The sequence below is a fragment of the Protopterus annectens genome, chromosome 5.part0 (genome assembly GCF_019279795.1).
Source record: "Protopterus annectens isolate FY-2018-M chromosome 5.part0, PAN1.0, whole genome shotgun sequence".
Taxonomy (NCBI): Eukaryota; Metazoa; Chordata; order Ceratodontiformes; family Protopteridae; genus Protopterus; species Protopterus annectens.
This window is the reverse complement of record NC_056735.1, coordinates 741,570,211-741,714,389: the sequence shown is the minus strand read 5'-3', so window position 1 is coordinate 741,714,389 and position 144,179 is coordinate 741,570,211. Positions and strand designations below refer to the sequence as shown.

The following is a 144,179-nucleotide window of genomic DNA, read 5'->3' as shown; positions in this document are numbered from 1 at the left end:
TTTCAATGTTAACAGATTTTGCGGTGTATTTATTAAAGAAGGTTCTAGATTTTGTTTAAAATTAGTGAATATACTTTGGGAAGTTATAAATCTAATTTTAACTCTGCCACAGAGACTAATTCATTTTGAGAAGAGAAAAATAATATAGGTCTAAAATGTTTATCCGGAAATTCAGATTACAATTAATAGGCTGAACTAGAGAAAAAAACTTCTTTTATTATCTATTAGATTTATTAGTTTCTGAAACTATCCTGACAAATACAGACTTTAGCAAAGATGCAAATGCAGGTGATGCAACAAAAGCTTTAAGAGGTTTAAAAGTAGAACATCAATGATAAAAGATCAAGCAGAGGTTGGGGCATTTGGCAGGTTATTTAGTAGCATTAAGATAAAACACTTTATAGCAGATAACATCATCAGTTTCTGGTGAGAAGAAAATGGTAGTAAGGGTGTCTCACATGCTGTTCTAAAATGGTCTCCAGAATGAGAGCTAAGTGAACACAAATACATAGACAAGTTGATCACAGTGAGATTAGAGCCCTACCTAGCTATCTATGCTAACTACAGAAAACAGTGCCTAACACAACCACCACAACATAAGTCTGACTTTTATAATGTCACAAAACACTTTTTAGTAGATGACACCATCAGTGTATGTTGGGAAGAAGATGTTCAGAGGGCTGTATGAGCGTGCTGTATAGTTATATACAAATGTAAAACATTATTCTCAATGAGACCTGAGTGATGTCAGTAGGACACAGAGTCATGCTCTTCTGACTATGCACATATGCATATTGACCACAGTGAGATTAGAACTCCTACATAACTAGTCACACAAGCTAGAAAGCACAGTACATAATGCAAATTCCACAGCACAAGTCTGACTTTTATACTGTCACAGAACACTTTATAGCAGGTGAAATCATCAGTTTATGTTGGGAAGAAGATGCTGAAAGGGCTTTATGAACTTGCTAAGTAGTCACATATGTCTGTAAAACTGTGTTCTCCATGAGACTTGTGTGATGACAGTAATACACAGAGTGATGCTCTTCTGACTATGCACATGGACAGTTACACATACGGGCACACACACAATTTGTTTGTTATGCAATTTGAACCCCTAACTATTTATTCAAGCTGAAGAAAACAGTAGTTAACATTCACATCATCACTTGAAGTCTATTTTTTTTTCCTTGTCATAGCGGTCTTTATAGAGATTGACATAATCATTTTATGTTATGGGTAACATACACTGTTATAAGACTGGTATGCAAAGTGTGAACTTTGGATTTGCTTTTATGCTTGCAATGTGCACAAATACTTAAAAAGACAGCTTCTTAACCTATATGCAATAAGCTGTCATGAATTCATGTTGCAGAACCCAACACACATGTACCTGTTTCTCAATGCATACATAATAGACTCAGTTTGCACACACACACACACACACACACACACACACACACACACACACACACACACACACACACACACACACACACACACACACTTTGTAAACTGCATAAATGCAAGTGTTGATGTATGAGTGTTCATATTGTGATGAATTGAAGTCCACAATAAGACGTGTTAGACAATCGCAATGCCTAGTGTCTGTATAAACCCTTAACAACTTAACAAATGTAATAATGCAGTTGTGCTCTTTATTTATATATTGTACTTGACATTGGAGCTATTACTGACATATCCATTTTCAGGTGCATGGTTGCAGGGCATGCATGAGTCTGAGTAAATATGTATTCAGTGACTAACAAGTACATTCCATTTTGTTGTGTTTTTAAATGTCTTTGGATGGGATGAAGATTAACTGGGCAATAAATATTGTAATACATGCCAAACAGCTCTTTACATAGTGCATCACTGAGAAACTGGTTTGCATGAATAATGGCAAAGCATTTGCGCATGTGAGATTCACATTTGATCTATACAACTTAAACTTGAGAAGTAGTTATGCATATATGCTATGGGAGAAATAGCTAACCAATACTATGGTGTTCATACTGTAGTTTATATTGTAAATGTTGTTTCATAACCTTTATTGACATTACAAACGATTACTATTGATTTGCCCCATTTCCATGGAGTTAAGCGATGGCAAACACAGTTCTCTGCTTAAATGGGAAAATAGCAATATTTCTATTTGTTAGTCTTCCTTCGCATAAACATGCTCTATGGTGAGACACGGCCATCAGCACTTTGGACAGTATTGAGTGTAAAAACATACACCTGCTGCCTAGCTTTCCCTGTGGCAACAGGTGTAAGAAGAGTGAACTCCTGTTCAGACTACAAATTACACAGGGTTCGAATCCAGCTCAGTTTATTTTTTTGCACATGATATCAGGATGGCATTACATAAGCAAATGTGATAATTCCTGCAAATGTGAGCAGCAATGGCTACAGTGAAGTACTTTATAAAAATAAACACCAGTCAAGTGATTTATGCCACCACTTCACATAGGTGTTTGCATATTTCTACATTCAGCAGTCTAGATAACTGTTAGAGTAAATGTTTTATAGTACTACCTTTACAATGCTTTAACTCTGTGTTCCTTTAGTGCAGTGAGCTTAAGCACATTGCACTGAGGTAAATGGACTAGTGCAGCTGATGGCAAAAACTCACCAGGTTTTGCCATAGGACATGAAGAGTCATTCACTGTTGTTTGACATTGGTGTGCAATGCCAAACTCCATCCAAATGCAGAGGACAAAAAGTGAAGGGCTTTATTAGGGGATATTTCTGTCATGTGTGTGGTCTGTAATTCTATATTTTGACCAAATTAAAGGTGTGAAAATGGGGTATATAGCAAAGTGGTAAAATGAAGGACAAGAAGGGGCAGGGACGGCTCATGCTATTGGACTGCAGGACTGCAGCCGCCCCCCCAGCTGTAAAATGAAAACAACAGAAAACAGAAAAGTAGCTGCAAGTCCTGCTTTTCCCTATGTGTTTTCCAGACTGCCATCTAACCATTCCAGATTACAAAAACAAGGAATTTATTGTAGATGCCCCAGAAGTCTATGCGATTTATAACCGCATAGACTGCAAGGAGAACGGACTGCAATGTCTGCATTCTGACTCCCCAGCACTCCCAACTTTACAGAACAACTGATTGGCTCTGCACTCTGTGGACATTCTCAGAAGCTAGTAATAGCAGTGGACTGAGTGCTTCTTCATGCAGACAACGTTGAGTCGGACTGAGCAGCAGATGTGTAAGCAGACATTCTGGTTCAGAAGCTAATGGCAGAGTGTGTGGCTCAGAAGCTAACGGCTGAGTGTGTGTGTGTGTGAGTGTGTGTGTGTGTGTGTGTGTGTGTGTGTGTGTGTGTGTGTGTGTGTGTGTGTGTGTGTGTGTGTGTGTGTGTGTGTAATGCCCAACTCTAATATTCCTGGTGGCTAGAGTTATGCAGGCTGAGGCTCAAATCATGTACCTTGGATACAGATAGCAGCAACAGCCTGAATTCACTACCCACCACCATTGCAGATTTTTGCCTCATATGTTTCTTAATATGATGACACAGGCATTTGAATTTCAGACTTCATATTCTACAGAAAATACATTGGTAACACTACACAAAACAAAACAAAACCCTTTATTCTACAAATTTTCTAAGTTTATAACATCAATATTTGAAATTGTCCCTATTTTTGGGGCTGTATCCTCCCATTATTGGCTTTGTCCTTTTTTGTGCTAAGAGGTTGAGAGGTATGGTGAGAACTGAATTCATTAAATAATAGCCATTTAAGTTTCAGTCTTCATTTCTTTTAAGAAACAGCTTATATGGCATAGTGGTATGTTGCTCTAACTGTAGTGCACAGGGTCCTCTGTTCAAGAATTGGCAGTGAAAAACATGGTTGTAATATAACATTTTATTCTAGCAACTGTGCTAAGAAGTTGAGAGCTATGGTAAGAACTGAGAACTGAATTCACTGAATATGTTTGGGGGCTGTATTCCCCCATTTTTGGCTTTGTCCAAGTATTTTGTGCTAAGAGGTTGAGAGGTATGGTGAGAACTGAATTCATTAAATATCAGCCATTTAAGTTTCATTCTTAACTGAATTCATTAAATAATAGCCCCATTTAAGTTTCAGTCTTTATTTATTTTAAGAAACAGCTTATGGCATAGTGGTATGTTGCTCTGACCCTAGTGCATAGGGTCCTGCGTTCAAGACCTAGCAGTGAAATGCATGGTATTAACATAACATTTTATTCTAGCACCTTTCCAAGATTATACAAGCAGTGTTTAAAATGTATCTCTGGTTTTTGGGCTGTTATCTCCTTCTCCCTCCTAATAAATTTTGTCTTTTTCCAGATTTCTTGTGCTGCAAAGTTGAGAAATACAGTTGAGTGTTGAGTGGATTTTACAAGGAGCTGAGAGCTTGAAGAGATGTTTAGTGCTGCTTATGCTGAGTTTACTTGCATTGTTAATAGCACAACAGATAGTGTACTTGCTTTCGATGCTGAGAGCTTGAAGACACGTTTAGTGCTGTTTATGCTGAGTTTACTTGCATTGTTAATAGCATAACAGGAAGTGTACATACTTTCGATGTAGAAGGCTGTGGGTTCTACTCCCACAGTATGTAGATGCGTTGCTGATACTGTACTGTGTTGTACTTTTAAAGGGGATGGATGCTGCAGTCCTGAGAATGTCATCTTTGGTCGTAGGTACCTAGTAACTATGAACCTGTTATCAGTTTGCCATCCATTCACTGTTGCAATATTACTAGCTTATCATTTCTTTAATGTAATATAGGCAATTTATTCCTGAAGGGCAACAGGCACTTTATTTGTAGATGAAACAATGAAATATAAAGTTGTTTGCTAGCAGCAACCTCTTCATTAGTTACAGATCTTTTTAATGTGGAATTATTTAGATAACTTTTACTTCTGCAGTGATTGTGCATATTTACTGATACTGGTGGACTGTAGAAGTCTGAGTAGACTTTTATATTGGAAATGTCCTCAATTGGGCAGTATTGTCATTATTGGTACATGCATTTTGTTTCATTGTGTACTGGAAAAATGTTCAAAACAATAAATTTAAAACACCCTCTAAAAACTGTACTGTATTATACAAGAAATATAATTTAATGCAATCAGGAAGGTGCATCACAGAACACATGCATGTTTTGTGTGCAAGAGGCCTATCATTTGAAAATAGCCCAAAGTTAATCTTTATCTGCCACTAGCCAAATGTATTTTCTTTCAATGTGGGTTTTAGTGCTGTTTCAATGAATGTGAATTTCAAGGGCAGAGAAGTTTTAATGCTAAGTCTGTTTTCATTGTGAAACTGCATTGCTTTGTTTAGCAGATGTCTTAGTGTTTGTGCTGTAAAATGCAAAATAAAACTTTCAAATGAAGTCCAAATCAGCGTAGAGGTAAGGCAGTATGCACATTAGTGTTTATGGTAAATGGGGTGAAATAACCAAGTAATGGTTCATTGGAATGGCTGCAGGGGGGAGGCTCCATTCGACCATGATTTTGTGAAGGGGAGGGGCAGCAAACTCAGACAGCCCCAGCTGAAATATACCTGTCAACTGTCCAAATTTTTGCTTCTTATTTTTGGTTTGTTCTTCATAAAATTTGAGGTTTTCTGGCAAATCATTTAGGAATTAAGTCACTAAATGACAGACACTGAGTTTCAGACTTCATAACCTTCAGAAAAATACATGCTAAAGCAAGACCTGTTATTCTATCAACTCAGTTTATACAAGAGCAATATTTAGTACTGTTTATATGTTCCCCCTCAATATATTTGGCCTTTTCCAGATTTCCTGCATTAACAGGTTGAGAGGTACATGCAAATAAATTGTTTTATAGAATTAGGCTTATCCAAACCTCTCAACTGTACCCGATTTTGGCTCAAAATGTTGCTCTTCCCCTAATAATCCCTCTGCAAAATGGCAATTTTGGAAGTAAACGTGGAGGGTTTACAATTAATAAATAACTGTAATAATCAGATATAGATTACTTTTATTTCAGAAATGCATGTAGATTCTTTTATTTTATCAGCTACTCAAGTTAACAGTACTAATATTAAAAATGTGTCCCTTCTTTGACAGGTTCCCATCTGTATTGTGTGGCTATTTTATATTTTTGCATCACATTTTTGGTCCATTTTTCATAACATTGTGTTTTTTTTTTGGCAAATTAGTGGCAAATCATTAAAGACTGAAGTTAGAAAATAATGACAGACATTTGAGTTTCAGATTTCATACCCTTCAAAAAATTCATACTAATGCAAGACCTACTATTCTATTATCTTTCTAAGTTTATAAGAGCAATATTTAAAAATTGTCCTTATTTTTTGGTCCTTTGTCCCACTTCTATGTATGGCTTTGTCAAGATTTCTTGCTCTGAGGTTGAGAGGTATGACAAATGTGTCAGGGCCATCACAGTCAGCCAGAGGCATTTCAAATTGTGACATACATGTTGCACCCCACTCCCCCATGTAGTGACTCTGGATGTATCCAAGCAAGGCAAGGAGCAGTTATACAGTGTAAATGTGCAGAGTATCCCCCCATCCAAGCTAGACACAAGTACTATAGTGGCTTTTCCGTCCTTCATTTTGCAGAATGTTCTGGTTTCTGTCATATTTTTATACTGTTGATTTATCCTTATTATTATTCAGAAAGTGCCTGTTGCTCTGTGTTTAAGTAGCAATGCTTTAATGACCATCAGGTAAGCTTGTCCGAGATTGTAAGATGCAAGTAAGCTTTAATAAGCATACTGTTAAAGAATTGCCAACATTGAAAGCCTTTCTGTTGTTGCCATGCAGTGAATACTTGCATAACTAGATAACATATAAGCCTTTGGTATTGAATGCATATGACAGTATTTGTAATAGAGGACAGAATTACATTATTTTAAGAAGCTCATTACATTTGTTGGAGACTTGCAGTCATCTTTGCAGGCTTTACGTGTAAACTAAACAGAATGCCAATCTATCGTATGTGGTCCATAACCTGTGCAGTAATCCTTTAAGCAATGTATCTTGAGCTTGTTTCTTGTTTGCTTTTCATTTTTACTTTGATCATGTTTTCCCCATGAAACAAGTGGATAATTGTTGTCAGGCAGCAGGTCTTTTTTGGATAAGAAACATTTTTGCAAGTGGGGGTATCACAGAGATTGCTACTTTCAGCATGTTACTTGGTACTTTAATAAAGCTGAATATAAATTATAATTAGAACTGCAGTGCAAGAAGAAGTGGTTTGAGTTGAGTGCTGCTTGTTTTTTTATACTTGATTTTGATTGGCATTCCAGTAATGTATTTAAAAAGTAATTTATTTTTTTCATGCCTCACAACCTTTTTGTTTCCATCTAGATATTAAGTAAGCTGTCATGCAGCCAATGCATTGAAATATTTTTTCTTCTATACTTCATTTTGTTTTGATTGGATTCTCATAATAATAGTTTGGCACCCAGGGCAGTGTTATTTAATTAATTAAAGTTACAGTTTTTGTGGTTTTGAGCATAGCCCCTCCCCTTTCTAGTTGGTCACACCCCTTTTCCATTGACCCCCACCCATTCAGCTGTGTCCTGCAGCCCCCCCTTTGATTTGAAGTCATCAGCCACCACCGAGAAGGGGAAAGAACAAAGGTGAAGCAATATAGGAATCTGCAGCAGGAAATTAGGAAAGAGCCATAGCTATCCACTACTTTAACAGCGTAATTTGAACATGGATAGAAAATTGGAAGAAGTTGGACTGTCACCACAACACAGATGGGTGACATCAATGCAATCATGTTGTATAGCCAATTGAACCCAATCAAGTGTGTCAAGAAGACACATATGTAGAGTGGAGAGCTATGTATGGGACATTTTTTTTGTGGGACAAGAGTACTTGAGGAAGCAAGTACAGACAGGCAAGGCAAACAAGACAGACAGGAATGGTGATAGACCAAATGTTTGGGAGACACCATGATTGGGGATAGGGAAGAGACATTGGAGGCACATGCCCATCAAGTATGGGGACAGTGAGAATATAGTCCTCACCCTAATTACTATCACCGCTGTCCCCTTCTTTAGCTTGCAGCCCCAAACTCCATCTTAGCAACTTGGCATTTTGTTGACTGGCTCTGTTTAACCATGTTAGAGGGTTGTGATCTGTCATCACAGTGAATTGTCTTCCATACAGATAAGGCTGAAGTTTTTGTAGTGCCCACACTATGGCTAGACATTCCTTTCTACCGCTGCATAGCATTCCTCCCTGGGTTGGAGCCTATGACTGAGATAAACCACTAGGTGCTCTTCTCCCTCTGAAGAAATCTGGCTAAGTACAGCCCCCACCTCATAGTTTGAAGCATCCACCTGCACAACAAAGTCTTTGCTGTAGTCTGGACTGGCTAACACAGGGGATCCTCCCAAAGCTTCCTTAAGCTTCTGAAATGCCTGCTCACATGCTGGGGTCTACACTACTTTATCTGGCCTGTTCTTCCTTGTCAGGTCTGTGAGGGAAGCAGCTATGGTACTATAAATGGAAACAAACTTTCTGTAGTATCCTGCTGTCCCTAAGAATGCCCTCACCTGCTTTTTGGTAAAGGTGCAGGCCATACCTGAATGGCTTCCACTTTGGCAGGTTCTGGCCTTATCTTACCACTCCCCACTCTATGTCCTAGGTAGAAGAACTTTGCCATACCCACCTGACATTTGCTCAGCTTAATGGTCAACCCTGCCCTCTGTAGTCTGCCCAGCACCTCCCTGACATGCTGAAGGTGCTCTTGCCAGGAATGGTTCTAGATAGCAATATCATCCATGTAAGTAAGGGCAAACCCTCCTATTCCTGCTAAGATATGATCTACCAGCCTCTGGAAAGTTGCTGGGACATTCTTCATCTCAAAGGGCATCTTTGTGAACTCATACAAGCCAAAAGGAGTCACAAAGGCTGACTTCTCTCTAGCACTGGGAGTCAAGGGCACCTGCCAGTAACCCTTGGTAAGATCAATGGTTGTAAGATACTTAGCCCCACCCAGCTGCTCTAGGGCCTCATCTGTCCTAGGCATGGGGTAAGCATCTGCCTCTGTGTGACTATTTAATTTCCGTAATCCACACAAGAACCTGGTGCTGCCATCCTTCTTTGGCACCAGTACCACTGATGAGGCCCAGGGACTGTTGGACTCTTGAATCACCCCTAGTTCCAACATCTCCTGTACCTCTTACCTCAGAGTCTGTTTGACTCTCTCAGGCACCCTATAAGGAGCCTGCCTGATAGGCCTTTGGGGTCCTGTATCCATCTGGTGCTGCACCAGATGGGTGCTCCCTGGTTTCCCGGTGAACATGCCCCCAAACTCCTGCAACACTGCTCGGATTTCTTGAACCTGGGTAAGAGATAGCTGCTGGGACATTGCTACCCCTTCCACCAAGGAGTCAGCCCGAGCCTCGCTGAGGAGATCAGTCACAAGATCTCTCTCAGACTCCTCCTGCAATCCACTGCAAATGCTCAGCACAAGGGCCTCCCTATCATGGTAAGTTTTCATCATGTTAACATGGTACAATTTGTGCCCCTGCCATCTGCCTAGCCCTTCCACCATGTAGTTAACATCACTTACCTTTCTTACCACCTTGTAGGGTCCCTTCCAAGCTGCCTGCAACTTGTTGTGTCTGACAGAAATGAGAACCATCACCTGCTGCCCTGCAGCATACTCTCTAGCTTGAGCATTCCTGTCATACCACACCTTTTTCTGTTGTTGGGCTTCTGCCAGGTTATCCTGGGCCAGGCCCATGATTCCCTTGAGCCTTGTCCTGAGGTACAGGACATATGCCACAACAGACTCCTTGTCAGACTCACACTCACCTTCCCACTCATCTTGAATTAAATCTAGAGGTCCCCTCATCCTATGTCCATACAGCAACTCAAAGGGTGAAAACCTGTGGATTCCTGGGAATCTCTCTGTAAGCAAACAACAGATGGGGCAAATATTTGTCCCACTCCCTCTTAAACTAATCTGCAAATGCCCATAGCATGGACTTGATTGCAGAGTTTAACCTCTCAACAAGACCATTAGTCTGGGGATGGTAGGGGGTGGTCTTCATGTGCTTCACCCCACAGGACTTCCACAGACAAGCCAGCAGGTCTGACATAAAATTGGCACCTCTGTCAGACAGTATTTCCTTTGGGAAACCTACCCTGCTGAAAATCTCTAGCAAAGCATTTGCCACCTTCTCGGCCTCAATGGAGGACAAAGCCACTGCCTCAGGTTACTGTGTAGCATAATCTACAATCACTAGGATATACTTTTTCCCTGTGGGACTTGGGGTACTCAGAGGACCCACAATATCCATAGCTACCCTCTGAAATGGCTCCTCAATCACAGGCAAAAGCATCAAAGGAGCTCTAACCTTGTCTCCTGCCTTGCCTACCTTTTGGCACTGCTCACAGGTCCTGCTGTACCCTGTTACATCTCTGGAAATTCTTGGCCAATAGAAGTTTTGCATAATACGCCTCTTTGTATGTTTTATCCCCATATGACCTGCAAAGAGAATATCGTGGGCTATGGCTAGAAGCACCAGATGGTAAGCTCTAGGCACTACCAACTGCTGTACTGTCTCATCTTCTAGCCCTCCCTCAGGGGTCCACTCTCTGTACAGTAACCCTTTGTTCCAGTATACAGATTTCCCCTTCCCTTGAGAATCAGATTCCTCCCTAGCTACCTGCCTCAGGCCTTGCAGTGTAGGGTCTGAGAGCTGAGCCTGTCTCAAGTCTCTCCTTGTACCCCTTCCCAGCTCCCCTTCCACTGGAAGTCTGGCATCCTCTGACAGTGGTGCCTCACTGTCAGCCTGGGTGCTACTACTCACATCTACCTTTGCAGTCACCCTGTCCAAGGGAACATCAGTACCCACAAGCAGCTGTGGCTCACATTCAGTCTCACTGCTACAGCGTAGCTCACTCCCTGAAGTAACCACCTCAGCAGTCCTGGCTGCAAGTATGCAGTCTGTCTGGGTCTCCCCCAGGCTACCAGACCCACATGCTTGTCTCCTAGCCTCACTGCATGTAACTGCATAAGTACATAGTACTGCCTCATCCAAATCCTTCCCTCTCAGGACATCTGCAGGATGGTAGTTCCATACCCCTGTTATCTCAAGATAACCCACTGTTGGCATTTTGTCTTTCCCACTTACTGGCTCCCTCACCTTTAGTTCCCCACCTTGCCTCTGTGGACATCTGTATGCCACATGGCCCCATTTGCTGCATTCAAAACATTTAACCTTAGCTTCTGAATGTGTACCTGGACTAGTGGCTTCCCCTACTACTGGCATATTCTGTTGGGGCAGTCTGTGCTGCCCACCATGGGTTCCTTTAGTCCCATGAGCAGTACTGAGGGTCCCTTTCCTGTGCATGGCTGCCCTGCTTGCTAGGTATAGGTCTCCCTCCTTCCCCAACTCCTCTATAGTAGCATACTGTCTATCAGCTAACCAGATCCTCATGTGCTCAGGCAAAGTGCTAAGGGCTTGTTCCCTTACCAAAAGGTCTGCCAGCCCTTCAAAAGTGGTGACCTGACATCCACTCACCCAGCTATGAAAATAAGTGCTCAGTTCAGCAACATATTCACATACATTTTTATCTACCTTGCGTCTATCCTCACAAAACTTTTTCTTATATATTTTGTGTGTTAGCTTAAAACATTCTAATAAATGTCTTTTTACAGCAGTATAATCAAGACAGTCAGTGTCATGCATTTTTGCTAAAGAAGTTACAGCTTTACCATGGAGTAAGGGGGTAAGGAACCGTACCCAGAGCTCTTGGTCAACTTCATACTGTTTACATACCCGCTCAAACATATGAATGAAGCTATCAAAATTATCCCCCTCTTTAAACTGTGGAAGAAATTTACTGACCTTTTGTGCTTCTGGGGTCCGGTTACTCCCTTCCTCATTACCTCCATGACTCTGGCAAAGAGTCAGCCTTTCCCTCTCATGCCTCCTCTGCCATTAATTTCCCTCAGCTTGTAGACTCCTCGTTTTCTTGGCTGCGTCTAGTTCCATACACCTGGCCTCCAACTCAAGTCTCTTTAGCTCCAGCTGAATTTTTAAGTCCACTGCAGAAAGGTTGAGCTGTCCATTCTCTGAGGATATTGTATCTCCACTGTCAATCTGATTGTCCTCCAGGCTGCTGTTTTCTGATGCAGCTGTAACCAAGGCTGCAATCAGGTCTGCTTTAGTCAGGTTTCCATGCACCAGTCCCCTAGCCTGGCACGTCTCCGCCAGCTGACTCCTTGTCAGCTTTCCATACTCTTCTGCTGACATGCTGCCTGCTCACCTTGACTAACACTAAGCTAACAAAAGAAATAAAACAATTGCGATCTTAACTCTGAGTATTACACTGCGTGGCTGTTTTAGAGTACAAAACACTTTTAGAGATCACTGTACAGAGGAATGGTGATAGACACAAACGTTTTGGGGGGCACCATGATTGGAGATAGGTAAGAGACATTGGAGGCACATGCCCATCAAGCATGGGGACAGTGTCCTCACCCTCATAACTGTCATCACTGTCCCCTTCTTCAGCTTCCTGTTGGATTGCCTGATACTTTTTTTTTTTCTGCATTCTCACAAGCAACTTCTCTAGACGACTAAGGCATGTAGCAATACTACTTTCTAAGACCTCACACACCATCCCTGGCAACTCCTGGTGGGTGATGTAAACCCCAACTCCAACTACTCCCAGCAGGTACCTAAGCTGCAGGGCAATGCTACCTGATGCTGATGGCTAATGTAGTGCAGGGTCTGCAGAGGCAGTACTGCCAGGTTGAGTCCCAGATGTGCTGGGCGTTGGTGTGGAAGACAGTGGAAGGGTGTCAGGCTGAGCCCCAGTGGTTGGCCTACCTTCCTGTGCTGAAAAACATTTTATTTGTTAGCAGAAAAGTATAGTATCAGAACAGTGTGGTCACACATATAAAAAAAGAGATAAGGGGTGGGGCGAGAAGAAAAGGATTAGAACCATTATTATGTGACATACATTGTTTATTATAGTTAAATATACTTTTGCTGTTATATTAGATGGATCTTTCAAAATCAGAAACAGGACTGTAAATTTTAACAAATACTCCTTGCAATATGCATATATTGCATATATGTTTTAAAGATAATACAGAGTAATTTAACAAGGCATTTATGCCAATTTTGATTAAGTTAATATGAAATAATGATATTTTTCTAATTAGAATGTGTTTGTTACTAGTGGGAATTGAACTCACCAAATCATAATACACTATTACATTTACCTCCTATAATTATCTTGAGCTACAGAATAAAGCTTGCATGATTTTTACAGTTAAGTTATGCATGCTTAAGTTGCTAGTAATGTATGGAAGAGCAATAATTTTTCATAAAATAATGTTAATTTGTGCCAAATACATACCTCTTGCTTCTCTAATTTTTTTCTAATCATTCAGCATGTGCCTCCATGTTCACTGAAATCTCCTGAGCAGCTGAAAAATAAAGGAGAGAAAAAGAGACATGAAAGTATCATGCATACCAAGCTTGGCTATCTCCAGCTTTCTACGTCAGTTAATGATGCTTTATCTGTATACTTACACAACTGTGGCATGTCAGCAGTCCTAAACTCATCCAGCCACTGAATGAGTTGTGCCTACATGTGCCATTTCAGGTCACTATAATGATCCCTGCATTACTCCCCATTGCGTGGAGTGCTAGTCACACTGGAGACTGCCTTGACTAGACTGTTCCAAGCCTTCGACTTATACTGAGACCCGGTATAGTCCTCCTGCACCAAGCTGCGGTTCTAGCCCTTTATGAGGAGTGCAATGAATATTCTTGACTTCTCCACAACTCATGTTTGAGCTCTGAATTGGGCACCATCTTTTCCAGCTCCTGCCATGTCTGCACAGGTCATCCAACAACAGTTAAATTGCTTTCCCACCAATTAGTGATATCATGTTTTATGGCCAGTGCACAAACTCATACAACCGTGCCAACCACATTTGCATGATGGTGTTTCGAGAGCAACATTGCCAAACAGGGAGAAAGGCAGTTTATGAAATAGAAAGGGTAATGTGGCAGCTGGTATTAAGTTATGGCTTATCTGCTGCTATACCTGACAAGTTTGTCCAGTGGTCAAGACTGATATGTTAAATGACTTGACTTTTAAAATCTGAATTGGGAGGGATCAATTTTATGACTTGACACATATTTTGTGGTCCCTTACATACTGTTAAAAGTAATTTGTCCAATACAGGATTCAAACCTATGTAAAACAGAGAATACATATACACAGTTTTCCTCATTGCCACAGAAGTGCTTACTAAACATGATCATTAATTATATAGATACATTAGAGTGAGTGGTGCTACACTTCAGTTAACCATGTATGTGTGTGACCTGACAGTGTCCTGGTTTATACATTCTCATATGTGATGCAGGAGTAATGTGTGACAATATACTGGAAATGCATATACTTGTGTTTCTTTCAGAGAACATTTCTGAGTTCTGGGTCAGACCACACAATTCATTCTATTTTATAGCTATACTTGCGTTTATTTGAGTTGTGCAGATGACTGTCAGTAAAGTATGAAGTCCATCTCAAGGCAGAAAAAATGTAGTTACAAAAATATAATTGTCATGATACCTCTAGTTACACATATAATTCATATGATATCATGTATATGCTCAATCAACCTGCTATACATAGTTATTGTTATGTGTAATTATCTTTATATTCTTATTGTTGATGTAAATTACAAGGGAATACCACTAAAAATGGAGTGTGCTGGATTAGAACCCTGGCTCACTTGTGTTATGGTCATGAACTTACACCTGGTACCACAAGGAAAGATAAGCAGCATGTGTATTTTTTGCACTCAGTACCATGCAGAGTGCTTACCGCCATGCAACAATGCTTAACTTGTTTGCGAGAACAATGTTTCTTTTTTGTCTGCAGCAGTGAACCTTGTTTTAGCACAAGTGAGCAAAGAGCAAATATTACAGGCAGAAGCTAATGTATATAATTATTGTAAAGAATGTTTATGATCGTTTATCATTTAAAAAATGTTGGACTGGAGCCACTGTCTACCTGTGTTATGTACTGTGTGCCTCAACATCTTTACATGGTGTGCTACACACACAGTTGTTTCATATGTGTAATTTATGCTGTCATTATTATCCTAGGTGCTGACTGCTGCTCAATGCTGCTAAGCGTGATTTCACTTACTAAGGCAGCTGACATTATTTTTTAAATATTTATGTGTTTTGCTGTGTTTGTTCTAAGCCCTGTGCTGTGCAAATGTTAATAAGAGAGAAAAAAGTTAAACACATGTTAAAGAATTACACAGCTCTGGATTTGAACTATCATCCCTTTTCCACAGACACAACTTTGCAGTAGCAATCAAATCATGTGCATACAATCAAGTCACATTTCATCTACAGTATTAACAGGACATACACTTGTACCATTCTCATTACGTTGTACGTATGTGGCTAACATATTTAGTATGAGTGATCATACAGCCATTTATGAATATTTTTGCACAGATGCAGCTCTGTCTTCTCTTTGTATTGTATTCATTATTCCCCTACCTTCGCTGTAATCTCAGACATGCAGTCTATAGTGCATTGTATATCATTCTCCTTTAACTGTATGATAAAAATACATAACAGTGAAAACATTTTTCAGTACAGGCAGAAATGTTTGCCTACTATTGAACAAAAATGATAAATGTGTGCAGTTTTGCTTCATTTAAAAACTTGCTGAAGTTGGTTCCAGACTGTGTAAGTATATCCTCACTGACACATCCACTGCAGGAAAGGCTGTCTGGATTGCTGTTGTGTTTGCCTTCTCTCTCACACTAATCATTCACAGTTGCAAGTTATTAGCAAGTAGTAGTGGTGTAGAACCTACACTATGTTTACATCTGCTTCACAAAGTCAAAAGTTTGGTATTCAGCAATTAAAATGAGTTCACACCTCATTTGCATCTTCACTGTGCTCAGAGGGATGTCTCACTGAGGTTGGGACTCACCCATCCCCTATATTTCCTTTAGACACAGTTGGTATGTCTTTGCAAACCCATTCCACTGATCCCCTCAGATACTGGACAAGTTGACAGTGGCACACATGATTAGGGTACTGTGATTACTGCAGATTCAGTGCCAGTTGACTCTAGCCATAGCCAAATGTGGGCAAGATGCCACACAGGAGGGTTGGTAGGGGTGCTCAGAGTAAGCCTGATGTCTACCCTCCACCTGTAACTGTTGTGTCATTATGTGTCACTCAGTATATGTTTATGTCCATCATGTAGACACAGGAATGTTCCACTAGGGCCTGCAAGAACATGCTGAGGGTTCTTGATGTGGCACAGACTGACTTGTGTGACTGCCTTCACTGTGTAGCCTATTCAATGGATCAGATGAATAATATGATGGAATGAGCAGTGTCTGTAATGGAATATCTGCTGGGAGGGGAGCAGCATCCATGTGGCTATAGGTCAGCAGCAGCATCTGCTGTTAGCCAAGGTGGCCATGCCTGATCCTGTTCCCATAATGGCACTACTTCCACTGCTCCATCAGTGATTGAGATGTCCACATCCAGACATGGTAGGCCACAGGGTCTTGGACCTGGGCATAATTGTGAGGAGAGCTTGTCCAGGAGAAATCACTCAAGTTCGGGTAGCACCAGAACATTTGACCATAAGCATGGATGTGCCAATGTAACTCCTGGCAGAGCCAGTTCTCATTGGTGGGGGCAACAGTGATGAAATGATACATTTACAATGCACAGTTCACACCTGTCTGACATGCCAGAGTGTAGAGCTAGCACAGAGCTTGCCTGTGTTCATGCAGACACTCACACACACACACACATTTCACATCAAATGCCAGTACAGACACACACACACATAACAGGCACATGAGGCATTCATGAGGCTTGCAGGTCAGTCTGACTCATTGGCCATTTCATAATTAGCTACATTTATACCTGCCTGTCTTTCTTGCCCATACTTACTACTTTTGTGTTAGTCTTGGCCTCCTGCCTCCTCCCCCTCCCGCAACAACACCCTGTGTAAATGATAATAACTGTGCCATCACCTTGTTTCTATCTTTTGGATTCAGGGATACATATGTATTTTTTCTGATGTGCAGGATGCAGAGCTGACTTCAGTGCTTAGTATATATGTGTTGGTGATGCTATCTGGAAAACTGTCCTGTGTTTTACAGCCTTTTTTTACTATTGTGAATAATACCTTGAAATCATTGATACATCAGTGCAACCTATTGTTCCTGTTGAGAGTATGTAGGGATAATTAGAGACTTGGGAATGTTTTTTGTATTGTGCATATTTCTGATGCATGAAGCCTATTAGCTGATAAATAACAGACATCTATTGACATATGTCAGTGCTGTCAAATATTGATGTCATTGCTGGATAACTCACACACCTTCTACTCAGGTACATTTGCAAATAACAGCATGCAAGTATCTGCCATTCATTTGTGTTTTTACCCATCTATTTTTACTGTTCCAGGTTCAACAATTACCTTGATAGTCCTGCAGTTACAACTGTTTTAATTTGGGATGACTCTGTGTGATGCTAGCAGTACACATCCAATAAATGGGTAAGTAAAGATTGTGAACATTGCCTGGCATCAACTTTAATGTATGCATGTGCAAAGGATGAAAGTTGCACCCCTTAGATGGTCAGCATATGTGCTCTCCATTGCCTCCTGGCCATATCGAGGGCATATTGTGCATGTCTACCTACACCCACAACCACAGGTGGCTCCACTCTGAGTCCTCACCTGTATATGGCTGTGGTGACTTTGCCAGTGGTGGTGGAATGTGTGGTCCTTCCCTTTGGTGTTCCTGTTGCAGCTGTTTTCTCAGGATAATATTGTTTAGGACAGTACAGACAGTGAAAATTTCAGCAAAAGTACAGGAGCCCCCCCCCCCATGCATCTAGGCACCAGAACCATGACTTCAGCATCCCAAACACATGCTGTATGATAGTGTTTGAGTGCGTGCCTTATTATAGCATTTCTCTGTGGGTGTATGTGCATTTCTGATGGGCATCATCAGCCATGCTTCAAGTACATACTGCATCACCCAGTAAATAGCCTTGTGGGATATCCCTCCTGGAAAACCTCTGGTAGACCTGAGAGTTGTGCCAGATATGGGAGACATGGTAACTGCCAGGGTTGCCACTACACACATTCAGGATTATTCCCTTAGCATTACACATGATCTGGTAGTTAATGGAGTGGAAACCCTTTCTGTTTAAGTAAAGTCTTCCCTTTTCCCCAGATGGTGTTTTGATCCAATGTGTGTACAGTCTATGACACCTTAGACTTCAGGGAAGTGTGCTATGGGACAGAAATCCTTTATAGCTGTAACTCTATCCTTGGGATTAGAGGGAAGATATATGTAGTCACTGACATGCTGTAGCATAGCATTCAGGAATTGATGTAGGATCCTGGCTGCTAATGCCTGTGAAACCCCTGTTGGTCTCTGGATGGTTCTTGCAGCTAAAATTCTAAGCACTGCACATACCTTGGTCTCCACAAGTATTAGTTCCCTCAGTTTGCCCTTTCCTCTCAGTTGAGGATGATAGAGATTGCAGAGTTCCTTCCAGTACTGTCTCTATCCACCCTGTAGCACTCATGCAGACCATGAATAGTTAAATGGGGTCTAAACACTCTTCTGCTTCTTTGCCAAGATCTATTAGCAGCAACAGCAGCATAGAGTTGAGCCTGTTGCACATACACATGCAGAAGAGCAGCAGAAGCCCTTAACATTGTTTCCATGTAGTGTAGTTTCCGTGGCTGTATTCCCACAGGTTTTGGAATTTGAGGCCAAAACCTACACTGAGTATACACAATTACTTTAAAGCTTGTTGAATAGCTCCTCCATCATGGATTTGATTAGCATACAATTTACATATTTACTGAATTGACTTTACACGGTGTGTAGAGCTGGGCAAGCCCAGTAAATGTTGTGGCATGCTAATTACAGCATAAGTAGCTGTAGTCTCTCTCAGAGACTTATCAGATTAATATCTCAAATATTACTGCTGGGATAGCTTGCAGAATTACATCATTTCCTGTCATCTGACTCTAGTTCCCAGATGAAATCTCCACTGCTGGGACCTGGCAGTATTTAGCATCTACCTGTGAAAATACATAGACCTCAGATCTTTGCAGACGCTGGAAGTCATAAAGCAATTACATTCCTCCATATTTCAAGACTAGTAATTATTTCACCCTAAATACAATACAGAAGGCTTCTCAGCACAGACTATATGTCTCTAGCTCATTGAAAACTTAAAGATACCATCTTTTATTGCATAGCTATAAAGTAATTTAATTTCAGCTATTTGTTTCTGAAGTTAGCCTCCTGTATTCCAGTTTCCACTGTTAAAATATAAACACTTAAGCAGTTACACTACTGCATGTACATTTCTCTTCTTTTCCAGTAGGGCACACTGTGGTTACATTTTAAGCACGTGCACTTTATAAAATACCTTTTTAACACACATGTCTGTAGAAACCAGTTTGATATACATATGGCATACAGTTCTAATACAGTTATAACACAAGCATCTTATATAAATTATGTTGATATTCACAAATGACATATAATTATTTACAAAATTCCAGCTAGCTGTGCTGGCACTATCCCCCTTTGTCACAGTCTCCTTGAAATTGATTGTATTATTAGATCTGCAATCTTAGGGCTGCATATATATCAATTGACCTCACCAGATCCAAACATAGCAAAAGTTTTAAAACATGAAGAAAACAAATCTAAGTTGACTTCCCTCTTCAGTTAAGTAGAAGCATATCAGTGTCAAGCGAAAATGGAAACCAAACCAGAAGTAGACAAAAATCAGGCAGCAGCTGAATGTGCCAAAGAAAAAAAAAGAAAGAATATAAAGAGAAGGATCAGATGAGAAGGCAAGAAATGTGGAAAAGGCATAATTATACCTGCAAGTACAGAAAACTCCTGGAACAACCTCATGTTGATCAGGATCTGACAAAGGAATTATTAAGGAGAGGTGAATTTACATAAAAAAATGAAAGGTTAATATTAGTGGCCCAGGATAGTGAACTATATACACACTGGTTTACAAAGTCCAAACAGATAAATGCATATTCTCTGAAACAGAACTGGAAACAGTTGCACATCTTGTTGCTACGTGTGATACACTAATGGCAGAGGGCCCATATACTGAAAGGCATAATAATGCAGCAATACTGTTGCATGGCGGATTGTGCAAACATTATAACATTAAAGTAGCTGAGAAACATTTGAAACATGAAACAGGAACCACAAAGCATTATAGAGAATGATGAAGTTTATATCACATAAAATTAAAAAACAAAAATTCAGCAAATCATGAAAGAAGAGCCGGACTCGAAAAACTTAGCACTTTCGTTCGTTTTAATGACAAAATACGAACATCATCAGAATAAATGTTTCAATATAACACCACCCTTTTATATTAAAACACATGACAAAGTCAACCAATAAGGACACATAAACAATTAAACAATCCAACATTATAAAATGGATATATACTACAACTAAATTAACAAAAGTGCTAAGTTTTTGGAGTCTGGCTCTTCTTTCATGACTTGCTGAATTTTTGTTTTTCATTCGTTACTTGGGAGAAGTGGATACAGTTTAACACATAGAATTACCCATTTCCAGTATACAAAAAATAGATGCAAGAAAACCAGATATAGTTGTCCATGAAAAGAAGAAAAAAGTAGCATCGCTCATTGAAATTGCTACACTCAGTGACTACAGTGTCTTATGTACAGAGAGACTGAAAGTCATAAAATATCATGATTACAGCACTGGGCCTCATAAAAAAGAATTTGTAGTCTTATTTAGATATGCTACCGATACATGTAACTCCATACGAATTGCAAAAGGAATCAGTTCTGGGCACATTGCAGGTGCTGCAAAGAGCACTTTTGGCTAACATCAAAGACTGAAACAATACTAATTTCACAAACTTCGATCATACTTTGACTTAGGGATCCATTCCCATCATGGTATTAGAAACCCAAAAGACTTGGAGAAATTAAACCTACATAGCATCTTATTATGCTGTTTACAATATCATCTTTATGAGTTTAAGTCAGTTGCAGTTTAGATTATTTTTCATTTGCTGGTACAGCAGGAAGAGAAAAAATATCATACAGAGTATAACCATTCATTTTTGTTACAAAAAAGAGACGATAATCTTTTTAAGAGGCACTATATTGGTAGTTAGAATTTAGAGCCACAGTCTTTACAGAAATAGAGAGAGAAAACATGGTATACTGTATTATAGTTTTGCTTGATGTGTCTAAGAGAGATATGATGAAAATTTGTGGAGTAACACAGGAATCAATAATGGGATTTCTTTTTTCTCTATCTTCAGGAGGCTTCTACTATGCTCCCAAAGTAAATATGCACTGAAATTTCAACTAAATGGGACAAAAATGATCAAACCAATTAAAAACTGTAAAAAAAACATTTTTTACAATGTCAAGTTTCCTGCAGACCCAATACATGGGGAACTTTTTTTTCAACAGACCCCTTACTCACAGCTGTGGAGAAAACTGAAAAAAAAAAAAACAGAGACTTATTAATGGCACACAAACTGAAACTACATCTACAATGATTCTCTAAAAAGTAACCATTATCTTGCTGAAAATCTGCAAGATTGAATTGAAGAGTTGAATCATCATTCATTTAGAACTCTAACTGGTAGGTTAACTTTTTATAAGTGACATTGGGTCATTTGTAGAAAAAAAAGCTTGCCACTTTGTGTTGACTGAAAATTATGCAATAGTTTTAGTATATACAAAGGTCAAGAAAGAATGAGAGGAGAGTTAGATAGACTGGAGGAATGATCTAAAATATCACAGGTTATAGTTGGTGCCACATAAAGTGAAATAATGCATTGAAGAAGCAAAACCCAATGGATCACTGCACAGGTAAAGAGGGAGGAGTAGCAGCAACAAATAAGGTGAGTGTCCTTGGGGTCATCATAACAGATAACAATGTTGATAGAACAGCATGAAAGAGAACCAAGAATGTCTAGAAGAATAATGGCACACAGAGGAACACGCCTTACATAGAAAAACAGAAGTTTAATGTCCATCTTTATATCTTTGTGGTTATATAACATCCTGAATATTGTGTGCAGTTCTGAAGACGTCATGCTTGCAAGGATATGGATAGAACATGGGCTCAATTAAAGTGATGCCAAGCCCACACCAGAATCATTTCAGAGGAAAGTAAAAGAGAGTAGCATGCATTCTTGAAGGTAAAAGACAGGAAATATCTCATTAATGTTTAAGTACTTTAAGGCAATCCAGATTCCAAGAAAAAAATAAAGGTGTGTAGTAACAAAGGGATAGAAGATAATGTCATAAGGTGGATGACGTACGGGATACACAAGGAAGTATTGTTTCATTTAAAAAGCTACAGTCTTTTTGATGTGATAATAAGGATAAGAATAGTTGCAAAATTCAGCCCAGTTATGTGGTGCTGAAGGATAAATCCCTAACCAGAGGAAGTTGGTAAAACAAGCGAGAGGGTGGGAATCAGACTCTGACACAGGTTGAGCCATCTTGGGGGAAGATAGGCAGTTGATCTACTACATTACTGATTTCATAAGGAGTGTTGAGGTCTAGAAGCTAGTATTACAGACTACAGGAACTTCCACAGTGTACGTAGCCCATAAGGCTTAAAAAATAAAAAGCGAATTGATTGAGATCTGAGCTGATAACCTAATTTACAATACTGAATACTCAGCTATACTCACTCCAGATCTGCCCCTAACTCACTTATGACCCCTAACAATCTTAACTGTCAGATCAGCTCAATCGCGACACACACCTAATATAATATAGACCTGTCCATAAGACTAGTTAAGTACGATTGGTCAATTAAAGGATGCTATCATGCATCCTCTAATTAGCAGCAACTGACAAAGTCACAGACTGCCATAGTTAGGAGTTAGGGCAGGACAAAGGATGCTTTGGGAGAATGACTTCCACTCCTAGCATACAGTGTTCACCTCTGAAAAGGACAAGAAAGCCTATGGAGTCACATCCTGTTCAGGATGTTAACCTCAGTTCGTGGACCAAACCAGTTAGCACTCATCCTGAAGAGGAACAAATGGGTCATTAGTGAGCTAAGTTGGTAAACACAGTGATCAGCAGAGAAAAGTACTAGTAATATTCAACAAAGCATGAAACAGATGCAGTACAATTCTTATGTGTGGGTGGAACTATGAAACAAAAAAAATGTTTGTCACACTCTGTTCTTCTATTTCTAAAATATGCACTTGCCTAATGAGCATTAAAACAACAAACAGCTACAAATGTATAAGAAATAAAACCAACCATACAGAAATGCAATACACTATATATTACAAGTGGTGGTACAGTACTGACATAACTGTCTAAAATATTAGCACAAAATGAAGGCACACTAATAGAAATACAGATATTATGTATTTAATGTATGCAACTGTAGAACATGAATAAAATGTGAGAAATAAAAGCACTAAAGTCTGGTTTAACTTTATTTTACATTTTTTAGAATAAATGCTATTAATCCATGATTATGATGATTGTGATAGGTCGGACATGATATTGTTATACAAATAATTTAAACACAAATAAGCAAACACAGCACAGTAAGTTCAAATGAATAAGTGCATTTTAATTATTTTTCTGTAAAAATAAACAGTACAGGAATAGTGCTTTCTTTAGAGTAGTGAAATATTACTTAAATGTCCTGTTATACCTCCCCAGTCTCACTCCGTGGGAAAAATATCTATTAGTAAACACATTAAGTTAACTTGAACTAATACGTCATGGCTAAAATTCCTTCTGGTATCTCCCTTGATTCAGGTCAATTTTGTCACTATACTTAACTGAACATACAAAACAGATATCTATCTGTCATTAATAGCTGTTATTTTAGTTGTGTTTAATGTTTTTATTTGCTAAATACCATTTATGCATCAAAAATGCAGATTTATAAAATAAATTATCATATACTTATTATAAATATAAATATAAATAAAAATAATTAGAAGATGTGAAAAACAAAATGAAGACTGTGGTTGCTTCTTTCATAAATGTAACACAAATTCAGTTAATAAAATACAAATATGTACGTTCATATATGCAGAGAAATACAGTATCAGCACATCTGTATTATTTATCCTAGAAAGTCAGATGCCTAGTTCTGATTTTAGTGCTGTATAATTCTTCATAGATTTTATTAGGCAGAGTACAATTCAGTGCAATTCTTAAACTGTTAAAACGTGATGTAACTGGCTGGTGGCAAAACAGATCTCTCATTTTGAGTTTATTTACATAGGCAACTGGAACATGTTCGCATATCTTTTCAGATGTGTATGGTATTGTAATATAACCACTAATTTTTAAACACCTGTATTCCATTGCTGATTTCAAAATCACACTACGTAGTGTATTTCAGATATATAAACAGAATGGATCACGTGAAATGTTTGTCTCACACTGGATTAAGGAGTGGATGTCAGTTTGAAGACAGAAAAACCAAGGCTGAGATCCTAAATGAGTGTTCTACTTTAATATTTAAGAGATTGTACTTTATGTTATTTCAGGGCAGAGTATTGCATGAATGAGTACAACTGGACAGCTAGGAAAGTGACTAAGGAATGGATAGATTGGTACATTGATAGACAGACAAGGGGTCCGTTGCTAAGCCATAGGGATCAAATATGTTGTCCAAAGTCAGGTGCTACCAAACGTGACAGATGTGCTGCTTGAACCATTAAACAGAGTTAAACAACTGTATGAAGGAAACAGTGACCATTGCATAAAACAGGCTCTGGAAAGAAACTAGATAATAACTGCCTGGACAAAATTAGATTTATCCTGAGAAAAGCTACAATATAATATTCCATGAGGTATGCTGCTGGAGTTACTGAATGCAAATTGTCTAGCAAATGGTCAGTAATACTGACTGTTACACTAGAGCCCTTATCACTTTAATGTTACACAATATCATAACAGGTGATACCAAGTCCCCCAAATTGGTGGATGCAGTGTTTCTGCATTGAGCACAGCCTATGATACCATGCTTATCAGAAAGCTGCTGTGAAAACTGAAGGGTATGCTATCAGACTTCAAACTGGTGAGGAGTACGTGAAATTAGATAGGTGATAAGATGTAGAGGACAGCTGTTAGAGATGAACTATGGAACAAGAAGTCAGTGACCAGGAATATTAAACATAGCTTGGTGCTTGCACTAAAGCTACTTTAATTATTTGTGTCAGATGTCACTCATGGGGCCAGACAATAAGGTTAATTGATTCTCTGATAACATTATAAATATCTTACTTGTTAAGGAGTGGAAGATGGCTTCTTAACATTCTTATGCAGTTGACAATGTGGGCAAAAAGTGAGATTCAGAATGAAAAAGTATATGGCTGTCCACTTGGAGGAATGAAATTGAAGGCTGTCATGTTACAACGATATATCCAACAAGTCCAGTGGTCTGACTACTACTATTACTTTCAAAATGGAATGTTGTTATGAAATCTGAAGTAGAAACATCAAGAGTTAGCACAGTGATGGGGTATGCAGCCAGGGATCTGGACTCTGCTGAGGCAGATTTCATCCTCCAGTTATGCAAGGTGCTAGTGAAGTCTCATCTGTAATCCTAGCTTCAGGCCTCAAGGCCTCATCAGGTGAGGTATATTATATTGGTTGAGAGTGTGAAGTAGGTTACAAATGGGGTCGCTGGGTAGATGGAAGGACTCGGAACACTGGGAATGTTCATATTAAAGGAGACTAAAAGTTGGAGAAATGATATGGATTTAATGATTTCTTCAGGGGCTAGGTGATGGTGATGATATATAAATGAAGAGAAGGAGTGAAGCAGAATGATCTAGATCTACAAAAAAGACACAAAGTTTGGTGGGATATATGTAAGAGATAGGGAGGGGCAGCTTATCTAGGATATCTGCAACAGAGAGGTAGATGTGATATACCAAAACTTTTGTTCTCCTGGTATATGGATGTGTTTGCTTTTTAAAGTTTAAGCACAATTTTTGAAAAAACAATTTACTAACTGCTGCTGTCAGTAAGCATTGTCCTTGTAATGCTGCAACTTGCGAATAAAATTATCAACACTTTTAGATATGCATTGTTTTAGCACTGAAATCAGATTTATTAGTGGATGAAAGGGCATAAGATTTGTTACGGAAAGTTGCCAAAAATGTGTTTGCTTATATACAAGGCATTACAGACTATAACTAATATATGACTCATTTAGTAGTTAAGGAAAACTTACATACTTCTGCATTCATGTTTGCTCTTCATGGTATACATGGTCTTGGTGTTATATTTTACATGTTAAAAACATTTTTTTTAAAAGCCATATCTGTGAATCCCTGTGGTCCAACTCAATAAGGACTGAGCTTAACCCAAAGAAAAATTTAAAAGTAAGCATTTTTGCAGGGGGGAAGGTCTTCCTGATGCCTTTGGGGGCAAACCCATCAGACTCCCCAAAGTTACATACATACATGCATACATACATACGAACTCAATGGCCACACAAACTTAAGGAAAGGAGAAATTCACAAAAATAAAGGAATCATAGACAGTCTAGACTTACTTAGTAACTGTACAAGAAGTTATTTCTTATGGAAAAAAAGACATTTGGGAGTTCAAACCTGCTGCACTGAACTTGAACAGAGGGAACCATGTCCAGTGGAACTCAATAAGGCGCAGGGAAGCCCTTTTAAAATCACAGGAATCTCCACCCACTTCCCTGTAATGAATATCCTACTAACATGTGTGGAACTGAAGTAACATCATTTCTGTATGTTTTTTGTCACATGTTATTGCTATAAGCATTATTATGCCCTAATTCAGTGTACAGATTTCAGACATAATTTATATCAGTGCCAGACTGATGGCTGTGCAAGACAGCAAATTACGTGTTCTAGTGCCAGACCAGAGTTTTACAAATAAACAGCAATTATTTTTGTTATGTATCAATTAAATTAAATATAAAGGCACAAACATCCAAAGGTGCACCTCACAAGCACATGTATCACATGCAAACACACAAACACACTCTTGCACAGCAACAACTCATATTCTAATATATAAATATAAGCAAGTTATATAAAGTCTATCCTTTTTGTTGTTAGTTCTGTCTTCATCTGTCTCCCCTCTTTCATTCTTTCTGTTTTTTTTTTTAGTTTGATTCTATTTGTTTTAGGCATGACATTCATATTCAGATATATAAATATACCCAAGCAAACTATGAAGAAGCTTTTTTGTGCCAAATAAAAATGAGAGTCCTGTTTCAAGACAGTAAATGTTCTAGCATTCCCCCACTTTCGAAACTGAGAAGACTTTATGTAAGTTTAACTTCAACTTTGTACAATGTATTTATAACCCAGTAAAACAGTTAAATTCAGCTGATGTCACAATGCTTAATAAATACTAAATGTATATTTTGTGGTACTGAATTGCTGACAATGTCCGCCTTCACAATAGGTCAGCTGACAGTCTATATTTCTTTATCCTTGAATGTTCTAATTATATTCCATGTTGCATGCGTCATTGGGTTGATGAAGAATCTTGTAGCCATGTTACACCTTGATCACATCATTTTTGCTTGGCTATTTCCAAGTTTGCATCTGTTTATATACCTTTTTGCTTTACTATGGCCTCTTGTTTTGATTTTGTTCCATGGAAATCAACCCATTTAAGATCATAGCAATTTGCAATTAACATCCCAAGATGGAGTTTGCTCTTGAGACACTAAGAATACGTTTGCTGACATCACTATATTGAAACATTAGTGTTCCACGGAAGAAATATATATAACCTAATGAGAATAGAAAAAAAGAACATCAGTACTGAATACAAAACTTTAAAACTGTTTACTGACATCTTGATTTGGTGATAATATCACGTAACGGTCAACATACTATTAAAAAGCACAAAAGCAATATAATTTTGAAACACTGAAATATCTGTTTACCCTATAAAGCACCAAATGCAGAAAATGTCTTCGCTGAAAAATAAAAAAAATATCCTTATTGATTTATTTCATTCTGTAAGCTAGCTGCTATTTCGTAAAATGCAACCTTTTATTTGTACAGGAACAAGAATGTACAATGGAACTTTTTTTGACATCTGGAGGTACTCATTGACCAAGTGAACTTCTGCAGAGCCCACCACCACTGACTTCATCCCTTTCCCATTACATAGTTCTCCTCTCCCCAAGCCCACCACATACTGAAGCAAGTTTCAGACATGTCTCCTTACCAGGAGGGCCTTATCACTCCAGAAAAGGGGCAAACTCTCATCCGTCAAGCCATAGAATGCCCTGTGACTAGAGATCACAGTGATTGGAGTGAGTCATCATACTATGGGCAATTGTTGAGATGAAAGTGAAAAGAAAAAGAAGTCTCACATTCCTGCATTGGTAGTTATTCATATCCTATCAGACCTCCCCATTATCAGCTTATTGCCCCATGTCGCCAATCCAAGGATTATGACTCTAAGCATGTTCCAGTAAGTACTCATATCATGTAAGTAGGCTTTCTCACGTCATTACTTTCCCAGAGTCCAAGCTGCTAAATCAAACCTGGGTCATATGGGTCATAACTGAAACTTTATCCCTCCATATCAATGGATCTAGTAACATTTTTTATTTTTAAATAAATATGGGGAGTTGCAGAAAATTTGATGGTCATCAACATCAGGAATGATTGACTCTACCTTTTATTATTTATTTTTGCATTATGAATGAAGTGTTAATAAAAGAACACAAATAATATATGTAATGACTAGACAAAAAAATACTTAGGATGTTATTACAGTGATGGAATGATCCAACAGTGGATCCCCATAAAGTGATTTGCTTTACAGCTCAATTTTTTATGTAGTTTTTCACTATAAGCCTGCCAATCACCAGCACCCCCAATACACACATATACATACAGGTCATAAGCCCATATATGCCACTTACAATGCCCTCACAGAAATTGTTGGTGGAGTCTGGTGAGAGTTGACTGGTGGGGGCCATTATCCAGGCAACAGTGAAGATAATTTACTCCCTTTACCTGCATCCTTCCTTCCCCATGACTACAAGTCACACTATGTTCTTGACTCACTGGGCTGATAGACTAGCATCACTTCCCCTTCCTGCCCCAGACAGGGGCCTTCCACAACTAATGGAGGACCAGAATTGTCCTATAGCTTGCCTTAATCCACATCATCAATGGTGCAAATCAAGGGCATTTAATATATAAGCTAATCCCACCCCTAGTGGCTGACATGTGTGCTTCTGTCACTATAGGGGCCTGCATTGCCTTCCCCTGACATGTTCTCACTCTCACATAGGTCCCCAAGAAGGTTATTGAGAATTTTTTGCCAGTGCTAAGAACACATTTTGTGGTCTACAGCATTGCTTGTCATGTACCTACTCCTTTGACAGATGACAGCAATGCAGTAGATCAGACCACCTCATCCCACCCCCCAGGATCAGCAAGCAAACATCAGCCATTCACTCCCATCCTCCCATGTCAGCCCCTAGGCCATAACTTCATTGTGGGTCATTTGGGTTGCTGTCAGAATGTTCACCATCAAAGCCATGGAGCCAAATGCACATTACAACTCATTTTCACATTAATTTATCTTCACCAGATTAGATTTTCATTTGTCCCTTGAGCTTCCATATATTGCAATGCTCCAACAGAAGTAATTCAGATTTCTATTGACTCTGCCTAGTGCATTAGAATAGCTATCTCAAAAAATTGTAAAATATTAGCATTATTTCTTATGTCAAGTGAAATACTTTAATGCATAATATTTAGGCATTATACTCTGCATTCCATTGCACGTTCTGTGTTTCACTCCTTCTTTTCTTCATTACAAGATATTATGGCATGTTAAAGCAAATTCTTTTCTTTAACAGTGTCATGTCAGTTTATTTCTTCAAATGATGTCATAAGAATAAGCACCTAAGAAAGGGAAGACATTTGTCCTTGTGAAACACAAGTGTTTGAATCAGTGGAACTTGAACACAATATTTAAAAATGCAGCTGGCTTGCTCCAAAATAGTGATAAAACAAAAGAACCCAGCAATCATGACATAATGAGCATTGTTACACAAATGTAATTCCGTGAAGAAGTCTACCCAAATTATTTTTAAATATGTTAAGTTTATTCTCACTGTGTAGAATATTGGATTGAGAAATAAAGTATAAATGGGGGCTGGCACTTCCAGCAGACCTGGAATTTCATCCCTGTAGTTTCTATATGACTACTATAATGGGTGCTCAGGAAAGTGTGTACTTCTTGTGCAAAACTTTAAGTAACTTCAGCCTCTTTTTTATCCAGTTTCATGGATTGAGACTAGATATGCATGTTAAATAACACACTTTGTACTTAAGTGCATTTGAGTTACATAACTATTGACTAAAACTGGGTCTATATCAGTTAATCGAAAGCTTAATTGAGTGAATCACTATTTGTCAAACTGACAAGCGAAAGCTCAATTAAGCAAACAATCGTTTAAGCAATTTTCTTTCCCAGGGAAAGGACATGGTTGGCCACCACAGGGAATTTAACCTTTTCCCCACTGTAGTGCAATCTCAGAGTTGGTATATTTAGTTGGGGGGGGGGGACGAAGCTCCCCAATATGCAGAGTTTTAAACTTTGTTTTGTTTGTTACAGTCGGTGGGTGGAAAACTAGTTTTTTTTTTCCCTAAGAAAGTTTTCGCTTAAATGATAGTTTGCTTAATTGAGCTTTCGCTTAATTGGGTTCAGCAAATAGTGATTCGCTCAATTGAGCTTTCGATTAAATGATATAGACCCACTAAAGCCATATTCCAAGAAACTAAGAAAATGTAAGAAGGCACAAACATGCATTAATAGACAGAATGCCCATTACTTTATTTCTTATGCATGCCACTCAAAGCCTCCTTGCCTCCAGTTTACCGACAAAGATAAGAATGTATGCATTAAAGTGCTATAGTGATTAGTGCTGCTGTATTTTGGGGTTTGATTCCAGCATGCAGTTATGGTCACTCTATAATCACCCTGTTCTCCCTATGTCTGTAGGGTTTTCCTTTGATTATTCTGGTTTCTTCTCACTTTCCAAAGGCACTCATGTTCCTTTAACTGTTTGTGCAAACAGTCCATGCAAAGAACCTTTGTCATTGCCCTTTGACCTTCTGTGCTTGGACATGGTTAAAAAGAGTTCACGAGGATTATCCTACTTATTAACTAAACACATAAATAAATTGCATATTAATAAAATAAACATGAGATGGCAACTAAGAAAAAACAGGATCCTATCAGAATCACTCCTAAGTGATGCAAGGTTCTTTTAGACACTAACTGTAATATATCCAAATCTCTTTGGATGCTATGTCCAGGATTGTAGTACATCTTAATGTAACAGCTGTGTGCTGTGAAAATTAGATTTAGGTAAAAACCAGGAGTCATTATATCATTTCAAAAAGCATTTTTCAATCGCAAAGCAAAAGTAAAGAACAAGGTAAATGTGAAAATTGAATAGTTACCATTTTCTTTGTAGGCTGCATCCAGGTTACCCCCAACTGATGGAAAACGTTCGTCTATATATTTCGGGTGTCCTTTATCCATAACTCCATTCAATTCATCATAGCTAAAAGAACACAAGAAATAAATTATAGATCAACATTCGCCCATCAGCAATTACATTCTTTACTCAAGATAATGTGAAGCAAACAGAAATGCAGGATCACTCTCATGATGTTAGAAATGATTCCTACATGGAGCAAAGCAGTTTTGTGTAAAACCTCCATCTATTCTCAGCATGTGCTCCCACAAGTCTTCAGACACATTTCATTTCGATACTCTTTTACTACCTTCACTTGTTCTCATCCTTACTATAGGTTCTTCATTCACAATCTAAACACTATACCACCATGATGATTTGCATGGTCGCAACCATGTTTCTTGACTATCACGTGGACATAACTATCTCTACACCAGTACCTTAGCATTATTTTATACTTTGAGCTGGTGGCATTGTGCACCATGAATGTATATTATTACTTCTTTGGTCATTCCTGGTAATTTTCTGAGAGTAACTTTTCTAAGCTCCGCATGTATTTCTTGGTGATGCATCTGAAAACAATGTACAAGTATTTAATTTTTTTGAGTGGTCTGTGCTTTGACATTAGCTAAACCCTTTATTAGGTTCAAGGAAGGCATTTCAGAAGGTGGTTGTAGGAAAAGATTATGAAACAAAAATACAAGGCATATAGGGTCTAGCTACAACAGGAACTTCAATACTCTTGAGAATAAAAAAACACACTGTCTCATATGGAAGGGGGTTGTACATTCCCTGTAATCACAGATAATGCTGTGCAATAAACTATCCCAGCTGCGTTAGCTGGTTGTGTTGGTGAATGCAGTAACAAACTAACATATCCTTTCCAAGAGTTTGAATTCCTAGAAGAAAACAGGAAAATATATCAAATGTAATTGCAAACAGTTTTATAGCAGTTGAAGAAGAAGGCTTCAAAACACTCAGTAAAATGAAAATATTTCAAGCAATATGTGGCATATTGCTTTTAGGATGAACAAATTAAAATTTGCTAGTGGTAACTCAGCAAACACTTTCTGTGAACATGGTATGGGAGCAGAAGTTTGAAATAAAAAGAGTGAAACTTGGTGGGAGTGGGAAAATGGATGGGCTTGAAAGTTTAGGAGTGCTGTTTGCTTGGATAGGGAAGTTAGAAACAATATATAAACATGGAAATGCAGACCGACTACTGAACCTAGAAAATTAAACGTACTTTATTCTAATATGAGATTTGCTACAAATGGAAATGAGCATATGGTCTATGTGACCAGTTGCATATGTAAAACATGTTGTAATGGCAAGACTAACAGAAGCTTTCATGATCATAAAAAGAACATTTTACTGCTTTCCAAAAAGAATGATGGTAAAAATTAACTGGCAAACATGTCTGTAAAATGGGATTAAGCATCCTTTCACTGTTAAAGTGTTGTAAATGTTATATAAACCTGATGAGGTGATAATAAAGTAATTTATTATTGTGTATCACAAGCAGACAGCAAGCAGAGTTAGAGGTCCACCCCACCTTAATTTAAATGGCTTGTATATTATAAAGCCATTGCTAAAATCCAGGGGAATAAGATGAATATTTATGTATTTAAAGGTAATTAATTAATCAACTGTCATGTGACTGACTTAGTATCTCACCAGTGCTTGAACTGAGAAATCTGCTGCATCTTAGAAAAGTTCTTTTATTCTGATGAAGTCTTGATAGGTGAAGGCTTACTAACAATGGTAGTACTGTTCTGGGTTCATTGCTCTGCCAACATGTGCTTCATTTGGTGTTAGCTGACTTTCTTTGATTTGTTTTGTTGGCTTTGTTCTTCTTTTTACTTTTGGAACATATAAATATGGGAGGCACGAGGCAGTGAAAAAGCATGACGAACTATGCAGATGAATATAGGCGAGAAGGTTAATATTTAGTATATCAACAGGAAGATAAAATGTGGCATAAGCAGTTACTCAATGTGACAAATAAGGAAAATAAATGAGCTATTGAAAGGAAGACAGTGGCTTTTTAAAGGGTTAAAGTGGGAAAATAGAGCGAGTACTCCATGAGAAGGCAAGGAAAATGAAGTAAGAGGAATAAATTAGGACAAGGCAGTATCCAAAAACAACTAGAAATTCAATATGGGTTTTAAAAACCTTTTGAGAAAATGGACAGCACAAGGGCACTCAAAAGGAAACTGAATTACTGAAATAGCATAACTCTCAACTTTTCGTAAAATTCAGTTTTCCATATAATTCCATATTGAATGGGCCTGCCACACATCCATTTTAAGAATTATAAATAGTTACCCATGGTAAATAATTTTGAATCATTTTAGTTCATTAAAATAACTCTGGAATGCACTTTAACCATATCCAATGCTTCTTCACTGAAGATGATAGTAAGTGTGCCACATTTTACATATTTATTCCACCTTATGACAAGTAGAGTTCCATATGTTAGACAAAAAAGGTTGAGAGCTATGTAAAGCAGGTGTAAAGAGACAAGAAAAAGCCAGGCAGCAGGCAAATGAATTATATACAGTATGCAGAAGCATATCTAGGGTGGGATGAAGTGGCCAGACACCCCGGGTGCAAGGTGTTTAGCAATTGCCAATGAGGCTTCATTACAGTACCAGCATTCAGAAACAGAACAGCACTGGGCATTAAATGAGACAACTATTACCCTCACAGTATATACCTTTACTTTCAGGAAATAAAATAAGAAGGCAAAGAATGCACTTGGGTAAAGGAGGAACTATGGTATGGAAAAGTTGTATAATTTAAATATTAACAAGGATAAGGTAGAAACTGAACTTGACTTGCTAAGGAGTGCTGAGATGCAGAAGACAGTTTACTTATGGGTTTCTTGGCACAGACAGCTTGACCATCAAGCACCATAAAACCAACCCATGGAACATAGTCTCCACTTTCTAGAAAAAAAATGCTTTAAGAGAAGGTGTTTTAATTTCCAGTTAGAATGAGGGAAGGGAGGTTTGCCCTTTGCCTAAATATACAATTGCTGTGAATATTTTCATGTTTGTCTTTATTGTCTTTGACCTAAGTAAGCCTAAGACATAGTACTGCATATCTCCCCAACTTTCGTGCTCACAATGAGCCCTTCACATCTCCCTGATATAATCTGGAGTACTATGATATACTCCACCAGTATGGTGTCCCCCACCCATTTCTACTGCTTCTGCTGCTCTAAAGTGAGAAGAGCACTAGCTCCTCCAGCCTTTGGTCATAAACCTTTTGCAACATCCCATACAACATCCTGGTAACTTTACTCTGAACCGATCAAGACTGAAACTACATGCAATACTCAGGGTATGGGCTGAAAAAGGCCCTGTAGACTGCAAGTATTAATAATTGTTTCTGTAAACTGTCTCCCTGAGGATACACTCCAACATTCCATTTACAGGAAGACATGTCAGATAAGTATGTAATGAGTTTTTGGGGTAAAATGATAGCTGAGTGTCATTTCTTATGTGTCTAGGCAGTGAGTCCATTCATTTATTCATCTTTTGAAACTCATTTTATCGTATCCACGTTTGTGAGAAAATGAAGCATATTCCAGAAAACAACAGGTGTATGGCACAGAACTAGCTGCAGAGTACAAGCCACCCCATGCCAGGGCAGACACTCACCACATGCACATGTACAGAAAAACACCTTATGTGGCACTGTAGTGCCAGCAATTGATCTACCTGGGTGGGAATAGAACCCACAGTTTTCTGCACCAAAGTCAAGTTTGCTGCCTGTTGCACCACTGACATTGCTTATATGTCAACAGAAAGACATAACTGAAAGCGTTATAGAAATTATGCAGTGGTATGCTGAAGATCTTAACCAAGAAGAAGGTAGCTGAATCATTGCACAGGGCAGATAATGTTTTCTTTTGTACTGGATTCAAAACATTTAAATTAACTTGGATACATTTAAAAATATATTAAATACTGAGGAAGAAATAATTAATTTGAAGGAATATAAACATTTTAGGGGAAACTAAAGAAACCATACTTTTATCTCTTATTAACATCTGTGTATTTTTACCAAAGTGTTATTCAGCAGAATTGTCTTCACTGTTTAAAGATAATCCTTGCCTGGGCCTATGCAAGTTATGTGTTACTTGTGGTTAAATATAATATAAAGCAGCATCCAAATGAGATAATGAAGCATTGCATATCAGTAAACCTACTCCAGTTCTACACAGTAATAATGATTTGTTATTGCAGTTTACCTCCAATACTTTTCTCCAACAAAAAATAGTGTCTTCTTAGTGTCTGAGTCATGTAGAACAGCATCGATTCTCTTTACTGATTTAGGAAATCCAAACCTGAAGATGCTTCGGGGGTGGCCTTCAGTTATATCATAACCATTAAGCTCCCAAAACTTTCTTCCTGTCAAGAAATAAGAAGGGCAGATCATATTAATCTAGTTCTGTAAGAGATGAAGCAAAAATCTAGCTCATATGAATCCCACTCATATCAATAGTTCTGCGTTTCCTAATTCAAAATTTATTTACAAAACTTAAGGGAGAGATGGTAAGGAAGAGACTGGTAGTAACTTTGCAAGTAATAACAATAAAACCCATTTGATAACTAGACCGTCCACTGGGCACAGTCCGTTTTCAGAGCAGCATCTGGTTTTGTGATTTGCTCAAGGTCACACAGTATGCAACCAAGTGCTCAGGGAATCAAACCCTGTAACACATGACAAAGGCTTAATCCTCTGCAACAAATGCCAGTACATAGGTAAGTAGAGGTCACTGAATATGCCTGACAGTATCAGAAGAACGAAGCAGTATCAAAGGACAAACCTTCCTAATTCATGGGAGAAGGGACAGAGGTAAGTCTCATAATGAAAACACATATATAGATATATATAGATATTGAGAACAATAATATTAGACTGAATCTAAAATTATCAAAAACAACAAAAATTAAAAATCAATTTTTGAAAAGGGCCAAGCCCGACTGCACCACCCACACCCCCTGCTAATGATATATATATATATGTTAATGATATATATATGCTGATAATATATATATATATATATATATATATATATATATATATATCTACTGATAACATATATATATATATGTGGGTATATAAATATGCAGTTTATTGAAAAAGGGGTCAACTAATTTTGATGGGTAAAGGTATATATATGTATAAAGTGTGTGTGTGTGTGTGTGTGTGTGTGTGTGTGTGTGTGTGTGTGTGTGTGTGTGTGTGTGTGTGTGTGTATACACACACACACACACACACATTTTATATATATATATATATACACACACACATGCACAGCTCCGAGATTGCACAACAATGGGGTAAGGGCAAGTTCCCTTACCCTGATGAATCACAATCCCATACAAAATGCTGGCAGCAAAAGCTCCATTGAACAAAACATTTGTTCATATGAGCATTTGCTGTTTTTACAGCCTGAAAAAAAATCCCTCATATGAGCATTCAGTGTTTCAGGCTAAAAGCAAGGCTGGAAAGGAGATTGACAGAAAAAATGAAACAGAAGGGCAAGGCTTTTATTGCCAAATGAGTGAAAGAAGGCCAGAGAAACTTATAATTTCCCTGTGATACTGAGAGGTGACACTATTTTACTTCATTCTGCAAAAGGGACCACATGGTAGATGTACATTTGTGGGTAGGTGGGTCAAGCATAGAGGTGCACATTAGATATAATGATCATTGAAGTGGACAGAGTGTAAAAGATAGACAGACTGGGAAAACAAACAAAACCAGCTGTTTGATTGTCTACCTCTGTGAGTACTAAAACAGTTGCTGGAGAAACATAAAAGGTCTGTGATTAGACTGTTAAACTGGAAAAAAATGGAGGATAGCTAGTGTTGTTTTACTGTTCAGAAATAATTTCAGAAATGTCAGGCTGTTCTAAGCAGGCAAAATCTAATACCTGTGTTGGGGTAGTGTTGGTACAAATGGTTTAAAGATGGCTGGTGGGAACTTGGTGATGACAATCAGCATTACTTAAACAAGGTGCATTCTTATTCATCTAGTTGGGTCTGTTATTAGGACAAGACTGCTACAGGATCCTGTATAATGAATAAATTATTTATTCCTACGGTAAAAATTCAAGTAAACATTAATTAGAAAAATATTACCTGCTTAAAAATATCTTCCTCTAAATAATTTTTATTGACAAAGAAAACGTACACATCATGACAATTTAAGACATATAGTTCAAAACATTTTCACTGCAATAGATCAACATAGTCTCAATTTATATCTTGTATAACATATAGAATTATATATTATTGAATCATTTCCTCCTATGAACATTGCATTTTCCTCTTAAACTTTAATTTTTTTTAATATTCACAATATTTTCCTTCCCCATATTTTTTCTCCTCGAACGTCAATGCTGCCAGTGCCCCATGTCCACTTCAGGTCTACCAGCATCCTCCTATCTTGTCAGTTTTGCTGGGGCTGGGCATGAATCTTAAGGATGTCCTGGATATATATATATATATATATATATATATATATATATATATATATATAGGGTCTATATTAGAACATTGAAGTTTCAAAACTTTGAATATTCTAATATCGGACCCTATTACGTGAAAGCTAAAAACATCGAACATACAGAACAGCAAATTTTTTCCTAGGGAAAAAAATTGTTGTTCCAAAACACATACACACAACACAAGCACACCAAACAAACAGCAATCCACACACATACACCTAAAATCTTACACCTATCCCTAGACTAAACTATACACACACCACTAAATATCCACTTACCTTAACCCAAACCCTAACTCTAAGTTCCATCACAATCGCACACTTACCTGACCCGTGCTCTAACCCTAACTCACCTAACCTGCCCTAACCCTCATGTCCACACAATCATACACATACCTAACCCACGCCCTAACCCTAACTCTCCTATCTAAACCTCATGTCCACACAATCGCACACATACCTAACCTGCACCCTAACTCTAACTACCCTAACCTGCACTCAATCGCATACTTACCTGAACCCGACCCGTAACTTTCCACCACAGAGCCAAAAATACCAAAGCAATAGAAACGGACAGCCAAATTCTTTCCCTAGGAAAAAATTTGGTTTTCTGTTGCTTCGATATTTTCAACTTTCGTGTAATAGGGTTCAATATTAGAACATTCTAATTAGAACATATATATATATATATATATATATATATATATATATATATATATATATATTGTATACACTCTACCTACTTGTCCCTTTCCCTGCCCCTCACACTCACTGGTTGTATCCAAGGGCAACTCTCCTCTTTGGACCATGCCCCTCATTAGGAAACTTTATCAGCAAACATCCTCCCTCTAGGATAAGCACGTCCATCCCACCCTGCATCTCCATCAGTTGCTTGAGCTAATAATCAGTCAGCTGTGTCATAGGTAGAGTTTTATCTGTCTATGCCACCAGAGCCGACATCCTTCCCCGTGTTGATCTTTGCCCTCAGCAAATACTAGGTTGCCCTCTTCTGATATTGCAACACTCACCTCTTTTACTTCTATTCCCTGCCATCATCCACTTTCTCCTGTCTGCCTCTTTATGCTTCTTCATCCCATCTGTTTCTTAATTTTTTTTATTCAAGTTCTACCCATAGATCTCAACTTCTTAGCACAAAAAATCTGGACAAGCCAGAAATAATGGGAGGACAAAGCCCCAAACATAGGGACAAATTTTAAATATTGCTCTTACAAACTTAAATGTTTGTTAGAATAAAAGGTCTTCTGTTACCTTGCATTTTCTGAAGGATATGAAGTCTGAAATTAAAATGCCTGTCATTATTTAGTGAAGTCAGTCCTCACTGATTTGCCACAGAAATCCAGAAAATCACAAATTTTATCAGGAACAGACCAAAAATATGAGCAGAAATCTGGACAGTCTGTGAAAATCTGGACAGCTGAGAGGTATGCTTCTACCACCCTCACTTCCTGATATCCATTAGCCTATTTTCTCTGCCAGCACTTTACTAATATTTCCCTCTTTCCAAACTTTAACTATGTCTCTCGTTACCCAACCCACCATTAATAACATTTTGTTTCCTTCTTTCCATCACATTCCCTCTGCCCTTCATTCACTCTGAATAAGCATAACAGCGTGCCCTCCTTGATCAAAGTCAAATAATATTCTGTTTGGCTAATAATATCATAGTCCTATGTAATAAATGAGCAATAACTACACAGGTCTAGCGAGATGGGAAGAAATTGTTTTAATTGTAAACTAATACTGTAGCAAACCTTTGAAAATATAGACACGATCCTTTGATGAAGATTCATAAGCAGCATCAACTTTTTTGGGAAGATCTGGCCAATAGGACTTAATCAATGACAGTTCTATGTCTGTCATCTGTGGATGATGACGCCAGAAGAATCTAAACATAAACAATAGAAAGGCAGCAGTTAAGTAACAAATGTCAAAATATTGTTCTTTTCAACAGAAAATATTCTAAACTCTATTACTCAATAAGTGCTTATACCTGCTGTAATTGATTATACATATCATATTGCATAATGCTTTACTATTGCTTGACTGTGATGCTTTATCACCCAGTACCCCTTGGCATGGTCTTATGTATCATATTCCTAAAAAGTTGTATCTTGTATACTCTGGACCTTAATGCTAACCAATGTCTGCATATGTTACTATATTTTTGTATCTCTCCCCGGTTTTGGCTAAAAAGGGTCTTTGGACCATTGCATTAACCATCAACTGTAAAAAATAAAAATAAAATAAAGAATGTCTATATGACTATTCTTAAAATCATGGTTTGTTAACACAGTATTAGTGAATATCATAACAGCAACAAATACATAATACATGAACCAGTACACACACACTCACACACACACACACACACACACACACACACACACACACACACACACACACACACACACACACACACACACACACACACACACTCTCTCTCTCTGACTCTTAGATGTAAGCTTGCAATCCCACAAAATATAGTCCCAAGCTAACATAAAAGACACTCATTCATTTCGCCTGACCTATACAGCACCTCCATACCCCTCAAACAGTGAGCTTTGCCTCCTGCATCCCCCAGAACAACTGTTACCAACTCTAAAACAAATATAAAGGAATAGCAATCATCTCAGAAACTACTATTTCACTGAACACCATACTTTTAAGACTGATTGACTAAACAATGTTTCATTGAAACTTCCTATTGCATTTCTGTCTCATGGCAACCCCCACCCCTTTAGTAGCATCTAACACTGCGGTGACCTAGTTTCCTGGAAAGATGTCATTCAGGTACAGCAGCTGATACTTAGAAAACCAATGACAGTACTGCATATTTTTGAAAGACAAATAGATTGGAACTGAGAAATCAATTATCCAGTATTTGTTTACTGTTTTTGGTCAAGTTTCATGCAGCAAATGTTTATAAATAATCTTCTATATCTGCAGAGATGTTCCAGTCTAAAGCTCACATGTATACTAGTTATTGTATCTTATAAAATTTGATTATTAGCATCATCTATTTTAGAAATTTTCTTCCTTTATTTGAACAGAATAGCCACCTACAATTCATAAAAATTATAGATGACTTTCACCATTTTGCTTTCCGCCCTCCACAACTGTGCGGTATAATAAGCAGCGAACAGAAAATTTAAAAAATATATATCACAGCATTAAGTTAGAATGTCTGGAAATTTCTGCCTAAAACTGATGCTATGTAAAAGCAAATTCTTCTTTTGGCTTTTGCTGGTTAGGGGTCGCCAAAGTGGATCACCTGTCTGCTCATGATTGTCAGTGGAGTTTTACAGTGTTACATTGCCAGCCCAGTGCCCAACTTTCCACAGGAAGCACACACACACTCACACCTAGGGCCAGTTTAGAGTGTCCAATCCACCTACAGCATGTCTTTGGGATGTGGGAGGAAACTGGAGGAAACCCACACAACCAGAGAGAGGACATTCAGACTCTGCACAGAAGGCACCCTAGCCAAGGATTGAACTGGAGAACCTCTTGCTGTGAGGCAGCAACGCTAACCACTGCACCACTGTGGCTGCCTGCTACATAAAAACAAATTACTGTGGGTAAATTAGCATTTCAAGTGTACTAACCAGTCTACTATGGAATAAAAGCTAAAATTCAAACCTGATAAAGAATATCATGGATAAAACAAGCAATAGCTTTCATGGGGCTTTTCTCTAAAAATGTAGTCATAAATATTATTTATGTAATATTTGGTGCTTTCCCCCGGCCTCCACTGAAAAAGGGCACCTGTGCCCAGTCAGACTTTACCAGTAAACAAATGTCAATAAATAATAAAAATAAAATGTATGAATCCACATAAATATTATTTACATAATGCATGTTATTTATTTATTCATTGATTTGTTGATTAAGTTGGGCCTGCTGGGTGTTTGCATTTTACCCATTTGCTCTGAGTGAAATTCTCCACAAGTTTTACTTATACTGAATAAATAGGCAAAAAAAAAGAAAAACATTTGGAAAGCACAAAAAAATCACTGAAAAAGTAACACAGCCAATAAAAAGGCTTCCATTATGAGTGGGCAAATGGCTATTCCCCAAGTCTCAAGTCAGACATTAAGTAATATACATTAACAATGTCTTCATTTGCTAATTATAAAGGTAATTATTATAGTAGTATTGTTGACTGATAAGAGCTGCAAGGGTGGAGTACTGTCAGATGAAGATAATGGCAGTTTCATTGATGGTTTAACTCGTTAACTTCAATAGTGCGAATCATTAGATGTGAGGGATGACTTGTCACATTCATGTCAGTAGCACTTGAAAGGAAGGCCACACACAGTGCTCTTGTCTTGCTGTAAATTAATTGCAGAAGTGAATCTGCTGGATTCAGCACAGCATTTCTTCTTCTTCTTTCGGCTTTTTCCCGGTAAGGGGTCGTCACAGCGGATCATCTGTCCGCTCATGATTGGCAGTGGAGTTTTACGGTGTCGAGTTGCCAGCCCGGTGCCCAACAACCTTCCACAGAAGGTACACACACACACACACACACACACACACACACACACACACACACACACTCACACCTAGGGCCAATTTAGAGTGTCCAATCCACCTACTGCATGTCTTTGGGATGTGGGAGGAAACCGGAGCACCCGGAGGAAACCCATGCGACCACAGGGAGGACATGCAGACTCCGCACAGAAGGCACCCCAGCCGAGAATCAAACCAGAGAACCTCAGCACAGCATTTAGGTGCATTAAATTTAAGAAAATGGCTACAGCTGAACAAGAAATTAAAAAAGCTGCTTTTCTTCCAATGATAAAAATAGTTTTTCATATGCAGTGTTCGTGCTGACTCACAGCTGTAGGGAACTATGAGCAAGTATAATGTCATGCTTAATTATCTGACTACTGGTAAGTGTTAAAAAGGTAATTAGTAATGGCTGACTGTGTCATCTTTTATTATGCTTCAAAATCTGAAGCAGTTAGAGAAACTATTGTTTTGTAGTATTTTTTGATCATTTTGTTAATCCAGTGTATTTTGCTTTTGGCAAACTTTATGTAGCTGTCTACAGGAGCATTTTAGAAAATCTGTAAAGTCCCAGGGCTGACTCATTACCTTTCATTAACCTCCTGATAGTTTTGGCTAGACAGGTTAATATTCTGTCTTTTATTCTTATGTCTCCGCTTAGAGCACTGGTACTCAACAAGCTTAACAGTACATCTGCGAAGACTTCTGCTGTGAAATCTACAGAGGAAGAGTACTTAGGAAGGACCGATTAGTGGAGTGCAAAATAATGTGTAATAGATTCTTAACTTCTTACCATTCTTGTATGGAGCAAGCAGTGTAAGAATGGTGTGTAGCCCACCATTGCTACCAGGTAGTTTGCACTGATGAGTGACCACTGCAGGTATTACTTAGTGTGTATGTGATTAAGCAGGTAGGAACTCCAGTTAGAATTTCATAAAGCAGATTAGCTGTGCCTGTTGTTTATTTATTATAGTTTCTGAATGGGGTAGTAGGCTGATCCAAACAGATCTGCTTCCGCCACAGCCCAGAAGCATAACAAAGAAAGAGGATAAGAAAATGTGATACAAAAAAAAATGGGATACAGTATAAGGAATATGGAGAACAGTGACAATTTAAATGGCTATTAGAAAAAAAACAGTACAAAGGAGCAAACAATGTATATGTTAATGAAGTAATACAAACTTGTGATTTCAAAAATTCAAAAATAATGTGGGAAAATGACATATACAGTTAAACAGAGGTCGTGTGTTATAAGAGAGAAGCTGCAATAGTAAAAATTTTGGGAATGCAGAACAGTTATCTTATCATGGAGTGGTACAAATAGGGGTGGGAGGCTTGCTTTCAAGAAACTGTAATAGCCTTTGTTTGAATGTGTTGTAGGTTAATAAACTAGCACTAGGCTAACTGCCCCTGTGGGCCATTTTAAGGCCTAGCCAGTTTTCACGTGAAAACCAAACCCTGAACCTTGTACTTGTAAGGTAAACAACTTCACCATTATGCCAACCTCCCATCCTTTGCAGTGTTCTATGTTACAGAAGATAGGTGCTAGTACAGAGAAGGTGGGACTCACTGAAGAAAGTGTATCAGTTGGTCTGGTGAGAACTACAGTGTTGTTTGATTTGGGAACAAAGCTGATAACGAGTATTTTTTACAACAAGTCTCTGGCTAAGTGAGGTAGTAGAATCACTGTATAAGGTTTTGTGCATTAGGCAGAGCAGGAGGAGATTAGTCCACTGCAGAACAGATAGGCACTGCTCTTTGGGAAGTAATGCAACAATTTTTTGTTCTCGGTGAGAAAGTCACTCTGGAAAGTAACCAATTGTTTATGCAATTCCCAATATAACTGATGGTTTTCCAGGGATTACTAAAATCACCCAGGAAAATGACTTCTTCAGCAAAATTTTCCTCAAACCATGAAAGGGTAGGATTGAGTAAATTGTGTTTTGAGGGTTATATGCAAACTACAGAGACACGTGTTGTACTTTGGTCAAAAAAGCTTCTTGTAAAATAATTATTGTCTGTCTTCTAATGCTGATATTACCATGATGTGAGCTTTTAAATCGTATAAGAAAGGTTGGAATTCTATGCGATTTATTTTGTTACACAGCCTTCTGAAATATAGGTGGGTTAAACTAAGCCCCTAAATATAGCACTATATGCACATTTTTCATATTAAATACTGTGGTGGTGGTGCTGTGGTAGCGTTGTTGCCTCATAGTTAGACGTTGCCCATTCGATTCTCAGTTAAAGCATCTTCTGTGTGGTGACATGCGTGAATGGGCATTCCTTCGTTGAAGGTTGTGCGTTAGGCCCGGCAAGCCAGCACATAAAAATCTACTGCCAATCATTAGCGTAGTGTTGTAGGGTTTTACGCTACTGTGGATCTCAAACTAGAATGTTGGTTCCTGGATTATAGTTTTATCATCACCAGATACTAAATTTTCCTGATGACTTTAATTTTAAGAAAAATCATCTGCATAAAAAATGATATAATCCCAGATGTAGTTTGTAGTATGAACTGCCTCTTCAGAGTTGGTATAAGATACAACCACCTACTCCAGTATGTGCCATTTCCAGTGTCAAAGTAACAGGGATGGGAGGCTGTAAGACATCATGACATGATTAGTCCTACTTCATGTTTGCGTTTTTTACCAGGTAGATATAGGATTTACTGACTAACAGAAAAAAATGAGCACTGATATGGCAGGCATGTCTTAGGACCAATGTGCATGACTTGTTGAGGGGAAAATGTAAAATACATATTAGACAAGCATATAGATGTTTTTTTTTTAACCTAGAGGAATACACGAGAATATGGAAGATAATAAGATGGCTAAATAGGAAGACAGCTGTAGGGTAAGTCCTTTAAAGTTATACTACAGAAAAAAGGAAAGTCATGCTGCAGCAGTGTGAGTCAGTAAGATTTAGAGCTACTGAGCCTATGTTTGTATTAGTTAGCATCTCACTGGATGGATTTCTAAAATGACGAGTGGTTAGAATAGGTGAGATGAATTAACCAATACAGTCATCCACATTATGCCCAGACCTGGAGTAATTTCTATGTCCAGATTAGGGTTCTTGGCCCAACTGAGTAGTAAAACTGCTTGTTACTTCCACTTATCTGTTGTGGATTAGCTGACTTTGATAGATGTTATAAAACAACTGGATAATGTAGAATTAAAGATTAAGCGGCTAGCTGGTTTTGGCTACTGCTAGCACAGCTGCTTACAGGAAAATTTTAGAAAACATACATAAAGTGGGGAAGAAAAAGTCTTTACATTGGATGCATTACCCCATTTTCCAATGTTAAATAAAATAATCAGTAAAAACTAAAAGAAAAATCTAGCAAAGCTAGACTTTCCACTGTGTGATACCTTAAAATCTCTTGCATTAGAGGTAATATGAGATATACGCAAATGACCACTTAAGGATATCAGGTGTTTCAGCTAAATGACAATTGTGAATGTCCACAACTTTTTTTTCCTTTTAAGTCTTTTATGGAAAAATTCAGACCAGTACAGCCAAACCACACTATACGTAGACACACATGTTTTAGCCTTCTTATGGCCTCAACAGAAAAGAATTAAGTGGAATGTTTATCTAACATTTGGAAACACAGGGTTGTCGTACCCAGCTGATGCCCATAACCATTGGGGTGTCTTCAAAATATCCCTAATAACAAATTAAAACAATGAGCAAGAAGGTCTCACAGGCAAACCAATTAGTAAAAATTAAAAGAAAAATCTAGCCAAGCTAGACTTTCTACTGTTTGATTCTTTAAAACCTCTTGCATTAGGGGTAACTTGGGATATATGTGGTTAGAAAGACCTTCTACATTGCCCACCTGATCATGAAGGGATTCACATCCAGATCTAGTGAGGTCATTGTTCCCCTGTACTCTTCACTTATCAGACCAATGAATGTATCTCACCCGACATCTGCAGCAATTGGAGAGACCCCAAAAGTTCCTCACCAAAAGGATAAATTGAAGAAACTCCAGCTCTATTCAGTCGCATACCGTCTGCTCAGAGGTGACATGTGCCTGACATACAAGGCCATGTCCAACCCGGAATTAATGGACATGCTCCACCTCAAAAATCCAAATCCACCAAAACCACTAGAGCAAGCGACTTAAACCTTAGCACGGATATAAATAGGACGTGCTGGAGGATAGATTTATCACTCAGAGACTCCCTATGCTGTGGAATAAAATCCCGGTCCATGTGAGGCAGAGCACCTCGCTGGCTCTGTTCAAGAGAAATCTTGACCTGTGGATGGGAGATCGTAGGTTTACCCCGGGAATCATCTCTGTGTCACTGCTGGACAGAGGCACAACAAACTAATGGGCACAGTATTTTTCATAATATAAAGGCGTAGCCCACCAAAAATTTGGGCTAGGCTTATAAATGCCTTAGGGCAGATAGCCTAGTATAAACCTATGAACCTATGAACCTATATATGCAAATGACCTCTTAACAACATCAGGTGTTTCAGCTAAATGGCAATTCTAAATGTCCATGACTTTTTTTTTCTTCTTTAAGCCTGTTATGGACAAATTCAGGCCAATAAAGACAAACCCCACTATCTGTGGACATGCAGACTTAAAAAGGAAAAAAAGTCATGGACATTCAGAATTGCCATTTAGCTGAAACACCTGATGTCCTTAAGCGGTCATTTCCATATATCTCATGTTACCTCTAATGCAAGAGGTTTTAAGGAATCACGCAGTGGAAAGTCTAGCTTGGCTAGATTTTTCTTTAAATTTTTACTGATTGGTTTGCCTGTGTGTTAAATAAAATAAACTTCTGTTGCATGATCCTGGCCTCTTGATTTGGGTGCCATGTGTTCAGGTTCAGGATTCAGGTCCTTTACTTCGATGCTCTAAGTGTGAGAAGAGGGAAAAATCTGCCTGCCAGCTGACCATGTAAAAGGCAATGAAATTTTAATTGCAGAGAGCATTTCTTTTTTTGCTTTTCAGTCTTAGTTCAGATAAACATCAGATATATTAATTCCTAGGTTATTGACAAAAAGGTTACAAACGTAATCAGTCAGACTAACCTGTGTTAATTACAAGCAGTTAGAAGAGATATACTACTGTGTGCACTTAGAAATAATGTCATATTATAAAATGGAAAGGAATGTCTTACTTCCTCATTGCCTGTATAACATTAAAAGTATGTAAATTATAGATTAGAAAGAATTCAAAAGACGGAATTTTGGATTCAGGCAATTAGTATTAAAATATAAGATGCAGTACTTTTCTATACAGTTTCCTTATGTGCCTCTAGTCATTTAATAGCAGTGAACTAGGGCCTAAAAACAAAATATGCCTTCCTGCTTTAAACATTATTGCAAGTTACAGTCTCTGAATAGTTTTCAGTTACATATGTTGATTAAATAACCAGACGGAAATAATTCACTGCCTTCTATAGGTAGCAGCAAAATGTAACAGGGCTTTGACATGATACCCTCAAATGAGAACTGATAAGAACAACATTAGATTAGGAGAAGTCCTCCCAGGCGTAAGCAAGTACAATGTAATGACAGCAGAAAAGAAAAAGCTGTATAACCAAGCCAAACACTTGGTGATCTTTGTGAGAAATTGGATCATATTAAGAGCAGACACACTCCCTTGACAGGTAGACAGATACATCAGCGGAGAACATATACAGGCTATGAAGCATACCTTTTCCCCAAACAGCCCAGCGAGGGGACTACCTTAGTCAAGCTGCTGCTTACCTGAAAGTGGAGCACACCTAGGAAAGCAAATCACTTTAGAAGATGTCTTAAAGAAAAGAAATAGCTAGCATAGGTTGCACCAATAAACAAAGCAAAAAGAAGGCTGGGAGATGCCATCATGCAAGAAAGCAATTAAAAACCATCAAGAGGCTGCAGAATAAGAATGCAAGGCAACTGCAGATCCTGACAATAACTACAGTATGATATGATAAGCACCCAGGAGCAGAGCTGTCATTCTGGTATTGCAGTATCAAAAAAGTGCTTGATAACTTATAATCTTATAAATACAGCTCATAATTTTAAACTGTGAAAAATATATGAGACGGAGCATAATCTAAAGAGATGCATTCCATAGTACTAGATTAAGAACAGAGAAGCATGTAAGCCTTACAAGTGATCGTAAAAACAAACAAAAACAATGCCTGTGCCCCATAATCCCTGAGTGGCTCTAATCAATGAAGTTGATATACAGTTTAGGAGTCTGAGAAATCAAGAACTGAACTATTGTCTATTGGCTTGAGAAACTGTTATACAGCCATAACACAGAAGACTAAATTCCCATAATAATTTAAGTATCTTCCTCTGCCTAGCTACCCAGCAATCTTTTCATGCATGCATAAACCCAAGGATTCAAAAGTAGCTTCTTGATGTGATCAAAACCATAATTTTAGGGTATTCTTGTCAGTAAAAGAGTGAGGGATTCCATTGATATTTATGTTCAGGCATCAGACACAACACAGTCATAGGTACCTACATGTAACTATCTAGACAGACAGTTATAACAGAATCCAACAATATTTTTCTGATGCTATAGAAATGCATGCCATAAAATGAGATAATAGCACAAGCCATCTAGTTTATTAAAGGAAGGTCTCAACATAGCCTGCATAGTTTATTACATTACCTGTCTTTGAAAATTATCTTTTCTCCACGAAACTCTGTAATAGCATCAAATGTCAAACTCTGATCACATGAATCTGGGGTTTTGGGATGTTCTGAATCATCTGAGGTTGAAGGGCCTGTAATGTAAAAGTTAATGTGTCATCATTCATTTAATGTAAAATATAATCAATACAATTTATTCCTATATTGCTTTACTTTAATTTGCATTATCCAGCAGTCTTTGTTTTTATACTGTGCGGTTATCATTCTATGATTATACAGAATAGCAGATAGTAGTATACCTCAAGAGAATTATCTAGAATAGGGTTCAAATTCTAACAAGCAGAAAGCTGCTAACAAAGAAGGAACAGATTCTTACCATAAAGGACTTGAATCCCTTTTACATCATCATCTGAAAGTTGAAATTCCTTGGGATTGACATAAGAATAGACGGGGTACATAAGTGCTCCAACATCCTGAGAATGCTGTAGTCCCAGAGCATGGCCAAATTCATGAGCAGCAACATTGAACAAGTTGTAACCTGAACAATATGGAAAACAACAATGTTTTTATTTTATGGAATGGATCTTATATTGAGATAAAACACCACACCCTGATTCTAGCCTCGCTGAGTCAACATACAATGCAAGCAGTTTGTTAAGGAGTTAGATGGATAGAGTTGCAGACTGATTACTAAATTATTAAGCAGATATAAAAATTAGCAGATGCAAATAGATTTACAATTATGAGGTAAATGACAGCAAATTCTAGCAGAGAAACAGATCAGTGCTGGTCCCACAGTTAAAAAAAACTATAATTCTAACACCAAGGATACAGCTGAAAATGTGCCTGTTTGTTCAATTCTTTCTTTTTCAACAATTAACTGACTGAAGGCTATGTTTCAAACTAAAAGCAAGCAGCAGTTCAATATTATTAATGTAATATAGAAGTCATAAAGGTATGGATATTAATGTAATATATAAGTCATAAAGGTATGGATATTAATGTAATATAGAAGTCATAAAGGTATGGAAAGTGTTAGGTTTGTTGGGTGTGACAAATTATTTTGGGAGGAGAGCGTTCCTTGTTATATATAAGATAATGAAAATTAGAAAGAAAAGTATATCTGTGAAATGTGGGGTCTATATTAGTTTGTTGAAATGTAATTCCGGCGAACACCTATTCATCGACCCCTAATCAGCAAAAATCGCATCAGTGATTCGCTGAATTTACTAAGGGCAATGAAATAGGACCTAATATAGACCCAAAATGGTTTATGTAATCTAAGGAGAAATGGTAGAATAGAAGAACAGATAACAGAAAATGTCTAGACTTGATAAGAACAGACAAGGGTTAAATAAAGGAGCAATGGACAAACAGGGAATTTAACAAATGAAAAGTGAAACAAAAAAATTAGTGAAGACAGTATGGAACAGAACAAGAAAGCTGGAATGGAAAGTCAAAATTGTTATGAAAAAGACATTTCAAGATTCCCTTAAACAGATAAAAGACAGCATATAATTAAAATTAGTTCAAGAAAAAAACTTTTAATTTTTATTTTATGTCCAGCTCAGTTTTCAGTAAGACTTAGGCAATCAAACTTTCTCTTTTGAAAAGATGATCAGCAACAGGTTTTCCAACATGATTCAAGGTTTTGTGATATCAGAGTTTTGTTAGTTTAGGCATGTAAGAGGTGCGGTCCCACTGAACTGGGGGCTAAAGATAAATTACTGTTGCTGATCACCCATCCAACTAACTTGGTTTCTTTGTATGAGTCTAATTGAAAACTTTGGCATAAACGTTATAGAACACATTCTCCTTGTGTAGCTACCTAATTACTAAGCCTACATGTAAAACATTTCTTCATACAACTAAATTCATGAAATACCAGCACTTTATAGCTTAATGCAACCAAGCCAATTAATAGACAATTGTCCAATGACTGATGTTTTAAATTTCTGCTTTTAACAGAAGTTTTAAAGAAGCATTGATTTAATTATTCCAAACATTTAAACACAGTAGCTGGTCCCTTTTATTTATTTATTTAGTTATTTATTTATTTATTTATTTATTTCCAGTTTGATTACCGGGGAAGTCTACTGGGCCCAGAGAGCCCATTTTCAGTGGAGGCCCGGGGAGGAAAGCTCCATGAAACAGATTACAGTAAAGATAGCAGTCCAATAAAAATAAAAGTACAAGTACAAATACATATCAAATAATACAAATCATGAGCAATATTGCCCATAGTGGAAAAATATTGTGCAGATACATTTTAATAAATTCACACAGTTAAAAGTCAAAAGTTATTTACAATATTTACAGAGTGCGAGAGATTGTATGGGAATTAGCTATAAAAGGTTATAGCCAGCTATAAGCTGCTTAAAAACTCAGGACGATACCCTCCCAGGGGCTTTTGTTAAAGAGTTCTAGGTATGGAAAATGCAGTTACATTTCCATTTGGAGGAGAGGTAGGTGTAAAGCTGAGCTTTGAAGTTGTTTGTGTTTGACGTTGTCCTTAGTGTGGAAGGGAGAGAGTTCCATTTCTTATCTAAGGAGAAGGAGAGGAGAAGTTGTCCAGCAGGACTTTTAGGTTTGTGGACAGTAATTAAGTTTTGGTGTTCAGATCTGAGAGTTCTATTTGGGGTGTATGGGGGAAGGATGTTAGTTAGAGCAGGGCATTTGGTTGGATTAAATATTAGTCTATGTGCTGTAGTGAGCTGGAGAAAGTCCGGGTAATTTCTAAATTCTAACCAGTTGAGGGATTGGAGGGTAACACAGTGATGAGTGGAATGTTTGGCTTTGGTGCAAATTTAGAAATTTTGTTATAGCAGCTTGTGACGCCCGTGCCCTGGCCCAGCAATCAAGGAGCCTCAATCCTCATCACTAACACCACTCAGGGGCATCTCATATAGGAGGAAAGGATAACAAATACACACAGTAAAGTGCAATTTCCCTTAAGAGCACACAGAGATCAGTCAGTCTGGGGCTGGTCGTTCCCTTGCTCTCATGGTTCCCAATAAAACTTCCACTGGCACAGCTATAGGGTCCAGATCTCAGCCTAGTGGGCAAGCTAAAACCTCCAGCACCCTCTCTGTCCAACCAGTGCTTTGTGTCCCTGCCAAGGTAGCTGACACACACACACACACACACACCCACACACTTTGAGAAGAGTTTATACAACTACACAGAAACTCCTTGGAAAGGCTGGCACAAGTTCTCCAGCTGTGCCCCTTTTTCCCCAGACTATACGGTAGTACCAGCTGCCACCACCCACTAATATTTATCAGCTACTCAAAGGCCCTTAAAAGGGTGTCCAATTATTACTGTGCAATATTATTATCCAATTAGCAGTATAGCCCAGGGCTAAAGTTATTAGAGTGGCTTTGTACAATTTTACCAAAGGCATGCAAGTACTCTAAAGAGCTTAAATTATCTCTACAAAAACAGCCACAAATGAAAGGGTTTACAAATATTTAATAACAAATAGTCAAGACACAAGACAATATTTTTTACTACACAGTGCTAGTCAAGACTTCAGAGATCACAGAGAAATGCTTAAAATAATTCACTATTACAGCGCTGACGTCACAGAAAAACACTTAGTCTAATATTTCTAGTTTCTAACTACTTCTAAGAGAAAACGCAAATCTAAAATAAACTTACATATAGAGCAAGACAGTGCTAGTGAGATGGATGGTCAAAACAAAAAATGCTTTATGCTCTCTGATTCTTTCCGTTTTTACAATTACACTCCTGGTTCACATTACATTATTCTTCACATTTCCCTGGGTTCCCAGGCTAACAGAAACTACATTTACATTCTTCACCTCTGGGCAGAAACCAGAGCAATAAAGGACATTTATGCATGCAAATTCTGGCCATTAACTCTGGCCTTAAAACAATAGGCAGGATGCCTCACTCTAGACTTACTGGCTCTGAGTTTTAACATCAAAGGGTCACAACATGCTTTACTTGGTCAGTAGAGTGCACTGTTGTTACATTATTTTCCAGTTCCACATGTAACACTATTTTTACCATTTAAGACAACAACTTGTGGTTTACATTAATATTTACAGATGACAGAATTATCTCCAAAATTCTATCTGGCTAGGCTGGGAGCCTTCACCCATCTTCACCCAATCTTCATACAGCTTTCAAGTTTGGAAGTGATGGAAGAGGATAGGTTAGTTAGTAGTGGGGCGCCATACAGAAGGGAGAGAAGGAGGTAAGAGAAGGCCAGAGTATGCCTAGTACAAGTAGAGAGGAAGTGGTTGTTCCTGTATAGCATACCTAGTTTTTGGTGGGTTTTCTTTATATTTTGCGGAATATGGATGTCGAACCTGAGGTGTTCGTCTATAGTTACACTGAGTAGTGTGGCAAAGGGAACAACTCTGATCAGAGAGCTGCTTTGGTTAAGGACTTGGAAGGAATTTTTATCAAAAGAGAAAGATTTTTGAGGGTGTGAATAGTGGTATTTCAGATTGGTTAGCATTGAGAGAAAGGTGATTTTGGCGCATCCAGATCTCAGTAGTTGAGAAGGCAGTCTGAGTTTTAGATAGGAGTTCAGGGAGGTTAGAGGTACAGCAGACAAGTGTAGAGTCATCTGCATATTGGATGACTTTGGCATTAGGAATATCAGAGTGAAAGTTATTGATAAAGAGATTAAACAGCATTGGTCCGAGAATGGACCCCTGTGTTACTCCGGTAGGGGTGGGTAAGAAACATAAGGTGTCTTTTTCCATTTCACAGAACGAGATCTATCTGACAGATAGCTTGAGAACCAGGAAAGTGTGTTTTGAGAGTGATTTAGGTTTGAGAGGTGACTTAGAAAGTGCTTATGGGAAACAGTATTGAATGCTTTAAAGAGATCTAGGAGCACTGTGGATACTAAGTTCCCAGAATCTTGGGCTTGATTTACAGTTTCTAAGAATGAGAGTAAAGCTGTTATGGTGCTATATCCTGGTTGGAAGCCATGTTGGGTAGGGGTAAAAAGTTGTTTTTTAGTCAGAAAAGGCATAAGTTGGAGGTGGATGCATTTTTCTAGGATTTTGGAGATTGGAGAGAGAAGAGCTATAGGGCGGAAGTTTGAAATGTTAGTGTTTTTGCCTCTCTTGTGGAGAGGAAGAATAAAGGGCGGAACACCAGAGTTTAGGGACATAGGATTCCTTTATGGATCTATTAATTAGGATACTAATTGGAGAGTTATACCATTGGCAGCAGACTTGAGAAAGAAAGAGGGGATGTTGTCAGGTGCATTGGAGCAGGGTTTTAAGTTTGGATAGAAGTCTTTTTATGTAGTTAGTGGAGGCAGGTTTAAGCTCAAACACAGGGGGAAAATTATTTGGGGACTTAGATGAGGTGGAATTTAGGAGACATGGGCCGTTGTTGGGAAAAGTTTTTGTTAGTTCAGATATTGACTCTAAAAAGGAAGAGTTGAATAGTGAGGCTAATTCAAGGTCATATTTACTTGGGTCCAGACAGGGGTTATTTTTGGAGCCTATGTTGAGGATTGAGTTTATGGAGTTCCAAAAAAGCCTAGGGTTTTGGGGATGGTTGGACTGGAGCTTAGTGTAGTAGGATTTTTTTGTCTTTTAATATAAAGTTTTATGTATTTCATCTTTACTATTAGTATCTCTATCTCACTTATTTCTCACAATAGCCTCTATTGCTTGAGATTTTAATTTAATAATGCATTAAGGTCCACCTTTCTTCTTGCCATTTTACTTTTCAAAGTCTTAAACTTAAACTCTCCCCTCTGAAAAATAGAACTCATATTTAGGCACAAAAGTGCAACTTGAGAAGCTACCAAAATTACAGCCTTTCTCTTACCCATCCATGCTTCAAGATCGTTACTGGGGAAAGAGCATTCTCTAGACGAGGTCTTGCCATTTGGAACCACCTCAATACAGAAGTAAAAACCCAGCATATAGACAAGGGGTTTTAAACATGCTCTGAAAGGCCTTCTCCTTAAAGCCACACAGTGTGCCAGTTACTGTGACAATTGTTAACACCAGTAACAACTCTAGATGTCTGTACTGGACATATTAACATTTTTGTACCTGAATCCTTACTTGTCACACTAAATATTAGCTGGTTTGTTTTTCTGATGTACATTTGTATATAACTCATGCTCATAACTCTTGTTTTTGCCATAGTATTTGTTCATCTTGATAATTCTTATTTATTACCAACGTACCTAGCACTCAGACTTTGTATGCAATGATTCGCTTTTTCCTAATTATACATTTCTTTCTGTGCTGATTCTGTATGTTATGTCTGTACTACTGCTCAATGAGCCTGGGTTGTGGCTAAAATGGGTCAATGGCCCAGCCCACCTACCTGGTTAACAAACACTAAAAAATAAATTGTTGGCATTGTCTTGTTTTCTGCAAGTCAGTCTCATATTATTGTATTCTTACTTTAAATTTCCTTATGGTTTTACATGCACAAAAACTGCAAAACATAAGTGATAAGGTAATGGTAAAAAAGAATCCATATAAAATGACACAGAACACTTATTTATTATTATTAGTAGTAGCAGTATCATTGTCATAATTGTTACTTTATTTATTTATTTGAAATTGTTTACTGGGATAGAGCACTGATTTCAAAAGACAGATTTTAGTCTCAGCAGGATATACAAAGTATGTAAAACAAAGAAAATAATGTAAATAAGTGAGGACAACATAAGCGAATTGAATAAATATGTGCACAAGTAGTAAGACACATTATTACAGATCCTCTTATGCATGCATTCAGAAATTGTTCAGATCAAAGCATTAATACATATTCTACTATATTTACATGCATACAATATATAAAACAAAATTATATATGAATTTATCACACTACAGCACACAGAAGACCAGCAGACTTTTCTTCAGTTATTATTTAGACATCAGTCATACAGAGTTATAACCAAACCATGCAATAATTTGTTGGTCCCAGGCAATTTATACTATATCACTGCTGATGTTTGAATGTAGATATTTAGGGAGTTCTATCCTTCCACATGACAGGATAAACAGACAAAATATAAGATATAAATAATGTTATTATCTGTTTTAGCATTTGTTAATAGTCCATGCTATTCTGATGTAAAGGAGATGATAAATATCAGTTATTTAATCACACATAGGTCAGCATTATAAATTACAGGATAAAATGTTTGTTTAGTACAAGCAAAAATTAAATCCAACACAGTGGCACCCCCAGACATGACAGTACCTCTCAACTGTCCAGATTTGTGGTCTACTCCTCATAAAAATTTGTGGTTTTCCAGCAAATTGCTGAAGACTGAAGTAATTAAATAACAACAGACATTTGAGTTTCAGATTACATATCCCTCAGATAATGCATGGTAACACAACACCTTTTATTTTATCAACTTTTTAAATTTATACAAGCAATATTTAAAATCTGTCCCTACTTTTGGGTCTTCGTCCCCCATTTTTTGGCTTTAATCAATTTTCTTACACTAAGAGATTGAGAGGTACAGACATGGCCTTATGTTCCTTGAATATTTTATCATCTGTCCACACAGGTCTAACTATAGTGCCTATTTAGACTACTAGTGAACATCAATTTAGATATATCCTGAAATGCCTGCAAATATCTTTAGTCATGACAGCAGTGGTGTAAGGATTTAATAACAAAACTGTGCCCCGAAGTCCTGCCAACTAAACACTACATTATGAACTAGAAACCTAACTAGATATTTTATTTACCTTTGGAGTTTGTTGTCCAAGTCTCATCTTCATCAAAGTGTGTGTCACCTCCCAGATTTTGGCCTGGTGGAAAAGCATGTGCTAACAATCCATCGGGTCCATCAAAAGGATATTTATCACCATGTTCTGAAATATAATTAGTACGTTAATGAATAAACTGGTATTTTAGTGTTTGAGCAATTTAAAAAAAAAAAAGTTCTTGTCAATTAGGCAGGCAATCCTGAAATTTAACATATGCTTCAAAATGATCTTACGTTAAAAAAATTCCGCCAAATAAAAAGTACTCATAAATAATTTGCACAGTGCAGTACTATAATAGTTTGTAATATATGCATGTACCATTCTCATGATTATGAACATTGCCTTTCATAGTTATAGGTCAGCCTTATACAGCTCAACTGATACCATGACTAGCTAACCATTATTACACATCTATCACAAGTACACTTTAGTTATGTGTGTTAATGTTTAAACAATATTGTTATATTTGACTTATGTGTGCCTGTATCTCACAATCACCAACCTCTAAAGCTGCTATTACTGAAAAGTCAACAATTTCCATGGTGTTGAGCAATATATTAAATATAAAGGGTAAATAAAAGAACATCTCAAGCTTTAACAAGGTTTATGACCGAAAAGTCATTCAGACTAGGGTATACAATCTTCCCAGGTGTGCTATTCTAGTTGTCTTCCCTTAAGTTTAACTTGGAAAATACAGGCAAGCAGATTGTTTTGCATTTAATGGATACTGCCTTTCATCTAAATATCAGATGGCTGGTACAGTGTCCTATTTCCATTCCCTACTGTAGTGTAGTTCAGACCTTAGATCCATCAACCAACTATAATGGGTTCACCATTGTTTGGTTTATAGAAAATAAGAGGACATATCTGTGGAATATACATCCTACTTTTGCCTAAATAATTTTCTGATATACAGAGCTCTCTTACCAAAATAACTTTCTGATGCACAGACCTCATTGCTGAACAGATATTGTTATAAAATTAGAAAACAGTGGGGCATACTATATGCCTAAAATCAGTGCTTAACCAGACAGTGATACCAACAAAATATCTCACCTATAGTTAATGCACTTAACAAGAGCTTAAATAGCATCAGAAATTTCTCATTTCATATTTCACACTAGGGTACTTACTGGGAGGGTAGTAGAGGAAGAATACTGTAATAAGATAACAGTCTCTTAAATGAAAAGACAGAGAATTTTCACTACACTTGGCTCCAAGCCCAAAGAGGTGAGGCATTACCACAATAACATTCCACTGTTATTCTTTATCTCCTTATGCAGAATGGCGTGGATATCCTGGCAACCTTATTGGCTGAACTATTTTTTCATGAGTAAATCTTAGTCTTACTCATGAAGAAAAGATCAGTAACTGCATTACAATAAATTTGTTGCCTTTTCGGTAAAAAGTAAACAAGACAATTCTGCCTTAAATTATCACGAAGCAGAAACTGCAAAAATGAAACCAACACAATTTATCATGTACATTTATTAGCAACTTAATAAATACTAATAAACCTGTCACAAGCAACATCATGCTTTCAGTTTGAAAGTATACTATTTTAAAACAAATTTCCTTACTTCATTACATATTTCAGAACTCTATAGCTTTTATAGTCCAGATCAAATGTACTCAGTGATAGCTTTATTTTTTTTTTTTCAAATTAAAATAATGGCAATGCTTAAAACAAAATATTCTGACATCTATGCATTCTGTCACTTTAAATATTAGTGTACGTTTTCAAAAAAATAATCTCAAGCATTATAAAAGGTGTAATGAAGTATTTCTGAGCTACAACAAATATGAACAAAATTATCACAGATAACCAGTTTTTGAATTAATTGTCTAGCCTTCCAACATTCACAGGTCAGCAACTTTGTCATGGAAGTCCTGCCAAGCCCAAGCAATGCCAAATAACTAAAACTATAGGAGAAAACAAAAAAAGTGAAACAATGCAATCAAATCACTATATAAAAGTAGTAGATCACCAAGGGGATGTGGGCTATGATTGTATTTATTCACTGCAGTTAACACCATTTCACCTCTTCTGCTTCATCTCAGGTGTAAAATGTGTTATCATGAGAAAAGCCCAACATAACCACTACCAGTTTGGGGATTGTCGTTGTTTTTTATCAACACTGTGAGGTAATAGTACTTCCTCCACAGCAATACATCAGCTTCTTGTTTTGCAGTTTGATTACATTTTAAACAGACTGCGTACATAAACTTAATTTGTGATTTTTGGTTATAGCTACAACATCTTATATATTTCACCCATGATTTGCAGAATGTATACTACTACTTTACTAGCATAACAGAGATACTGTTTACAAATGCAAAAAATGCAAACGTTCTGAACAGTCTTGCTAGAAAATGCACACTTTTTTAACTTTTAGATCAGGAATCAGAAGGTTTGTTTTATATATTAAGTGCAGTGCTGAGGCTAAATTCTCTATGAAATTGTACAAAAGGCTTCCCTCCATAGGAAACTAATTTTTTTTGGGAGGGGGAGTATATTTAGAAATTGAGCATACTACAAAATATAGAAACAAAAGCACTATATTTTTCCTCAAAAAATGCATTTTAAATCATAAAAGTTGCATAAACTAATTTTCTGCCACATCATAAAATTATAAAATGATAATATAACTTTTTGCAGTGACAAACATTCTTGTAAAAGTAATTGTCAGTTTTCTTCTGAGGTAAAAACTGCTAGTATATAAACCCAACTATAATGGGTTCACAAGCAAACTATAAGGCTATAAGGCCAAACTAAAAGGCCATGAACAAACTTAGCTTCCTTAATAAAATTCATGTACTTTTCCCAGAAATGCAGCTATTATTTATTGCTTGGATAAGTTTTTTGCTTGTTTTAGTTTTTTCAACTGTCTGTCAACCATTCCCACTACCCAATCTTGCATTACACCATTTGGTAATATTATAGGTTAAAGGCTGATAATGGAGCACTTTCATCATCCTGGGAGCCCCTGGGAGTTTTTGCGTTATTGAGCCTAAACATATGGCTTAGTGACTGGTATATGCTCTTGCAAACTCTACTATATCTTTTGTTTGTGAGCTTACATGTTCAGTGAAAGCTGCTTTGCAAACATGATTTGCCAGATCCAAAGCCACACATGATCCATGTTATATACCTCCTGTTCAAAATGTGGCAGCACTGCAGAAGAAGGGACCACCTCAGTTACCCACAATGTGTAAGTTAATGTTGGCCAATTACTAACACCTCTTTTCTTTAACTCCTCCAGTGCCCAGGTTGCTAGTCAGTCTTCAGTCATCTGCATAGCATTCCAGGCATTATGAATCTGTATCATGAAACTAGCATTGATGGGCAAACATTTTTCCTCAATCTGGACAGACAAATCTGTCACTTTTCAAGAGTTTCACAGGCATAGTTCATAGATTACTAAAATTCATAAATGCACATTTATCAATATTTAAACCAAGTTGAGGACAACGCAAGAGGCAAAGTCTGCATCTGTTCCAAAAGCAACCAAGGTTTAGGAGTGTGCCTGAGGCACTGGATGAGTCTGCGGGATAAAGCTATGATATTGTGGCTGTTGCAAGCCCTAGTGTCCTAGTGTGTGAGTCAGTGCTGCCCGGATGGCTTTTGCTGAAACGTAAAGGCCCAACAAGTACAGCTTCAGTTACATAGACTAAGAGTGACAGATTCCTACTGCATGCCTTATGAAAGTTTGTGCCCTATAAGCCTGATATTAGTGGATAGTCCTCCGATAGGATTGTGATTGGTAGCTAGGATGATGTGCCCAGGCCATACTCGGCTCATCTGTCTTGGAAAGCTCACATTCCAGCCTGAAGACTGAGTAACCCTCGAGAGAGAGGGGACATGTCTGAGAGAAATGGTAAGGTGTGACTGAGGTCTGACAGTGACTGGAGGGTGGGTAGAGGACTGAATCGAATGCTAGCAAAAAAAAAAAAAATCACTTGCGTACACAGCATGAAAATAACGGAAATGTCACTGTGATGTTTCTTCTTTTCTGTTAATGTACGGGCACCTATGTCATTACATGAACTGTGATGTAATAAAGATGTTTGAAAAGTGATAGCAGCACTCATGTGGTGATCGGGAGAAGGTAAAACAAAAATCTAGAATACGCTGCCAGGAAGAACATTACTGGAACATTTGCTCTGTTATTATTATTTATGTCTCTTTTTACAGTCATGGGTACGCTTGGACAACCACAAGTCAACTGAATGCAGGAATTAAACAGAAAGGGTCCCATTGCAGAATCCTGAGATACATGGTTTGGAATGTTAATCTAAGAAGAATAACACCTCTGTGTGTCAGCACATTACCGTCTGTTATAAAATCTAGATGAAAAATTAGTTAATATAACACTGCATAGTACAGTATCAGAAATCTTAGAAAAGTCCTAGAATATAAGCAATGGCTGACTAGTTGTTGTAGGTTCATAGGTAAGTACTAGGCTAGCTGCCCATGCGGACCTTTTTAAGCCTAGCCAATTTCTCTTTTTGGCCTTACCCATCCTATGGTCAATAATTATATATTACCCCTAATGAAGATAACTGGGATTATGCTATAGATAATTTGAGGGGAACCATGCATGGGATAAAGTATTTAAGACCTGTCTCTGTCCATTAGCAGTGCAAGGGACAGTTCTGAGGTAAACTTTCTGTTTCCCAGCCATAGATCTAAGTTGTGCTTGAATATGAACAGGGATGAACTTTGTTTTATGTGGATGGGGAGTCTGTTTCAGAGTAGCAGTATCCTCTGCGGGATATGCTTGCCCTTATGAACCATTCTGTTGATGTTGCAGAAGAGGTTTACATCTCTAGACAGAGTGTTTCTAATGCCATTTGACTTGCTGATGTGCAGTAAATCCATCAATAATACGCCGGAGGATGCCTTGAATGCCAGACACAGGTCAAGTCTTAACAGTCTGTAGGATACCAAGTGTAGTGAGAAGGCTTTGAGTCTGTCAATGCAGAACATGTTGTTTAGGTCTTGTATCCTTTTAGTAAGGTATCTGTGCGTGTTATATGAAATCAGTTTGATTAAATAAACACAAGCTATTCCAAAATCTCATATTGTTAAAGGAGCAATTTTGTATTGAAGAATAAAATTTAAGTTTCATGCTGGCCATACAATGATGCATCTACTGAAGTTATGACAGTTTTTGAGAAAAATTTAACAAGCCAAAAAATAAGTTTGCCTTCTATATAATTAATTATGTGTGCATTAATGTAGGAACATTGAACAACTCAACCTGTTTGTCTATTCAAACCTAGAATAAGAATGCATCTTTTTCCTGAAGAGGTATAATCCTAGATGCTCCTGTATAAAATGAGTCTATAACCACTGATGATCTGTGCTTCTACTACAGTTATATTTAGCTGTGGAGTCCTTATTTTGTAGTACTGCTGTCCAGAAATAAAACTCATTATCTGTTTATGAACTATCCATCAGATACAGATTTGGCTCTCAAAAATTCACATAACTGCCCAACCATCCCAAGTTACATGAAAATAGGTGATTCCTTAATTGTGCATTACATGCTTAAAAGAAAAAAGTTCTTGTCTTTGTAAGAATGGAATTTATCCAAGTAATGATAATGTTTGGCAAGGTTTACAAGAAGGTGTCTAATACCACCAACCATAGTGACTTTGATTTATGCAAAACCCATGTTTATTTTGCAGCCTCACTGCAATTCAACCCACTATATTTATTCTGCACATTTATAGAAGAGCTACTCACCTCCACTTCCAAAAGAGATCATGATATCTGCAGTGCCAGAATAAATTCGGGTGAACTTCAATGGTGTTACATCACTCCAAACTTTCAGAGCTTTCTTTATAGCTCGATCCACATCAACAGGTGGTAAGTCTGGGCTATAGTTCTCAATTCTGTAAAACAAATGCAACATGATTTGCTGTGCAACTTTAATTTTAAGTTTAATTAAGGAGCCAATTCTGAATAAGGAAGTAATTATGTAAAATTCAGATCTTCTGCAGAACCTTAAGATTACTTTCAGATGCATGAGAATTCAGTCTTAATAGGTTTTAGAGCAATGCTTGGTTTACTTCAGTAATATTCCTTTATATTGACAACATTTTATGTTTCAGCATTATTTCCAAATGTGCGTGTTCCTAATGCACTGATTTAAGTGAAAGAAACTTGCTATCTTTAGTGAAATCGATGTGTGACTAATATCACTGACATAATGCCCTCTAGTCATTGTTCTCTATAGCAAAATACCACAATAAAATATCTGCTCATGTGTATTAAAATTATTAATATACTTTTTAAGGTTGTGTTAGAGTGATTTGCATTTTGAATGTGTTTTTTAATGTGTATTTGCTTGTTTTTATTTCAACTAATATGCTAGCAAAGTTTCAAGTAATCTCAAGATATAATCTAAACACCCATATGATTTACATCAGCCACATAAGAGTGACTTAAGGTCATGTTTTTCCAGAAGGTGTGCCAGAAGCCCAACATTTCTCTGACCAAACTTCAATTGTCAATTACCTAAAATCCAATCCTAAACACCTAACCACCATATACTCACTTTACCCCTTGGAACTTTGCACATATGATATAATGTACATTTGCATCTGTTTTACTGTAGTCAGTAAATACTGAGCGTGTCATAGTGCCTTTGCTAAGTAGATAGAACTTTATGCTGAATAGACAACAGTATATCATATACTATTTTCTGTTTTGTTTAAGTATTATATTATCTTTCATATTTCTACTGTAACCCCTGGGCTATGGCTGAAATTAATCTATTTTGGCTTGGCTCACTATATTAGTCAACAAACAAACATAAATAAATAAATATACATATATATATATATATATATATATATATATATATATATATATATATATATATATTGCATTTATATACTGCTGGTCATATACAGGAGTTAAGGATGCTGCTTTTAAAATAGCCCTTACAATAATATTAATAATGATGCTTTCTGGGGAAAAAAACATTGCAGCAGACCAAACACAATGACTTATTTTAGTCCTTGAAGTAATTTTTTTATTCACTCTCCATGCCCATGACTGATCTTTTCTCCCAAACTTAATCATCCATATATAAAAATGTATGGGTAAACTAGGCTGGGGGAATTTAGAAACATAAGGGGTCATTGAACACAGAGGTAAATATAACTTAAAGCAGAATAGAACAATGACTTATGTTAGTCCTTGAAGTCATTTTTTATTCACTCTCCATGCCCATGACTGATCTTTACTCCCAAACGTAATCATCCATATATAAAAATCTACGGGTAAACCAGGCTGGGGAAATTTAGAAACATAAGGAGTCATTGAACACAAAGGTAAATATAACTTAAAGCAGAATAGAACAACTTCTCACACAGACTGATTAAAGAATAGAGGACATAGGAAGAAACAAAAAAATGCAGGTGTCCCTTCCAAAAAAGGTACATTGTCAACATAATCAAAATGCTGGGCATGAATGCCTCACTTTTTCACTTTTCCCTATATATTTTTTCCTCCAATCTTAACTGTACAGGCAAAATCACTAGTTCTCCCTTTCCATTCTCCTCCCCTCATGTATAGTCCTATAGAGCTTAAATCCTTCTAATTTAATGTGGTCACTGGGAAAAGCCTTAAACTGACTTGTCGTATTCAGTCCCCGGGTCTCTGATAAAGTTCAAGATTCAGACGAGGTACTTTGCAGTCACATAACTGCACATTATCTGTTTAAATTAGTTTCTGGTTCAGAAGATTTCACATTTATTTGACTTATAGAACGTTGCTGAAAAAGGATATTACAGTTTTGCTAAATACTTTCTCCATTACCAGAATCCGAACTACAAACAGAAAACTATTCCTAACAGAATTACAGCAGGTTTATTCATTCTTTCACTGAGCATCTCAGTTGTTCACAGCACCCTGATGTTTAGAGTTTTGCCCTTTTGCATTTCACAGATCTAAAATATAAACCTTACTGTACAAGTAAATCAAGGTTGTGGGATTTGGGGTTATATATGATTGCAAATGCACTTATAATAAATACTGAATTATGTTCATATAATCGGATATGAGAACCAAAGATGTAAGACTGGCCATGTAAAAAATGCACTGTCAAGTTAACCTCTTCTATTGTCTGTTAACAAAGGAGCTTTTGGACTAACAGCACCACATCTTTCAACAAAGACGATTGTGACCCTGATCAAAAGGAAGGCAGTTTATGACATTCTAGGAGAACATAGTAGACAGACCTTTTGCTTTAACTAGAATGGGGCTGCTATTTGCTAAATTGCTAGTCTTGCTACAGAATTATTTTAAAGTATTAACTTCTATAGCATACTGTGTCTCTATTTAAGCACTACAAGGAGGTACAGACATTTTGAGAGTAAAACTAGAGTTTAGAGTGTGGTAGAGGAGATAAGGTGAAGTGAGAAAGGGGGTGTATAATTGGAAAGAATAGGTTAATATGGCATTTTCAGTGATTTTCATATTTTTTAATAATTGGAAGATAAACTAATGAATCTAAGTGGACCTAATTAATGATTTTCTATAATTGCATTGATAAGTAATGAGTTTTGTACAAGAACCATGATGATTATAAGAAGAGTTATTGACATTGCTTTTGGAAGCATATTTTTCCTGTTGTGTCAGTCTTCCCCATGAGCAAGTCAGCAGCCTTGGGCCCATTGCACTTGGACTTAAAATGTTTGACAACAAAATCACTATGCCCTGAGGCAGAGGCAAGCAATGACTGCAGTGGTCTCATTCAGTGAATGCACTTTTATCACATGCCTCTTATTAGGCAGTTTGGATAAAGGTAGAGAGCAGGTGGCCTACATTAATCTTCATTGGCCTTACCATTTAGTTTCATTGTTCTAAAGCTGTCAGGGATGTAGATTTTACAGTCAGGCTTGTGTACAGATTTGGTAAAGTTCAAGTCATTAGATATTAACACACCAAGCTCTTATTTCTCCTATAATATCTGTAACTTAGAGTTACACAGAGTAACTGCTTTGAACACAGAGTCTATCCCTATAGTACATTTTGCTGGTGATAATATGCTCTGTCTTGCATTTCTTCTGTTGAATGATGTGTTGTTAGGATCAGAAGCTGGGTTAAGTGCCTAGGAAGTTAAGGTAGAGGAACAGGATACATCTGGTGGATTAATGCAGCCTATTGTCCATAAGACACAATAACGGAGGAGGATGAGAATCTGGAGGAGAGGATAAAGGAGTGGGTTAGGAAAAAAAGGAAGAGAATAACACTCGTGGGGAATGAATATGACAAATGCAGACTGGGAAATTCCAAGCGACAGGATAGAGAGGGATCAGAAACTGACTGAGGTCTTGGATAAGTAGGCTTCAACCAACGAGCGCAGGATTGCACCCCAAAGATAGAATTCTGGACATGGTCCTAAACCAGTATAAACAGTATAATGGATTTCCAGGTTAAGGCATGACTAATCAACAGCAATCATGTTAGCATGTGGTTTAGAGTATGGTAGAAGGATAAGAATAAAAAGTAAACGATGATGGAGTGGGATTTTAGAAGAGTGTGTTATGCTGTGCTAGTGGACGTGGTCGTAGATGAACTTTGAGACTGGGAACAAACTAAGGGAATGAATAAGTTATGAAAAGGGTCAGGGACTGAGTACTCAAACCATACCTCTCAAGTGTACCTCATTACCAAGAACACACCTCATTTGTGGTATTAAAAAGTTCGTCTCCCTCAAAGTTCCAGATTGAAAGGCTCTATCACACATTCAGTGTTAGAAATTTAACTGATAGCCATGGTAAATATAAAACATTCTTATTAATTCTTTAAAAGATCTTTTTATAGGCAAAACCAGCATAATTTTACCATCCTATGACCCCCCCTAGTTGAAATTTTTAGTAAGCTGTTAGTATGTGTTCCATCTTTTGCCCATTTGTTCCGCATTATGATGGCTTGTGTTCCTCATTTCAGAGATAGATGGTTCAGAGCTATGCTTAGAGCTATAGAAAGCCATTTGAGGGAAATGATAGAATTCAAAACGAAAAGAAGGTCAATCTGTTTACATAGGAATGCGACTAGCAATTAGGGCAAAAGATAAGGGCAGAAAGGAGTAGGTTGGGGGAGACGAAGGCACAATATAAAAGGACTATCACAAAGGCAACACGTATGATAAGTGTAGCAAAAGCTAAAGCTAAAATGGAGTTAGAACAAAGGATAAAGAGGGGAAGTAAGGGCTTTTATATGTATATAGCAGGAAGACAGAATAACAAGTGGGAGAGAACTGGCAAGGTTGAGGAAAGGTGGTGGGGAGATCACTGATGAATGGAGAAAAGCAGAGGTACTAAATAAATATTCTGCTTAAATCTTCACAAAGAACAGTAAGCAGAGGGTGCCATGCAAATAAATATTATGTTTAAATCTTCACAAAGTAAACAGAAGGTGTCATGAAGAAATAGAAGCAGAGCAGAATGTGAAAAACAGTGGCTAGACTTTAGGGCAGAGACAGTGGAAGTTTGTTGGGAACTCGCTGCTCTTAAGAAGAAAGAAACAAAAGGAGCAGACGAACCACTACATCTCTTAGTCCTCAGAACTCTGGGCATTGCACTGGTAGATTTCCTGAGGGAGATCTGCAGCAGATTACTTCTTAGTACAGAAGTCCCAAAGGATTAGAGAGCAGTAGTTGCGGTACCCTTGTACAAGGAGTGAAACAGAAAAATTCAAGGAGATATAAGACCAGATAGTTGCAGGGAAAGTCAGAGAAAATCCTGAGGACAGATGAGAGAGGTGGTAGCATCTCTGGACGACAGCAGTCTCCAAGACAGCAATCAACATGTGTTCATGATCAGACAGAGCTTTTGGTCAAACCTTATGCAATTTTATTACTGGGCTACTGAGGAAGTTGATAGGGTAGTGCCAGCAGACATAGTCAACCCATGTTTCAGCAAGGCCTTTGACTGTGTGTCACACAAGAGGCTGATAGGAACACCATATGGGTTGGGGTACGATCAACACTGAAGGAGAGTGGCATTGTTGAATGTAGGACATAAACGGATGTGGTGAGAGGGACAATGCCAGGTATTAGGAAAGTGACTAGCAGAACATTGCAGGGCTCTACTCTGGTTTCAGCACTCTTCAGCGTATATGTCTCAGACATATCCGATGGGATGGAGAACAAAACTGACTGCTTTGCTGATAACACAAAGATACGAGGTACAGCAGTGGAGGATGGGAAGTCTAATAAAGGATTTGGAATGACTGAACAAGTGGTCATAAAGGTGAACGTTAAAGTTCAGTGCAGACAAATGCAAAGTACTTCACTTATGCCATAATGATCCTTGTGGGAAGTATCAGTTGTGCAGAGTGGAACTCATGGCAACACAGTAAAAAAGAGTTCTGGGTGACGTTGATCACACCTATACTGGACCACCAGGAGCAAAGTGAGAGAGAGAAAGAGAGAGAGAATGGCAGAAGTGGCACCAGCAAATGCACTGCTATACGGTGTCCTCAAGAGGACAGATTCTAGAAGCAAATCATTAATGTTTCCACTGTCCAGGGCCTTGTTAATGCCATGACTTGAGTACTGCATGAAGTAAATAAGGTCATATATGGGAAATGACATCAGAATGCTGCAAGGAATCCAGAGAATATTACCAGAAAGATGTGTGGGCTGGAGGGAAACAAAAGTGACCAGAGGCTAGAGGAGCTGGAATTCTTCTGGTCTGACAGAGAAGAGATGAGGGAACATGACACTGGTTCACAAGATCATGTCAGGGAGATAAGATACTGTATATGCTGTCACTCCAGCAAATCAAACCTCATTTGTAGAGGTGCTTTATAATTCTAAATCAAATAGTATCAACAAATGATTTAATTAATCAAGAGAAACATGTCAGACAGGAAATAAACATAAGCATCTATAAAGTAGTCAATGAATATCAGGTGGCTAGAGGCAAGATCAGGCTTGCAGGTATCTAAGCAGTTAAATATTTGATGTACCATTTCTAGTACTTTATCTTCTGTGATCTTACCAAGAATGATAGTAAAACCACTTAGTCTAAAGGTTCTGGATTAAGCTCTGCTGCGTCCCTTGTATAATAACAATAAATGATGCATTCGAGTTACCAAAATCTGGTTTAACAGTAATATTTTCTCATGTTTAATTTCAATAAGTTTTATAGTTGATGGGTTACATCCATGGAAATGTAAAGGTACGGGAGGCATATACTCTCCAAAACATTCAGTAGAACTGATATACTCACCAGTCACAGATGACTTTCCATAAACAACACAGTTCTGTTTAATGCAGTAAAAAGAAAAAAAGGACACAAACATGAATTCTGTAACCTATGCCATCATAAATTACCATTTATATTTCCAAACACATGACAGCAAGCATAAAGAACTACAAATGGGAATGCTGTGTGGACATGAAGGCTGCAGGAAAACAAGCGTGTAGTAAAATGGTGCAGTAATTGCTTCTAAGAATGACATTCACAGGTTTAAGACAATGGAATTTTTATTCATTCCTTCAACCTCTGGCATCATGTTTTTATTTGCCACTTTTACTTCTGCTGGGTGTGTGGTAAATCAGTGTGGTGCTACCCAACCTTATGAAAACTCTGACTCTTGTACTTCTGAGAGTCACAGACTCAGCATGTGGCAGAGTTACTGAAACACATTGTAGAATATGAGACACACAGGTAGGGCTACAGAGGCTACATACACCTTTTAATGCTAAGCTGGAATTAATGGAAGTTAACTGATTAGCATAACATCATAGTAAGCAAATGGCAGGATGATTTCAACCTATAGTTCTGTGTTGTGACGTCAATTCTTTAACTAGTATATTAAGTGATGCTGCTTTAAAATCATCAGAAAATGGAACAGCATCATAAATCTGAATGTACTGGTCCCTAATACTTTGCAAAGAAAGTGATACCTGTTTAGAATGATATGATACCTGCATTACTTATGATATGATATATGTAAAAAGTTTCCTAACATAGAATGGATGTGTATTTCCACTGTATGATAGAAAAGTGCTATTTTTGATTGTGGTTTTGATGACAGCTTTTAGGCTGCAACAGAAGAAAGAAAACACAACAGAATAAACTAAAGATACAAGTACTGAGATATGGTACCAACATACAATGCCCAAAGATGATATGGTACAATGCACAAAGATGATATAAAAGAAATGACCGATTTTAAAATGGAGTGGAATATGAACTGTGGCAGTTAAGTGTAATATCATAATAAAGACATATGGTCTAGCCATAATATTAGTAATTCTAGCAACTTCTACTACATTCAGAAAAGTAGGTTTACAATCATGCTCCACTGCATCAAAACTTGATATTGACATTTTCAATACAGGTTCTTAGGGAGGTAAAGAGCATTAGACTGTTTTTGGGCAGTGTTTGAGTAGCTTATGCCATCCTTCTAGCCTTCTAAGCAGACTGGATGTAAAACAGTGCTGTAGTCTTACTAATACCTATTAAAGGCTATGGCATATGTGAGTAATGCCAAAACATTTCTGACTTTTTCACACCCATTACACAGCACAGATGGGAGTGCAAGCCATGAACATGTTATGATTCCATGGCTAACCACATACAAGGAAAGACAAGGAGTGGAGCCAAGATAAAGATACCTGCAATAATGGAAGCTGATCTACTCCATCATAAATAGAGCTCAGCAACTAGATAAACTAGGATTTAGGGATAGAACTGGTAATATATTGGTGCAGTGGGTAACATGGTCACCACAAAGCAAATGGTTTTGTGGGTCATTTTTCAGCAGGGGTAAACTGTGTGTGGAGTCTGCATGTCCTCCCTGGGTTCAAATGGATTTTGTCTAAATCCTCTGTTTTCTCCCACATTCCAAAGACATTTAGTAGGCAGAGTGATGACCTCTAAATTGTCCATAGGAGAGTGTGTGTGTGTGTGTGTGTGTGTGTGTGTGTGCGTGTGTGTGCGTGCATGTGTGTGCGTGTGTGTGCGTGTGTGTGCGTGTATGTGTGTGCAGGTATGATATTGAAGAAAAACATGGCAATCCACTTTAATTTTTCCCATCAGCCTTGTAAACCCTGTGGATGGCTTCAGCTATTGACAGGGTCACTACAGGTGTTAGATGTAACTCATATGAGTGGACAGTGATGGGGGGCTTCTGTTTACACCACCTCAGATGTTCTCCCTGGAAAACTAAGTCTGTTGCAAGCTGGAGGCATTATATAATTTTTGATAGGACAGCACAGGCTGAAGTTGAGCAATAGTTATTGGGTGACTAAAAGCAGTGGACCTGAATGGGCAAAACAGTGAAGTAATTGCAGGCTGGTGAGCAAGTCACCAATGTTCCCCATAAAATAATTAGAAATACAATATGACATAGTTAACTCATGAGGTATGGTCATAACAACATGAGCATATTTGTAAGGAAAGGAAAGTTTAGAAAACACAGCCAAATCAGTTTTACAAAATTAGGTATAATATTTTTATAGAGTAACATGAACAGTGATCTATGTTTATTAAATAGTATTTGAACCTAGGATACACAGATTGTAATTTGCTCTTTGCAGCAGTCAATTAGATTGATCAAACTATTTCCTCAATGTATTAAAGCAGCTTATTAACTTAATGCTTGAGATCCATTTCTAAAATATGGCTACATTTCAGACAGCTGGAAAATGAATTCCTTAATGTTGAAAGACACAGACTGAAGTTTGTTGAGATACAGCATCTTCTTTTCTGCATTTCTTTCTGTTATGATGAAATACTTAACATTAAATCCATAAAACATAGAATCTTGCTTAACAGAAAAAAAAAATGTTATGTTTTTCCCTGCAATAAAGAGATGCTCTAAAGTGGCTATATCCCTTAAATATTAAAAGTGTATTTGGGGAAGGCCATGGCAATGTCTAGAAATGCTATCTTTTTATATTTGTATAGCTTTCAGTTTACTTCCAGGTTTTTGAGAAATTCTGCCTTTCGTGTACTTGCATTTTTATCAAAAAACATGGTGGTTTATTGTTAACGGGCCAAAGTCCAAAAGAGTTGCTTTCACTGTAACTCTTCAAATCTTTAAAAATAGGATATAAGAGGGAAGTCTAATCTAGGGGCTGATTACAAATGTTAATTTTTATTGGCTCAAAATATTTGTTGTACATGCATTGACATTCACTAACAAAGAAAGGGTATAAATATTAGCAGGACAAGTAGTAGCATATTAAAAACTGATCAGATTCGTGTTACCACCAGTTACCACCACCATACTGTTTCCATGCTACTACATAGCACTAGATACATATATAGACAAAGATATAGGTATAGATATAGATATATATTGCTATTGATATATAGATATCGAAGCTCTTACTTATGTTAACAGCATTTAAAGTCGACACTTGTTTTGTCACACACTTTGGTCAACAGAACAGATGGTCAACTGGTGTACAAGATCATATAATCCACGGGGTTGGGGAATATGCCTTTTCCCCCTGTATTGTGTGATCTCTGAGTTAGTATAAATAATTAGCAGGGGGTATGGGGGTGCTGGAGGGCTTGTTCCCTGGAAAAGAACAGTCTTTTAAAGTCAAATGCTCAGGGGTTATGACTCTGAGCATGTACAATCTATTGTTGATCTTAATTTTTGGATTATATTACGTCAACATTCAGGCAACATTTGGTTGTTTCATTTTTTTTAAAAGTGCACCCAAATACACAGACAATGAATAATCAGAACTAGAACTGCTAGTTGACAACTGTGATTAAGGGCTTTCATGGTCTGAAAAGCTTGCCCTAAAAATGGGAACTGTTTAAAAATATGGTTAATGGGAAGCAGATTTAGAGAGTATATTAATGAGCTATTAAACTGCTGAAGCTAATATAATTTACTGAAATGCTTTTAATAATAATTGCATTTTATGTCAGAGGTATCATTTCTTTAATCTTTTAGATATTGGAGTGTTGAAAGTTTCCGGGTTAAAATTGGAGAAATTATGCCTAGTAAAAAAATCATGTGGTTTTCTGAGGTGACTAGCATATCTTAGCACTTTTTTAGGTGAGTGGTCACTCAGGGAATCAGGGAGAGTTTCAAAATTGTGATATTTGAATGGAGCTGAGACAAGTATCCAATCTATGAGGGTATTTGTATTGTGGGTGTTGTTAGAGTGTGTTGGCTTAGTAATTAGCTGGGTAAATCCATATAGATTAATATTATGTGTGGATCTAGGGTTATTAAGGGTTAGCCAATTGCTGTTCATGTCACCAAGGGGGATTGTTTCATTTGGGATATTCAAGGAAAAATAGGAGAGAATGTTTTCCAGTATTGGAATATTATCACCTGGTGGAATGTAGGTGGCTACTATAGTGATTGGCGTTTAGTTGTTTAGTTTAAGGTTAACTGCCAGTATTTCTGCTGGGGAGAAAGACGGCTTTGGATTTGTGATGAGAAAAATAGTGAGATTACTAGAACAGACTATGGCAATTCCCCCACCCTTTTTGTTCATTTGGTCTAGGCGAATCATGTTGTAGTGGGGGGGGGATATCCTTATCTAGGTTGTGTGGTTTAAGCCAGGTTTCTGTTACCGCAATGACATCAGGGGTATGATTTGCTATCCAAGCATGGAACTGACTAAGTTTGTTGAGAATGCTTCTGGTATTAATAAAATAGAAGGAATTTTTTTTAGGAGAGTCGTTAGAGGGGCTGGGGTGGGAGGGATGTTTGGACTAGAGGTAAGGTTTGGGTTTGGACCTAGGTTTGGATGAATATCACCTGCTATAAGTATAGTGGTGGGGAATATTTTGGATTTTGGTGTGAGTGGGTAGTATCTAATAAGCTTTGTCTTGTTTTTTGGAGTTAGGGAGTAAAAAGGGTATTTTTATTTTAGGGAGTAGAACTTTTAAGGGTAAGAAAGAGGGAGAGATGATGAAGTCAATTTTTGAGTTAGGTTGATCATTTGGGAGTGGGTTGGTGGGGTATTTATGGAAGGAGGGTAATGGTGCATGGGGTGCAGTGAGATGATTTAAGAAGATTAGTTGAAGTAGTAGAAGGTTGGTGAGCATTAAGGTATACATAGTGGGAGATCAGATATAGGAAAGAGTATAGAATGGAGTTTGAGTGAGGAAAGGGGGAAAAAAGTAGGTGTGGTGGAAGTGTGAGGGGGTAGAGGTAGGTTTAGGAGGTGGCTGTGTACAAGAGGTTGGCACATATAGAGTTTAGTTAATGAATGAGATGGAAGAGGGTGAGAATTGGGGTTGAGAAAGTATGATAGTAGGATGGTGTGGTGTAGGAGTGGTCTAAAAAAACCTGAGGGAGATCTGATTGGTAGTTGTATGAGGGCGTGTGTGTATTTCTGCAATCAGTATAGGAGCACTGGGGACAGGTGGAATTTGGGGGCAGGGGGCAGGGAGTGGAGTGAGCCCATAGGGCAAACGGAGCGGGATACAGCAAGTGAAGAGACTGCAGCAGAAAAAGTATCAGAAAAAGTATCATCAACTGTAGTACAATACTATGGTAAGTGGGTAATGTAATGAAAAACAGTTGGGAGAAAAGTTTTGTTAACATGCTGGAAATATGTCTGTGTTTTAGCAAGGGGGGAGAGGCCGTATAACAGTTAAGGAGATAGAGAGTATGAATTAGAAAAAGAGTTTAGCCAGCTTTAGGAACTAAACCTCAGGAGAATAGCCTAGTACTAGCTATTTTGCTGGTAGGTGCTGCCACCCAGTGGCATAAGAAAGGATAGCAAGCAGAAGTGAAATGTTTATTCAGGGTTTAGAGACTGGAGGGGGGAGAGTAGCAAGTGGTCTACGGCAGGCTGCTAAAGACACACACTCGGGAGGGCAGACAAGCACAACATGGGTATTAGGAAGTAGTTTAATTAGCTAGTCTATAGGCAGTTTCCTTTGGCTACATACATTCACAATAATTGTATTGGGGAGTCCTCACAGTAGCAGCGTTCAAGGTGACCCCGGCTAGCAGGCGGGTTCAGGGAGTCTTCTGGGTTAAGCAGGAGGTAGTTCTTTTAATTATATTGGCAGGGAGGGAGCGTCTGGAGTGGATTACTGTAAAAATGAGAGAGAGAGAGATAGTGGGTGGTTATTAATAGGATTCTAAAATAAAACCCTGTAGGTTTCCTCAGAAAACAGTAATTACAGAATCACAAAAGCAAAAAGTTATAAAATTAGTGCTTTTTGCATTATGTAAACCCCAATGGAGGATTAGATTCCATAAATCCTGTTGAATTATATAATAAATTTCAAGGTTGCAACATAACTGAGAAAAGGAATATACTTGTGTTTTCACAATACCCATGCATTTTCTTAACTCCCTTGTGTGGTGAACACAGAATAGGGAAGCTGCATTCTCAAAACACAAAGTTTATGACTGCATTACTTAATCACCTGTATTTTGGGAAAACGTTCACAGCTCCATCAGAAAGAAAACTGCATAGCCTGACAAAACAGCTATTCTATGTGGTGTTATTGTCAGTGTAGTTGTGTAGCAATGAGATCAGAGCTAAATGTAGCAGCCAGTAGACAAGCAGCACTTTCATGGGCTAGCTCAGTACAGTTACCAAAAAGTTCTAAACAGAAAAAGTGAAAATAAAGTGTGTAGTGAACTGTTTTCAAAAATGTGAATAGTCTCATACCCATGGCTGGGTGTAAACACTTAACAAGTGAATATAGTTTTGTACTCATGTTCAGTTGATGAGGTGAGACAGTAGCCCTCTCCAACAATTTCTGTTGCAATAATGCAATCAGGTAAATTATACTAGTAAACAACAAAAGTTAATATAGTGTTTCTGCCCCTGCCAAAAGATGATTCTGTTTAAGCAACTTGTAACAATATAAACTTTTTTCCTTTAAAATGAAAACATATATACATATATAAATATGATAAACTTGACATATACATGTGATAAAAACAGTATCCTTCAGTATCTCTACACCTATACTAATATGACAGATGAAAATAATAAGTTAATGCCCTAAGAGAATCTTGATTTAAATAATGTTAGCATGCGTTATCCTGAACTTCCAAACTATTTGTGAACATGGTTGACAGTACAGACACCATTAATTTATCATCTATTCTGAAGCTGAAAGTATAAACACCATTAGTTTATCATCTGTTTTTTTTTTTCTTTTTTTAAACAGAACTCTTGCAAAACAAAGTTAATTGATCCAAGTCCTACTAACTTAGATGGTGGTTGAACAAAAGTATTTCATAAGCTTACCAGATTATGAGATGCCCCTTACCTGTATGTCACATTATTTGTAGGCCATTTGAGATTGTTAGGAAACAGATTATATCCAGCCATATCTGGTATCCCACATCTGGGTAGTTTCATGATTGCCAGTGTTTCAGAATTCAGCTGTCCTGTCACAGTGAGGCCAAAGAAAGACTGCATTTCTCTCAGTTTGGTTTCTACAGTTTCCACATTTCTTTTCTTTCTGTTCTTCTCGGATGGCAGACTGTATAAAACGTTCAGGTAGTTCTAAAATACAAGATCAAAAGCTGGTAATAATTCTTCAGTACAAGTATGAAAATACAGACAGAAAAACAAACTATTAACAATTGAATGGTATACCTCTGCAAAGATTCTATCAGCATTATCTATTTCATTTTCTCCACTAGGTAAAGGCAGGGACATGCAATATGCCACAATCTGTAGAAAAACAACACAAACAGAGTGTTTCAGATACATCTTATTTTTCTTCTGGGCTTTTCTGAAATTACCTTTTCTGCCTGACAAATCCTCTGCTTTTATAGAAATGCAAGTCCCTTACTAGATGATTCATCTCCACAAGAACACAGAGGATGACAAACATTCTGCCCAATGTAAAAAAAAAAAAAAAATCAAAACAACTATCTGCCAAACCCACAGACCTGTATTTTGAAGAAGGAAAGAAGTCGAGTAACTGGTTATGGCTTGTGGTATATTTGACCTTAGACATCTAGTACAGCTTTAAATAATTAGGGGAAACACAGTCTCAGCACATGTATGAATATTATGGGAAATGTTACGTGTTTCACAGTATTGTGACTTTAGTTTGCATTCCTGTGGCACTGCCACAATCCCTCCAGCACTGATGACCTTATCATGACCTTTCCAGTTATCCACTGCTTCCTGTCAACCCAGCATGTAGTGTAGCTTGATGTACCCCATCTCAGCATTACTTATAAGCATTATAAACTAGAATAAGTACACATGCTAAATGTATTTCCTCCCAAGGTGCTACTCTGCCATGGTGGCAATAGGGGTCTATATCAGAACATCAAAGTTTTAAAACTTCGAATGTTCTAATATTGACCCGTTTTAATCGAACACTAAAAATAGTGAAGATGCAGAACACCGAATTCTTTCCTAGGGAAAGAATTCGGTTGGCTGGTTCTGTGGCTTCGCTATTTTCAGCACTGTGGTGGAGATTTATGGGTCGGGTTCAGGTAAGTGTGCGATTGTGTGGTTGTTAGGATTAGGGCACGGGTTAGGTGAGTTAAGGTTAGGGCGCAGGTTAGGTGAATTAGGTTTAGGGGGCGGGTTAAGTGAGTTAGGGTTAGGGCGCGGGTTAGGTGAGTGTGCAATAGTGACGGACCTTAGGGTTAGGGTTTGGGTTAAGGTAAGTGGATAGAGAGTAGTGTATGTATAGTTTAGTGTAGGGTTAGTTGTAGGATTATAAGTGTATGTGTGTGTATTGATGTTTTTTAGATGTGTGCTTGTGTTGTGTGTATGTGTTTCGGAATAACAAATTTTTTCCAAAGGAAAAAATTTGCTGTTCTGAATGTTCGATATTATGTGGTTTAGATATTTTAGGTTCAATGAAATAGCGTTCGCTATTTTCATCTTTTGATAACATGATATAAACACGGCAATAGTCTGTACACTCACACACACACACACACACACACACACACACACACACACACACACACACGCATATATATATATGTATATATAAATGCAACCTGAAATCTATCTGCATTCTCTTCTATGTGTATCTGTTCAATTGCTTTAATACACATTGTAAATACTCTTGCATTACTGAAAAGAAGAGGAAGTAGCTTACTAAAATAAAAGAAAATAAGGAATATCAATCCATTAGGTAGGTAAAACAGCACTGTAGGTTAGGGTACTAATCTGAAGACTTGAGTTTGAATCCCACAACATTGAAGGGCCCAGTTAACATTTTTGTACTCCCAAATTATATGAAGAAAAAAGTTTTTCTTACTGATCAGTTCCTTTCTTCATAATACTTTTTTTAATCCCTGTGTTTTTATGTAAGATGGTTATGTTTCATTTGGAATTTAAGTGCAATATGAATGTATGTTATGCTAGGATATGTTTTGACTTTCCCGTAACACTAAACTGGATTAAGCAGATAATCAGACAACAAATGAATTTGTGCATTAAGAAGTAAACATGCAATGTAATCTACCTTGACAGCAATTTTTTGGCAGGTTATGAATGCCAAACCAAAATATTCCTTGTAATACAGACACGTGAGATGTTTGAAACTCAGTACAAACAGAGGAAAACCACTGATATAGTGCCATGGAAAGAAAGAACTTACTACTGTGAAAACATTGCATTGTGAAAAAGAAAGCTGCTGCCCCTTTCTAGATAGGACCATACATCTCAACCTCTTAGTGCAAGAAATCTGGGCAAAACTTGAAATAATAGAGGGGCAAAGGCCTAAAAATAGGGACAGATTTTAAATATTGCTGTTATAAACTTAGAAAGCTACTAGAATAATAGGATTTGTGTTAACATGCATTTTTTTTGAAGGATACATAGTCTGAAAACCAAATGTATGTCATTCTTTTGTCACTTTGATCCTCAATGATTTGCCAGAAACCACAAATGTTATGAGGGACAGGCTAAAAATACGAGGCAAAATATGGGCATTCAGTGAAAATCTGGGCAGTTGTGAACTACTGTCAGCTCATTTCTGAACCTAAATTTCTTTGTTTTCTTACCCTCCTTCCCAGCCAGCTATGACAATGGGGAAGACAACTCATGTTATACATGAATGCTTTATTTGTTTTACTGAGACATGTTTACAATCATCTTTACTGGCATGTTTATGAGTAGGTAACTATTTGAGCTATGTCACTACTTTTGAATAAAAACAAAACATGGATGAGAGTACATGTCCTTCGCATCCCTAATAGTGTAAAAAGTCTAAAAATAAAATGATCTTATGGGATGTAGCATAAAAACTACACAAAAAAGTTATGTGAGACAGAATAAAGGAAAAAGGAAAAAACATAAGAGTAGGAGGAAAAATAAAAACATGTTTCAGCAAATTTACTTCTAATCCCCAGGACAATTCCTTTTCAATTAAACAGAGAGTGTAGGTGGAGTGAATAAGCTGTTTGTGCAGACAAGTCAAATGTGTGTTATACGATACTTTTTATAGGGCATTTAGAATACATATGGATATGCACTCTACTTATACTGGGTTGTAAATATTAAATAACTTGTATGATTGTTCAGAAACTGATGTGTCGGTTTTACTTATTTTAACACATTTCATAGTATTAATACAAGGCTCGATTATACCATTAAACTGATTCTATTTTGGAGCATGTCTTGCTTAAAGGTTTTGTAAAAAAGAACTGCAAAATACAGTCTAACGTCTATTGTGACAAGCATATGAATTTTGCCAAAGAGTAGGTTAGCAACCCAGTTGCCCTAAGAATAAAATTTCAGAAGCTACCAGGAGCCAGTTCCTGTTCAGTACCCTGCTACATACCTCTCAGCTGTACAGATTTTCACAGAATATCCAGATTTTTGCTCATGTTTTTGGTCAGTTTTTTCTTAAAATTGTGGTTTTTCTAGCAAATTAGTGTCAAATCATTAAAAAACTGAAGTTAGAAAATAATGGCAGACATTAGAGTTTCCGACTTCAAACCCTTCAGAAAAATCATGCTTGTGCAAAAGCTGTTATTCTATCAACTTTCTAAGTCTGTAAAAGCAATATTTAAAAAAGTGTCCTTATTTTTGGGCCTTTGTCCCACTTTTACTTATGGCTTTGTCCAGATTTTTTGCTCTAAGAGGTTGAGCGGTATGACCCTGCAGTATTAAAATATAAAAAACACATTGGCTGTTTGCTGCCTGCCTTGAATTCTTTTAGTTAATTTTGTAGGACTGGATAGAGAAAAAACACAGCAGTCTAATATCATGGTATATGAGCTAAGATTCAGTTTTATATTTTTGTGTTTGTATCTGATTACTGCAGCTTGTCACCTTGTTATTTTATTCAGTGTTTGGTTTGTACAACTTTTCACGTTATACTTCATGACTCATGATTACCCATGGCCATAGGACGCTGGTAATGCCTACAATAAAGCATGCTGCTCATGCTGAGTCAGAATTCAATAGCAAACTCATGTTCAACTGGTTAATGCATAGTTACCAATACAGGTGGTCTGCTTAGTATATGTTTTTTTGCACCATTCATACTGTACAAAAAATGCCATCCTAACTTTCTGTGCATAAGGAAAGCTGTTGCATTTTGAAAACATTTAAAACAGAATGGCGTAATACCCAAGTAATAGATATCAACAGAAAAATTAATATTATAATGATTTTGAATACTTATGTAGGCCAAGGTTTTCATCCAGCTGGGTACATGATTTTTTTTTAATTCATATGCATTTAAGTCTCATGCTGGACTTGTTGTTCTCGTACCTGTGTAATATACCACAGAACTGGGGAAAATATGAACATATCTACGGTAACACATTGTACCAAATTCAACAGGTTGCAGAAAATACACAAACTGCTTAACAAATACTTAATTTACACAAAATTATATTTTACCATGCAGCTTTTTTTTAATTGAGTTGATGTTAGGCAATTTTAACATTTTCATATTTCTGTCAGCTAAATAATAATGCATATGCAAAAGATAAAATGCACAATTCATGACATTTTTATACTCGACCTTATGTATTTACTGAACTAGCTCCATTGTCATGAGAGGTAAACTAGAAAAAATGTATACATTAGAACATATGTATTTACTCATGTACTTCCATTTCCAAGAGGGCTACACAGTATCAAAAGATGAAGTGAAGAACCTGCAAATGTGCCCTTCTCAGCTCAAACATTCTTAACAGATTTCTTGAAAAATCTAACCCAAGTTGATGTTGCCATTTTGACTGCAAGAAAACAAGCACGGTAGTCTTTATGACCCTGCCCATATATGTTTTAACTATAGCCCATTGTAAAGGGTATAGAGGCATGTTATAAAGTCTTTGCCATTGCGGCAGGAAATCTTACATAGTTGAAATCATGTTATAGTTTTCTGAGTATCCATTTGTTTAACTCAAACAGAGAGATAAAAATGTGTTTTAAAACACAACTGCATTCAAGGATCCAACCAACAGGCAAGAAGGCTCAAAGTCACTCAAAATGAAATAAAAGTAAAGGGACCACATTGAGTGCATTACTTGTATGTATTATTTATGTTTATACTTTTTATGTTTTTTATGTTTTTCATGTTTTTCTATGTCTTTGAGATAGATGTTTTTTATATATATACTGTTTATATGAATGTATGTTTTAAAAGAGCTGTATACAGCTTTGATAGGGTAAGCTGTGTTATTAGTGTTTCTGATTGATTGAATGCTCTATTTAATTAGATGAATGTTGTGATAGGCTAATTTTAGCTTAAAGAGCCTTGTAGATGTTGATTTTTATTAATGGTCTGAAGAAGTGGGAGTTAGCACCCACGAAAGCGCTTACTGAATAAAGAGCTTGATACATTTTATTTCATTTTGAGTGACTTTGTGCCTTCTTGCCTGTTGGTTGGATCCTTGAATGCAGTTGTGTTTTATAATTATTCTCAGTTTTATTTTCTTGGCTCCACTTGCTCGAGCTGTGTGTGACCTTGCTGGTGTTTTTTGAAAAATGTGTTTTATTCATTTGCATTTTGTAATGGAAGCAAATGCTGAAGGTTTATGGCTCACTAAGTTTTCAAGTGATTGCAAGCTGGGGGTTATCATCAACTCCCTAGCAGACACTAACATTCTTCAAGAAGGTCTATCGCTGACTAACAAATGATGCCAAAGCCGTGGTCTTAAACTCAGTGATAAGAAATGCAAAACTGTATCCTTTGGGATGTCAACCATCCCTGCTATTTATTATGTTGATAATACACCCCCCTAACAGTTGACCCAGTGGTCAGGGATCTGGGTACGTACATAGGCAGTAGCCACCACATGACCACAATAGTGAGGAAATCCTTTTATGTTGCACAACTTATAAGTAAGGGCACGGCATCTAGGTCCAAAGAGGTCATTATCTTTACTCTTCTTTTATCAGATCAATCATAGAGTGCAATGCTCCCTTTGGTATGTCCCTGGCCAGACATATGCAGCAACTAGAGCAACCTCAGAGGTTCCTTACAAAAAGAATACAACTGGTGTAACACACCTGCCTTATGCAGAGTGCCTTAAAGCCCTTTCCCTCTACTCAGTCTCCTATGGATTGCTGAGGGGTGATCTATGCTTGGCTTACAAGGCATCCTCAGACCCCACACTTATGAATCTCCTACATATTCATAAGTCAAAGAAATACAAGGTCTAGGGACTTGAATTTTGTCTGTGACTTAAATAGAACATGTTGGAGAGACAGACAGTGTCCCATAGATTGCCCCTCCTATGGAACAGGATTCCCATCCATGTGAAGCTGAGTTCATCTATTACCCAGTTTAAATGTAACCTAGACCAGTGGATATGGAATAGGAAATTTACACCAGACCTGGCATCCGTGTCCCTTATGGACAGAGGTAGCTTACAAATGCCTGGCTCTTGATGTTCTTTTCAGATACAGGATATAATTATTCTTTCAGGAAATCTTGGCTAGACTTAGAAAGGCCCCCAGGTCATTAGCCTAGTAACAATCTATGAATCTATGAAACAAAGTACAGATTTTCCAAAAGTCATAACAATGTAATGGGACTCTTTAGAGCTCCATTACATGAACTTTTGGATATAATCCCACTTAATGAATCAGAGTATTTTAAGTGCTTTGATTGAGAAGCATGTCAGGAGAGTCCTGTTAAAGGTAATTTGATTGCATGCATAACTAGAACTTATCAGGGAATTTCATTTGTAATAATTTTTTGTTATGGGAGGTTGGCCAAAATTCAAAAATAAATATGAGAGTTTGAAAATGTCTCATACTAGAAAATGTTAACTTTTGGTGGAAAGGAGTTGTGTCATATAAAGATAAGAGGCACAGGTTGGCCCAATGACACAGAAATAGGAAGTCCATTTGCACTAGTGATGATCTGTGTTCAGGAACAAGCTCATATCACAGGTATGGTCAGTCAAGAGGACAGGATGAAGCAAGCAGTGGCAGGCTTTCCTACCCTGGGGGCAGAGCTTAGGGGAAACCAATTCCTGTGCAACCTCTATTGGATCTAAGAGCCTCAAAGGCAACCTACTTAACTTGGTGGGTGTGGCAAAATGTGATGTCATTATACATGTCACTCTCCTGATCTAGAGATTCTAACTGGCCGCCACACACATGAAGGCTCCCAGTGCCACATTTTTCACCTGTCTATGGGATCCCTTCCTTTCTAGGCACTACAAGTGAGTACTACAAGGTAAATTTCCCAAGACACCAGGAGAAAAAACATCCAAAGTAAATGCAAAAGCAGAGGGTGAAGCTGTGTTAGGTGTGGAGAGTGGAGAAATAATTCCAAAGAAGCAAGTGTATTTGAATAAGTCCATACAAGTAATCCTGATATTTTTAAAATAAAAGCATGTACCATGTTAGTCAGAGCAGAGTATACCACTGCACTGTTAAGAATTCTCAGGTAAATGTTGAAATGATCGTACATTGATATCATTGAATTATTACTGAAAAATGTAATTAGGATAGTGGCGGATATATATGTGAAAAGGATAAAAATATTTTTGTTTGCCTGCAATCACACTTCAAGCTACCATAAGTTGTTTGACTATAGCTTTTAATTGCTTATGTTTTACCTGAGCATTTTGTCACTGACAACAAAATGCTGATAATGTCAGAAGAATGTTATCATTTTTTAAGCAATGTAGAATCATTTATTATGCTAATGAATTAGGACAGCTAACAAAAAAACAATTTAGATAAAAGTTTTATATAAACCTTCAACACAAGTGTGAGTAAATTGCTAAATACCGTGCTGGAAAATGAAGATAAAATTAAATTTTTTCTGCTACAATACAGAAAATGATGGGCCTATATCAGAAGATTGAATGCTTAAAATAGCAAATGCTCTTCTATCGAACTTACAACTGCGAATTATGAAAACATCAAAGGAACGGATCAGCAAATTTTTTCCCAGGGAAAAAAATTCACTGAGCCAAAAAAAAAAAAAAAGAGTGTACAGGCAAAATAAAGTGGGGGGCTTTGACCCCCCCCCCACACCCTCTAATGTGGGGGGGCTGTACCCCTCACATAACCCCAACTTAAATATACCAACTCCGAGATCGCACCACAGTGGAGAAAACAGCAAAGTTAGAGAACAGCCCAGCAATTTTGTTCCCTGGGAAAAAAATCTCTGTTCCGTGCCTTTGACATTTTTAGGTTTCGCAGTTTAAGGTCGATAGAAGAGCGTTCGTTATTTTAAGTGTTCGCTCTTCTGATAGGAACCCAAAAATAACTATTAATTGTCCTAAAGGACAGGTACTTGCAGAATCTGAGAATCTGAGTGGAGCTGCTTGAAAGAAACAGTACTTGCAAAAGTTTTACTATGATTAACATGTAAAGAACAGAATATTCAACAAAAAGATTCATTGCTTTTCTGGGGGTTCCACTTCCAGTCCTGAAATGCACAAAAGACTGTCATGGGGAGAACCACTGTTAAAACTGAGAAAATAAGGCATTAGAAATCCACCTCAGTGTCTAGTCTACTGACAAGTGAATTTAATAGCAGTGTTTCTGAACCTTCACATGAATAAGACTGGATGTATGCAAGTGTGGAATGAGTTATCCCATGAGTGGACTGTGGATATAAACACTGAAATATTATGTGATTACACAACTGTTAAATCTGTCTAGGTTGACAAGGGAGGGAAATGTAGTATATGGAACAATGTACTTAAGCCCCATAGAAACAAGCACATGCATTGCTGTGAAAAGTAAATGCACTTGTGCAAAGTGTTCATTCTATGTTCATTCTGTGTTTGGTAATAAAGTTGTGCTCTTCATAATGTAGAGCAGCTTCATATAACAACACTCCTACATTTATCCCCTTACTGATATTGTCATTTTACTGCACTGCTCATGTCTTCTTTCTAGAATCGTTATGTTTTCTTTTCCTGTTTCAAGTGGAACCTTGCCATTACAGTAATGTCTACTTCCCCGGTGGAAACCATGCTCATATACCATCTTCCTTCTTGGATCAATGGGTATGGGGAGGGTGGCCAGATTTTGACATAGTCCTCTCTGTTAATCTCACCATAGAATTTTTCTTGGTTCCATGTAAGAACACAACATTTTCAGCTTTTAGTAACTATAGCCAACATAGGATTTCAACAAATGCATGTAACATGCAGTAGTTCATCTGAGAAATTAGACACGGTCCTGATGCAGAGGAAGACCTTTCAAGGACAGCTCTGGGCAAATTAAAATTGAAGATGTTCCTGACTGAACAGGGAGTGCAACATGTGTTTTTCTTCTTATAGTAAGCTGCATACTGGAACATTCTTATAGAGGTTTTCATAGCTCAGCTAGTTTACATGTTGATCGGCATTATCTTCTTCTTCTTCTTTCGGCTTTTCCCAGTTAGGGGTCACCACAGCAGATCACCTGTCTGCTCATGATTGGCAGTGGAGTTTTACAGTGTTGAGTTGCCAGTTCGGCACCCAACCTTCCACGGAAGGCAGACACGTGCACACACTCACTCCTAGGGCCAATTTAGAGTGTCCAATCCACCTACAGCATGTCTTTGGGATGTAGGTGGAAACCGGAGCACCCGGAGGAAACCCACGCGACCACGGGGATGACATGCAGACTCCGCATAGATGGCACCCCAGCCGAGGATCAAACCTGAGAACCTCTTGCTATGAGGCGACAACTCTAACCACTGCACCACCGTGGCAAAATGCAAGGCTTCATATGAGCAAATTCCAATACTATTTCAAAGATTTCTCTAAGGCAAAATTGTTGCAAGCAGTGGGTGATCTGTTGTGATTTGAAAGCTCCCTTCCCCTCAAGGACCCTATGGCCAACTATGCTCATCTCAATGCCTGCATTAAGACATCAGTCCCATCCACCACAAATATAATGCCAAATTTAGGAACAAACCTACTTAGTGGACCTCTGGTATTAATAAACTGTACAACAAAAGACAAAAACTCCTCATTCTTAGCAACAGACTAAAATCTTACATTTTAAAGTTGAACTAAAGAATATAAACAAAGAGTTTGGAAATAAAATAAAATCCAGCAAGGCTAAGTATGAAATAATTCCTTCTTCACCCACATCAGGCATCCCAGCAACAATGCCCAGTACTGTACCTAGTTGATTCATAAAAACATTACATATAACAAATTTAGTTCAAATCATCCTACTTCTCCCATCTCCCTTACCTTTCCTCCACACAATACAGTATACATAACCCACCACCACCACCAAGAAATCACCTTCAAGCAAATCTTAAATGCATGCTCTCTCAGAAGTCAGAAGCACTAGATCTGTAAGGCTTGACAATTTGCTGGCATGTTTCCTTATCAGCATGAAACACTCTCACTGACCTTATCTGGAACCTGTTCAACCTCATTCACTCAAATGGATATACTGAAAACAGCTGTACTCACCCCCCTTTATAAGAGTGGTCTCACCATTGCCCTAGGAAAGTACAGATCAATAAGCCTTTCCAGCTTTCATGCAAGACAATGGAATGTTTCATTATATACCTCAGATGGACATTGACAGCCTAAAATCCCTTGGCCCTAACTGTTTTGGTTTCTGAAGGATAGAGCCTGCCTATTTAGTCTTGTGAACCTCTTTGAAAAAAATCACTGTGGCCTTGGATGAGGGCAAGGGTTCACACAGCATATCTTGATCTAGCTAAGGCCTTTAACACTCTTCCACATTCTGGCATTGTGGGCAAACTAATAAACTTAATGTAAAGTTATAAATAACCCATAAGACAGCAAACTGGATCATGGATAGAACCCATCAGATCATAATCTGGATCTCCCTCTCCACCAAGCGCATTACCAGTAGGGCCCCTCAGGGCTCTGTGCTGGGTCTGTTCCTATTTAGTGCATTACCAGTAGAGCCCCTCAGGGCTCTGTGCTGGGTCTGTTCCTATTTAGTGCATTACCAGTAGGGCCCCTCAGAGCTCTGTGCTGGGTCTGTTCCTGTTTAGTGCATTACCAGTAGGGCCCCTCAGGGTTCTGTGCAGGGTCTGTTCCTATTTAGTGCATTACCAGTAGGGCCCCTCTGAAGTCTGTGCTGGGTCTGTTCCTATTTAGTGCATTACCAGTAGGGCCCCTCAGGGCTCTGTGCTGGGTCTGTTCCTATTTAGTGCATTATCAGTAGGGCCCCTCAAGGCTCTGTGCTGGGTCTGTTCTTATTTAGTATACATTTCTCTGTTGTGCAAACTAATGTAAATGGTCTCTGGCTGACAATGATTACAGATGACTGAAATCTTAGAGCTATTATCAACCATCCTGTTAACCCCTGGGACATAAGTTCATAGATTAGTACTAGGTTAACTGCACTTGTGGGCCATTTTAAGCCTAGTGAAAACCAGGAGTCCATGCAATTAATACATTACATATACTGAAGGACTGGCTCCCAATTTTTTAGTCTGTTTTTTGCATGTATTGTTACATGATCATTCACATTTATTAAATTAGGACTGTCAATTATATTGTGTGCTGGCCCATCTGTTTTGAAGCCATTTTAAGCATAGCCAATTACTTCATGTGAGAATCAAACTCTGCACTTTGTGTCTGTAAGGTAAACACCTTAACCATACAAAGAGTCTATCACATGCTCAGACATGGTGCCAGGATGATGGTGTAAAGCTAAATGCAAAAATGTGCAGCATTGTGTGCTTTGGAAAACACCAGTGCCCCTGTACGTATCACTTAGAAACACCCCTCCCAAAACTGAAAACATTATGCGGGACCTGGGAACCTTAACTGACACTTATTAGGGACCTGGGCACCTTAATTGACAATGATTTTTCCATGAACCACCACATCTATAAGTTAGTTAAGAAATCCTTCTACCTAGTCCAACTGATTATCAATGGCATACCTTCCTGATCCAGAGATATTGGCATTTGCCAATACACCATTCTTATGAGTCGCAAAATTTAATATAATGCTGTTTTTGAGATGTATCCGTCCATACAACTGTCCCACCTTAAAAGAACACAGTGCTTTCTCCCTAAGAAAATCAGTAGCCAGGGGACTTCCAAGACATCTGCACACTGAGTAACGGCTTAATTCTAGCTCTTCCCATGCAAAACCAGAAACTCATCAGAGATGGCTAGTAAACGTTTGTGTTTCTGGGCAAAGTTCAGTAACTGGCTAGTAAGTGCAAGGCCTGGATGCCTGGAAAAAAGGACTTGAAAAAATCACGTACAAAAAGGTGAGGAAAAAAACATTAACTGGAAAAAGTTCTGCAACTATTCAGCAAAAAGCAGTGCAACCTCCAGACATGACTTCCAGTAGCACAGAGGAAAGTATAAGACAACTGCACACAGACCTGATTAAACTAAATGAAACACTGATGGAGTATATCAACTCAAACAACAAAAGGCTAGAAAAAATGGAAGAAACTTTAAACAGATATTCAGATGAGGTAATAAAACTGCAAAAATCAGAGGCTGAAATGAAGAAAAGGCTGGCTGAATATGAGACCGCTCAAGACAAGATATTTCAAAAAGTAATAGAATTAGAGGACAGAACACATAGGGAAAACCTGAGATTTTCAGCTGTACCAGTGAAGCTTAAAGGAACAGACAGTATTAATTTTATGAAGCACAAATAAGTAACTGGACTGGTATTCCACAGCAGGAGTTGTTAGTTCAAAGGGCACACTGTGTATAAGCTCCAAACCTGGTTATGAGAAAGTAACCTAGATCTTTAATAATAAAGATGCAATCCTACTAACTGAAGGAGCTGATTCTGACAAAACTGTGGCAGAAGGACAAAGTACTAAAAGTGGGAGACAGCAGCATGTTTGTGCAGAATAATACTCATTGTACACAAAGCAGAAGAGGAGTAAATTTAGTTCACTATTCAGGGAATGTTGAGAAGCAGGAATGAGATTCAAACTGCTGTACCCAGCTATCTTCAGAATATTCTTCCCTGGAGGGGGAAAAATCATTTTTGATGAAGTACATGCTAAGGAGGAAATACAAAAGTATGTCCAACAAAAAGTGAGTTGTGAAACAGAAGGAGATTCTGCTTATTGTTATTTTGATAATAAATACCAGAAAGAGACTGTGATGGTGAAACATTTTCCAATGTTTCAATGAAAAATGCTCGAGAGGAGGAAGGGTGCAGGAGAGCTGGCTAGAAGAATCGAGAGTATGTTTCAAATGGAGCAGAGACAGGCTCTGGGAGATTGAGATGAAGAGGAATAAAACCAGTAACTTGGAAATTGACAAATGTGGGATTACTAAGCAATAATTATATTTGTGATATAAGACAGAACAAGAAAATCTGGAAATATTGACTTTGTTGGACTTGTGGGGGACTGTAAAGCAAATGCCCTAGTTTATGTCATTAATGTTTGAAAAAATACTTAGGGGAGGAGAAGAGGAGGGAAAAAGTTAACTGTAAGTAAAACAACTTTTCTTCATAGCACTATTTTTATAATGTATGATTTTCATTGCATGTTTAAGTGTAATGGGGATATGATTGCAAACAGGTGCTCCTGTTATTTCCCCTCCTTTCTGCCTTCTTCTCTCTTTTTCTTTGTTCAGTTTTAAGAAATGTAGGCACTGCAATGTAAAAAAAAACAAAGACAATTCTTGTTAAAAGATCATGACAAAAGAAAACTTAATGTGCTTTTTCTCATTCTTGCATGAAGGAATGATTGGATTAAGGCCCTTAGCTTGATCTAGTAATAAGTTTTAAGAGAAACCAAGTAAATGAAAAAGAATATTGACTATTATAAGAATGAAAAAGAATAATTAATATTATAAGACTTTTTTCTAACAAATAAATGTATTCTTAGTAGCAATTCCATATCTTATCCTCATGCCTGCATGGAGACAATCTGATAAAGAGAAATTGGCTAGGGAAAAAAAGATACATTGGATACGAGATAATGTTCTCTGAAAGCATCCAGATGTTTTCCCAGCTGGGTGAGCTATAAAGATAAAACAAAACCAGACAGTACTTAGTAGAAGCACATGCTGCATTATGCAGCTTAGTATGGGTAACCCTTCTTTTAGATTAACTCAAGTGTGTGAGTATGGCTGTCAGTTTGGGACATGTGTTCCTATTAGGAAAGTAAAACTTCAATATTTGAAGATGTACATAGTTTTGTGTGCTAGCATTAAGTTAATAGGTTTTGGGGGGTATTAGGGGCATTTGTGGGGTTTTTTTGTTTGTTTGTTTGAGGATTTTCAGAAAAGCAAAAAAGTTTTGTAAGATGTGACATAGGTTCAAATGGATATGACAAGAAACAATTGTATAAAAGTTCAGCATGCCAAACAGTGTATGCATGTAACTAGACATTTAACAAAAAAGCTGTTATACATAAAAGGTGGGAATAATAATTTTTTAATACAAAGATGCTTTCTGTAATGTCTTTGTCAATGGTCTCACAGAAAAATACAAAAATGAAAAAGTAATGAACTATATTTAAAATGTAGAGTGCAAATAGCTATGCTACAGGAGACACACTTGGAAAGAACTGAACATGTGTATTTGATAAAAGAAAGGTTCTCAGGATGGTTATTCAGTGGAATACCTGGGACAAAGGAAAAGAGGACTACTTATATTAATTACAAGAGGAGCTCCAATAGTGTTAGAAGAGGACAAAAAATATATTAATGGTAGATTTGTACTACTAATGTGCTACTGGAAAGGTAGGATGATTACACTGGCATGTATTTATATTCTACATAAAACTGCTATAATGGAGCTTAAGAAAATTCAGCAAGGAATATTACTTATAAAGGTGAGGACTGGAACTTGATTTGTAACAGCGAAGATGTGTCTGGGGGCCCAGAAAGGAAAGTATAACAAAGGATGGTAGACTTTTGAAGAAATTTATGAAAATATTTGGCATGGAAGATGTGAATTCTGTAATAGGAGTTCAGAGTGAATTTACATATTATTCCCCAAGATACAAAAACTGGGCTAAGCTAGAGATAATTTATATTTCACAGAACATGTGCATTTAATTGAAGGTCTTGATACACACCCAATAACTATTTCAGATCATGCACCAATAATAACTAAAATAAAAACATGGGGTAATGAAACAAAAATGATAGTATAAATTATTTAGGAGCTATTAGAGAATATAGAAATTTCTTCTGAAAATATAGCTAGGGAGTGGGGTAAAATTAAAGTGAATTTAAAATAGGGTGAAAATAAAAGAAAATGAGACATGGTTAAAAAGTAAAAATAATTATTTAGACACACTGACAAATGTTAAAGTATTGCAGAATAGGAGGAGTCTCACAGAACAAGAAGAGGAGCAACTGCAAAATGCAAAACACAAAATAAGGGATTACCTCAATAATATGCATGAGTTTAGAAAGACTGCTGTTAAGCAACTATTTTTGATAATAACTCTAGATCACAAAAACTTTCAGCACAATGACTTGGGCAACAGAAAGTAGAAAGGGCGGTCACCAAGCTTAGGGAGCCTATAACAAGGAAGATAACAAGAGATCCTGTGGAGGTATCAGAAATATTTTGGAAATGCTATGAAAGTCTGCATAAAGCAGAGAAATATGGAAATCAAGAAAAGGTACAAATGGAAATGTTTATCTAAGAATTAAATATGCTAAGGTTAGAGGTAGATGAGGCTCAATTACTAACAGGATAGGAGCAGATGAGATAAAGATGGTGATGTTTAGCCAATCTACAGCATAGTCCTCAGGAATACATGGTATTCCTGTGGAAGTATGAAAGCTAGGAGGGGAAAAGTTAATAAAGATCTGGAAGATTTTGTTTAATAGTATTTTAAGAGGAGGAGAAGTACCAACATCCTGGAAGAAAGCGGTCGTAGCTATAATACCAACAGAGGGCAAAGATCCATCAGATCCAGCGTCATACAGACCCATTTGAATAATAAACCATGATTATAAACTGTTTATGTCTAAATTGTCTGAAAGAATGGCAAATGTGATGTCAAAATTGAAAGCTATGGAGCAATGTGGTTTTGTGGAGGGGAGGCAAGCATTTGACAACATTAGCAGAACATTGATGAGCTAGAGGGAAGCAGAATATAAGAAAATACTAGCATTTGATGGAGTAAGCTGGGACTTTATGAGGAGGGCAATGGAAGCATTTGCACTCCCTAATAAAATTATAAGGTTGACAATGAGGATATATGAGTGATCAGAGGTGAAAATTAAATTTGGTGGGGTCCTTGTCTGATAATTATTGCTTGAACGGTGGAACCAGGCAGGGATGTCCTCTTTCACATTTTTTATTTGCATTATATTTAGAACCATTAGCAAAGAAAACAAGGGACTCTGAAATACAAGGATATAATTGGTATGGTAGTCAAGAAAAGCTGGGTCTATTTGCAGATGGTATTACTTTATACCTGACAAAATCAAAAAGGGGCATTGTTGTAGAACATTTTGAGACAGTTTCATATATTTTTGGCATACAAAATTAATGAAGCTAAAACAAAGGCAATAGCTATAAATTATGTACCCACACACGACCTGGTTCAGCAATATCCATATTTATGGGGACATGATAAAATGAAGCATTTAGGACTATGGATTAAAAATGATTCCGGTGTGACAGCTAAGGATATGTGGGAAGAGACTAAACAAAAGATAATATACAAATTTGGGAAAATGGAAGCTCTGTTATATGGATAGTAAGATGCAAGGTGTTAAAATGTTTTTAGTCCCTTTAGTCTTATACACAGGTCCGTCACATTTTTATCAACAAGAGGAGAAGTTGTAGATAGCAATTAATAAAGACCTGAATGATTTTATCTGTGAGGAGAAGATGGCAAGCGTCAAGTGGAATAAGTTGATTCTTCCAATAAAACAAGGCAAATTGGGATTATATGATTTGAAGGGGTATTTCAGAGCAACACAGTTAAGGCTCCTATACATAGCACAAGCAGAAAGCTATAATTCAAAGTGAAAAGGGATGATGAAATAGGGAGAAGCTCAAGAAACAATGAGAGACTGGGATTTTGGATGCAAGCCTTTAAACAGAATAACAATAAGCATACAAAATATTATATTCATAAACTATCAGAAAGTATTCTAAGAGCTAAGCCAAAAAAGGAATGGAGAAAAGAGATTCTATGGATAGGTATGACTGTGAGTAGGGATACAGACAACAGGAAAGAGAGGGCTGGACTTTGCAGAAAACTGGCAAAGGAACCAAGGTATTGGGAACAAATAACTAGAAATGGAAAGGTAATAGAATGGGGAGATGCCAAAAATTTACTTGGACTGCAGGTTGGAGATTGCCTTCTCTAGCAATGATTGCTATCAGAGTATAAGCAAATGGAAAGAAATTGGAGGTCCTAAATGAAAGACCAACACTGGAAGAGTTTTTAGTAAAATCTAGAACAGAAGCTGCTGTTAAAAAAGAAATAATTAGTAGAGCATATAAAATATTGCATGATAACTATAATAATCAATTGGAGGAGAGTAGAACTGATTAGAAAGAGAGATTGGATAAGCAATTCACAAATAAACAATGGGGTGATATATGTATGTGTCCCAAATATATATCAAAATCTAGAAGATTTAGGGGTTTTGCTTGGAAATGTTTACATAGTTATTTGTATACCCTAAGTAGACTCCAGAGAATTTTTCTTTAGGTAGACAGCAAATGTTGGAGATGTGATGGGGAAGAAAGAGAAAATTGGAAACATATTATCTGGGAGTGTAATGAGTTGGCAGACATTAAGGATTCCCTGCAGACTGCTCTGTCAGAGATGCTTGGTGAAATTGGTTCAACTAGGGAAATTATTTTTCTATTTTTCTGAGCTATGATACAGAATTGGAATTGCCTAGACATAGTAAGGCCTTGCTGAGTCTAATTATGGTGGCTGCCAAAAAAGCAATTACTAGAAAATGGAAATCAAAGTTTAAACCAACTGTACTAGAAGTAGTGAATATAGTAACACAGACAAAACAACTGGAATTGGGATCTTTAGGAATGCATCGGAGCAAATTACATAAGAAAACATGGGAATTGTGGGAACAATGCATACAGGGGAGGAATGATATTTAAAAGAAGGCAGGAGATGAATGAGCTATGTAATGTTTGATTGACAGTGACTGGGTGATTATAACTGATGTATAATGTTTGCAGCTAGGATTATGTCACTATGGATTGTGATGTAAAATGCTTGCAACTGGGATTCTGTCAATATGGTTTGTTTTCATTTATATAAATGTATGATTTCCTATGTCATAAGTGATAATTTAAAAAAGGTGTTTCTTGTTTAAAAGGAAAATCAGTGGCCTAAGTTATTTTCTAATGCAAAGGCCTCAATGTTCTATCCCTAATCTCAGTCTCATATAGACTCCTGTGTGAGGGGGGGTGGGAGTGGAGTGGTGGAGGCTCTGCTTAGATTGCAAGTGCTCAAGTAGCGCTGTCCAGAGTGACCTTCTACAAGTTCACAAAACATGTAATGTCACAAACACCCATACCAGAGAGCTAAACTTCCAATGTAGCATAAACAAAACCTGATGGAGGGATGGCTTCTCTTACCAAAGAATTTTACTACTTGGAAATGGACTAACCCTCAGTATTAAAGAAAGTAATTCCCTAATTATCTGTAACTGCTACAGGATGAATGGATAGGAAGTCACAAATACATCCCTAGGCTGGCCTCTTTAGACCTTATGGACAGGGTAACATGCAGTGGATAATGCTTTGGCTAGGCTACAAATGATCCACTCAGATCAACTGCCTAGTATGAGCATATGAATTTATGAGTCTTTGGAATAAGAGCTTCTGTCAAACCTTTCAAGTGTCCAGTTTTTTCAGAATGTACAGATTTTTGTTCACATTTTTCATCTGGTCCTCATAAAATGTGTGGATTTTAGGCAAACCATTACAGACTGAAGTGACTAAATAATGAAAGACATTTTTAGTTTCAGACTTCCTATCTTTCAGAAAATGTATGCTAACACAACACCTTTTATTCTAGAAACTTTCTACATTTATAAGAGCAATGTTTGAAAGTTGTTGCTATTTTTGGATCTTTGTCACCCCATTATTTTTGGCTTTGTCCAGATATCTTGTGCTAAGAGGTTGAGAGGTATTGCTTCTGTTGATTCCAGAATCTATGAAAGCAATATCATATTGGAAGAATACAATTCCACTAAACCCAGAAAGACAATGTCTAGCCGTAATACCAATCCAGGTTGCACCAAACTCTGGCAGTATTACACAGGGGGAGGGTCTCTGATATACCAAAGTTCTTGTATAAAGATGTGCATCAACCTAAAATGAATATCAAGAGAAGTAGCAACAGCTGATATGATTCCCCAACACCATGTAGAAATAGAAAAAGGGTGATGAAGATGATGATGATGATGACGTTGATGATCATTCACCTGCTACCAAGAGAATTCAAAAACTGTATACATCAGGGGTTTTGCATACTAGCTCAGGAAGATCAACAATAATGTGATGTATAAAAAGCAAGACAGCACAGTGTTATTCTGCTCTTGCAGTGTAGCCATGAAGCTATGAGACCTGTATCCATACATCTATCAGCTAGTGACAGTTCATCTCACAGGCAAGAACAATATACCTGCAAACAGACTCAGTCCATCAGGCTCATGACTAGCAGTTCCACCTGCACATATTTCAAGATCTGATAAATATTTGGGGGAATCAGAGATCTATTTAAATCCTATGCAAATGGCCAAATGCCCAAGTTCTGCAGCAAATCACATAATGCCCCATTGAGACCCTAGGTGACAAACAGCTTCATGTATTTCTCCAATCTCTCAGGTTCCAATAGTCCTTTCAAAAGCTAGAAAAGTCCCTGTTATCTTCAGTATGCATCTTTCACCAAGGCAGATTTGTTGTTTTCCATAACTGGGAATTAGTGATCCCATCCTGGCTTCCTCCTATCAAAAATGAACTTCTGTTTCAGCAAGAAGATAAATGTATGCACCCATCACCAAAATCTCTTTGTCTCACTGTGTGAATGTTTAAGTTTTGGTTTTGAAAATTACAATTCTTTGCTCTAGTGGAAAGTGCCCTTCAAGATGTTAGGAAGCCTATTAGAAAATATTGTACGGCCAGATGGAAGACATTTTCTCAGTGGTGCAATGTCAGTGGCAGAGTAGCATTTTAGCCGTAGGTTCACAGTATTTTGGACTATTTATTTCATGTGAAATCAGCCAGCATTCCATGGTAGCCTGTGTTAGCATTCAGGCCCACAGTGAAGATGTTTCCCATGGTAGTATTATACATAAGGTCTTTAAAAAACTTAACATGGGACTCATACTTTAACTTGAAAACTTTGATAAAACCTATTTTTAAACTGGTTTTCTTGGTCTTTTTATTTGTTTATTTATTTAATCATCCAAATGGGCAATGTTTTTTTTTTTGCAGCAGTTCCTTCAGCAAGAAGAATGTCTGAGTTACAAACCCTCAAGACATTGTGTTTAGAATGGTGCGCTATCTTTCGCTATGTTTTCTTCATCACTCCTTCCCCTCCTACTTCTTCTATTTTCTCCTTTCCCTCTCCTTTAATTCATTTGCAAATACTGTAAATATGTCATTCCTTATAAATTTTTTACAAAATACTCTAGTATGTTGTCACCCATTCTCCAGACATTTTTGTTTTACTACAATTTATAATTGTTGTCTTTGTATGTCTGACTTATACTTCTCTGCTTAATTGCCTTCACAGTACTGCTGTGGTATTACAGCTCCTTAATATACAACGTTTGTGGGGTATATTCTCTCCTGAGTGAGTCTAAACATGATCAGGATGAATTAGTGCTCTACCTCCATCAACAAAGTTTAAAAAAATAACATAAATAACTGGGAGCAGGTCCTGACAGCACACACTAATGCCAAAATCACAGCCTGAATGAGCCCTGACCGTCTCCCTGAATGCTTGAAATGTAACTTATCAGGACCACTTGAGTCACTTTTCAACTATAGCCTTAAAAGATGCTTTGCGCCATGAGAATAGAAGGCTGCAGCGATTATTTCTCTTCAAAAGGGTGGACCATCAACCAACCCTGAAAACTATAGACCTATTAGTCTGACTAGTCTAATATGCAATACCATGGAACAAATTATCATGAAAATAATCAACAAAGACATAAGCAACCTTCAGACACTGGACCTGACTCAGTTTGGCTTTGTCAGGGGAAGCTTATGCCTAATAAATCTGGTGGACTACTTTGAGAAGGTCACCAAGGCAATGGATAAGAGGAAAATGGTGCATACCACCTACTTGGACCTGGCTAAGGTATGTGATACAATACCCCACTTAGTTATAGTTGGCAAACTCTTCAAACTGGGCATAAAACCCCACATAACTCACTGGATTGCCAGCTGGCTCACAGACAGAACCCAGGAAGTCAGGACTGGTGAGACTGGTGATACCACCTCCACTAAGAGGCCGGTCATCAGCAGATTTCTTCCACTAAGAGACCGGTCATCAGCAGATTTCTTCAGAGTTCCATGCTGGGACTTCTCCTATTTGACATCAACTTCTCAGAGGTAAAGGCTAATGTCAAGAGCCTTTGGCTGACCAAGTTTACAGATGACTGCAAATTGGAAGCTATTATAGATTCCTCGCATGACACAGAATCTTACAAGAGAGTCTTACACAGACAAAAGACTGGTGCCAAAGTAACTGACTAAAACTCAATGCTAAGAAATGCATTTTAATTGCTTTTGGGAAAACTGCCAAATGTCCCTATTGATAAGACACCCCTAAGAGTTGACCCAATACGTAGGGATCTGGGAACATACATAGACAGTTATCTAGTAAGAAAATCATTTGATGTCACCCAACTTATAAGTAAGGGCATGGCATCCAGGTCCAAGGAATTCATAGTGCCAGTTTATCTGACCCTTATCAGACCCATCATTTAATTTAATGCCCCCTTTGGCATGTACCTAACCAGACATATGCAACATATGCAATAGTTCCTTCTCAGGAGAATCCAGGGTATAAACATACTGTCTGGTATGAATTGCCTTAAAACCCTCTCTCTAATCTCTGTGCAAGATAACCTCAGATCCAGCACTGATGGACCTTTTGCACACCGACAAAACAAAAAGCATCAGAACCACTTAATCCAAGGATTTAAATTTTGCTTGTGACATAAATGAGACATGTTGGTGAGAATAAATGAAACATGTTGGCGAGATAGATATGTGTCTCAGAGGATCCCCATTCTCTGGAACAGGTTCCCCATACATGTGAAGCATAGTCCATCCCTAACCCTATTTAAGCGTAACCTTGACAAATGGATGGGAAATCAGAAATTCACCCAGGTCTGGCCCGCATGTCTCTCACTTACAGAGGCAGACAGTAATGCCCAAACTAAAAATACACCCCTCCAACATAACATCTAGAAACTTCCCTCCTAATAAATGCCCATTATACATACAGACACAATTGGATTGGATTACACGGCTACGCTTGTAAATGCCCTGGGGGTCATTAGCCTAGTATATACCTATGAGCCTATGAAAGAAAATATTTATTTGTGAGTAAGACTGGGTAGCCTTTTCTATCCAAAATTCCATTGCATCTAAGATCATGTCAGACACAGACCTAAATCACAAGATTCAGCTGTCATTGGTCTATCTTCACTCTTAAGATTCAGGAGAGCATAAATGCCATTGGATCAGAGCCAAATCTAGCACTAGGTGACCTAAGCAGTTGATTAGGGCCTGCTGGCTGGTGGACTGCCATAACATTCTTCTTTAATAACATTCTTCTTTAAGAATGACACACATCAACATTTTCTGCTGTGTCTGCGAGCGAGCGAGCGCGCGCGTGTGTGTGTGTGTGTGTGTGTGTGTGTGTGTGTGTGTGTGTGTGGGGGTATGTGTAATTTCCTAGTTAGAGATAGCACTTGCATAGGCTCCAACCCTGTTTCTTGGTTACAAAAGAAAAGAGCCTAAATCTTCTATACCAACTATCAGACTGCTCAAGGAACATGCGTTTCAGTGCATTTTCAAGAAATTGTGAGTTTTCTTGTGTTTTCAAAGAATTGTGAGTCTCAGTGCATTTTCAAGGAATTTTGAGTTTCAAGGGAAGACGTTTACTGTTGCTCATGCGAAGTCTGTTTTCAATGTGCAACTGTTTTGTTTAGCAAATGGTCATTACTGTTTGTGCTATAGAATTTGAAAGCAGCATTGGTAGCATACTTGCCTTTGGTGTAGAAGGGTGTGGGTTCTACTTTCTACTCCCAAACTATGTAGATGAAATGCTGATACGTCATTGCACTTTGGGGGGGGGGGGGTGCTGCACTTCTGAGAGTGTCTCCTTTGGATGAGACGCCTAGTAAATTAGAACCTATTGTCAGTTTGCCAGCCGTTCCCTATTGCAATATTACAAACCTACCGATTTTTCTTTTTTTTTTTAATGTAATGTAGGCTATTTATTCTTCAAGGGCAGCATGCACTGAATTTGGAGATGAAATACTAAAATGTAAAGTTGTTTGCCAGCAGCATCCTCTTCATTAGCTATAGATCTCCTTCATGTGGAATTATTTAGATGACTTTTACTTCTGCAGAGACTGTGCATATTGACAGATATTGGAGGATTGTAATGACAGACGTTTGAGTGGCTTTTTATGAAATGCTCTGAAATGGGTAGTTTTGTCATTATTGGTTTATATATTTTGTTCCATTGCTTAGAGGAAAAATGTTCAAAACTACAAATTTCAAGCACACTCTAACAAGTGGTGCTATATTATACAAGAAATATAATTTAATACAATCAGGAAGGTGAATCAAAGAACACACACATGTATGCATAGTCCTAAAAATGTGTGCATGGGGCCTATAGTTTGAAAACAACCAAAAGGAAAATTGAATCTGCCACTGGCCAGATGCATTTTCTTTGAATGTAAGTTTTAATCCCATTTCAATGAATGTGAGTGAGTTTCAAGGCAGAGAAGTTTAGTCTTCATGTTGTCTGTTTTCATTGTGAGACTGTACTGTTTTCTTTAGCAAATTGTTATCAGCATTTGTGCTATAAAAGAAATAAAAGTTTTAAATTAAATCCAAATATCTGTAATCATTGTAGAAGTAAAGAAGAAAATAGCATGTACACAGGACCAGCCTTTGGTCAACTGGTGCCCTAGGTAAAAGGTCACCACAGCACCCTCCCCCACACCACCCAGTTCCCCCCATCCTGGTCTACCTATACCATCCAGATTACTGGAAAAGCAGCCTAGTTGGCCTATGCCTAAGGCCAGCTATGTGTAGACTGACAGGTTTGAATAGTGTTTATGGTAACGTTGGAGAAATAGCTAAGTAATGGTACACCAGAATGGCTGCAGGGAGGAGTGCTGCCAGGGCAGATTGATCCATTACTCTGCCTAGGGTCCATCTGACCATGATCTGATTCTGCACAGGATAACTCTTATTTTCTTATATTTTTAGTACAAAGGCCTTTAGGAACTCAGATTATCTTTTCCCTGGGTGTTTTTTGTCTACTTTTTATGAAGGGAGATCATGGGCAACACTTCTCACTTTTACTAAACGCTATAGACTAGACCATGTTTCTAAGGCCAGGTTGATCTTTGTTAAGGCTGACATGCAAAAGATGTTAGAAGGAGCCTACATCCAGCTTCTAGATTAATAACTTGGTATTCTACCTGATCAGACTGCTGTAAAGACATAAACAGTGACAAGTAATAGTACAAAGGTGTGAAGTATTCACCAAAGCAGTAGATAATTAAATCGACCCTGTCATCATAATGTATTATTATTATTTCCTTTATATCCTAACTGTTCTGTTAATTTAGTGGTATCCTGAAGAGGTAAGGAGTGTGTTGACTGAGGTGAATAGTGTCCAAAATGTTTCAACCCATAGCTACTGTATACAGTATATCACAAATTATAATGAGTGAAAGCTTTATCAAACCAGCACACTTTATTAAAGTAATAACAACTCTAGCCTTTTGGCAGAACTGCCTTCACAGAGTTGCAAGCATCAAAACATCCAGCAGCATAACTTGATCTTTAGTTACATCAATTAAGATCTAACCAATCTGCACCTTATAACAATTAAGTAATAATAAGACGTTAAATTGTTCAGACAGGATATTTCCATTACAACTTGGCATTCATTTCCCTAGAGTGCAGAAAATTATATTTCAGTTTTAGAAAAGTATCTTGTTTTCAAAATTGATTTACAATTTAGGATCCTTCAAAGATTTTCTTCCTGTTTGTATAAAATTGACAGCTTACTAGTTCCTTGTTTGGCTTGTGGATGACTGCTATGAAATTATGATGGATTTGCATGATATAACTAGAAAAAGTTGTTTGCGACATGAGAACAACACTTGAAGGCTGTATAAGTAAATGAATGCTCTAATCAGTCTCACTCCACCATGTAGATTACCCCCTTCAACCCATTTCACACTTTTTCTTCTTTCCTGTTTAGTTCACTGTAATCTGGCTAGGAATTCCAGACATTCAAGATGGTCCCTAAATACAGGAATCATTTTTTTTTAATTCCTCGTGTACTGACTAGTAATCACTATTTTAATTTGCTTATTCGTGTTTGTTTTCTTCCCACAACACACTAAGAACTTGACCCATAAACAACTCTGAGTTGCTGTCTCCATGGCAAAAGTATGAGCCAAAAGTTCTTAGGTTCATAGGTTCATAGGTTGGTGCTAGGCTGTCGGCCCTAGGGCCCGTACAAGCCTAGCCATAACAATTCCCTGCAACAACAGCAACCAATTAATACACATTCTTACACAATTAAACTGGAAGTTACATCAGGCATGTCTGGAATATGTACTAGTCAATACAATGTAACCTCAGAGTTTTACTCTGAACTGATTGCATCCCTCTTTTACCTGCTTATGACTGACAAGATTCAACTTGTCAAACAAGATTGCAATCCTCATGTTACAAATAAAAAGGACTAAGGGATTTTTTTACAGTTCTTTAGTATATAATTCAGTAGAAACCATTAGTATGATCAGCCTGTTTGATCAAGTGAAATCTGATCGCTCTTGTTTAGAACCACACCTAACGATTGGGAGTCAGTTATGTTATAAAGCTTTTGTATAACGTTTTTCCAGTTAAATTTTTAAGATTTTTAATACTGCTCTTATGATTTTGGAAAGTTGCAAGAATGACAGGTTTTGTGTTAGCATGCATTTTATGAAGGATATGAAGCCTGAAACTCAAATGCATGGTATTATGTGGGAATTTCAGTCCTCAGTTCTGCCAGAAAACAATAAATTTTATGAGAACAGACCAAAAATATTATGCAAAAATCTGGGTATTCTGAGAACATCTGGACAGTTCAGAAAAAAAAGCCCAATGTCTAGAAAACGTCTTTATTCACAAAGCAAAGCTTTCGGGTCTATGCCCTTCTTCAATACTAAAACACAATTAACACCAAGATATCAGAATTTAAATAGGAGCCAACTCTACCACATGACTACAGCCAACCAATCATGTGATAGACAAAACATTATACATATAACAAGTTCTGCATAAAAAATACATAAAGAATAAAATATAAATACGTTCTTACAATCAGAAAAGAAATTGCTTAGCTAATATAAAATAATTTAACACTTTAAAATCTACTAAGTTGCAGTTTTACTAAAATAGGTTTCAAAGTTACAGCAGTGTTAAGACCAGGTGGAGCGTCTGCAGCTAATCTTAATATCTACTCATATTCCTTAACCTCTAACAAATTGTTCAAATCACCCCCCCGATAGATTTATGAACTACATCTATCACTCTAAATTTAAACTTATGACTACTATCAGTGTTCAAAATGTGTTTACCTAGCGCATTTTTTTCATTATTCCTTTATATGTCTGACATGTTCTATAATACGTTCTTTTAATTTTCTTGTGATTTTACCCACATAAAATGAAGGACATTTAACACAAGTTGCCAGATAGACCACATTGACACTAGTACAATTTGCTGTCACCTTACAATTATAGTTCATGCTAGTAATGGGGTGTTGAAAAATTTCACTGCCTTTACCTAATATATCACCACAACATGTACAATCCATACAATTAAACGTACTAATTATCATTTCCGTTTGTGGTATAGACTTAGAATTAAAATCCTTATAGCACAATTTACTCTTCAGATTTCTCAAATTTCTTTATGAGAAATATGGTCTTGGGTCTAGTACATTCCTAACATCAGGTGAAGCCATTAGAATCAGCCAAGTCTTTTCTATAATCTGTTTTACTAAATGAGTTCTAACGTTATATGTTGTAACGTATCTAACTGATGATTCACCATAGGCCTATTGTGTTCAAGTATTGATCTGAAAATGGGTTTAAGGGACGTATTCCTCTCCTTTATAGCTTTGTCACTTAGCTCTAACACTTGTTCATAATTATATCCACTTGTTAAAAATTCTGTCTTCATATCTTCCATTTGTGCTAAAAAACAGATTCATTTGTGTTTAACCTGCTAGCTCTATTAACTTGTGCTATCATTATTCTTTTAAAAACATATGGGACATGCATACTCCGTTTATGTATATATCTCCCAGCATGTACCTGCTTCTTATGAATACTAGTCTTTAAAGCACCATGTCTCAACTCTAATTGCAAGTCCAAGAATACAATAGTGCTTTCAGAGTATTCCATCTTAAACTTTAAAAAGGTGGTAATATTATTTAAATAATCCACATACTCATGTATCTCATCTGGACAGCTGAGAGGTATGGTAATGATCTCTCTCTCCCTATCTAACTTATGATAAAACACATAAAAGTATGGATCAAACTATAGCCTAGTTGTCAGTAAACAATGATATGCCGAAGCTGCTTTAGAAGAGTCTAACTTGATTTTTTTGTAAGAGACGTACTAACTATATGTGCTCACTCAATTAAAGATCAAGTCTATATCTGGCAAGTGTTTTTCTATGATTATTTTATTATAATCAGAAAATCCTCCTCTCATAGTAACATACAAGTCATCATCATCACCTTATCCCCAGACCTCTGTTTCAACCATGGTACCCACATTAAGAAATGAAACATTGCATTAACTATATCACCACAGCTGCAATTGAATAAAAGCAGAGAGGAGGCAGAATTTAACAAAAGAGAAAACACCACAAAGTAAAAACAAAGCTTAACAGTTAACATTGAAACCTTTCTTGAGACGAAAAGGACTACTCTCTCCCTATGACAGAATAAGGGTGATTAAGAACATTTTTTAAATTTGTCTTTTCATTTTGGATTTTTAGAGAGGAACATAAACTGTAATCCTAGACTCAGTTCAAAGCTACCTTTCCAGGATTTAAATCAGGTATATTTAACAATACATAGTATAATTTCCGGTTGTCTATGGAATTTGTCTATCTATCTATCTATCTATCTATCTATCTATCTATCTATCTATCTATCTATCTATTTATCTATCTATCTATCTATCTATCTATCTATTTCTCTCTATATCTGGCTGTGTACCTATCTGTCCAAATATCTGTCTATCTACCCATCTGGCTAGCTAGCTACCCGGTTTCATGTTGGTCATGCCTGTTTACTAGCCAAAACCATTGCCTGGCACAACTTATGCAAAATTAATTTAAAAAAAAGAATAGTATAAAAAAAACAAAGGAAAACAAAATGAAAGATATTAAAGCAGTCATTAATAAAATCCAACTTCAGTACAAGACAAGCTATCTGCAAAACTATTTGTGTTTAAGATTTGTTGCACACATGTTGCTCTGCATTTCATTATCCTTGATTAAAGACTGACAGAAGTAAACTATTCACATATGCAACAGATTTGTTTCTTCCAAGAAGGATTATCACATTGTTAATGTGAAGTATGCATAATATAAGAAGTCTAAGTAAATACAGCAACCTAAAAAACTGCTCAAGTTAAAGAAGAAAAAAAGTCCCTAGAAAATACAGATATGATGACTAAGACAGAAAGAAGAGAGGGCTGAAAGAATGTAGATGAGGCAAGATGTAGAATTCCAACATTTGCTTGTGGCAAGTATTTCACCTTTGAAACGTGTGTGTGTGCACATAAGGAGGCAGGGTCAGTGTGAAGACACCATGCAAGTGCTGTGAGCAAGATGTCTTTATATTCATCTCCTCCTATGCTACATAGAAAATTAGAAAATTAATCAATTGTAGGTAAAGTTACTTGTCCCACTAGCTTCTCTGTGCTTTTTCTTACCTAATGGAAAATCTGCACATCATACTAAACCAACATTATAATTTCCTTCCCACTCATCATAATAATTGTCATATGCCTGTGTTAAGTATCTTTAATATTGGCACTGTTTCTGATTATATGGCATTTCCAGGAAGGCTGATGCAGACATACATGGTTCGTTCTGTGGAAAAAAAAATTGTATTTTCCCTCTGGGATTTCTATCCTATATTTCCCAATTATGTCCTTTTGTTTTTGTTTTATTTGAAATATGATATCAACTTTAGCCACCTCTGTGGAATAGAAGGACAAAGCCCTGACTGCAACCCAGGTTATCTAGGGTTGCCACATTTTCATATGCCCAAAGAAGAACATTCTTTATGGAAACATGAACTTTTAAAGGACAAACCATGCATTTAATTAGTGTATAGGACTGAGTTTCACTTTTTTGCCAAAATAAAGGCTCACTCATGAGACTTTGAGTTGTCTCTTTTGTTTCATGCAAAATTAAGGTGTTTGATGTCCAAAATAATGTATTTTATGCAACTATTAGACTTGGAAAATATGTTTGTCATACAATCTCAGGACATTTGGCATAGATATTATGGAGTTTTTCCCCCCAAGGCCTCAACTGAATAGTTGCATTGCATAGCCAAGCTGGACAATCCATAAACAAATGCAATAATTTTTTTTTGCAGGACATGACTGTGAAAATAGTAACATCCTGCACAAAGAGGTTCCATTGCTAACCCTAAGGTGACCTGATTTCTAGTAGTAGCTTGGGTACTTGAAGGAGATAACAAAGGAGGAGGGGTATGCCAGTCCTGAGGGAGGGGTTCCCAGTTGGCTTACCAATGCTCTGGGGCAATAGCAATCAGTGACCACCCAAGCTGGTGACTGTAGCCCTTGCTGCCGCATATGAAGGAGCATGCATATTCAGGTGGAAGCTGAGGGTATGTGTGTTCCTTCAGTATGCAGGTGCTCACATTATTATCATCACCATCATCATAATCATCACCAGGGCTTGAGTAGAGCCACAAACAATATGCATTTAGTTACCAAGATACCTGTGATGGCACAAGCAACCCCAATGGCTACTATACATCCATCATACAGGAGAATGACTGGACCTAGCCAGATAGGGGAGTCCTTGAAAGTCAAAAGTTATGAGAAACAAAAAGACAAAAAATATGATATCAGCTTGGGTGCATGAATTACTCTGAGTTATATAAAGGTTTGTACTCTGCCCGCTTCCCCTGCCTCCCTCCTCAGAACTGCAGATATTAAACTCTTCTAATCTTAATTATTGAAAGCTATAAGCAGCATTCCCACCTCATATTCATACTTTTTTCCATTCAATTAAGTGCCTGAAAATGTTGAAATAAACTCAATACTCAAAACACAATCTTAGGCTTCTGTCTCCCTGCCTCTACTGTACCAGTGGTAAAAATAAATATACAAACTGGATAAAAACAGAAAAACGGAAACTAGAAACTGCTAAAACAAAAAAATGGCAAGAACACCCGGCACTAAAAACTTCACAAAATATTAAAGTGAGCGCTTTCTTTTAAACAAGTGTCAATACTCTCCCTGGACTTTTTAGAAAGCGTTTCTATCACCTGATTTATGTCATGTGACTGCTTTAATACTATTTAATAGCTTGTTTTTTATCTTTCTTTGTCTGAAAAGTATTGACACTTGTCTGTACGAAAGTGCTCACTTTAATATTTTGTGAAGTTTTTAGTGCCGGGTGTTCATGCCATTTTTTGTAAAAATAAATATACTACGTCTCTGTTCATTTCTAAAAAAAACGTTCATAGGTTTGTAAGTTCACAGCTATACTACAGTAGGCATGCAGTCAAGATGGCTATTGACAGCACAGCCAACATAAGTCCAATTATACTTAAAAAGTACTAGTTGTCCCAATTAACGAAATTTATACTACATATCCTAACAGTGAGTTTACAAATACCCATTCAGTCATTGTGACTGGTCATCAAGTAGTTGCTTTGCTTGAAGTACAGGGTCCTGTTTATGTGCCAATGAAGATTAAGGTCCTTGGTTTGAGTTCCTGTGTTGTCGTTAGTCTTGCCAAAATGAAGGAGATCGTGCAGAGCAGGGTCTTTCATAGAGGTGAAGGTGAAGTACTGATCCCTGCAAGAGGACCTGTATGAGGTAAAATTTGCAGAGAAGGTTTTAATCTAGTAGGGTAGCTTAGGGAGATTAGTCTTGTAATTTTCTTGTTTAGGAATCTTTGGGGGCTTTTTAGTTGTGCAAAATATTTAAAGACGCATATGCTGAAGATGGCAATGTATTTGATAATAGATCTTATAAGGAGTGTATAGGAATGAATTATGATGTTACTATTCATAGACAAAATGCCTTTGAAAATTTATTGTGCCAGGTAGAGTGATATCTTGACTATAACTGAAACATGATGGTTGAAGGACAGTTCTTTGCCAGATCTGTGATGACAGTGTCGGTTCTAAAGGTGAGCATGCTTAATATAGTATGAACTAGTGAATTCCTGCTTCCCAATAAAGCAACAGCCTGTGTTCAGTACACTACGCAATAGGATAGTCAGGTTTTTTGCTTTTTCTGGAGTATCCATTGAGGAGTATCTGCTAGTACTTATTTTGCAGTCATCGGTGCAATTAGTCAGCCATAGACATTTGGCTTCCATCTTGTTATTGGACAAATAGATGCTGAAGAGAAATGGGCCCAGAATAAAGCCCTGAGGTACTCTACTAGGAAGATGTACTTCCAACTCTTTTTTGTGAGTCTTGCTGGTAAGCAAATTGGATATCTAGCAGATAACACTGGGTTTATTGATGAGTTGGGTATGCTTATTGATAAGAACTGCATGGGGAATTGTATCAGGGCCTTAGCCAGCCTCATAATGGTAGTGCAGACATAGTACCTCATGTGCTGCAGCGGCTGCTTTGGTTCAACAGGAAAATGTAAATTATTTGTCTTGTTTTATGTGAAAAAAAAAGAACAGAATCTGGGGCAAATACAGAAGGAAAACTAAGTTATGACAGAGAAATATTACTGGAAATTCAACACCTACAGTAAGCTTACAGTGCAGACGGATTGATGAGCTGATGTCGCAGGACCTGTGATGCCTACAATACTCCACTAGCTACAGGAACTAGGAATTATACTCAAAAATGGTCCAAATCGCCTTGTTCAAGCAAGCTGTCTGCTACCACATATAGGAAGTGGAAAAGAAGGAAAGATGTGAAAGAACAAGGAAGCGTGTATCTCGTGCTGGATTCTCTGCCAGGTTAAAAGCAAATCCATAACAGGCCTGTACTCCAATCCTTGCTACTGGCCAATGTTCGCTCCTTGGATAGCTAAATAGACTACATAAAACTGGAGTTAACCACTTATATCAAAGTTAGAAACAGCTGTGTACTTCTGTTTACTGAGACATGGTTAAACAATAATATAAATGATAGTGCAGTCTACGTAAAAGGGTTTACATTATTTAGAGCAAACAGAAACCAGGCACTCTGTGGAAAATCAATGGGAGGGGGTGTCTGTATCTGTATCTATGTCAACAATAACTGGTGCACCATCTGTGACTTGGTTACAAAACACTGCTCTGCAAATATCGAGTTCATGTCATTGAAATGTGGACCTTTCTATCTGCCAAGGGAGTTCAATGGTGTGAGCATCACAGTGGTGTATATCCCCCCAGTGCCAATACCAACGAGGCACTGAATACACTTTACCAGTCAATCAGTGAGCTACAAAACCAGAATCCGAAGTTTGCTCATATAATAGGTGGTGATTTTAATCAAGCAAATCTGAAAACAGTTTTACCCCATTACTTCCAACATGTGGTTTTTGTAATGAGGAAGAGAACATTCTGGATAAGGTCTAGACCAATGTCAAGCTAGCATATAGGGCAGTACCTCATCCACATCTGAGTAACTCAGATCATCTCTCCATTATGCTGCTACCAGCATATTTGGCCATTGTTAATCAGAGGAAAAACATCCAGGAAACAAATAAAGGTATGGCCAGAGGGAGCAGTCTCAGCAGTCCAGGATTTCTTTGAAAGCATGGACTGGAATGTATTCAAGGAGGCAGCTACTAGGGACCAGAAAATTAACCAGGATGAGTACACAGAGTCCATGATGGCCTATATATCAAATTGTGTGGATGATGTGACAGTCAACAAGAGCATTATCACATGAAAGAAGCAAAAACCCTGGCTCACAAGTAGAGTGTACAAGCACTTGAAGGCACGCAATGCTGCCTTTAAGTCTAAAGACAAAGATTTATTTATTTATTTATTTTTATTTTACATTTGTTGACCGGGCTAGTCCAACTGGATATATGTCCATTTTCAGCAGAGGCCCGGGGAGAAAAGCTCCACAGTATAGTACATATAAAAAACAGAGTAGTAGTCAATAATAAGGACAAAATGTACAGGAAAAAAAAACTTCATAGTAATACTCCATGTTAGGACAGTATTTACAGTTGCCAAAGGGTTGCAGGTTTGGCAATTCTTACATTTCTTTACAATACAGGTAAGAGATTGTAATAAGTAATGGCAGATTAGGATAATATCAAAAATATTGAAGATGACTTCAGTTCAACTAAAAAACAAATACATGGTCCACCACCAGATGGTAAGAGAAAACGAAGATTGTTAGAACAGGATGATGAGAGGGATCAAAAATTATGGTGAAGAAGCTAGTCAGGATTGATGCAAGGGCATAACCAGTGTGCTTTGAGGTATAGTTTCAGTTTGTTTTTAAAAATTGTTGTTGAGGAAAGAGAGGTCGGATCGCTGGGGAGGGAGTTCCAGGTTTTACCAACAGTATTGGAAAACAGAGTCACCAGCCATGTTGTTGGATTTACTTGTTTGTACTAGAAGTTTATTTGGGGAACAAAGTATCTTAAGGTTATTATAGGAGGAGATAAGGTTGGCAAGTATTGGGGTATTAGTTGGTTTATACAGGATTTTATGGGCAACTGTTAATTGGTTAAATGGTAATACGTTTGGCAACTCTAGCCATCCTAGCTGTTCCAGGTTAAGACAATGATGGGTTCTGAAAAAAGAGCCAGTGGCAAATCTGGCAATATTGTTGTAGGAGATAGTCAGTTTATTAAGATTGCTCTTAGACAGATTAGTATATATAAGGGAGGCGTAAAGTAGAGTTGCTAGCAGGTGGGTTTGAGCAATGGTAGTCTTAGCTACTGGAGTCAGAAACGGTTTGATCCAATATAGGGAGCCTAGTTTTTTATTAACTTTTTTAATAGTGTTGTTAATATGATGATCAAAGTTAAGGTTATTATCTATTAATATGCCTAGAAGTTTGGTGGTGGAATCTAGATATATGATAGTACCATTGTTAGATTTGACAGTGAAGTTAAGTGGTGAGGCCCTGCAGGTGGGGGTGAATAGTAACAGTTTTGTTTTTTTGGGGTTCAAGATGAGGCAACAGTGCAGTAGCCACTTTTCAGCTGAGTTAAATACCTGTTGGATTAGGATCTGAAGATCTGATGACAAGGAGGCTGAGCATATAACCGTGGAATCATTTGCATATTGAATGTAGTTGGCTTGCGGTATTGCTAAATGAAGGTCATTAATAAAAATAGAAAAAAGAAGAGGGCCTAATATGGAGCCTTGAGGGACATTGAGGGCAACGGGGAGGTGGAAAGATAAGTTGTTCTCCCATAGTACTACTTGCTGTCTATTGTTTAAGTAGGACTGGAACCATTGTAGAGCCATCATGTCTAGTGAAAGGTTTTTGAGTATGTTAATACGTAGCTGGTGGTTAACCATATTGAATGCTTTCAACAGATCAATAAAGAGGGCTGAAGAAAGAGTGTTATTACTGCTATATTTGTTGATGCAGTCAGAGAAGGATAAGAGGGCAGAGGTTGTGTAAGATGCCCTTAGGGAAGCCAGAGTGAAACTAAGTAGAGTAAAAAGAAAAGCTAAGTGGGCCTATGGACAGAAAATTCAGGGTCACTTCTTGGACCTGAGGGACTCCAGGCATCTGTGGCAAGGTATACAATCTATATCAGACTACAGGCCCTTACCTTCTCAATGTGATGATAACACAGAGTTTCTCAATGAGCTCAACACCGACTTCAGCAGGTTCAAGAAGGGAAACAATACACCGGCAACAAAAACTGCCCACCAACCAAGAAGATGTAGTGCTCTGCCTTCACCCAGTGGATGGTCAAAGGGTGCTGCAATGGGTAAACTCAAAAAAGGCAGCTGGTCCTGGCAATATTCTGGGGTGGGTGCTCAGGGAATGTGTTGACCAATTAACTACTGTTCTCTCTGACATATTCAACATCTCTCTGCATCAGGCCACAGTACCCAAGCGCTTCATGAATACAACCATTATACCACTGCCCAAGAAGTCTCCACCCTCAAGCCTGAATGACTACCACCCAGTAGCTCTCATCTGCACTGTAATGAAGTGCTTTGAGAGATTGTTCAGACTACTTAACATCAAGTCTTCCAGCAACACTGGACCCTCTCCAATTTGCTTATAGATCCAATTGCTCTACTGCAAATGCCATCTCACTGGCACTTAACTTACCCTTGGCAAACCTGGAGAAGAAAATCTGCTATGGCCACATGTTATTTGTTGACTTCAGCTCGGCCTTCAACACGGTGATCCACCCAACATCTGATTGAGAAACTGGTCCATCTGGGTGTTAGCACTCCTTTATGCAACTGGATTCTGGACTTTCTTATTGAGAGACCACAAAAGGTATGCATAGGCAACAACACCTCAATGAGCATCACACTGAACACTGGAGTACCTCAAGGATGTGTCCTGAGTCCCCTGCTGTTCACCATGCTGACACATGATTGCATCACTAGGTACAATGCAAACTACATTATTAAATTTGCGGATGATACTACAGTGGTAGGTCTCATCAGCAATGCTGATAAAAGGAGGTGACCCAATTGATTGTCTGGTGTGACAACAACAACCTGGCTCTCAATGTGAATAAAACAAAGGAGATAATAGTAGACTTTAGAAAGAGATGCAAGGCTCATTCTCCACTCACAATCAAAGGAGAAACAGTGGAAAGGGTGAAGAGCACCAAGTTCCTAAGGATGCATAATGCTGAAGACCTGTCTTGGTCAATAAACACTAATCACATTGTCAAGAAGGTACAACAGTGTCTGCACTTTCTAAGAAGGTTGATGAGACCAAAACTACCACCTTCATATCTTACAACCTTCTACATGGGTACCATCGAAACCATCCTAACTATTAATCTCTTGGTGTGGTATGGAAACTGCATGGTTTCAGATCACAAATCTCCCCAGAGGGTGGTGAAAGTGATGGAGAGAATTATCATTTCCACTTTCCCATCTATTCAGGACTTGCACTCTGCTCTGTCCCTCAGCAGAACCATGAAAATAGTCAAAGACTGCACTCACCCTGCCCATGGTATGGTCTCATGTTTGTCTTCAGGCAGAAGATACCGTAGCTTACATTGTGAAACCACCAGATTTAATAAAAGCTTTTTCCACAAGCCATCAGACTTCTGAACTACAGTAATAACATGCACTATGCTGGTCATCGAGGTCTGGATTTACAAAACTGAAGTAATTCACACTCATATGCAATAATTCTATGAAAGTACAATCTTATATCTTATGTGCAATATTATCGATGCCAAGTTAGCATTCTGTGCAATATACCAAGTTAGCATTCCTTGCAGTTTGAAATCTGTCTGATTCGGATCTGTGCAATATATTATCTGTGCAATATTTTGGGCACTGATGAAGACATGTAAGTAGAACAGTCTTGGTGCATGTCATTGTACTTGTTACTGCACTGCATAAATGTCTTACTGTTGTTATTGCTGGATTAGTATACGTGTTATTGTTATATTAATATTATCAGTATATGTTGCATGCATATTGAGTTCAAAGTAATGCAATTTCATTCAGTTGCACTGCTGTGCAGTCTGAATGACAATAAAGTTCACTTTGACTCTGAGATCGAAACAGGATCTGCCTTTAACAAGCTAGATTGATTTGCCTCAAGAACCCAAAGGCTCCTTAATACATACCTCTCAACTGTACAGATTTTTGCAGAATGTCCAGATTTTTGCCTCATATTTTTGGTCTGTTCCCCGTAAAATGTGTGGTTTTCTGTCAAATCACTGAAGATTGATGTTACTAAATAATAATAAATGAATGCCATTTGAGATTCAGACTTCATATCCTTCAGAAAATACATAACAATACAAAACCTGGTAGTCTATCAACTTTCTAAGTTTGTAACAGCAGTATTTAAAAAGTGTCCCTGTTTTGGGGCCTTTGTATCCCGATTATTTTTGGCTTTGTCCAGATTTCTTGCTCTAAGAGGTTGAAAGGTACGCTGCTTATGTCATCATTAATAAGTTCATCTAGGATATGCTACGTGACTTCAGAGTTAATACTAGCGAAACTTATTGATCTGTAGCCCTCTGGGTCTATGGTGGGCCACCCTTAAGTAGTGGTACTCACCATGACAGTTCTTCAAATATATTGTACGTAACTAATGGAGATGCTAAGGCTGAATAGTTTTAAGCGAGGCTAAGAAAAGCTATGTTTGATATTTACTAGGAGGCAGACAGTGACACATTCTGAACCCATGGAAACAGTATTCTTACCATTCACTAGTGTGGACAGGACCTGATCAAGGGAGATTTTAGGGAAGTGCTGTTTGGTGGGGAATGGGGAGAATAAAAGGGAGCTGGCAGGGTGATATTAGAACTGAGGCTGTCAGCTGAGGTACTTGTGATAGCTTAAGGGGCAGGGTAAATGGTATCATTAGATACTAGCTCCTAGCAGTACTGAGCATTACATCTAAATTTCCTGATACAGTTAAAGAAAGCTTTGTGATTGACTTTGGCAGAGCTGAAGCTGGCAACTTTGAGTCTGAAGATACACTTTTTAATGAAGCTCTTTTTGCTAGCCTGTTTTAGACCCTTTTTGAAACAAAGGGATGTGGATTTCATGTATTTGGTACGCTTTTTTTCTTCTCGTTACATGATTTGTTTACTCAAGAATTCCACCAAAAGGGTTTAATCCTGATATTCATTATATTTGTGTTATAGGAGGCTAATGCCACTATGTCTGTTTAAATGGGAATAGAAATCAGAGGTACATGCATCAACTTTGGAGGGGACATGTTGAAATTTGTTTCTGGATTATTAAAAAAAAATTATAAGAAGTTAACTTCGGAGTTCTTGTGTTGCCCATTTCCTTTCTTGGATAAAGGGAGGCTTCTTTGTTCACCAGTGGCAGTGGAGAGCTTAGAGCAGCCTATCTATCCCAGGAGGAGTGTTCCCAGCACAAGAATCTGGTAGTCTACTGGCCGTTTTGGGCCAATTTCTAGCTCTTTCAAATCCCCCTGTATAAAACACACTTTGGCGTGGATTTTGCGCTTGTTACTACTCAGCCAAGCTCCTCGTTGTCCTGCAGAGTGGTGCTAGCAGCAGAGAGGCTAAAAGAGCGACTGCTAACCTGATAAAAGTGTTTTTTTTTTCAGCTACTACCTGGGTGACTGTCTGATCTAGCTAAACTGCAAGTATTTCTGCTTCTTGAACTGTTTTAAACTGTTTAAAGTTGTTTTTGCACCTGCACTTTTAAAGTTTGTCCTGTTTGTTGCATTTACCTCTTGAGGCTACACACTCAAGTACGCTAGCCTGTGTTACATATTTATTGCATTTTCCTGCTGTCTGTTGCAAAAAAGAAAAAAAACAAAAACATATCCTTGTTTCCCATCTTTCCTGACCTAGAGTAGTCCAAATACAGGCTTTGCTGTATTCTGGACTTTTGGAAAGTTCCTGTGTTGCCCATTTCCTTTCTTGGATAAAGGGAGGCTTCTTTGTTCACCAATGGCAGTGGGGAGCTTAGAGCAGCCTATCAGTCCCGGGAGGAGTGTTCCCAGCACAAGAATCTGGTAGTCTGTTGGCTGTTTTGGGCCAATTTCTAGGTCTTTCAAGTCCCCCTGTATAAAACCCGCGTGGCTTTACACGATTTAGCCCGTAGCGCAGCATCAGGCAGCTCCACTTAATTGGGTTTAAACCATTCTCGGCTCCACATAGTCTGCTCTTTACTTTTTCCCTTACAACTGACCTAGTTCTCATAATAAACACCATATTCCTACTCTAAAGCCTGGCACTTGCTCACTAAAGCAATTATTAAAGTCAGCACTAAAAAATTAAAAGCACTACACCCTCACAAACTCCCCTTGAGTACCTTGTTCCCCATTGGCCCTTTTTTTCAATTATAAAGGAATTCCCAATGCTATTCTAGCATGTCCAAAGGTCCGTTGTCAATCTCCTCTCCAGTCCATCTGGTGAATCTGGGAATCTTGAGGCAATGTTACAATTGCCTCATGTACACAGACAACCCTCTCCTCCTCCCAACAAATTCCAACACATGTGAGAGATGCAACCATATAGCCAAACTGGAGGCTAAGCTCTCTCAACTCAGTACTGGCGTAACCAGTCAGGAGGAGAAGGAAACCACACTCACTACAATTCCAGTCTCACATAGACCTACCACGACAGCAAACCAAACACATAAACACACAAATACATACTCGGAGGCTCTAAATAAAAATCTTCCTAAGCAGCAGAGACCTCCAAAGCAGACACCCAAGCAACCACTACCCCAAAACAAAACACATGCAACACATAGCTCACAAAGCCAGTGTGCCGAACAGTCACAGCCCTTAAGGCTAAACAACACACCTGATACACTTGTAATAGGTGACTCTATCGTCAGGCACACTGATGTCCCGCTCACCAGGCTGAACAAGGAGAAGGTCACGGTGAGCTACCTGTCGGGCGCTAGGATCCGCCACGTAACACAAGCAATCAGGTCACTCCAAGGCAAGTACAAATATGACTCAGTCATTGTCCATGCTGGTGTGAATGACCTGAGACGTACCTCCCTGGACTACATGAAAAGAGACATAGAGGAGCTCTCTGAGCATGTAGCTCAGGCTGGTATGACCCTGACCTTGAGTAGCATCTTACCCTCACCAAGAATGATGCCACAAAATGAAGACAAGATGATCAATTTCAACAATTGGCTTAAGCATTGGTGTCATTCAAAGGGGATCCAATGCCTGTCAGCCTGGGATGACATGCTCGACAAGCCACGATGATTCGCTAGGGACGGCTTGCCTGTCACCCCTGGGTTTTCGGATACTGGCAAAGGCTCTTGCCACCCCATAGTGCCTTTTTAGGCAAGGCTCAAAAGACAAACCCACCTCCATAGGTATCACAAGGGATAAGAAACTAAGAGTAATGCTACTCAATGCCAGAAGTCTAAACCTCAAGATGCACGCACTCGAAACTCTCCTTAGCATGGAGAACATCGATTCCCAGATATGCTCAGAATTAGTCCAAAATGACAAAAAATATATCGAACCCACAGACATTGCCAACATCCTAGCTGACAGGTTCAGGGCAAACTTCTCCCCCCACACCAAAAGGGCAAATATCTATCCCAGCAGAGTGCTGCCCCCCCTGACATCTCAAATGTTCAAGGCTCCCGAGAGCACCCCAGCACTACCAGGTTATACCTCATACCATGCTTTTCGGCCCCAAAACTTGGACCGAACCACAAAAGGAGGGGGAGTATCAATATTCCAAAGATACCCACACCTCCAGTCTGGTGGCACAGCACGAAGCATCAGAGACTATCCATGTGCAACTAACAGTGGGTAAAACTGCCTTCCAGTTTATAGCCTGCTACAGACCACCCTCCCAAACCCAGGAACCCCACTCGGCCTTCCTGAGAACACTGGAAAATATGAAGGTCTCTCCAAACACCATTATATTAGGTGACTTCAACTACCCAAACATAGACTGGGAGCATTACTCTAGCTCCAACACCCTAGCCCAAAGGTTCCTAGAATTTATAAACTCAAATGCTATGGAACAACTTGTTACCACTCCCAAAAGAGGGAAAACATACTGGACCTAATCATCACCAACATGGGGCTCTATGCTCCAGACCAGAAGTGTATCCCTCACTGGTAAGATCAGACCATAAACTAATCTCACTGGATATTCACATCCCGACCCCACACCCTGCCCAGAAAACTACAGTGAAAAACTTCTCTAAAGCAAATTTCACACTCCTCAAAACCGAGGTGGAATCCTTCGAAGGCCCCGGGCCTGTGGAAAATACAGCCCAGACTGCAGAATCCTTTATAAACGCATTCTATGAACACCTTCAGGAATGCATGGATCATGCAATCCCAAATAAAACCAAGACCCAATCCTCCAAAGGCAGGTGTCCTGTCTGGTGGACCCCAGCCATAAACAAACTATACAATAGAAGGAGGAAGCTACTACATGATAGAGCAAAATCCCAAAAAGGGAAGGCATCTCTGATCAGTATTAGCAAAAAAACTACGGGCACTCATAAAATCATCTAAGGCCAGCTTCGAGAGAAAAATTGCACAGGATACTAAGGATAATCACAAGGCTTTCATTAGTTATGTTAGGAACCTGGGTGGGAATTCCCAGATATGCTCAGAATTAGTCCAAAATGACAAAAAATACACCGAACCCACAGACATTGCCAACATCCTAGCTGACAGGTTCAGGGCAAACTTCTCCCCCCCATCCCCACCAAAAGGGCAAATATCTATCCCAGCAGAGTGCTGCCCCGATGACATCTAAGACGCTCAGGTAAGAGCCGCCCTCTCCAAAGCAAAAAACACAGCATCAATGGGACCAGACAGTGTCCCGGGCTGCATCCTACATGAACTCCAAGAAGAGCTAAACCCAAACATAAAACTACTGTTCAATCTCAGCCTTACTACAGGATATGTACCCAAAGAGTGGTGTACAGCAACAGTGGTCCCTCTCCACAAAGGTGGTGCCTCAACGGATCCTGGAAACTATCGCCCCATAAGCCTGACTAGCTTGGTCTGCAAAGCTATGGAAAGGATCATCATGGACCTCATAAATAAAGATATTGGGGACCTACAGTCACTGGATCCTACCCAGTTCAGCTTTGTTAAGGGCAGATCCTGCCTCTTAAACCTGGTCAATTTCTTTGAAACAGTCACCAAGGCCATTGACGAGGGAAGGTGGTCCACACAGCCTACCTGGACCTCGCAAAAGCCTTCGATACAATACCCCACTCGGGCATTATAGATAAGCTCACCAGCTTAAATATAAACCCCTATGTCACTAGATGGGTTGCAAACTGGCTCAAGGACAGAACCCACATGGTTAGAATTGCTGGAGCCATGTCAGACTCCAAACCAGTTACAAGTGGCATCCCACAAGGCTCAGTCCTGGGACCTCTCTTGTTCGGTATATATTTCTCAGAGGTACAGGCCAACACGGAAGGACTGTGGCTGACCAAGTTCGCAAATGACTGCAAACTAGGAGCCATAATCAACTCTCCAGCCAACACAAGCATCCTACAAAAGGGCCTCAAAGAAACAGACAACTGGTGCCAGAGCCATGGCCTCAAGCTAAATGCCAAAAAGTGTATAGTCATCCCCTGTGGCAAAAACAAAGTGTCCACAAATTACCACATAGGTGGTAATCCATTAAGTACAGAAGAAGTAATTAGGGACCTGGGGGCCCAAGTTGATAGCAATCTCTCATTTGAAAACAACGTGGCCAAAGTGGTTAGAAAAAAATTTTATATAGCCTACCTAATCATGAAGGGATTCACATCTAGATCAGGGGAGGTCATTGTGCCTCTTTACTCATCCCTCATCAGGCCCATAATTGAGTACAATGCCCTTTTTGGGATGTACCTTACCAGACACCTGCGGCAACTGGAAAGACCCCAAATGTTCCTCACCAAGAGGATCAAAGGGCTCAAACAGATGCCATATGCTGCCCGGTTAAAGAAACTCCAGCACTACTCAGTGGCATACCGCCTGCTCAGAGGCGATCTGTGCCTGACGTATAAAGCCATGTCCAACCTGGAATTAATGGACATGCTGCACCTCAGAAAATCCAAATCCCATCGAGCTACGTGCTCGAGAGACTTGAACCTCAGCACTGAAATAAATAGGACATGCTGGAGGGACAGATTCATAACCCAGAGGCTCCCTTCACTAGAATAAAATCCCAGTCCAGGTTAGGCAGAGTTCCTCATTGACTCTCTTCAAGAGGAATCTTGATGAGTGGATGGGAGATCGTAGGTTTACCCCAGGTATCACTTCTGTGTCACTGTTAGACAGAGGCACAGTATACTAACCTCGAAAAAGGGCATAGCAAAATTCATTTAAAATGGGTGGCGAAAGCCAAACACACTCTGGCTAGGCTTATAAATGCCGTAGGGCAGATAGCATAGTATGAACCTATGAACCTATGAACCTATAATCACTAAATATAGTAGGGTTAATGTGATGTGTGATGGTACTTCTAAGAGAGAAGATAAGGATTCATAATTATTTGTCAAATGAATATTCTTCAACTGGCAAATCAACAACAATAAATTGCTGAAAGTCCCTTTCAGTAAACATGTTTTGAAGCTTTTTTTTTTTTGCAGGAGGACAGCCCGCCTGCACCCCTCATGTGAGGTAACACCCCCCCACACACACACTACCCTAACTTATATATAACAACTCAGCGGTCACTTAACAGGGAAGAAAGTGCAAAACTATATGTTCTGTCAAAGTGGTTTTCAGTGATAAAGCCATTGCACTGCTGTCAGTTAATTAATCAGCGCTCAATGCATGCTCACATTCCTGAAGATAATAGCCCTGCGACTGGACTTTACCAGAGACTAGCAGATACTTGGAGAAGTGCAAACATGGGTAACATTACAAGAATGAGATCAAAAAGATTTGTAGCTAAGTGTGGAGGTGGGCAGTTTGGTCTAGGAAATTAGCGTTCACCAAATCGAAGAAGTGCTGCACATATCTGCTATTGGTTGTACAGATTTTGTAGTGAATGGATGAGTTGTTAAACTCACATAAAAGCAATGTGTTGAGTTTAATAGATCTCTTTGCCACTTGATTTCTGCATATATTTTGATCAGCAGGAAATATTGAGGGGGATTTATAATTTACACAAATGTAATAAGAATGTAATAATTTTGCTTAGAGTTACCAAGACCTTGAACATTTCTGGGTCAGTATCATGAAGGAGCTAGCGAGAGTCATCAAGACCTTGAAAAGTTCTGGGTTGGTATCATGAAGGAGCTAGCAAGAGATGATGGGGTTACAAATAAATACAGAGATGTTCTCACAGTTCCTGGTATGCCTGAACGAATGGTAGGCACTGAACCCAGTTATAGATGGAGTGCTATCAGTACAACAAAACCATGGTTCTGCAACATGCAGCTGTAGATATGTTTGCTGGTTAAGAAGGCCTATTTTTTTATTTAAATATCTAGCACTTGAGCAGTGCTACCTTGATGTAGGTCAAATTGGAATTTGCTACACTGGTATGTAGAGGAGATAGACTTTGCCTAATAAGTCACTATGGGGGCTACAAAACTGAAGGTAGTATATAGAAGTTTTTGGGGAAAGGTGCAAGCCATCCCTGGAAATGGACGGTTGGTCTGTTAATCATCATCACCTATGATAACACTGGACCTCCCTTGAATGGCACCAGTTAATTAGTCAAGTGTTAAACTTATTATATTGTCCTTTTACTATGTCATCATTCTCGGTGATGGCAGAGTGCTTTGTAAGACTAGTGATTTAACTGCATCACACACATGGAGGGATACATAATTTCTCTCTGTATCTCTCCTGGAGTGAAGGCCCTAAGATATTTCACCCCCCCACACATAGGTAACCACATGTCATAGTCATATTTATGTTGGACAGATTTAAGCTTTGGTCACATTGTGAATTCTGGCACATGAAATCTAGCTTACCATCGTCTTTCTTCATCTAGCCCAGTAAGTATAGAATCTTTGTGCCTGACTTTATAATTACTAATAAATAGGACTTTACCATGGTGAATATTATGAACATAGCCTTTCGGCATTGTTGATTCTTCATGGAGGTGAGGGGAGATGATCCAGGTGTAAGAGTGGGTGTAGGTATAGGTTTAGATATAGGTGTACTAGTGTGTTTAGGTGGCTGAGGTTTCTTTGCGAGGTGTCTAAGAGAGTTAGGAAATGATTTAATTTTTACCTGAGCTAATTTTGATTTAGTGCTGGAATGCCACATTGTGCAATCATTATCTTTAGTGATGATGGTAGAGAAAGGAAAACCTACCTCCAGTCTGAAGATAATATTTGCATCTCTCTCAAATGGTGTCATTGTTAGCTGAGAGTAAGGAGTAGTCAATAAGCAGGAGGCAGCTGCTATGTGCTCTCTGAAAGTTTCAAGTATCTGGCCACCTAAAGAGCTAGATCAGGCTGTGAACCCATGATGCAGAGATAAAGGAAGGAATGAGTGACACCAGATGGATTCAGTAAGATTAAGGGAGGGTGACAGATGACATTGCATACAGGGCTGACTAGAGCAGAGGATGAAGTAGCTAGAAAGGCCACAGTGTTAAGGTGGGTAATAGTGAACACCACAATGGCAAAGTAGGGAGGTTAGAGCCAGTGAGGACTTGAGGCAATGTTACAATTGCCTCATGTACACAGACAACCCTCTCCTCCTCCCAACAAATTCCAACACATGTGAGAGATGCAACCATATAGCCAAACTGGAGGCTAAGCTCTCTCAACTCAGTACTGGCGTAACCAGTCAGGAGGAGAAGGAAACCACACTCACTACAATTCCAGTCTCACATAGACCTACCACGACAGCAAACCAAACACATAAACACACAAATACATACTCGGAGGCTCTAAATAAAAATCTTCCTAAGCAGCAGAGACCTCCAAAGCAGACACCCAAGCAACCACTACCCCAAAACAAAACACATGCAACACATAGCTCACAAAGCCAGTGTGCCGAACAGTCACAGCCCTTAAGGCTAAACAACACACCTGATACACTTGTAATAGGTGACTCTATCGTCAGGCACACTGATGTCCCGCTCACCAGGCTGAACAAGGAGAAGGTCACGGTGAGCTACCTGTCGGGTGCTAGGATCCACCACGTAACACAAGCAATCAGGTCACTCCAAGGCAAGTACAAATATGACTCAGTCATTGTCCATGCTGGTGTGAATGACCTGAGACGTACCTCCCTGGACTACATGAAAAGAGACATAGAGGAGCTCTCTGAGCATGTAGCTCAGGCTGGTATGACCCTGACCTTGAGTAGCATCTTACCCTCACCAAGAATGATGCCACAAAATGAAGACAAGATGATCAATTTCAACAATTGGCTTAAGCATTGGTGTCATTCAAAGGGGATCCAATGCCTGTCAGCCTGGGATGACATGCTCGACAAGCCACGATGATTCGCTAGGGACGGCTTGCGCCTGTCACCCCTGGGTTTTCGGATACTGGCAAAGGCTCTTGCCACCCCCATAGTGCCTTTTTTAGGCAAGGCTCAAAAGACAAACCCACCTCCATAGGTATCACAAGGGATAAGAAACTAAGAGTAATGCTACTCAATGCCAGAAGTCTAAACCTCAAGATGCACGCACTCGAAACTCTCCTTAGCATGGAGAACATCGATTCCCAGATATGCTCAGAATTAGTCCAAAATGACAAAAAATATATCGAACCCACAGACATTGCCAACATCCTAGCTGACAGGTTCAGGGCAAACTTCTCCCCCCCTCCCCACCAAAAGGGCAAATATCTATCCCAGCAGAGTGCTGCCCCCCCTGACATCTCAAATGTTCAAGGCTCCCGAGAGCACCCCAGCACTACCAGGTTATACCTCATACCATGCTTTTCGGCCCCAAAACTTGGACCGAACCACAAAAGGAGGGGGAGTATCAATATTCGTCAAAGATACCCACACCTCCAGTCTGGTGGCACAGCACGAAGCATCAGAGACTATCCATGTGCAACTAACAGTGGGTAAAACTGCCTTCCAGTTTATAGCCTGCTACAGACCACCCTCCCAAACCCAGGAACCCCACTCGGCCTTCCTGAGAACACTGGAAAATATGAAGGTCTCTCCAAACACCATTATATTGGGTGACTTCAACTACCCAAACATAGACTGGGAGCATTACTCTAGCTCCAACACCCTAGCCCAAAGGTTCCTAGAATTTATAAACTCAAATGCTATGGAACAACTTGTTACCACTCCCAAAAGAGGGGAAAACATACTGGACCTAATCATCACCAACATGGGGCTCTATGCTCCAGACCAGAAGTGTATCCCTCACTGGTAAGATCAGACCATAAACTAATCTCACTGGATATTCACATCCCGACCCCACACCCTGCCCAGAAAACTACAGTGAAAAACTTCTCTAAAGCAAATTTCACACTCCTCAAAACCGAGGTGGAATCCTTCGAAGGCCCCGGGCCTGTGGAAAATACAGCCCAGACTGCAGAATCCTTTATAAACGCATTCTATGAACACCTTCAGGAATGCATGGATCATGCAATCCCAAATAAAACCAAGACCCAATCCTCCAAAGGCAGGTGTCCTGTCTGGTGGACCCCAGCCATAAACAAACTATACAATAGAAGGAGGAAGCTACTACATGATAGAGCAAAATCCCAAAAAGGGAAGGCATCTCTGATCAGTATTAGCAAAAAACTACGGGCACTCATAAAATCATCTAAGGCCAGCTTCGAGAGAAAAATTGCACAGGATACTAAGGATAATCACAAGGCTTTCATTAGTTATGTTAGGAACCTGGGTGGGAATTCCCAGATATGCTCAGAATTAGTCCAAAATGACAAAAAATACACCAAACCCACAGACATTGCCAACATCCTAGCTGACAGGTTCAGGGCAAACTTCTCCCCCCCATCCCCACCAAAAGGGCAAATATCTATCCCAGCAGAGTGCTGCCCCGATGACATCTAAGACGCTCAGGTAAGAGCCGCCCTCTCCAAAGCAAAAAACACAGCATCAATGGGACCAGTCAGAGTCCCGGGCTGCATCCTACATGAACTCCAAGAAGAGCTAAACCCAAACATAAAACTACTGTTCAATCTCAGCCTTACTACAGGATATGTACCCAAAGAGTGGTGTACAGCAACAGTGGTCCCTCTCCACAAAGGTGGTGCCTCAACGGATCCTGGAAACTATCGCCCCATAAGCCTGACTAGCTTGGTCTGCAAAGCTATGGAAAGGATCATCATGGACCTCATAAATAAAGATATTGGGGACCTACAGTCACTGGATCCTACCCAGTTCAGCTTTGTTAAGGGCAGATCCTGCCTCTTAAACCTGGTCAATTTCTTTGAAACAGTCACCAAGGCCATTGACGAGGGGAAGGTGGTCCACACAGCCTACCTGGACCTCGCAAAAGCCTTCGATACAATACCCCACTCGGGCATTATAGATAAGCTCACCAGCTTAAATATAAACCCCTATGTCACTAGATGGGTTGCAAACTGGCTCAAGGACAGAACCCACATGGTTAGAATTGCTGGAGCCATGTCAGACTCCAAACCAGTTACAAGTGGCATCCCACAAGGCTCAGTCCTGGGACCTCTCTTGTTCGGTATATATTTCTCGGAGGTACAGGCCAACACGGAAGGACTGTGGCTGACCAAGTTCGCAAATGACTGCAAACTAGGAGCCATAATCAACTCTCCAGCCAACACAAGCATCCTACAAAAGGGCCTCAAAGAAACAGACAACTGGTGCCAGAGCCATGGCCTCAAGCTAAATGCCAAAAAGTGTATAGTCATCCCCTGTGGCAAAACAAAGTGTCCACAAATTACCACATAGGTGGTAATCCATTAAGTACAGAAGAAGTAATTAGGGACCTGGGGGCCCAAGTTGATAGCAATCTCTCATTTGAAAACAACGTGGCCAAAGTGGTTAGAAAAATTTTATATAGCCCACCTAATCATGAAGGGATTCACATCTAGATCAGGGGAGGTCATTGTGCCTCTTTACTCATCCCTCATCAGGCCCATAATTGAGTACAATGCCCTTTTTGGGATGTACCTTACCAGACACCTGCGGCAACTGGAAAGACCCCAAATGTTCCTCACCAAGAGGATCAAAGGGCTCAAACAGATGCCATATGCTGCCCGGTTAAAGAAACTCCAGCACTACTCAGTGGCATACCGCCTGCTCAGAGGCGATCTGTGCCTGATGTATAAAGCCATGTCCAACCTGGAATTAATGGACATGCTGCACCTCAGAAAATCCAAATCCCATCGAGCTACGTGCTCGAGAGACTTGAACCTCAGCACTGAAATAAATAGGACATGCTGGAGGGACAGATTCATAACCCAGAGGCTCCCTTCACTCGGGAATAAAATCCCAGTCCAGGTTAGGCAGAGTTCCTCATTGACTCTCTTCAAGAGGAATCTTGATGAGTGGATGGGAGATCGTAGGTTTACCCCAGGTATCACTTCTGTGTCACTGTTAGACAGAGGCACAGTATACTAACCTCGAAAAAGGGCATAGCAAAATTCATTTAAAATGGGTGGCGAAAGCCAAACACACTCTGGCTAGGCTTATAAATGCCGTAGGGCAGATAGCATAGTATGAACCTATGAACCTATGAACCTATAATCACTAAATATAGTAGGGTTAATGTGATATGTGATGGTACTTCTAAGAGAGAAGATAAGGATTCATAATTATTTGTCAAATGAATATTCTTCAACTGGCAAATCAACAACAATAAATTGCTGAAAGTCCCTTTCAGTAAACATGTTTTGAAGCTTTTTTTTTTTGCAGGAGGACAGCCCGCCTGCACCCCTCATGTGAGGTAACACCCCCCCACACACACACTACCCTAACTTATATATAACAACTCAGCGGTCACTTAACAGGGAAGAAAGTGCAAAACTATATGTTCTGTCAAAGTGGTTTTCAGTGATAAAGCCATTGCACTGCTGTCAGTTAATTAATCAGCGCTCAATGCATGCTCACATTCCTGAAGATAATAGCCCTGCGACTGGACTTTACCAGAGACTAGCAGATACTTGGAGAAGTGCAAACATGGGTAACATTACAAGAATGAGATCAAAAAGATTTGTAGCTAAGTGTGGAGGTGGGCAGTTTGGTCTAGGAAATTAGCGTTCACCAAATCGAAGAAGTGCTGCACATATCTGCTATTGGTTGTACAGATTTTGTAGTGAATGGATGAGTTGTTAAACTCACATAAAAGCAATGTGTTGAGTTTAATAGATCTCTTTGCCACTTGATTTCTGCATATATTTTGATCAGCAGGAAATATTGAGGGGGATTTATAATTTACACAAATGTAATAAGAATGTAATAATTTTGCTTAGAGTTACCAAGACCTTGAACATTTCTGGGTCAGTATCATGAAGGAGCTAGCGAGAGAGTCATCAAGACCTTGAAAAGTTCTGGGTTGGTATCATGAAGGAGCTAGCAAGAGATGATGGGGTTACAAATAAATACAGAGATGTTCTCACAGTTCCTGGTACGTCTGAACGAATGGTAGGCACTGAACCCAGTTATAGATGGAGTGCTATCAGTACAACAAAACCATGGTTCTGCAACATGCAGCTGTAGATATGTTTGCTGGTTAAGAAGGCCTATTTTTTTATTTAAATATCTAGCACTTGAGCAGTGCTACCTTGATGTAGGTCAAATTGGAATTTGCTACACTGGTATGTAGAGGAGATAGACTTTGCCTAATAAGTCACTATGGGGGCTACAAAACTGAAGGTAGTATATAGAAGTTTTTGGGGAAAGGTGCAAGCCATCCCTGGAAATGGACGGTTGGTCTGTTAATCATCATCACCTATGATAACACTGGACCTCCCTTGAATGGCACCAGTTAATTAGTCAAGTGTTAAACTTATTATATTGTCCTTTTACTATGTCATCATTCTCGGTGATGGCAGAGTGCTTTGTAAGACTAGTGATTTAACTGCATCACACACATGGAGGGATACATAATTTCTCTCTGTATCTCTCCTGGAGTGAAGGCCCTAAGATATTTCACCCCCCCACACATAGGTAACCACATGTCATAGTCATATTTATGTTGGACAGATTTAAGCTTTGGTCACATTGTGAATTCTGGCACATGAAATCTAGCTTACCATCGTCTTTCTTCATCTAGCCCAGTAAGTATAGAATCTTTGTGCCTGACTTTATAATTACTAATAAATAGGACTTTACCATGGTGAATATTATGAACATAGCCTTTCGGCATTGTTGATTCTTCATGGAGGTGAGGGGAGATGATCCAGGTGTAAGAGTGGGTGTAGGTATAGGTTTAGATATAGGTGTACTAGTGTGTTTAGGTGGCTGAGGTTTCTTTGCGAGGTGTCTAAGAGAGTTAGGAAATGATTTAATTTTTACCTGAGCTAATTTTGATTTAGTGCTGGAATGCCACATTGTGCAATCATTATCTTTAGTGATGATGGTAGAGAAAGGAAAACCTACCTCCAGTCTGAAGATAATATTTGCATCTCTCTCAAATGGTGTCATTGTTAGCTGAGAGTAAGGAGTAGTCAATAAGCAGGAGGCAGCTGCTATGTGCTCTCTGAAAGTTTCAAGTATCTGGCCACCTAAAGAGCTAGATCAGGCTGTGAACCCATGATGCAGAGATAAAGGAAGGAATGAGTGACACCAGATGGATTCAGTAAGATTAAGGGAGGGTGACAGATGACATTGCATACAGGGCTGACTAGAGCAGAGGATGAAGTAGCTAGAAAGGCCACAGTGTTAAGGTGGGTAATAGTGAACACCACAATGGCAAAGTAGGGAGGTTAGAGCCAGTGAGGACTATGACATCAAGAAAAAAGATTTGCTATGAAGTCTTAACAGGAAAAAGGTAAGTTAAAATAGACTGGATTACGTTAATTTTATTAATGAAAAATCGATTTCAATGACAGAAAACAGCCAATGCGGGTAGGAGGGCTCTGTGTTAAAAAGTTATGTAAGTTTATTAAAATTTATCAAAGTGGGATTTCAGCCCATGGGGATAATAGGGCCCTGGGTGTGAAACCATTTGAAATGGCAGGACCAACTAGACCAAGTCCTTAAACACAAAGACTGAATGGCCAAAAAACAGATTTACATATATCAAGTCTGAAATGGCCATTTCTTGGAATATTGCCTTTTCTCTGAGATATGGCAATCTCAGATTTGGGATATATAAATTTGGAGGTGTGACGGACTTGTCCCCAATATTGGAAAGTGCAGAGGGCTTGCTCACCCCCGCAAAAATAGAAGTTTAAAGGAGAACAGTGATTTTCAAAATTTTCTCTTTTCCTTGATTTTTGGACTTTTTCTTTCTCTCTTTCTTTTTTGGCTTATCAGCACTAGTCATTTTGAGTGCTGACATTTCAGTAGGGTGAACCCTGAAAGGTTAAATATGACAAAAGAACCCCAGCAAGACAAAGTGCAAAGCAGCCAACAATTTTCACAGTGGTAGTGATGGACAACAGGAACTTTTAAATTATAATAACTAAGGATAAAATTAAATGGGTATTAAGACTAATTAGCAACAGACGGAGCCCTGGGAAGGTTAATTTTATGAGATCAGCCCAGCTGTATACAGTGAAAATGTGGTTAGTCATTACCAATAATAACCTTTGATTAACAATGACCAGGTATGAAAACAAGGAAGGTTAGCACTGGCTAGCTATATACAACAGTGTTAATATACCACTGACAACAGATAAAATTCAAGCGCATTAAGAAAAATGTCAGCACAATAATATGCAGAAATAACTCAGGACAGAGCATTGCAGGCACTAACACCGGTAACACATGAAACAGATGCTAGAAAGAAATCATGGAGGTACATTTAATTTGCTATAGAAAGATTTAGGAAAAAAAAAAACAAATGTGACCTTACTTAAGTGCAGCACAGCTACCCTTAGGGGTCTCACATGAGATGTGTCAGATCCAAGGTTTCTTGTTATGGAGAGTATGAAATGTAGAATGATTGTGCTGGTTTACTGTGATGCTGCTCAAAATTCTCTTACCCTCACACAGTCTGTCTTTTAGTACAGCACTTGGCTGCATAGTGATCAGCAGCTCTGGCTGAGACTATGTAATGAACACAAAATCACCACATCTTAGTCTTCTACCTGATGCATACCAGTTTACAGACTTTAATCCTTGGCAATATTTTACAGCTTTCACCTAAACTCCACAAATAAAACTGACCTGAAGTGCTGGCATAAATCTGCAGAGTAGGGTGCATAACAACAGATAAAATCTTATGACCAGTCAGTTTAGGACCGAGTAGCAATCCTGGGGAGGTAGCTAGCATGGGGAAATAATAAAGAACATCAAAGATTTCCTGACACATTTCAGAGGGCTGGTCAGTCTGTTGCTGTACTGACTACATAAAGAGGCTATGAAAATATACAATAGTTCCATGAATGACAATGTGCATAGTGGCATAGCAATGTGCAACACTGTAGATGGCTTCAGGTATGTGTGCATGAGCACAGAACTATGCATGTGCCATTATGTCAGCACTGCAGTCTTGCTTCAGTAGCAAGCATGTCAGGACCATGAAATTTGAGACAGGACTAGAAAGACAAACACCCCCAGTGGCTACCTAGATAAAGATTCTCTAGTAGATGGCTGCTGCTTGCAAGTGCCAATTCTCACCAGCTGTTTGACACCACCAGGTAATTCTCTATTGGGGAACAGGAAATCTCCCATGAAGTGATGTTGAATTCCATGAGTGGCATAGCAGTGAAGGAATAAATGTCCAAGGAGACTGGAATAAAGGGAGCTGATGGTCTGAACGTACAGAAAGAGAAAGATGTATAGAAAATAAAAATCTGCATCTATAAAGATAACACTAGCCATCCAAGATAAGGAAGCCAGTGCCTTTCCATTAGCAATATCCATAATTTGATACTGGAGTGTTCAGGTAGCATTTTTCATTAACAGATGCAAGACATCATATAAATAACAGCATTGTATTTAAGACCCTTTTTATGTATAAGCATATTTTTATGAACTATGCCTGGCTACATGATACACAGGGATAAAGCTCTCACTATGACCCAGACAATCCAAACTGATTAGAGGCTTGAGTAATGCAGAAGCTAGACAATGAGGGTGAGTATGAGCAACCTATTCCAGCTCACCCATGCAGTGTGGTATGCTGCAATGCCACCACATACAGTGAATGAGCTATGAATGTGTGCTTTCCACTGCCATGCTGTTTTTATGTGGTAGCCTTCATGGGGCATTAGAGAAATGTGCACACACAAAGGGAAAAGTGATTCAGATTCTTACTTCTGTGAACATACGCATTAGCCAATGGAGGTGAAGGCTAGGCCTTAATAAGAAAAAAACATCGACAACTGACTGCATGAATACCATTGTGATCATCTGTTGCCACAATGAGGGAAAAATGGGATCACTGATTGCAGAGCAATGATGGTTGTCAGGCAATAGGAAGAAAAAAAATAGCTAGAAAAAACATTTGTAAGAACCATTACAATATTTTGAATACATCTTATTTTGTGGAGATTTGAGACATTATACATGTTCCACTTTATCCATACCGTAAAATCCTACATGTTTACAGGGGTCTATGTCACATCATCAAATCACTAATAATTGAATACCCCTTCGTTGAAGAACTATTCAGCAAAGAAACTTTTCAGCAAAAACTTTCCTAGGGCAAAACTATAGTTAGCACTTTTCTCCACTGTAGTGCAGTCCCAGAGTTGGTATATTTAGTTAGGGGTGTGGGGGCATATCCCCCCATTTGCATAGGTGTTAATTTTTTTTTTCAGTCACTAGGGCAGAATACCGTAAGTTTGCCATAGGAAAGTTTTCGCTGAAAAGTTTCTTCGCTGAATAGTTCTTCGACAAAGAGGTATTCAATTATTAGTGATTCAATAATGTGATATAGACCCATTTACAGGGCAGCAAAGTGGAAGTGCAGCAGTGTAGGAAGGGCAACGAGTCTAAGGAAGAATTAAAAAGCCTGACCAAGTGGCCAGAAGGATGGCAACTGTGGTTCAGTGCCGGCAAATGCAAAGTACTACACCTGGGCTTTAGAAGCCCTGGTATAAAATATCAGCTAAAGAGGGAAACTAATGGAAAAAGGAAGTGGGTGTGTTTATCATACCTGGACTGGACCACTAGAAACAAAATGAGAGACATAGCAGCAGCAGCAAAACAATTGTGATGAGTCTTTTGAGAACTAGACGTCAGTAGCAAAGAAGTGCTGTTCCCACTCTAGTAAACCCTGTTGAGACCACACCTTGAGTATTGTACACAGCTCTGGGGGCTGTACAAGGACAGAAGTATGAGGTTGCTAACAGAAGCATAGCTGGCTCAGTCAGCTCCCAGTGCTAGTCCCATGAACTAGTACTCCACCCCCTCAGCTCTTCAAGTGCAAAGGATTAAAAAAAAAAGTTTGTTCTTCTAATGACACATCAACCAAGTGGCCAGATGCAACATATGCCCCCTCCTGCCCCAGTCATTCAGGTCTTGTTTCTGTTCCCTGCCCCAAACCTCCTTCCCTACATTTTAGTAAAAAAATATATATTTTTTTTCTGTAACAAACTGTTTGCTATAAATGTAGCAGATAGTTGCTACAGCTTATACCCTGCACTGAGCTCAACAACACTCAGGTTTTAGTTTTAAAACATTATTTTTTTTATATTTATCAGTACCAAATGCTTGCTACAAATGTAACAAATACTTGCTACAGTTTATACCCTGCCCAGAGCACTAGGATGCTCGCATTTTAGTTTCAAAAATATATTTTCTACAGTTTATATCCCGAATGGAGCACTATAGCACTCAAGTTTTAGTTAAAAATAATTTTTTTACAAGGTTTTACTTAAAAAAAACAGATTTAGACCACACATGGAGTGCTACAATACTCAGGTTTATTAAAAAATATATTTTTTTCACATTTAAACTGTAGCAAGCTGCTTGCTGCAATGAATGGCAAAGAGTCTAAGGAAGGATTAAAATGGCTGACCAAGTGGCCAGAAGGCCGGCAAATGCAAAGTACTACACCTGGGCTTCAGAAGCCCTGGCATAAAATATCAGCTAAAGAGGGAAACTAATGGAAAAAGGAACCTGGACTGGATCACTAGAAACAGAATAAGAGAGATAGCAGCAGCAGCAAAGCAGCAAGCAGTTGCTACAAATAGTCCACACATGGAGTGCTACAGTGCTAAGGTTTGACAGCAAATACAAAACTGGCTTTTAAAAATCTGGTATTGCACAAAAGAGTGATTGGGATGTTAGATGGCTGATTGCGTCCTCTAACACTTTGCACCTGGGAACAGTTGCCACTTTTGCCCCACCTTAGCTATACTACTAGATGCTAGAAAGAAGTCAGAGGAAAAACACCATACATGTGCATACAACAAAGTGGAAAAGATTTGAACAATTACTGGAAGAGTTGGAGTGCTTCTTGCTATAGCCCAGAAGAGAAAGAGTGGACATTATACAAGTGCACATAAACTTCTTAGAGAACTGTGAAGGGGTCATCCTGAACTGGAAGGACAGAGAGGATAGGATGGCATGCACACAACAGATTGTAGGAACTAACTAGATCTCTAAAATACTTCTTCATGGGCTGAATGGAGTGGATTACTACACTTAGTTTTGCACAAGAAATCCATGCAGGCATCCAATAAAGCATGTGACAGATGGAAAATTGTAAAGGGGATAGTAGGGATGGTTAAAGAACAGGCTATACAAGTTTGTTGCCTTATTCTGTTGTAAAGTTAATTCAATGTAATTTTAAAGTTTTCTTTAAGGCTCTGCCTTTGTTGTGATATGTGATGTCAACTAAACCATATATTTTTTTACTCAGAAGCCACAAGCATTCTCTGATGGATGAGTCAGGGCACAACTTTCTGCAGGAAAGGCAGGAAACCTTCCCTATCTATCCATTATCTATCCATAATCCTAAAAGTGTTTTTGCTTATAGTCCCATCAATAAGAATAGGATTCAGATATTTAGTCCAAGCTTTGTCAATGCTATACTTCAAAACCAAGTAAGCATGCATCTTATGAAAGCTTTCATCCTCCATCATTAGCTAATGCACACTGAAAGTGCTTAAGATTTAAGTCATTCTAAAGCTGTTCATATAGCACAAAGACACACATGGTCAACACTGGGCAGTGCTTATAAAATGACAAGGAAAAAAGATTATAAGCTATTTATGTACCAAATATATTACATGCATAGAAGAAAACTAGTGCAGACAACGTAGACCTTGCATTTAGTCACATATTCCTAAACACTCATAGACTTCAAAATCCAGTAAATTGGCACAATCCTGAAAGTCTTTAACAGACTGAAAAAACAATGTCAAACACAGAAAGAACAAAACAGGAATCAAAACTGTGATGTAAATTAAACACAATTTACAGTAATAAAATAAATTACACTCAAAATTATATGCACAACCTGATGAGGAAAGTAAAACACATCCAATAAGGTAAAATAAAAAGAGTAGTGTACTAATGAAAGTGAAAGCCTAAACCCCTCAAACAGGAAAAGAAGCATGGACTTAAGAGACAGGATGTGAATACCATAAACAGTTCCAATAGCAAAAGAAAGAGATGTTCTAACCTTGGAGACAAATTGGAGACACACACACACACACACACACACACACACACACACACACACACACACACACACACACACACACACACTGCAAATGCAGTAGAAAGACTAATAGGTATTACTTGATGAAAGAGGGAAATTTAAAGATTGAGATGCGCTACACAAAGTAAAATCCAGCATGAATACAGATACATATTGAAATGGGAACTGAAATAAAACACACATAACAATTATAACTGATAACAAAATAAATAAAGCAGCAAGCATACCATCAGTTGAAATATTTAAAATTTAAACCAATATAAAGAAGATGAATGGGGTGGGGGCATTACTAATACTATCTACATCTATTATATTTTGTGTGTGTGTGTGTGTGTGTGTGTGTGTGTGTGTGTGTGTGTGTGTGTGTGTGTGTGTGTGTGTGTGTGTGTGTATGTATATATATATATATATATATATATATATATATATATACACATATATGTATATATATATATATATATATATATGTATATATATATATATATATATATATATATATATATATATATATATATATACACACAGTGGATATAAAAAGTGTACACACCCCTGTTAAAATGCCAAATTTGTGTGATATAAAAAAATGAGACCACAATAAATCATTTCAAAAACATATTCCACCTTTAATATGACCTATAATCTGTACAATTCAATTGAAAAGCAAACAAATCTGTTAGGGGAAAAATATAAAAAATAAAAAAATGTACAATAAGCTGGTTGCATAAGTGCACACATGCTTAAACTAATACTTTGTTGAAGCATCTTTTGATTTAATTACAACATTCAGTCTTCTTGGGTATGAGTTGTCAGTGTTTTGAACTTTAGGTGATTTGGTCTTAGTGAAATGAATGTCAGTGAAATGGTATTTTGTTGAAGTGAAGTAGACCCATATATATATATATATATATATATATATATATATATATATATATATATAAACCTAGCTTTTGTGATTGAAAATCAGCTTTTCACATATGCCGACTTTCTGTGTAGTGGGGAAAAGGGAATTTGCCTCTTCCCACTAATGAGCAGTCTTGAAACTATTAGATATAATTACCGGGGATTGTGGAGTGCAGCCCACCTCATAAGAGATGCCAAGGATCTTGCCTCCCTCCAAAATGATGATTTGCAACTCAGTATATTGTTGTTTCACTTCTTAGGACTTATCACCAAATTGATTATCCTTCTAAAATCTTTTTAGGGTGCAACACGTGTATCATCATTTAAATCAATGTAAAAAGTATGAGGGATGCATCATTACCTGCATATGCATATATGGTCTATGACAGATGCTCAAAATATCAAAACTGAGCTCCTGTCATAGTCTTAAAATAGCTTCAATCACAAAGAATCGACAACACAAAGATTTGAAGAAAAACAAAATATATTTTTTTGGCCCTCCTGACCCTCTCACACACCCCCTGTTAACTCTATATACCAAAGCTGAGATTGGAATACAGTTAGGAAAAGGCAAATTTCCTGACTTCTACTGTACAGTAATCTCATATTGAAAAAAATGGTTATTGTGATCAGTCAATTTTCAATCAGCTCTACTGAATTTTTTTCACTTCTTGATGGATTGTAGTGAGCCCATATGTATATATATATATATATATATATATATATATATATATATATATATATATATATATATAAATATCTATATCTATCTATATATATACGGATACATACACATATATCACACATTGTAGAGTTGCCATCAGAGTTATTATTCTTGTGAATATCTAAGTTGTAGCACCCAGAAAACAGTATACACGCCCGTTAAGCACTGTCCTTCTGATATGCAAGTCCCCATCTAAACTCATTCACTAGCCAAAACTCCGTTGAGGTAGTATGTAGTGTTAGCACCTGTTTATAAACTGCCCTGTGCAACAGCACCAGTCAGTTTGACATAAGGGTCCATAAAGTTATTATCCTAACTCTGCACAGTTAAAAAATATAACCCTGCACAGCAATAATTTAGTTAAAATGAGCAAAGGAATACAGATGCCTGTTTTATAAGTGCAATAAGGCATTTGGGAGTGGGCACGGTACAGATATAACCCTTTAGGCTCATGCCTCATACCTCCTGGGCATGTGGTAATGTGTGTTATGTAGACTTCCAAGTGCTTTATTGCAAATTTCTAGTACATATTTATTTTTTTATTTGAAAAACAAATAAATAATTTGGTCAGTGTATCACTTTCCCTCATGACCAAGAACAGTCAAAAACAGAATTACAAAACAATCCAAAAATAAGTAAAAACACTGACATAAAGGATAAAAACTAGTAAAATGATCGATTATAATTAACAATTAACTTAGAAAATATACAGTCCCCTGTTATAATTAAATGATATGTGAAGGTAAGGCAATATAATGAACTTAGAAATTAAAGAACATGACAACATGCTTAAGAAATCATTATGCTGCATAGAGCTGTTGGAACAAGGTGACTAAGAACAAATGCAGCAGTGGATGCATGTATGTGATACAAGCTTCTAACAACATGAAATGTCATAAGAAAAATTATAGAAAATAAGTCCGCTAAAGGTAACAGTTAACTGACTGCTTCAGAAAAGTACTGCATAAGGATACCTTGACTACTGTCCTGCAGTTTGCTGTTTACCTAGAATACATACCAGCATCTTTATGAAGTAAAACTGCAATCTTTTCTTAGAATACTGCACACTTCCTGCTGTCATAATAATGTATTTGCTTTAAGCAAATGATACATTGCTTGAATTGGTGCAGCCTTACTCTCTGCTCACTGCTTTCCATACCCTTCTGACCCACGTTTCATCCTGTATGATGTACATCACTATTCTTTTTTCTTTCTTCTTTCTGTTCCTCTCTCTCTCTCTTCTATGCACCAGGAAGCTCTGGATCAACATAGTTCACTCCCTGTTGACAGTGCTTGAGGTCTGACTCAGTGGCTACCATATTACCCCACCCCCCAAAAAAAACACTGCATGCAGAAGTCTCATCTTAAATCTGAGTCTTTCAGTTATTAAGTGACAAGACACTTTATGTAGGCCTGCCTTTCTCCATCCACCCTTCCATATCAAATTCCCATGCCCATCATAATCACTTATTTAAGAAAATCACTACAACCTGGAATGGTTTATTTCTTTCCTTTCTTACATTTACATTAAAGCTACACAGTATTGCTTGTCTAATTTTCCTTTCTGCTCTTCCAAGGCTTTTTCACTTCCTCATCCATGTCAAGTCACTCCATTTAATGCAATACAGTTGTTGCCAAACATCGCCCCTTTCAGTCATAACATGGCCCAACCACATAGAAGTTCCAGAATTATCCCCCATTTTTTAATTGTGCAAGTAACTCAGAAGTAGCAGCAGATCTATGTATGCCAATGGCACCCTCTCCATAGTTTCTACAAGCACTTGCTGCACTGTTGTCTCTAGCTTACTAGGCCATTGGCCCTAATTTAAAAGTAATATGAGGTTACTTCCTCTCTTTAGTGATCAAGAGAGACTACCTTTCTTTATCTGCATTAAGAAGCAGTCCAAGCTTAATATAACTCCTACTGTCCATCTATCTATGCATTCAGAATCTCATACATACCTACTACAACTCGCTTGCATTGCCCCATGTATTATACCTCAAGTCTAATCCCGCTCTCTGTGACAAGGCCTGAAATCCTTATCCATGAATGATCATCTTCTGCACATTTAGAAATAGTTGTTTTCTTATCCAGTCACTTTGCTCTAGCTGCTGAACTTATGTGTCCTTCCCTCGCTGATGTCAGTACCCAACATCTTAAATTAAATTCTTGTTACTATTACACCTTTGTCACGGCCCTCTCAGCCTCACACAATTTTAGCTTTACACTTTCCCCCTCGATCATTCCCTTTCTCAGCCTCTTGTTATCTTTTTCTCTTTAGCTCTGTTTGTTTCATTCTTAAACTCCATGCTGTCTCCATATCATCATTCCTCTTTATCCTTAATCCCAGAGTTCCAAAGGAATAATGTTGATAGATCATCACCTTTGTCCCCAACAGTAAAAATTCTGAAAATGTTTCACCTAAAGCACTTTTGGGAAACTCAGAGTAATTTTTTTGCAGTGGTATGAGCTCCCTGTACTCCCCATGTGGGGGGACAACCTCACACCCCCAAACTTAAATATCCCTACTCCAAGGTCAAACAACAGTGGAGAAGAGGGAATTCACCACTGCAGGTGAAAGTGTTTACTGTAAATCTGCAGTGGATCTATTGATAAGGTCCCATTCCAATATTTGCCCTTTGTTTTGATGATATACAGGGTGACTCACTAACTTTATTTCAGGCTTCCACAACCTGCAGTTCACACCCGAACATGTGCCTTTCTTCCATCCTACCCACATCTCCTTCTGGGCCACATATTGCATCTCTTTCTTCTATGTGTAGCTCAGCAATCTATCACTTTCTGATTCAATCCTCACTGATTTTCTCATTCTTCCCTGTAAACTTCCTCATTTGCATCTAAGTCCGTCTCTGCCTCCTCCCCCAGTTCTTGCAGATAATAATGTGACGTACTTTCATATATAGTTAAAAGCATCTGTAATCCAATTTAACAGCTACCCCTACTTGTAATTACTTGCCATTGCTAGCAGGACATCCCAGCTACCTCCTGAGACTGACTTTTCATATTACAGTCGATTCCTCATCTAATCATAAATTTAAGATCAGAAGTCTGGGATGTGCAGGGTCAAATTTCTCCATCGTGTACTACATAGCTTTCCCTTATGGCACTGCAGCATTTTGTTGAAAGGAAATGCTGATGAACGTTGTTATTCATAGCACTTACTCAGTTTTTTCAGTGTCTGCTATGTATCTTGACAGAAAATATCCATCCTATACATACACCCACTTTCCTAAACAATGGACATAAGTATAGTATTGGCAAATGCCAAACCTGTTTTCACAACTTAAAGGTTTATACAAGTCAAGCAACTGTTTTCATTGTATAATTATTTCATATCAACATAATCCTTCTGAATACATGCTAGCTCAGTTTTTTTTTTGCCCTACAATTTTACAAAACTGACTATGTACAGCTAAAGGCAATAGTTGACAATTTTTTGTTCCATAGTGTTATACAATGCAAAGCAATTACTGGCACAGTCATTCTGCAAGAGTCCTCAGGGTTTCTGCAAAAATATATAACAGCTTTGATGGCCATACTTGAAACATGCGTGGGAGCAGAGAGTCATGCACAGTTTAAGTCATGGTGCAAAACATCATTTTAGTGGATTAGCTTTTTGCTATTTACTAATCTCAGTCTTAAACTTTCAAATGCTCTGCTTGCATAGTCTTCACCCAGTAGCATATATGGATGAAACCTAAACTACAGCCCAGATGACCCAAGTTGACTAAGGAAGGAAAAAGTGAAAGGTACTGATTCACCCATCCTGGTTGATGGAGAGATGTGGTGTGGCTCACTTCATCGCTGACCCCAACAGGATTATTGACAGATTGATTGATGGTAGCAGCTATTTGATCAGTATGGATCATGTTGTGCATAGGCCAGGAAGCTGTACTTGGGAGCATGAAGAGGCATGTGAGGGACTTCCTAAACAGCTGCTTGGGAAGTAACCACTAGCCATTGCAGTGAGGGACCTATGTGAAGAAGAAAAGGACCCACAGGCAAATAAAAGCCTTCCAGCTACTAAATCTTGCCTCTGAAGTGGAATTAATTGTTGAATATCTCCTGCTACAGCCAGAAACAAATGGATCCTGTGCTATATCCTTCTTAGTGTTCCCACCTGCCCAGAGAAAAACAGGGTAGCTTTTGTCTGAGATAGGCGGTGAGGAGTTTGATATAGGTCTACCTGTGGATGCCTGATGCTTGGGATGAGGGCGAGGCTAAAAAAAGTTATGATCATATTACATTAAACTACATTATACTTGCTTGAGAGGAGAAGGAGACAATAAGCCACTAGTCTGCCATTTAAGTGTATTCAACATTTTACCATCTCTACTTACCTATCTTCCTTCTCCTCTCCTCTTCATCTGTCTTATGCCCCCTACAATTCCTCCATGGATTTCTTTTCTGCCATGCCTTCTAGCAGTCTTTTTCATGCGTCCATAACCCTCTCCATGAACAAGTAATTTGACAGATGTAAGGTTTAAAGGGTAAGATGTAAGGTCTCATTATGGTCTACTGCCTGTGCCCCCTCCTCTTCCTCCTCGGTCCTTTTAGCTCAGGACAAATTTTCACATCTCCATGACATGATCTTTCACACTTTGTCATGTTTTCCTGGACTCTTCTGACCTCAGGTGAAAAGACTCCTAGCTCCTCTACTCTCTGGTCATATCATTTCCCTTCTATATGAGTCACATTTCTGTTAGTTTTCTTCTGGACTCTTATGAGCAGCCTGACATCCATGTCCTTATATGGCATGCAGGACCATCAACAGTACTCAATACATGGCCTGATCTAGGCCCAGTACGCAGAGGACATTACCTGTTCACTTCTGTAGTCTATTTCCCTATTCTCTCACTCTACTCCTGATGATCTAAACAAGGTGTGATCAACACACCTAGAGCCTTTTCCCTGCTCTGATGCCATCAGCTCCACTCTTCTTAAATGATACACTGAATTTATTGTGGCCAGGTGCAGAACTTTGTACTTGTTGAGACTGAATTTCAGCTGCTATGTCTTATCTTGCCTGCTTAGTACTTAAAAACCTTTCCTTAGATTCTGCCCCATTTCACACTACTGTATATTTGGGGCATCAGTGAAGAGGACCAATTCTTTCAGTACCCCATTAATAATTCCCTTACTCCTCTCACTGTCCCTCTCACCACAAACCTCTTTTATCCTACCATTCAATCATATAGCAACCCAGGTTCTTATCTTACCCAAATCCTTTGTTTTTTTCTAGCAGTGTCCTGTGGGGGACTTAATCATATGTCTTACGACAGGTACTCCTTGTGCAGATTCACCTGTGAACTACTCATAAAAGTATATCAGATTTGTCTGACAGGTATATCTGGTCATCAACACATGCTGGTTGGTGATCTAGAAACTATGATCCTCTGTGAAGGCAGCTAGCCATTCCATTACAAATATCTCCATGACTTTCTCTTCCACTGCTGTTATACTAACTGGCCTATAATTCTCTGAGGTTTTCCTGTTCCACCTTATACCAGAGTACTGCAGTTATTGTTTTCCTGCCCCCAGTGGCCAGTGATTAATTTAAAACCTCACTTAAGGGGATGTGCCAGCACAAAGGCCAGATTTCTGAGGACCTCAGGAGACCTCCATGTTTTGTCTTAACTTAGGAAATCTAGCGCCCTCTCAACATCCTCCTCCCCTCGCCTCCTATATCTGGTCCATTGGTCTCATTGCTCTGCTCTTCTTTTTTCACAGCATGATGCCCCACCCTTGTTTTCCTTTGTAAAGATTACTGTGATCTCCTTTCCATCTTTGCTCAATATGGCCAAGTCTGTCTCCCCTGTCCATCTTTCTGCTATATACTTAAAGATTCACCTGGCCATCCCTGACCTCCTCTACTTTGGTTAGTACCACATCCAGAATGTTGTCCTTTCTGGTGCAGTGTGGCATGATTTGGTTGAAGCCCTCATAGTCCAAAGCTTATATCATGTCCCATTCCCTTTCAACCCCGTAGCATGAAATATTTCCTTCTGCCTCTGGAAGATTGACCACCCATCATCCTATTCCTCCTGCCCCAGTTTTTTATTCTCCCCTCCATTCTCTAATCCTACTCCTTTGATGTGTCTGGGGATTGATGTACTATGCCTGTCCCCCAATATTCCCCTTTCTCCACCTTAAATGACAGGTTATTTACCACAGATTCTAATACTGCTCCCTTGCTGGCTTCTTTCATTGAATGGCGTTCCTCCTCTTTTGCACTTCACATCTGATGTTCTTCTTTACATAGGTCAGTAGTGTACCTGCGTTCATTCCTTTTCTGTCATTACCGATCAGCCTGTACTCGGGTACCTCTATGTCCCTCCTCCCATTGTCACCAGCATGTTTTTCAGTGATACTAACTGTCCACCATCCTCTTCTGTATAATGGCCTGCAGCTTGCCATCTTCTTACCTAGATTACTTTCTTTATATAGTAATACTACCCAGCCATTTCAGTCCATCTTAGTTTAAAGGAACAGTCATTCAAGTGTACATTTCCAACCCAGTTTTGAATACAGCTTTCACTTCAAGGCTTCGATGGAGCCTTTCCCCTGCAATATTACCTCATCATCTCTCTAGTTCCAAGTCCTTCTTGTTTTCTCACTGCTACAGCCAGTCATTACACTCCCTTATTCTCTCCTTCCTGAGTCTGCTGATGGCTGGTACATATGACACTTCTAAGACATTTCAGCAGTCTATCCTGGCATCTCCCTGTAAGCTTTCTCATTTGCTTGCTGCCACCTATTTGGTCTGAAAGATCACTGATGCCTACATGTAGCACAACATGCATCTGCCTCTTCCCTTTAATGAACACCTTAATCACCTTCTTCAGTGCCTTGCTAGATTGGAGCCCTAAGACCAATTTCAGTACAATCTGCTCTTCCATGTATCCCTTGTCAGGACTATGTACCCCCTTTGTGATTGAGTCACTAACCCCCCCTTCTATTCTCTCCTACGCTGACTGATACCACCTCAGTTTTCTGCACTATACCTCTACTCCTATCCACACCTCTTCCTAAATCCATCCCACTATCATCACTTCCCCTCCTCTCCATCTCTGCTGGTTGCCTCACTTCTATGATACTTCTGACACTTTTCCATCCTTCCCGTAATCTTCCTTCAAGTCTCTTTCACTTTTCTGATTCTTTTATGATCTGTCATTCTCATCTGGAAGACTGCCCTCCTGCCTACTTCTGTTCTGCTCCCCTTGCTGTATTGTTTCCTGCATGGCCATCTCTGGTTCTAGCACTTTCCATTGCTGCCTTTACCTCGCTCCACTTTGACTTTTTTCCTTCTCCTTTCTTTTATGGATGCATCTCTCACATTCTCCTTTCATCTATTTATGTGCCATACTACTTGTCTGTACTTCTTTGATATCCCACCTGCCTTTTTCCAGACTATAAAATCCAAATTTACAAAAGTGCAGAAAATGAACCACAAACAAACAGAGATGCAGGAACTGCTCAAGTGTAAAATATAACTGTATTTGCAAAGTATAATAAAAACACACTCTTTTAATTTTTATTACAATTAGTTAAGTGCTTTCATTCTTGTGGGAGTCAACCATCAGACTTCAGCAGAACTAAATGACAAATAAAATAATTCACTTTACATACCTACTCTCCTTCATCAAATTATGCCAGAACACCAATAAGAAATTAATAAGACTCACATTCAAAGGTTTAAGGGTCACAGAGTTATAAATAAATTAAAAGAAAAGAAATCTATAAATCAGCATGCTTATAGTCAATTTTCCACACTTGTGTGATTTTGGATTTTCTTAGTTAAGATACGCACAAAGTTTATCACTGGTTCTTGGTTTTAGTGGTTTTCCCCAGACCGTCCTTTCTATAGGCCTCCTGTTTGCCTTCCCTTCAGTCTCATTCTACCCTTTCTGGGCTTACTAGTCAATCCATTACCGTCTGTAGCTCCCATATCTTATCATGAAGTTCCCTATTCTCCAGCAGACCCCAATAGCCTGTTACCCAAAGTTCCAGGAGCCAGGTTTCTTCTGTATACACTGAACAAATTGTTCATCTGTGTTCTTCTATTTCTGCCTAATCTGTCTTGTTCTTTTTGTGCTGTCCTGTATTTGGACCTCCTCACATTCTTTTTTTTTCTTTTTTAATTATTTTTTAATTAATTAATATTATTTGTATTGTTATATCTTTTTTAGTACCCATTTAGGACATACTTCATTCAAATGTACCATAGTGTCATCTGCTAAGCAAACTCCAGTCAACAATTTCATTAATACATAAGTACGTCAAACGCTAAACAACACCAGAAATACAGATGAACTGGCAGTAACAACCATCAGCTATGTTGAAATTAGGCAGCGATAAGACACAG

The 144,179-nt window shown here is 38.3% G+C and overlaps 1 protein-coding gene across 1 annotated transcript; it reads right to left on the bottom strand.

The window, feature by feature from the left end:
- Positions 1 to 23,383: 23,383 nt before the first annotated feature.
- Positions 23,384 to 76,747, bottom strand: LOC122802789 (collagenase 3-like). The gene is made up of 10 exons (XM_044072583.1): positions 76,610 to 76,747; positions 76,278 to 76,516; positions 62,773 to 62,921; positions 57,000 to 57,125; positions 49,652 to 49,813; positions 49,295 to 49,409; positions 39,894 to 40,027; positions 35,855 to 36,014; positions 31,577 to 31,680; positions 23,384 to 27,867 (listed from the first exon to the last, which is right to left on the bottom strand). The coding sequence occupies exons 1-10, from the start codon at positions 76,724 to 76,726 to the stop codon at positions 27,767 to 27,769; spliced, it is 1,407 nt and encodes a 468-aa protein (XP_043928518.1). The 5' UTR covers positions 76,727 to 76,747; the 3' UTR covers positions 23,384 to 27,766.
- Between the last annotated feature and the right edge of the window lie 67,432 nt (positions 76,748 to 144,179).

Bases quoted from the DNA above. Each gene is read 5' to 3' on its own strand.
- LOC122802789 (XM_044072583.1), bottom strand. From the start codon at position 76,726: ATGTATCTGAAACACTCTGTTTGTGTTGTTTTTCTACAGATTGTGGCA. The intron at 76,517-76,609 runs GTATACCATTCA...CTTGTATTTTAG, and splicing joins CTGATAGAATCTTTGCAGAG to AACTACCTGAACGTTTTATA. The intron at 36,015-39,893 runs GTTTGCTACAGT...ATTTCTTGACAG, and splicing joins TCGTGTCTATATTTTCAAAG to GAAGAAAGTTTTGGGAGCTT.